Below are 141,764 nucleotides of genomic sequence, written 5' to 3' on the forward strand. Positions count from 1 at the left end.
AAGCTCTTCAAGCTCCTCATACTCTACCGCACTTGATTCACTTCCTTCGTCATTTCCTATCCCTCCTGAATCTGCCATCTCTCGTCCAGTCACAGTCCGAGTCCGATCAGCGGGTCCAAACACACGCCTCATTGGTCCAGCCGGACGACAGCTCCCACTTCCTGCCAAAACCACCTCCTCACGCTACCCACCACAAATCGCATCCCCGTCAGACGGGCAACAGTGCAGCGTCGTGATCTTCTTCTTTTTGTGATATCGGGTTAAAGACAGATGAGAGGTGCAGACACCGCCGCCTACTGCCCGGGGGTCTGAGTCACGTCCTACCTAGTCGGAATTATTTGAAATGAACGTGTAATTATTACTATTTATTTTACTATATATTATTGAGGTAGCATTATTGTGATTACTTTGATATATGTGAAAATGGCCAGATCACCCTATACTTAATTCAACCTATTATCCAATACAACTCCACATCCACCTCTAAAAGTCTTTTCATCTCTATATCATGTTTCCTACAGTGCATGTGCATGTATGCATGTTCTATTGTTGGCTGTCTGGAACCACTAAGTAAGGAGATGCATTTAGTCTGTGTTGTATTACCCTGCCCCAATACCTCTGTCTGGTACCAACTAAGTAAGGTGATGTATTGTATTACCCTGCCTCTATACCTCCTCTCTCCTCCATCTCCCCAGCGTGAGCGGAAGTACATGTTCCTGCATCCCACTGGCATTTATGTCCTCTGTTTCCCCTGCCCCCCTAGCCACTGCGTCGGCCCTCATATTACTGTTAACCTGCATGTGTTGGAACGTAACACAAACACACCACTGTTCCTACAGTCCTTCCTGCCTTATAAACTTCTCCTCTTCCAACTTCTCAGTGTTGGCATTTCCCCAGTGTATGATTGTATTGCCTCAATAGTTGAATACCCATCAACTATCAAGCTCTTCTACATTTATTGTACCTGCTTCACCCTTAAAAAAAAAACAGCAACATTGTTTGTCTTTCTTCCCCCAAATGGGATCCTTCCACTACCATCATGAGGTTCTATTATCCTGCACTTTGTTAAATGTCTTTTCCAGTGATCCCATCAAACAATATACCTGATTATTTCAATTCGAAAACTTTTATTCTGACCATATATTTAGCCATACATATTTAACCTTCCTCTTAGAGAAGGCCCATACCATCAGTCTTATAAACCATACAATTTGGCCACATGCATCGTAATCGGCACGTTACATTCAGATCTGCCACCAGATCCACTGCTTCTTGTAAATTTCCATGAACTTTGTATATTCAACATCACCCCCTCTCTTCCAGATGCAAATCCTTTGCAGCGTGTTCTTCTACTTGTTCGTCTTCTTTCACATAGGTAGTGCATCACCGCCCCCTAAAGTGTTGGGAGAGTTTCCAATGTTTATGTTTTTGTGTGCCGTAAAGTGACAGCCATTGCGCATGTGCAGTACGGAGCGGACAGGCGGTACGGAACAGGTTGTGAGCGTGAGTGACGGCTGTTTTGCGAAACCGAGAGGTAAATTGGCAAAAAGCAAACACACGGTGACTATACTACTGCCAATCTTGGCAAGATCGTAAACAATTTGAAGCAAATTAAGATAAGTGTTCAACAAAGTAAAAGAAGGCAGTCTTGCAAAAACATGGTGAATAATAACAGCAAGTATTTTGATGTAATTTCTGGATCGTCATGGCTCATCATGTAGTGTTTCGTGTATTAGTCAGAGAATGTACTTAACATGGACTATCAGAAACTTTCCAGAGTCGGGCATAAACGATCGTCTGACTGCCAATCAGTGAGCTATTTAGGAATGTGAAGAAAACATCAATACAATCTTTATCCCATTATGCTTCTTAAACCCTTTACATCGAATCGTGTGTCAAATCTACAGTTCCCCACGTTTTAAATACCCGACACCTTGCTCTACGAAGCATAATTCCTAAATCAGGTGTTGTTTGGGGCACAGGTCAGAGATGGGATGAAAAGCATAATCAATCTGTCTGTGTGACCGTGAGTCATTTTAACCATGCAGTGTTTCTCCTCTCAACTTCGACTATGTTGGCTAAATTACAACAAGGCCAGGCATTCACCCTAATCACTTAGCATTTGCGTCCCATTCTATGCTTTGTCTATAAAATGTATTATAATTAAACGGATACATAATATTTATTCTAATCACAGGTTAACCTGACCATTGAACGTTTATTTCCTTACTAGGCTGTGTGTGGCATTGCTTACTCATCTCAGAAAGAGTGGGCTCATCTGGTCATGTGAGCTGAGTCAGAGTGCTGAGTGCAGCTTTAAGAACATGACTACAAGCAGGCCGGCGCTTTTGCTGGTAACACTGGTGCTGTCTTCGTTGACGGTGCACAGTTCATCAGGCAAGTGACTTGCAAGTTAGAGCAGACACTCTTTGGTACTACCAATAATTAATTTAGTCAGCATTCATCCAACAAGTATAATTAAGGGGTCAAATGAATACAGTATGTCCCGCTTTGCTAGAGATAAGCCTCATTAAAATGGCTTTTGTAGTAATTAGTTGGAATGAAAATAATGGCATGTTTTTTCGTCTTCATGACATTTGTGTGGCCACCCCTGCATTACATTTAAATGATCAAATAAATAAATGGGTGTCCAGGCAGTTGGATTAATATTGGGAGATAATTGTTGCCATTTCCTACCCCTGTCTTCAAGGCTCCACTGTTTCACTGATTGCTCCTGATGTTGTTGACATAGAGCAGAAGTCTTCAGCAACTGTCACAATCTCATCCAGGTAACTACAGCACATAACTACCAAAATGAAATAGATTTCAGACAGACCTCTGGTGGTCGGTAGCTATCTGCCGTCCCCTGGAAGTCAAAAACCATTTTTTTGTAGATAGTCAAAATTCACAAACAGGAATTTAGGTTAGACTAATTTAGACTAATAGACTAATTAGACTAATTCAAATGTTGCTCTCGACTTAATGATCCCTAAGGGGATCAGTGAAGTGTTGTTCTTCTCTTAATATACAATTTCTTTCTTCCCAGCTCCCTGGTCAACCAGTCTGCAGATATCCAGTTTAATGTGACCTACAGCTCCAAGCATAACTACTCAACAATCATTACATGGCCTCAGCAGGTAACAGCTATTGATGCGTTCCTGCAACAGCATAACCAATTGAATAACCTAAAAATGCTACTGGCCGAATGGAAGTGATGTGCAGGTTATTTCCAACAGAGAAACATCAGATGTATGTACTTGGTGAATGATCTCATTCAGTGTTTGAGATGTTGAAGAGATTATGTTGCTGTCTGATCATTGGTTCTCTTTATAGGTTTTGTTACAACCAGGGAAAACCTCTGTCATTTTTGAGGTGAAAGCCCACACTATTGGTCAGGTGACCGTTTATCTTCTGAGTAACAACTCAGAAATCAGAAGGTAGGTATGGTGATAAGGAAGACACAATGGGTCACAGTTTTGCAGGATCAGTTAGTGTGGTGAAGTGACAATCATTTAACACAATCACAATCATCCAAGATGTGTCCTAACCTTCTTACAAAAATAATCTCTTTTCAATGAAGACCATATTTTAGTGAAATGGAAGTGTTAAGAATTTAATAGAAAGAATGCAGGGCAAATTTTATATATTGTTCTAATGCAAAGTAAGAAACAATCAGAAAAGTAAGCAATAACAAGCATACCTTTCTTCTATCATTTAGTCCATAACTCTGATCCTATTTTCTCTTGCTTATCTAGCTTTGAAACAAGGATTCGCTTTGCAGTCATCTCCAGCAACACTCTGTCTATTGTGAATCAAGCGATAGGATGGTTGTACTTTGTTGCCTGGTCAATCTCTTTCTACCCACAAGTCTGGGAAAACTGGAGAAGGAAAAGGTAACTTTACCGTCTTAACTGGTTTTCATTTTGCTTCAGAAATGCTGCAAAGGATGTTAATTCAAAAACAAAATAGTTATGTTAATATTTCTTGTGGGTTTTATTTTATTATTCAGTATGGAATAATAATAATAATTACATTTTTTGTAATATGATTGTTTAGGACTAAAGACTGTTGTCATTAATTGGAGTACTGAACTGAACCTAGCACATGAGACTTTGCACTACTTACTTTATTTGTGTGTGTGCTTTTACTGTACTGACTGATCTGTATGCTTCTCTTTTCAGTGTCATAGGTCTGAATTTTGACTTTCTGTCTCTTAACTTAACGGGCTTCATCTGCTACAGCATCTTTAATATCGGGTTGTTTTGGGTGCCTTACATCAAGGTAAGTCTTACTATGAATGCAATCGATATTTTAGGGTGCTCTTATTCCTGACCTATTTGGTCATATTGATGACGTTTTGATTAGTCAAACATGCGTTCAGGGATTTTAATGAATAAATTCAGACAATAATTTGTAAACTGTCAAAGCCTGTCAGCCAATATTTCAAATCAAATTTGATTGAACCATAGATTTGAAAGTGCCCTCAAAGTGGTTATCTTTGTCTTACATGAAGTTTCATCATAAATAGTAAAAGTATATAAAGTCCCTGTCTCTTCCTTTGTGTGTTTTTTCACATTTTAATGTTTTATAGGAAGAGTTCATTAAAGCAAACCCCAATGGAGTTAACCCTATAGATGCGAATGACGTGTTTTTTAGTCTTCATGCTGTCTTACTTTGCCTGATCTACGTTTGTCAAGCTGCAGTCTATGAGGTATGTATGTTTTCAAATATTACAAACTTAAGCGTAAACTGTCAGATGAGGGAAACGTTCAAAGCCTTAACAAATTTTGAGAGGAAAAGATTTCTGAAGGCATCATGAATTATTTCAAATGTATATATTGGATGGCATTCTTCGTGGATTTACCAGATTTTCCTTGTTGATATGGAAGTTGCACAGTAATACTGCATAGGTTAGAATAAACTACAGGTAAATAAAAAAACACAATGTATGTTTCAAGACTACGTTCTTTTGGCAAGTGTACACACATGCACAGGAATAGAATCATGGGCTGTTTTGGTTAGCTTCGTGATGATGAGCTCAAGATGCATCACTTACCGTAGCGGTTTCAGCTGAGACCTCAAATGGTTTGACAGCCCTACTACACTAATGGGAAAGAGTATTTGGGAAGGAATTAATATTATTTAAGGGAAAAAATAGTGTATCTAACCTCACTCTGCTCTCTTTCAAGAGGGGCAGTCAAACTGTGTCCCGCATCTCATGGGTCCTATTGCTCATCAGCTGGACATTTGCCCTCGTCAGCCTGTTTGTTGCAGTAGCAAAATTCATCACCTGGCTGGATTACCTTTACTATTTCTCTTACATTAAACTTGGAATCACTCTAATAAAATACATACCACAGGTAGGTAACGAATGTACACTCATCAAATTATTAATGTTTCATTTGTTTCTCAATTTCATTGTTTATGCTTTCTGCTTTGTTTCTTGTTTTTGTAGGCTTATATGAATTACAGACGGAAGAGTACTGAAGGATGGAGCATTGGGAATGTGGTGCTAGACTTCATGGGGGGAACGCTCAGCATTCTACAGATGCTCCTGCAATCTTATAATAACGGTAACTATATTATTGTAATGTGTTTGATGCAAGGTTCCTAGTCACTTTAAAAAAAATCTGCAAAACGGCTTCCTTAAAACCTTTCATTGATTTGATAAACCACATTTGCGATTTAGTATAATTTTGCTGCATCCCATTTATTTCCAATTGCTTTATTTTTTTTAGATCAGTGGGGGTTGATATTTGGTGACCCTACGAAGTTCGGACTGGGACTGTTGTCCATTTTGTTTGATGTACTGTTCATGGTTCAGCACTATGGCCTCTATCGACATTCCAGGGCGTATGAACCTGTAGCAGACCAGGAGAGTATATCGTACATGCCTGCACACGTTCCTTGTTGACTTGAACCCAGTGACATACATTTGGCCAAAGCCCTGAACCAAAAGACTACGGGTTCACAACTCTTCTGAAAGTTATGATTATTTTTGATTTCACATCTCCAGATTTTTTAAATAGGTAGCACAAAAAGCTTTTCCTCTGCCATTTATCTTCTATGTATGAGATCATCTTCTGATGAGTCTGTCAAACAATAGCTGAAATTACTTAAATTGAATGTTCTAAACAGTGTATATTTTTCTGATGCCAATAAAGTTTTATAGCAAGTTTCAATGGCGCATCTATTTTTTCCTACCACTGCTACAGGAAGATGAAATCCGATGATTCAAGTGATGTATGGGTTGGTAAGGTAAACCCCATTTATAAAATCGGATGGTTTGCATTAAGTAATTAATTCTGATGATTTGCAAGACCCAAGATTGCTCATTTAATTCTGTAAATCAATCTCCATCCCGATAAAATAGAAAATGAGACAACATATTTGAAAAACATTTATGTATACAAAGTTATATCGAGGTGAATGAAAAGACATTTGGCATGCACCCCCCCCCACACACACACTTCAATGGTGATTAGGATTTGGGTGCTATGGTTGTGTTTTTTGTCAAGGTAGTGAGACCCAAGGACTAGTTTTAGCTAGGGATGCCTGGTGACTAATCCTGTGCAAATCTATACAGGATTAACAAAGTGCATATTTAAAGTGTGAAGCACAGAGCATGACCAGACCTTCATGTCAGACACCAGGGACCTGTGATCATTTGTCTACAGTGTAAATGGGGTAGTGGTCTTATTGTCCAATTATCAGAATACTGGAATAATATAAATTCCTAATAAGGCTTCCTATTTCAATGAGTTTATTGGCTGGCTTTAAGCGGTACACAACCCAAGGCAGAATTTGCATTCTTAGTTTTCTTTGAATGCAGGATGACAATTATCTGGGTCACACTGGAAAAACACTATTCCGAACATCCAAATTACCCTCAACACCCTGAGACACATACAAATGTTTACCAATATTTCTAAACAAATGGATTACATCATAAAAATGCCTAAATATGTTTATGACAAGCAATGCATTGAAATACACACAATATAGTTAATTCCCAGGGTGATACAATACTATCTGAAAAGCAGTGTATACATTGCATCATTAGATCCCATTACTGAACACAAAGTTATGCCAACAGATAGTCTAACGGCAGTATACATTTATAATCAAAGCATCCAAACGACCTAGCCCACCACACTTCTCCTGCTACTGGCGGTGTTGGCGGGGCTAAAGGTGCGTTCACACCAAAAGCGAACTGGCGCGAATTCGTACAAAGTCAATTCAAAGACACAAATAGATGCACATTTTTAACAACCAAACAGGCGGCCCGAACTACACGGTTCACACAAACGATGCAAATTTGCATGTTGGCTCAGGTTGAAATATTTAAACTTTGGTGCGAATTTCTCTCGATGCTGATCACTTGTGCTAGAAAAGTTTGCGGTTAGTTACGCAAATACACTATTTGCTTCGTTTTTTGTGTGAACGCACCTTTAGAGGCAATTCAAATCTTTACATTCACGATTTAACAACCTTTTAAAAGGTCCAGCACTCTGCCAATTTGGCTCAGGCATATTACTGTTGCCTAGCATGGTCCTACCAGACTCTCTTACTTAATTTAATTTGTACAGAGAGTCTGGACCTACTCAATTGACAAACGTTAACTCACTTGAAGGCGGGTGCCTGTTGAAGATAAAAACTATTGGATCTGCCCAGTGCCACTCTGGGTCTGCCATAACCAATCGCTAACGTTTGGCCGGGAATCACGTTGCGTGCAGACTGTAAACAAACCAAACACTGTGCGTGAAGATGTCAGTCAACGAGAGCTGACTTTAACGTCATTGATCTCAGCCACTCCCTCCGTTCGCTGATTGGACGCAGAAAATTTAGACAGAAAACCCACTAACATACTGCAGACCCAGACCTAGTACTGAAGGGAAATTCAAATTGAGCGGAAGTACTTAGGCGGGCGGAGCCATGCTAACTGTTGCCAATTTCGACATCATTTCTAGTGGAAATAATTTTTTGCCCAACAAGGTACAGCAATGACAGATGACAAGAAAGAAAATGAGCAACTATACTGAAAAACAAGTTGATAAGACTAGGATTTCACAGAATGAGGTGTTGGACGCAATCAATAATAGCCTAATGACTATCCAACACATTTGATCAACCAGCCTTCTAGCTTTATTTTATTTTTTGTCAATACACAATTTAACCATCATTCAGATTACAGAGGAGTGTAGAATGGTTAAATGTATGCTTAAAATTCACTTTGAATTAAAGTGACAGCTCAGTGAAGTAATGTTTAAACATGTTAAACTTTTAACAGCCACCTGTGGTCCACACATTGAGAGATTCAATGGCATTACGGTGATCCAGCCATTGTATTAATACTCTCTGGTGATGTGGCATTATTTTCCAAGTATCTATTTTAATACTCCAATTATAGACATGTCTGGGTCCAACATTCTAAGTTGAGAAATTATATTTTGAAAGTATCACATTAATATTCCCACATTGAGTACAACCCTTCTTGACATGATGCTAGTCATGTCAAGAAGTTTTCATTACCACTGCAATTTTCAAGGAATAACGTAAAAAGTAATTTAAGAAATACAACCATAATAGCTTCATATTAATCATCTCTCTTTCCCCCCCTGCCCACGCTTGGCGGAAAACCCATCATGGAAGGTTTTTGCATGAAATGATCAGCTGCATTTAAGGACATTCAAATGTATGAAATAGTTCTCCAAGTGAAATTAGTCACAAAAAACAATGGCAGGCTGAATACATCCCAAGTACTGACATCCCATTCATTGGGAGCCAATCTGCCGTCGCATTGAAGCTAGGGTAAAATTTGTGTTAACATTTATCCTGTGAAATTACATCATTACCATTTTCTGATCGCTTACTGAAACATTGTTGATCTAAATAAAAAAAATTGGTGGGAAATCCTACCTATTGGTTACCAGTATACAGAAATGATTCAGAGGCAATCATTTATATCGGGAGTTCAAATATAAGATGTGTCGGCAGGAGAGCTTCCTTAAACCACCAAGCCTCAAAACAAACAATATCCGAAGCAACTACCTTGGATTCTGTAAAGGTAACAACATAAGGTCAAAAGTCACAGGCAGATGTCAACTTCAGTGTTGGCATATAGTTCTCTCCATCTTTATGACTGAACATCATAAAGATAACTAGTTGTGTACATTATCAAAAGCAGGTCCATGGCTGGGCACAACAGTAGAAACGTTTAAAAAAAAAAGTCCATGTCTTGCTTAGCCATAAAAAAGCAAAAACAAAAACTAGATGACAAGACAAATAGAAAAATATGCGAGTGGCTCTATGGTGAAAACCAGGAGTAAAAATTGGAAAGAGGGAGAAGCTCACATAATGGCACACTCTCTAGAAGATGCCTTCTTGCCCTAGTTGGATGAAAGAGGAGACATTAGCAATCGTTCAACATTTAAAATCAGTATCTATGAATATTTCAAGTTAACCATTGAAACCCATTAATCCGAGTTGCAAATTCAGAGATTTGAGATTAGCTGTACCTTATAAATAAATAAATAAAATCAATCCTTGTGACATCTAGTCTATTTAAAGATTTTGTTTATTATCCACAGACAGATGCTCTGAATAGTTGACTGAAGGTTTCTGCTTACCGTTCCCACAACCATCTCATCCTCTTCTTCTTCCTCTTCTTCTTCCTCCTCCTCCTCCTCTCCATTCTCTACCTCGGTCTTAGCAACACTCCTCTTAGCCACCTCCTATTCAGAGAACAAAGTTGTGTGAGATACTCTCCAAAGAGATGGAACTAATTGTTTAAGTTAAATTATGTCCCATTCTTTACAGAAATATAGGATTCTGTTTGTCACCAGCTTTTTCATGTCAGCTGCCGTGGCCAATAGGCTTTGTTAGCCTCAGGGATTAAAATTAACGAAGTCCCGTCATCCCGGGGATGTGATTAATTGTCATCGGGAGGATCAATATTGTCTCTCGGGATGAAGAGAATTTTGTGGGCACTGACTTAATTTCTGTTTAACACTTTGTGTTGAAAACAGGTTCGCAGTCGGTGGAAAAGACTTTCGTGGAATGTAAATGGAAAAAGGACAGCTTCGTTCAATTGGCTGGCGCTCGTGTTTGTGTTGTTCAGTGAAACACAGAGACTGCTCTCAACAATGGTTTGGTGATGGCCTTTGTACACTGCCAAGCCGGTTCGGTCGCAGGTTGTAACGCCCAGCGATTTCACCGTCTTATCTTAAGTTTCCTGTGTAAAACCGAGGGGGTAAAAATCCCCCGTTCGTCACGGCGCAGGCTTTCTTGGTTCACTGGAGAAGTCGGGGCTGCGCACAGGGTCTAGACTAGAGATCCGCAGATGACTGTAATGTTACCCGTACCCGCTGCCTTATATCAATATCCACCGACCCAAAGCAATGTTTTTTTCAACAATTGATTCCCGCTTTGCACCCGCCCGATCATTGGGTGACCAGACGTCCCGATTTTGAGCTGCGTGTTCCGTGTCCCGACAAAAGTCTGTCGGCATGCTAAAATGTCCAACCACCCTGTTGTCAGCGATTACATAGCCAACGTGGTCTTATTATAGCCCGATCGTTAACAAAAAGCCACATAGAAAGAATAAAGAATCCAGCATATTTCAACAATGTGTGTGAGGGCATACGCAGTAGGGATGATTGCATCGTGGAATGCTTATGGAAAACCAGCGGACGAGCGCTGAGAGGAGATGTTCGCGCATTTCAGACGCAGGGAGATTATAGAAAAATGTCAAATCCGTCCGTTTTCCGTTTTACTAGTCAATATGTTAACCTCACCCCCAACCCGTGGATTGTCCACGGTGTCCGCGGGTATGACCGCCAACCGCGCATCTCCAGTCTAGACCTCTTTAGAATAATTTGCATACTCCCGAATGTTTTTATTTTTTTATGAATGAAGACACCCGCATGCAAGAGTGAGTTCACGTCTGAGTGAAGGCTACAAACGCGATTAACTATTTACAAGTGCAAAAACGCCAACATATTCTTTATTTTGCTGACCACCACTAAAGTGTCCTAATGACAGTTCCTCTGCGTCTTTCTCGTAGATCGCACCATCTTCCAACGTCTTTGTTTAATGCCAGGGATGCAAACAGGTGAAGCGTCAAAAAAGTGAGTACTTAATTCGGTAATTAAATTCGGTTGAAATGCAGTCCCGGTAATTTGTGTTCGTCTTCTGAATTAAAGGCCTCTCCAGATCCTCCAGATGATGGAATAGGACCGGGGACAGGCGTGTAAAATTGGTGAAAGCTGACATATCCCCGACTTCCAGCTCTCTACACAGATTGGCGTAGGCACCCTGTTTCTGCCGCTGAAGTACCCAACTGCGGCTCCATATTCTTGGCTTTATAACTCGCCGTCTTCTCCTTTTCATGATTAAAGCCACAGCAAAAACTGCGACCATTTCGCTCTCACTAACATAATTAGGCCTGTTTATAATTAAGTTATCGATCTCCAAGTAGTAGTTGAGCCGATGGTGAACAAAGACAGATCAAACTGAAATTCAACTAACGGAAAATGCAATGTATCCAACAACGGGTAATCAAAACTAACTGTAAGCTCCAGCTATTTACTCCAATGCAGCTGTAGTGGAGAATGACAAAACACTAACTCTAGCCTAATAAAAATAAAACTAATTGCAAACCTAACTAATCGCAAACCTAACTAACCTAACCTACGCAAATTATGATGTTGCGGCTCTCAGCTATGCCAGAGCGTTCACAGTTGCTATGGAAACCACCTAGCGTCGCAGCGCTTTGCAGCCAGTGTGAACGGCCCAGTTTTAGAACGTCGCAGCCCGTCTCGTCGCAAGGAGTTGCAAGCCGTTGCAAGGTGAATCTTTAGTCTGAACTGGGCTTAATGCACAACAGTTTCGACCGCCTGTTTCATTCATCATGTAACACACAAGACCGGAAACCATAGCAACGCCGGTAAACAAACCCAGAGAAGCCCAATCCCTGTGAGCTCCCCGCGCTACGGCCATCCGGAGGCGCACAGAGCTTTTGGCCGTGATATTATATTTAAGCAATAGATCACGCCAGGCTGTGGTATGTGCTCATTATACCACTGTTAAGGGGCGTTGTCCGGCCCCGACGCTCAGCGTCGGGGCCATTATACCACTTCACAGTGGTATAATGATAATATGGCGAAACGAAAGTCATAGACACACTACATTTAAAAAGAAACCAAGAAAGTCAAAGTAGCCGTTTTATTAAAGAATACAAAAAAGTAGTCCCTCCTGGCTGCCGCTATGCAACACACTTTAGCGTCCCTCCGAGAGAAGGCTCCGATAGAGCGGTTCGCCGGCAATTTATCCTATGGAGCAGTTCACTCGCCGTGTGCCTAAGCTTTCGTTAGTCTCTCCATCGCCTTGCTCACTCCCGGAGTAACAACATTTACACCCTCTCCATCATCCAACATATGTTTTACTTTGTAACTGTTTCTACTTCCAGGCGCGGAGTGATATGCAAACTTTCACAAAATTATCGGGCGTCATAGCAGTTATATATACGCTCATTATACAACAGTTGGGAACCAATCAGATCGCTGGATTTAGGTCCCCCGTTGTATAAATAAAAGCATGAAAACGGGTCAGGGGTGAAAAAGGTGAGAAGGATATTATCCCTCTAGGGGGGGTATCCTCCCCGGTAGAATTTTTTTAATATTCTGTTCGAGCCTGCATAAGAGTTCAATGTTGTCATTAGCTGTTACGTCCTTCTGATCAATCGCAGTTCAAGGCCGACCTGGGCTGTACCACTTCGGGAGGGGGCGCTCAGTTACTCCCCTCTAGACAAAATCGAATTGGTTGCGACGTTGACCCGGCGCCCCCCGAAACGTTAACGGGCCACAGGGAATTCTCCCAACTCTCCCGATTACCACTCTGCGTGTGCGTGCGTGCGTGACTGTGTGTGTGTGCAGGCGTTATTCAACTGCCTGGTAAACATGTAGGCCTACGGTAATATTCATACTGGTTTAAATAATGCATTTGATAGTAGGCTATTTCCCATCGTTGCTGAGCAAGAGTTTTGTTCGAAAGTTCAGTGATAGAAAACAAATAATAGCCCGGGCTATTGACGTTTTACAGTACCACTGTCATGCAACTATACCCGATGTCAAGTGGACCGGGTTGAATTCACTGCGGGTCTCTCTTATATCCATCTTACCAAAGATATTTTGGTACTGTCCTTCTCAACACTCTCTGATCTCACTAAAAGGCTAGCAGCACAAAACAGCAATATCGACGAGATGCGCTATGCATAGAGAAGAAAGAATACCGACGTTGAATTTGCAACATTTTGCAACAAATTATTCTAAATCTGCCCATACATGGACACGGCAGAATTTTGCGGTTTTCACTCGCTACAATGTTGCATCTGTGGCTGCTGGTAATTCAATCACAAAGAAGTAAACTCTACGGGGCTACTTTCAGCATTATGATGTTTTTTTTTACGGCACAGCGATCCGGGGCTATTCCCAAAAGATCCGGGGCTATAGCCTCGAATGCCCAGGTCTAACGAGGCGCCTGCTCGCGCATTCAAAGTTCTCCGTCGGGATGTCGGATACGCATTGCAATTCTCCGCCCGATCGATCTTATATGTTGACAACAAAATATTTCTAAATAGTTTTATAAATAAACTTCCAAAGCTTTAAAAATCCTATTTGGTATTTTATTGGTCCTTTGCAAAGTAAACAACGTACAAAGTAAATAAGGTCCAAAGTCAAACCGAGTAGCGTTTCCGGAAAGGATTTTGTTAGAGGACCAATCACAGCCCTTACCGTCTCTGTTGCGTCAACTGATAGTTAAAAAATATTGGATGCGCACGTAAACTACGGAGAGGTTCTCCGACAGGCTCTCCATGTCTATTGCTGCGTTTTAATATCCATCCGTCTCGGAGGTCCGAGGACGTTGCCAAGCGACACGCCCCTTTTCCTCGGACGGCGAACTCGCCATCTCGGTTGAAAGCAAAATTCCGAGACAGAATTCAAGATGGCTGCGCCCATTGTGACTTGAAGTATGAACTGTTTTATTGTGCTTGGACCACTTTGGTGGTTAAAATTAGGGCTGCAACTAACGATTATTTTAATAATCGATTAATCTGTCGATTATTTTTTCGATTAATCGATGAATCGGATAGAAAAAATAAAAAATAAAATTGGAATTGCCGCATCTTTATTCAAAAACTGAACATTACTTCAAATTCACAGTGCAGACTGAAATGTAAAAACACCAGGTTATTGCTCCAACGTCCCGGAACTATTAATAGTAATATTAAATAATAAAAAGATTAAAAAAACATAACTGGGATAACACAAAAAAGAAACATACAATGTATGATTTGATATACTTTTATATGTATATAAGGGATGTCCATGGTTAACCGGTCAAACCTATTGATACCATTTTCGAGACTCCTTGAAATAGAACTTGTAATATTGCTTTAATTGCTGATAAGATGATGATAGTTCAAGATAGGACATTAAACAGGTCATAATTAATTCTATCTTTACTATCCATTTTATATTACTGGGAAAACAAGTCTTCACCAAAAAAATTTTTTTACTGCTGCATTTGAACGCATCAATCGTATTTCTGAGCCGACCTGAACACATCACATTTGACACTGTTTGTGACCATTGGTTAGTTGTTTTTTTTAAGCTAACAATTAGGCTAGTGACAAACAGTCAGAAAGGGCTTTAGTTTTTGAGATACCCCTACCGGAGGTAGAACTAAACCCAACAATGTTTTTCCTCATCTCTAAGGTCTCCCATACATGAAAGTGATTCTTGGCTAAAATATTTTTACTGCTAAGATTGTGAAATTGACAGATATTGTTATATACCTCCAAACAAAAAAAGGCCTAAAATATAGCCTGTCCGTATGGGAGTTAAGACAGATAAACTAATGCAGAATGATAACACAAGCTCTGAGAGCTTTGAGACTTGGCAAGTTTGTAGCCAGGGAGTCACTTCACCTACTGGAAAAACCTGGATGTGAATATCTTGATGCATGAAGTAGATGGAGACCTATAAACACATACCTAAAATAAGCGGACAGTGAAAAAAATGATTTCTATGCAGAATGTTATCATTTACTTTGTAGTTGCTTTGCCAGGCATTATCATAGGAACACATAAGATGGCTTGTTGGAAAGGTGGGATTGTGCTGAATCCAGCAATACCAAACATCTATATATGGTATGAACAATGAAAATGGTATGTCACTCAATGTATGAGGTGTCCAAAATGAAAGAAAATGAAACCAGTCCAATGCCCAATATCAGTGGTCAGAGGAATGTTGATAAATTCAATAATACTGCAAATTAACTTACATGAGGTAAGTGCTGCTGTATATTATAATACATTTAATGATTATATTTTTAATATGGCACATTGTATTATATAGTTCATACAGAAAGAAAGATCCAATTGAATCAGGTTATAATTGAAAAGAACACCTATATCAAAATATTTACATCCACTTGAATTTCTTTGTAGTCAAGTAATTACTGAATAATGGGAAATAATGTTGGCAGCTTTGGTCTCTCCAGACCAGAAGTGGGCAGTAGAACCCACTACCCCCTTGATGTGACCTTTGATTTGACCTTTGATGTGACCAATGATGAAGCTAGCTACATCATTGTCTTCATGGATATTTTCCTAAACTGACAGGTAAATCATTGCATTACAATCATTACATTTCATGTCAAAAGGCTGACCTAGAATCATACAAGTAAATTAGTGCTTAGCCCTCTGTAAAACATATTGAGGAAAAGCATGGAGCAGGTAGAGCATGACAGTAAATCATATGTCAGCAGTGATCGTCTATCACGTTGTCAATGCAGCAAGTATGTACCAAACACCCTGTATGATTTTGTGAACTGGTGTGTTGATTCACGTGCCCACAGAGGTTACCAAACATGTGATGATGACCCAGCTTCGAAGGACAATCTGTGTGTGATAGCAATCTGTCATGATCTCATTGGGCAGAGCCGTGACATCCATACGCCAATCACACTGGGACTCGCCATTTTGATTCATCATGAGTTTGGTAGTAAGACACTCATCGATGAGCTCAGTGCAATGGGGCACTGTGTTTCCTATACAGAGGTTAGGCATTTCCTCACATCTGTGGCAGCAGACCAGATATCAAGGACAGAAAGAGGTGTCTACATCCCAACAGGCCTCACTGGAGTCGCTGAACATGGAATTGTTGATGCAGCCATCGACAACTTTGACCAAAATGAAGATACCCTGGATGGGAAGCATACAACTCATGCTATGGCTTCTGTTGTGTTCCGAAGAGGCCAAGTCTCCACAGCAGATACATGCCTAGCACAGGTTCCAGAGAGGTCCCTCACCACCTTAAACACATTCGACCTGAATGGAGATACACTTCACAGGTACTTATTTTTGACATTGACATTTTTTTTAAATCAATTTTTATGTTTTAATGTTATGGTATCCACTTATTCACATGCACTGCTAAAAATATAATGGGTGGATGAAATGTTTAATAGTGAAGTGAATGTATGCTGTGAAGTTTTAAAGTGATATAATATTCAATGCATATGATCACAAGATTATCCTCTCATTTCAATTGACAGATACATCAAATCAACAAAGCGACCAGAACCACCTGAACTTCCTGAGTTACTAAACACAAACACAACAGTCTCTAAAGCAGCTGAAGACAGAGATCTGGTATGGAAGCTGTCCCGAAATGTAATTGAGAATCAGCAGCATGTCCCTTCATGGTCTGCATTCAATGCTTTCACGTCAGACACTGCTTGTTCAGTAGCCAGTGTACTCTACATGCCCTTCATAAGAGAATCACCCTCAGAATTGTCCACCATCTATACATCTTTGATAAGACTTGTACAGCTTGCTGCAGACCTGGGACAGGACCATATTCTTGTGACTGCAGACCTTGCTATTTATAGTAAAGCACAACAGATAATGTGGAGCAAACCACTTCCTTTACAAGGAAAGATCACAATGAGACTGGGAGGTATGCATATCACGATGGCTTACCTGGCAAGCATCGGAAAGCTGTATGGCGATGGTGGACTCTTTGACATACTTACTGAGTCAGATGTGTATGCAGAGGGAACAGCTCGACAGATGCTTCAAGGGAAACAGCTGGCAAGAGGAGTAAGGAGCATAAAGCTAGCCTCTGAGGCTCTGTTCAGGCTCTTCTGGAAAGCTGTGTGCAATGACTGAAGAACAAGAGCAACTCCTACGAGATGTACAGCATGCATTTCATGGTAATGACAAGGCCACTGCTCAACAGTTCATCGGTGAGGTGGAGACTGAACTCCATGAGATTCAGAAGAAAATCCAGAAGTTCACAAATGAGGGAGTTAAGCAATCAGCAACATTTGGATACTGGATAATGTTCCTAAATGGTGCTGATCTGTTGCTACGGATCCTTCGCTCAGAACGCGAAGCTGACTTTCAACTTCACCTGAATTGCATGTGTGAAGTTATGCCTTGGTTCAGAGCTGCTGGAAGGACCAATTATTCCAAGTACATGCCTGTCTATGTTGCAGAAATGAAAGCTCTTGAACATGAACAACCAGAAGCATACACATTCATGCAGCAAGGTGGGTTTGTTGTTCGCGGTCTGAGCATCGAAGCTTCAACTGTGTGGCATCTGATCAGGCACTGGAGCAAACCATTAATCGTGAAGGCAAGAGTCAGGGTGGAGTTGTTGGTTTTACATTGCGAAAGGGAGCTCTCACAAGATGGCTGATGACAAGACATGTGACCACAGCATATGTGGATGCCATGAAAGAGCTTTGTGACACTGATGCAAAGGGCCAAAAAGTACACCAGGAGCATGGAGCATCCAGAACGGAAAGAGACGAGAGAGACATACAGAAGATAATGGAAGCTGTGGAGCAGAGACAGAATCCTTTTGATCTTGAAAGCATTCCTGAGGAATTGATCAATATTGCAAGTGGTCAGGTTGCATCTGAGAAGGTTGCAAAAGGGCTCTCAAGCTTCCTCCAAGATGGTGCAAAGCAGAATGCCGTCTTTATTGAAGAACGTCTGGCAAAATCAAAAAGAACAAAGAGCTTCTGGGAGCCTGAGAAAAGAAACCAGTGTGCAACCTTCAAGGATATGAAAACATCAGTTGGAGTCCAGTCTAGACAGGTTCACATGGACTCAGATGTGCTCTTTCGAAGGTTACTGGCTGTTTCCAAGCAGCGAGAGGTGTCCATGGAAACTGTGATGTCTCATGAACTCGCAGCTGTCCCGCCCTCTTTGTTTTATGATGATGGAAGCATGAGGAAGACAACTAAAGCTGACCTTGCCAAGAAACTGGAGGCTGTTGTTGAAGAGTCACAGCAGCTGCCAAATGTTGACGTACCATCAGCATACATCATCGATGGCATGGCTCTTATACAGACTCTCCATGATTCAGCCTTTCAAACATTCAACGACCTGGCCGAGTGTGTCTGGAAAAAGATCACAATGTTAATGGGAAAGGAAGGCATCAGCTGTGTTGTTGTAGTGTTTGACAGATATGACCATCAACACTCAGTCAAAGATCTAGAGAGGCACCATTCAAACCACACAAACACATATCATCACAGGACAAGCAAGTGTTCCAAACTATAGGAAATACCTTAAGATAAGTGGAAACAAGGCTGCTCTATGTAGCTTTGTGAGTAACTACATCACAAGTACTGGGCCGATGAGACTCTCTTCAGAGAACACAGTTATCTTGGCTGGTGGATTTGATAATGGTGAGGAAGTAAAGAGGGTTAGGAAGTCAGGCATCGACAATTTGACAGAGCTTTACAGTGACCAGGAGGAGGCAGATACGAGACTGGTGTTACATGCAATACACCTTGCAAGGTCACATTCTCGTCTAATAGTCAAATGTGATGACACAGATGTGCTGGTTTTGCTGATCTACTATACAAGCAAAGGAATGTTTGGATCCTCTGCAGTTTTCATGCACTCTGGACATGGCCTGAAGGAAAGATTCATCCCAGTCTGTTCAATCACTCAGAAGCTTGGACCGGTTCTTTGTGATCGTTTGCCTGCATGCCATGCCCTCACAGGTTGCGATACAACAAGCAGCTTATACAGAATTGGGAAGACCACTGCCTTCACAAGACTGAAGTCCCATCTGAGTGAGCTGAAGGAAATGACTAAGTTTGGACTTTCTGGAAGCCTGCAAGAAGCTTTGCCTGTGGCAAGAAAATATGCCCTGCTCCTGTATGGCCAAAAGAAAAGGGTGGATGGACATCTTTGCACCAATCTGGATGAGCTGAGGTACACACTTGCATCTACCACAGATGCATCTGCAGCAAATCTACCTCCAACAGAAGATGCCTTCCAGCAACATGTGTTGAGAGCCTTGTATCAAACAGCAGTGTGGCGTCACAGCCACCTGGCCAGGCCTCATCTCTGGAACCCAGTTGGTAGAGGATGGAAGCTCAGAGAAGATGGGTCCATTGAACCTGTGATGTTCCAGAAGGAACCAGCACCTAAAGAAGTCAGAGACATCACCCATATGTACTGTAAAGATGGAAAATGCAATGATACCACCAAATGCCAGTGTCTTGCAGTGGGATTGACTTGCACTGAGTTTTGCTCTTGCTCTTTTCCAGACTGTCCAAATGTGACTCATTTTGTCACTGATGATGATGTGGATGAGTGACAATGAAATGTTATAGTTTAAGTAATAGTTTTATTAAAAGGCTCATCAATGCCAAACTGCAATCCTGACTCCTGGTCTCCTGTGTGTGCTATTGCCAGGCCCTAAGCCATAACTAGACTCGCCTCAGATAGGACACTACAGCACATTGCAATGCAATGAGTTCTTTCATTTGGGACAGCTAAAACATCTAATTATGAATGGTTGCATGGTTTATTTTATATTATATATATATAATATATTTATATTATATTTTTATATTTGGTTGGCTGGATTTAGCGCAATGACATCCTTCCAACAAGCCATTTTATGAGTTTCGAGGACAGTACAAGTAGTCACTGTAAACGTGTCATCTTTCAATTTCAGTCTTTGTTTCCATATGAACTGTATAGATATATACAGTATATATACAATGTGCTATATTATTTGTGTCATTATTAAATGTGTAGTATAGAGCAGCACTAACCTCTTACTTAATTTGCAATTTGCAGCTTTGGACTTTTATATCAGTTTCATTTTCTTTCATTTTGGACACCTCATACATTGAGTGACATACCATCTTTATTGTTCATACCATATATACATATTTGGTATTGCTGGATTCAGCACAATCCCACCTTTCCAACAAGCCATCGTATGTGTTCCTGTGATAATGCCTGGCAAAGCAACTACAAAGTAAATGATAACATTCTGCATAGAAATCATTTTTTTCACTGTCCGCTTATTTTAGGTATGTGTTTATAGGTCTCCATCTACTTCATACATCAAGATATTCACATCCAGCTTTTTCCAGTAGGTGCATTGACTCCCTGGCTACAAACTTGCCAAGTCTCAAAGCTCTCAGAGCTTGTGTTATCATTCTGCATTAGTTTATATGTCTTAACTCCCATACGGACAGGCTATATTTTAGGCCTTTTTTTGTTTGGAGGTATATAACAATATCTGTCAATTTCACAATCTTAGCAGTAAAAATATTTTAGCCAAGAATCACTTTCATGTATGGGAGACCTTAGAGATGAGGAAAAACATTGTTGGGTTTAGTTCTACCTCCGGTAGGGGTATCTCAGAATTTGGGGGGCATTGTCACTAGCCTATGTCTCTATATCCTGCCGATTTTAACATGGATTTAAAAACTGCATCACTATTTTTAACTGACGGGACTTTCTACACCGTCCGGTTGTGTGATTACTACCGCTGCTTTGAATGACTGTTGATGCACGCGGTGCCGACTCCGAGCCCGTCTGCACAACGTCTGCAGCAGCAGTAGCTGACAGAATTTTCGGTTGGACTACTAGACTCACTGAGTTGAAGGAGTTTTTTTTAACCTAAAGACAGTGAAGGTACAACACTTTTATGTAGGCCTACAGTCCAGTTTTAAGATATGACAAATACAAGCTGTGGTCGCTCACACTGAAGCTCGCTGTGGGCGTGCATGAACCGTGAACCAACCTGTCGGCGGCTGGCTGTAAACAGTGCTGCGCCTATGAGTAACTTATTAATCGCGCGACACAACGACATTTAGTAATCGATTTTTATCGATTCGTTGTTGCAGCCCTAGTTAAAATGGTAATTTCAATCACTCGTATTACTGCAATACCTTACTGCGTCCGTATCTCTGCCTATGTACACAAATATATTGTATTCGTGTACAGCACTTTGGTCAACTACTGTTGTTTTAAATGTGCTATATAAATAAACTTGACTTGACTTGACTATGGCCTACTTATTTTGGAGCGCCTGGTCCTCTGCCAATGCTACCGCGACAACAGCTTTCCGGGTGGCGTCCATGTTTTCCTCCAACGACCGAGCGAAATAATAAAACGCTTGAAGTGTGGGCGTGGCGTCAGATCCGAGATCCGAGTCGGTTCGCAGAGAATACTCGAACGCAGCATAAGTACAGCACTTTACGGAGGACTATAAACTGGCCGGCCTCTGAACCTACCACCCCCCCACCACCCCATAAATATTTTTTCATCGAATCTACACGATTCACGGAGGTCACCTATTTTGGTTTCAAAACGGCGAATTTCGCCGAAAGGTGAGTGATTTTCATGCCTATTATATATAGAGCTCCGGGAGTCGCAAACGGCAACAATCACTTTCTCCTCCATGCTGCAGTTCACCCCGGACTGCACTGCACTGAGTTTGACGGTTGAACGCTGATTGGCTGTTACGTTACACATGTCACTCAGTGGCCACGCTGTTGAACGCTGATTGGCCGTCATCACACGAAATTCGCGTCAAAGTTTAAATATTTCAAGTCGAGCGAATTTATCGCCACAAATCCTCATGAACGCGCTCGCCTGTGCACGGCGAAAGTGTGGTGTGACAAATCAAAACTTATCGCCGGTTTTCCCTCGCAAGAAAACTGCCCGATACGCCTCACTTTGTATGGGATCCTGTCGCCCTGTCGCGTTTGGTGCGAACGCACACATCGCAAGCTTTCACGTTCCCTAGGCCTAGATTACCTACGCCACACTTAATTGGTAACAGTGCTATCTCTATGCAGGTCTATGCGCTAGCTAACATCAGCTCAAGTTAACTGATATCATGGATGAAAATGACCAGTCGTCCGATGTTCAATACCAGGACATAAATCCAAAAAAGGCGGAGAGAAACGGGGAGATTTCCTGTGTGGCCATCAGTTTGATTGATATCGGCCTTCCTTAATTTTCTATCTTAAAAAAAACAGGGACAGAGTTTTCTTTTTATTTTCCCGGGGACAGGCAACCAAAAGCTGCGACTGTCCCCTGAAACCGGGAGAGTCTGGTCACTCCATCATGGATACTTCCAAGACTAATAATATTCATGTTAAACTTTCAGCAAAAGACTGCAACCTTATCTTAAGCTCTCATTCTTTACTTTCAGAAACCGGTCGAAAATTTTGAAATTCCCCAACCATTCAGGAGTTACGGTACATAGAAGCTCACGTTACAAATACTTCAGGTGCTGGTGAATCTTGTCTCTGTGATTGGACGGTAGTTCTGCGGAAGTGGTGTGGGCTACCGTAATGATTAATATACGGGCGCAAGCTCTATTTCTCCGCTTGATCGATTTTGAACGATCTAGATATCAGAAACGGTTAGTTACGGGAATGAGGAGTGCGCATGCGCACGAAAGTTCCGGCGCAAATTAGACCCCCCCCCCCCCCCAAACAAAAAATCCTCGGATCTGCATGAACCACACAAGTGACCCATTTGGCCTTTCAAAAAAGTGAGTCTCACTTAAAAAGTGAGCTGTTTGCGACTGTATCACCTTCGCTTACATAATCAGCAGCTCGCGGATTTCACTTTCTCTCCAGTTAGACGGCTCCCCCAGAACCGCGGAGCCGTCGCATTTACATCAGAATGAAACCAAATAAACCGCCAATGTGTGTAGGGTCCGGGAGGGTAAATTGGGCTGCTAGCTCAAGCAGGCAATTTACCTCTGGCAGTTTAAACACGCTGACCGTGCTGCGAAAAAGGCATGAGCAGCTCCTGCTGCAAGCGTGGTTTCTCCTGCATGAAACGGGTGAAGTCGGACTGGAGGTCTTGCCTAGCCAATGACACGCTGAACAGCCTCATGCAAATCTCAATGAATGACCCTCCTCTTGACGAATAACTCACTAAATGCAGTCACTATATGGTGGAGTACTGGCAGAAGGTCCCGTTCTGTGACTGAGTGTTGGTTGTCATCTTGAATCTAAACAAATCTAGTCTGGGGATAACTATATTATTTTATCTACATAATGTTTTGTGTTTTTATTATATTATCAGTAAGTAAAAACTCAAAATGTAAATATGATTCTTGGGAAAATTCGGGATGATTCGGGGCGGTTCAAAAATGTCTTTTTTTTTTAACCGCCAAAATGGTGGTGAAAAAAGTTAGTTTTAACCTAGCGGCCATATTGGTTCTACATTCTAGCTGGGCTTGGAAACTGAATGCAAAAGTAATTAACTAATCGACAATGTCAACATAGTGATGCATACTGGCTCGTAGTTGATATAGAAACAGAGTCCAAGACAAGCATATACAAATTTCAGAGATTCATAAAATATTTAATTACCGTATTTTTCCGCACTATAATATAGGCTCACCGGAGTATAAACCGCAGCAGCTAAATTGAATGATGTGTACATATATAAGCCGCACTGGACTATAAGCCGCAGGTGTTTTAATGTTTAATTACCATTAGGGCCGGCCCGAATGCCATTTTTCAGGCTTTGAATACTTGTTGGTTTTTCCAAGCGAATATTCGAATACTCGTTCCAGAAAAAAACACCATCAAAAACAACATTAATAATCCCTATATACTCCCTGGAACCGATTTTGACAGTATCTGCATGTTTTGTTGAATATTTAATAGCTTTTGAAGGTTAATTAGTAGGCCTAAGTAGGTTGAAGTTCCTTAGTTTTTCCCTGTGAAAGCGAACAGCTGTTGTTCCGTTCCAAATCAGCTGTCCTCTGCCATCTCATCCCTTACGGGAGCTTTTCAATTCATCCTGGAACGTGCATCTTTTCAGGGAATTTGTACAATAAATCCATAACAAATACCGAATATTGATTGTCTTATGTGTCCATATTATATCCATTATATTGTCCGGGTATTCCCAAGACGCTCACGCTCTGCAGCAAGCCAGTCACAGTTGATTGGCGCGGCGCTGTACAGCGAACGTAAACAAATAACTAAGCTAAGGTTAGCATTTCGTCAAGTATTACTTTTCCTCCCGAGATCCCGCTAATGTTGTGTTATAAAGTAAAGGGAAACAAGATATCTATTCCTCCTCCACCTCTCTCGCTTCTCTGCTTGGTGTCGCTGACGCTTATAGTTTGCCTCCCTCGCTCTGGTAATGTCACGTACATGAAAAAAAACAACGAAGCTCCGAATACTGATTTAAGCTTTGAATACTAATTTTCTGAGTGGCCGTTAGCTGTAAAAATCCATAGATTAGCCGCACCGTTATATAAACCGCAGAATCGAAAAAATGGGGGAAAAGGCGCGGCTTATAGTCCGAAAATTACGTTACATAACAAAATAGTTCTAATTCTTTTGTCAATACCACCAGATCACCTAGAAATAGAATGTAGAAACATAAGGATCATGGCATCACCCATTGGTTTAGAAAAACATTTTTTGAGGCCAATTAACACTGGTCGGTCTGATGGTATTCCAAAGAAGAAAAAAGGATACTGCTTATTCCCTAAACATTTGTCTTCCGCTATTCCCTACAGCAAACATTACCTCTCCATCGGCATTGACCAAAGTGGTGAGGATGTCACTTCCTGTTCCCCAGGAAGCCTGGCTCTTCCACAGCAGGTCGGATGGGGGACTGTGAGCAACACCTGCATCTGCGGACCAGACCTATTAAAACGGAAGATATACATGAGCATTCATTGGTCGTCGTATAATTTGATTAACATTTCAAAGTAAAAATTGGCTGTATTGGCTATTGTATGAAACTCTGTTTCCCGCAGGATTTTTTTCAGCAGCGGTGGTGTGATCCCCGATCCCTCTAGGGGGGTCCGGGGGCATTCACCCCCGACCAAATTTTTTTTGTACCCTTTACATTGGAATGCATGAATCTGGTGCACTTTGAGAGGAGAGTATGGATTTAAATCCTATTCAAACAGTCCTGTGTATTACTGTAGATGGGATTATTGGTGTTGTAACTTTGCCTTTTGTGTCTTCATTTACAGATTTTTATATTTTTGTATAGTAATATTTAAACAAAAAATGCCACAACGCAAATATAATTTGCACAATTTATTTACAGATTTTTGCCTAATGCTTAAACACTAAACATGGTTGCTATGCCCAAAGCATGACTGTTTTTTACATAAGACACTTTGTTCAAAAATGAAATCTCCTGCAACAATGGGCAAAACACATCTTTTTAAATTATAAACCTAACTAAAATTTGAAAAGAACACAGACTCACACACATGAAAAATAAAAAATAAAGCTAATTGAATACCAATCAGTGTGAGCCTTAGCACTACAAATAGACCTCAGGTGAGCTCAGCTCCTTTGTGAGACAGTGAGAGTCAGGGGAAGAGGACAAGAGAGCGACAGGAGGATGAGGACAAAGAAGACAACCGACGGAGAACTGTGAAGTTTTTGCTCATCCACAAAGGCTACATCCAGCCCGGGAGCATTTAATTCTCCTGGGCTTTTTAAAGAAGGGCTCCAGGGCTCTTCTGTAGGGGAATTTGGTGGTGGGGGGGCCATTGATGCTGACTCTCAAACAAGTCGCCAGATGCTAATGACCACATGCTTACAGGCGATTAGCATAAATCCCTAACTAAAATACGCGATGAAAACTGATTTTATATGGCAATAAAGAACATCGGATCTAACAGTATGGATTCATTTTTCAAAGTTCCCGAAAATACCTAGGCTATAAATTCCTGACTGGATATAAGCTCCTGTAAAGGCTATGAGTGATCCCAAAAAAGAGCGACAACACGCACACACACACATAGGCCTACACACACACACAATACTAGAGGAAAAACGGCACGGAGGTTGCGGTTTATAGATACAATAAAATGATTGGGCTCAGAGGGTTTTTAACACTGGTGGTCATGTAGCGACACATTTTAGTCTCTCTCTCTCTCTCTCTCTCTCTCTCTCTCTCTCTCTCTCTCTCTCTCTCTCTCTCTCTCTCTCTCTCTCTCTCTCTCTCTCTCTCTCTCTCTCTCTCTCTCTCTCTCTCTCTCTCTCTCTCTCTCTCTCTCTCTCTCTCTCTCTCTCTCTCTCTCTCTCTCTCTCTCTCTCTCATCAATGCAACTTTGCAACCGTGTAGGGTAGCCTACTGCCAACAACTGCCACACTCGCTGTGTATTTTTCTTCTTTGATGTTGGTTACGTGACGATGTGCCGCGTGCTGCGCAATTGACGTTACGCGCTGTACATTTTCTAAAAGGAGCTACGTAAAAAAAATAATAATAATTAGGAGAAGGATTTTTATTGCAGCGGCGGAGAAAATTCAGCAGCGGCGGCGCGCCGCTGCTGTGTGAACGTGGGGGAAACACTGAAACTGTTCACCTAAATCGGACAGTTCAACATTTGCTTGCAGAATTAAATAACTTTGGTGCGGAAACACGCGCTAAACAGTTATAAAACACAACAATAATACTCTACTGGCCCCCGCCACAAACTTCTCTAGCTCATCTTTGACAGGTGGTCAATGTCCCTAGTTGCAATCTTTGCATTAGTAGCATTAGTTAGGGTAAACTTTATTTGATTTATGAATCTCATGATTTGCTTCTTACCGTCACGGACTGGCCAGCCTTGAGGATAAACTTTGGAGAGAACTTGTAAGTGACCTCCTCTCCTCCGTCCACCTGCCTTTTCAAGCGCCAGCTGCCGAGAGGCTGATCCTATGTGAATAAAGTAGCATGCGAGTATGTTCACCGTCAAGAGGAAGGCAAGGTGAATCATTGTGCTTTCTAGACTCTACGTTCATTACAGTATTCTTAAAGGATATATAAAGAGTCTATGACATTACCTTGATGCACTAACTTACACATGTATTGCAAAACATGTTTGTGAAAATATAACCCATTACAATATGTTCCATTGCAACATTAGAGCGTGCTCAGTGTACCTGTTCAGTGTCGTTGGCCAGTGTGACAGCGTTCCCGTCCATGTCAGTGGGCAAGATGGTCACTGCTCCACTAGCCGTGGCTTCCTCGGACACAAGGAGTTGGCCACTCGCCGCCTCCAGGTAGGCCCCTTCCTCCACCTCAAGCCTCTTCCTTTTGGTGCTGCGGGTCGAGGAGCCTGTCACCCTGGAAACGGTCACGCGGGACGAGGGACTGGGGGACAGCTTCAGCCTATGGTAATAATTGTATTTATTACGCCCAAGCAGTGTTAATTTTGTCAGCTATTTTAGATTTAGTCTTAGTCTTAGTCTTTTGACGAAAATGCTTAGTATATTTAGTCACATTTTAGTCATTGTTTTCCTTTGTAGTTTTAGTCGACGAAAAGTCCTTACATTTTAGTCAACTTTTAGTCATTACTTTTAGTCAAAATGTTTTCTCTTTTTAAACTAGTTCAATTAGGCTAACCCTATATAGGCTATATGGCTATATGCTAAGTTGTTCCACTCAAATAGAGTACTAAAGTGAAAACGTTACGTTGTCCTGGCAACCGGATTTTCAGTTCTAAACAACCGAACGAGAGATGGCGTTCTCCATTGCTTCCATGTGTTGTTTCTTTCAAAATTAAAATAAATCAATTTCAAGAGGTGAAAATCACTACCAATCGAAAAATGTCGAGGCGTTCATGTATTCCCCTGGGGTATTAAAAGGAAAAGTTTGCAAACGTTAGTTTAGTTTAGTTTTTTTTTTAATATGAAGACAATCTATTCTCAATATTACTTACATCATTGGTAAAGCAAACTCACAAATCAATTCGCAAAAAGATTGTTCCTTTTCTATAAAAGGTTTGTGTGGCATAGGATTTCCCCTTTTTAATTTGGTTTGTGTAGAACCGAAAATCTGTTGCTCTCGAAACGTGACGTCACACTTTAGTACTCTTGTCTGTTCAGCCTTCAAAACGATAGCTGGTAAATTGTGAAAAATGCATTCAACTGTAATCAGAAAACGCGGTTATATGCTATAAACCCTATAGTATCTTGGGTATAAAGGCTGGGACGAATGTCAAAGTCCACCTTATGTTGAAGTATAGACCGTGGCGATTCCCATTGAAACGAATGGCGCGGTGATTTTCTTCAAAACGAGAGCCAGTAAATTGTGAAAAATGAATTAAACTGTAATCAGACAACGGTTATATGCTATAGACCCTAGTATCTGTGGAATAAAAGCTGGGAAGAATTTCGAATCATGTACAATGCATAACGTTAGCTCATAGCTGAGTGGACCATACCTCCCGTTGCCAAGTCGTAGCTAAGGTCCGTCCTATTTACTGGAGGAGTGAACAGTTGCATAAGAACCTTACGGGAGTGTACTGATTGGAAAATATCATGCATTTTGAATGTCCAAATAGCACACCAATAACGTTTTCGTCCTGTCTCGTCTCGTCAACGAAAACAAAATGACATTTCGTCATCGTTTTTATTATCACAGATCTATTTTTAGCTCGTCAACGTCTCGTCTTAGTCACGGAAAAAAGGTCGTTGACGAACATTTTTCGTCATATTTTTCGTTAACGAAATTAACACTGCGCCCAAGTCATTAAAAAAAAAAAAGTATACCTTTCAATTTGACTACAGCAAAAAAGGCAAAAAGGTGGGGGATTGTCACCGTCGCTCGACGAGTTTGCACCCCTTTGAAAGACATCAGTGTTCTCTGTATACCGGTACCTGAAAAGTACCGTGGTTCCCACATTTTGTACTTTGGTAGATCAACATCAACAAGCATCAAGTTTTGGATCCCCACAAGGGGTTAAATGCATGTAAAGAAGTGGGGGGGGGGCAGTCTTTTATAGATGGACCATTTATGCTTGTTTTCATGCTCACTGTTACCCTGCAGTCTGATCTACCGTATTTTCCGGACTATACGTCGCTCCCGAGTATTAGTAGCATCAGTCAAAAAATGCTCCATGACGAGGAAAAAAACATATATACGTCGCATCGGTGTATAAGTCGCATTTATTTTTAAACATTTAAACAAGAACGTTTAGTCTGGAGAGACTGAATAAAATTGCAATAGCAATATAGGTGTGTCGGTCCCACTCGTAGTTCTGAGAGTATACCGAATTCAGTGACACCGGGATTCCACCGGACGCGTATGCGCCGCGGTCCTAAACCTGAGCGCGGAGGGCTCCAGTTTTCGCTGGCCAAGTCATGCGCTGTGATATGTGTGACAGCTATGTTGCACAACATTGCAGCTAAGGCTGGGGTAGCTTTGGTTGAACCGGAGAACATTGAGGACGATGACGACGAGAATATAATTTATTCGGTGGTGCAGTAGGCTTGCAGCGTTCAGTTGTAGGCCTAATGAATGACGGTGCCATCTTGCGGCCGAAGATTATGTACGCACAATTTTGGCATACAAGTCGCTTCGAAATATAAGTCGCAGGGCAAGCCAAACTACAAAAAAACCGCGACTTATAGTCCGGAAAATACGGTATACAGAGAGAGTGAATGAAGTTTCAATTAATTTATACTTTCGTCTAATATATTTATTTTTACTGGACGATGTAGTTAATGGCAGCCGTTTGTTGCTTAAGCGATGCTAAGCAGCGCTGTTGCTTTTGCTAAGTGGCAACGGGTTGTAGGAATCCCTGTATACTATTCTCAGTTGCAGTTCTGCTGTAGCTTCCTGCATCCATTCAATAATAATTGTGTCCATGTGCAGGCCATACCGATGCTCCTCGCCCTCCAGCAGCTTCCTGTAGGCGTTGATTTCCATATCAAGAGCCAACTTGACATCCAGGAGTTCCTGGTACTCATTCAGTTGGGCATTCATCCGGTCTCTCAGCTCGCTCATTTCCATTTCTTTCCCCTCAACGGAACGACGGTGCTTGTCTTTCTCTGCAGATAACAGCTCTTCAAGCTCTCTAGCGCGCTCTTCTGCGGCGGAGGCCTTAAAGCAGACAGTCAAAATGTTGTCAAACTTTATGTACCAAACCGAAGGCCACAGCACATTTCCATCATCACCACGAATAGCTAATGCATACTTGAAGGACTGATTTACAATGCAGTGACATGGGGTGTACCTGTTTCTGCAACGAGCTCAGCTGGTATCCAAGGCTTTCTATCCTGGTACGAGCCTCATGCACTTCCTCCCTGGCTGTGCCCATTGCCTTGTCGTTCATCTCTGACGAAACCAAGGCATTACCCAGCTAGATGGCAAACAAATAGGTTATGAACGGTTAGTTGGCCACAATAATGAAAGAGGAAATGTCTTTAGGATTTTGTTGGCATTCTTTTATGGTAGGAGGAATACAGCAGGAGAGCCATAATGGTGGCATGAGTCTCCTACCTTGGCCTGGAAGGTGTGCTCCAGCTCCTCCTTGTACAGTGAAACCTGCTCGTCGTGCTGCTTCCTAAGGTCCTGGTGGCAAAACAAAATACTAACTGAATAATATTGTCACTTCCATCATGAAAAATGGTAACTACAAATTAAAGACCATAACTTTAGCTCCTAAAGCAAAACAAGCATTCATGCATGTTTCGACCTTACCCTAGAATAAATAATGAAACTAAAAGAATGTGATTAACAGGTCCTAATCAGAACCTGTAATGTAACATTGAACATCTAAAGAAAGTGTAGCTAAACTGTTGTGTGCAACACATGAAGTATAAGTAAGACCTTTTCTATACACCAATTATGTATACAACACTTAGTAAAGGTAGCACAAATGTCCAACTATGTTTGGAGTGATTATTAATTAAAGCTATTGTAATAAGAAATACATTATATCCAGAGCATTGAAACATGCAAAACAAACACATTAGCACATACCTGTAAAGCCTGTGCCAGTTTAAACTCATAGTCCTGTCTAACTCCAGAATCCACTTCCACAATTCTCTGCTCTTGCCTACGCCGAGACCCGCGCACCTCCTTAGGAATGAAGAATGTTAAATGTAATAAATACATACATGTATATACTGTCTACTAGGGCTGTAACGATACGCGTATCAAACCGAAAATCGCGATACTCAAAGCCACGATCCTGTCTCACGGTGTGAGAAGGCAGAAGCGCGATATGCCCTTTCTAACTCTTCGGTCAAATTGTCCGATTGAAATTTGCTAATAATTTGTCTAAATAATAGTCTGCTAACAGCGCCCCCTCCTATCGATGCCGTAAATATGTGACGAGATGCCCTCTCTGTGATCACAGCTCTCCGTGGCTACGGAGGATTGCATTTCTCCACAGCCGTCGAAGTCCTCATTATGCGATATGAACGACATTTATCCAGAGTTGGCCAAGCGCGAAAAAAATTGCCTGTGTGATCCTGTCTCTATTGTTTTGTGTGATTTGACTGGCAGTTTGTCTGCTTATAGGTCGGAATGAAGCGGCCACCGATTATTGACAGGATGGGTACTTTATTCTACCGGACTCGTTCGCTTCTTCACTAGACACACGCGCTACCGCTCGCTCTCCTCGCTCGTCCACTCACTCGCTGACGTCACTCACACACGCATACGCACACTGCCATTCTCCCGCACACACATATGCTACTCGTAACACTATGCCTCGTTATTGCGACGTTCATGTTTTTCCTCATCTATTGAAAGTTAGGCTATTAAACATGTTGCATTCTATACGGCCTGATTATGTCATTATTTAAGCTACATAGCCTAATAAGAAGCGCTAATAAGGATATTTGAATAAACCAACCAAACAGTTAAAGGGGCCCTATTATGCCTACCAGCAAAAAGCATCCTCCAACTGCAATCTTTGGTTATTTCTTTATTAATTTAGCTATACTTTAATAGTATTATTTCGGTTCAAATCTGTTCAGTGTTCCAAATTATTTGTTATTAAATGTTACATTAAGATAATTGGTATTTAAGTGTTGTTTAAATAAAATGCTTTTTAAATTTAAAAGAATCGTGGGATGTATCGAACCGTGGGTCAAAAATCGTGATACAAACCGAATCGTGAATTTGTGTATCGTTACAGCCCTACTGTCTACCATTTAGCTTTTGGATTGCTGCTTGATTGCTCATTCCTGAGAATGATTATGTTGCTTATGAGCTATAAAAATCAGACAATAAAAAATTTAGTGTAAATTAATATTTGAGCTTTGTATACATCATTGTATAAAATGCACATACAAACTTTAATATAGGTCATTGAAGTTATAGCATGACCAGCCAGACTACGCTTATGAATCACATTGCTACGGCCAGCACCTTTAAAATGTCTGTTGTGGGTCAGAACGTTTTGTTCGGGCCTATGTGTTATAATTCACATTTCTCTGTGTACCCGGGTTGCCAGATATGAAACTAATTGGTGCAAACACAGCGTGATGCAGATTTGGAAGCAAGCAAACTAGGTGGATGAACTGATATTGTTATAGGTTCTCCCTGACCTGAAGAGCCTTGGATCCTTTAGAACAAGCTCCAGGACCAAAGACGGGCTGAAACACTGGCAAAGCCCGGACGGATTTCAAGACGGACGCCATAAGTTTATCATTTGCAATACAGAAATTGCAATCGTACGCATTAGGACTTGTCATAGCCCGTCATTGGCAAAATATAATAATTGCGCTCATCTTAGAATAAAAAAGCTGCACTCGTGTTGGTTCAGTGTCCTCCACCTGGCAACCTGCATGAGCTTCGCGTCTGTGGAGGAGGGGGCGGGCCGAGACCACTCTCCAAAAGTGGGAATTTGGACGGCAGTACCGTTCCTAAGCCAGTAAGTACACTGAACACGACAGCGGTGCGTATCGTTTTGACCAGCTCCACCCGTCAGTAGCGCATCGAGAACCTCAGGAGCAACACCTTCTGATCAGTGCAATTATATGATTTTGCCATCGTCACAAAACAGATTACATTTTAAAAACGTTACTGTAAAGTTTAACGTAAGCGGTATGGTCACCAAAAGGTTTACCTCCTCAAACATGTTCTTTCGGAACTCCAGCTCCTCAGACAAGGACTGGCAGCGGTTTTCCAGATCCACGCGCATCAGGGTTTCAGCTTCCAACTGCCGCTTGGAAACAGTGTGTCCATCTTCAGCCTGTAAACAAATATTTATATAGCAGCTTAACAAATAATTTACGTTACATAATGCACAGCACAAACATGTCATCTTTGATTTTGCCCTGTTCAAATGACAAAGTTGTGTCTTGATATTATTCATACCTTAGCCAGCATGGATTTAACATCTCCAAGTTCTGCACTGAGAGCAGCATTTTGGCTTAAGGCAGTAGCCAGAGCCGCCTCACTCTGGTTCAGCTGTCCTTCAAGAGCTGAGGCCCGGGAGACAGCTGCAGCCAGGTCTCCATCTTTCTTCTTCAGGCTGGTATAGGCAAGTAGTGGGGGATTGTAGCCGATTTAGAATGCAAAACAAATACACATTTATCAAGGATATTAATGAGAAGCAACTTGTTTGGCTTCATTACATTGAAGGAGTATTTCATGGCGAAACAGTAGAGGCTGCAGCTGGAATCAGCATGCCATTTCCCCTCTTCTCACAAACCAGCCAATTGAATGAAGCCTCAAAAGTGTCATCGTAACAGCACTTGTGTGAGAATGCCGTGGGTCACTTCCTCCATCTTTTGTCTAGTTTCTAAGTGTACCTCTCTAGCATCACCTTCACTGGTTCTGGATCCCATCAATGTGTGAGACAATTTTTTTTAAACCCATCCAAACCCTTGCATTTATACCTAAATGTTAACCATACGGGAGAGAAGGTTTGCATGTGGCTAATCAATCTTGAATAAGTATTTTTATAATAGGTATAGGACGGTATATAATACAGGTTATACTGACTTTCCATATGTGTACTTCGGATGGATTTATCGGATACTTTTAGTTGACACAAGAAGGTCTACTCGTTGCAATTTGGACTGAATCTATGGAAGATGGTTGCTTTTTTTCCTTTCCTTTCTACTTATTGTTCTATGGGCCATAAATATTTAAACTTAGCAAGACTTGTCTTAGTAGGCTAATGTAAGATACACAGCATTGTAGGCTAGACAATGTCCAACATGATAATGACTTCTATCCCCAACTCCGTTTTCATTTCACTTCATAGATGTGAAGTAGGATAAATGTTGGTTGTGTTCAATTTAAATTGGATTTTAATATAATGGTTACATTTCGCTTAGTAAACCGCTGCGTTCTGTTGCACCACTAGCAAACAAATGATTCAATTGAATCTTCTTTCTCAACAGCCGATGCTCAATATTGACACCATGGTTAATTGTTGGTTCACTTATAAAAACTAAATACATCATGTGGGTAAAATTCAAATGAACAAAAAACAAGGGGTGATAGTGAAACCAAACCCTGGGTTACACATGTTGCATTACCTGCGAGTGGTTTCCTCCAAGTCAGCTTGAGCCTTTCCCAGGTCGATCTGCAACCTGGCCCTCTCTCTAGCAGTCTCATCAAGAACACGGCGAGCATCTGCCAGCTCTGCCTCGTACAACACCTTTAAACCGCTCACCTGGATAGATAACAAATGTTTACATTCAATAAATTATTTTCATCTTTTCAATAAATTGGGTTGTATTTATGTTGCAAACACAGACAGGCAACACTTCTTAGTTGTTGAACAAATGTAACTTTCTGTCTTCTCTATGCCAATGGAAATATGCCATATTACATGTACGACACACTCATTCAGAGTTCACCTGGACTCTGCATAAGCCTTACTCGCCTAAAAATACCCGTCTTACACACTAATTGGATGTTGTACGTCCTGGCATTTATAAAGATTACAAATTGTAAGATCTTGGCATTTGTTTCGATGAACATCCTTACTGTACCGACAGGCATAGGCGTCGATTACGCCGGGGACGCGTCCCCACCAGATTTCGTCATGAATCATTTTGTACCCACCACTTTAAAAAAAAATAATAATGAAAAAAAGATCGAGTTTAATTATTATGAATTATTACAAGGGTCTTCTCAATGCCGTGGAACGCTCCGTTCACTTGCATGGGCTCCTCACAACTTCGCGGGGAATGCTAGATATAAATTGACCGCTGTCAAGGAAAACAAAGGACTTTTTGCCTATAATGACGTCTTTGGTATCACTCCTCAAGAGGTCCGGTAACTTTTCAACCCCAGCGTCTTCGGTTGCTAAGCGACGTCAACGTCTTTGGCGGACTATTTTTCTGCTGATCAACTCTACGAATGATGGTAACAAATAAATTGTAACAAGCCACGCCATGTGAAGTCATTTTTTCGTTTTGGCAAGTAGCCGTGTAATAAGCGGGATAACGAGGCTATAGAACGTCGCCGGTCGAATTTAAGCCCCTTCAGTGGGAACCAATTACCCTCGCTGCGCGTCGGTGTCCTGGTCGCCCTGTCGGGGCTTATTTTCCCGATAATGACCGGCATTCTATACATTATCTCTTACTTATTACACGGCTCTTCTCAATGCTGTAGACTACATTCGTATTCGGTTGCTAAGCGACGTCAACGAGTTTGGCTAATTATTTCTCTGCTGATCAACGCTACGAATGATAACAAATACATTGGAAAAAGACACACTGTGTGAAGTTATTTTTTTGATTTGGCAAGTAGCCATCACTAATAATACCAATACTCTTTGGCTGGGATGATGAGGCATCAGACAATCAAGTCATTTTAGCCTGAATACATAGGTAAGAAGCACCAGAGCAGGATGCTAGTACTATGGACAGTATCAGAACGATAACCTGTTGAACTAAATGGATGTGGTAGGCTACACCCCGGGATGCATCTGCAGACCACTGCCACATAAATAAAAGGTAAGAAGCGATATTTATTGCTTATGATTTGCTGGTGCTGTGGCGAGGTCTTTTGTGTTTTTTGCACTCAAGTATTTGGCTGTTTTAACTTGCAATTGATAGTCGGTGGAGTCCGTCTCTTGTTGACACAAAGTGACTTTTGGTCATTCTTAAATTCTGGAATAATTGAGGGGGGGGAGTTCATGAGTTTTGGTCAGAATGCCTGATGTAGGCTAGTTTTGATGGAATGCGTGTTGTGAATTGAGAACAGCCAGCTCCTGATGTGATACAGCGTTCAGCTGTGCAACAAAAAAAAATTTCTTTTTCAATCTTGACGACTTTTGTAGTGCTGTGTGTAGCCACGCCTTTGGCCCTTCTGAACTTAAACACGCAGTTAAATTCCTTTCCTAGCTCCTCTTGTTTATGTTGTTAGCTTAGCCATGTCATGTCACGTTTTCAACATTGGATACATGGAGCAGAACATAGTGGGTCATGTCCGATGCTTTTTGAAAACGTTTTCTTCATAAAACGTGCCAGACAGATTTTGTATACACTTTATTCCTTGGTAATTAGCTACATGGTTATGCCGTCTTTCAGAACCTTTCATTACCGGCACTAAAGAGAGAAAAAGGAGTGCATCCTCATTGTACCCAGCACTTCTAAAAATGTACTTCCGAATGCGTCTCTGACCCCAGCACATTCCAAACTGACGCCAATGCCGACAGAGATATAGTTTGGTTTCTCTTTCTTCTGACAAATGTACGTATGTCACTTTGGATAAAAGTGTCTGCTAAATTATTTTAATGTAATGTAAAAGCCATTTCATATGATCGTCCATTTCGTCTTACAATAACATGGTGTCTATTCAGTCACATTAAAAAAGAAAAGTATTCTGCTCATTGGCTGGAGCTCGCTGTCTGATTCAATGGAAGTATGAATCTTGTTATTGAGTGGAAGAGCATGAGTTCCTGTTCAAATCATAATTGCAATAATCCCTATTTTCTATTACAGAAGCATAACATCAACTAACATCAACTTCATGAACCATAACAGGGCGGGGCTTTTACGATTTGAAGAAGGCGACAGAGTGACGTCAGCGTCAGCCTATTGGCGCGCGATCTCCCGCTCGATCCTCCAAGAGGAGGATATGTAAACCAAACACCGGACCCCCAATCAAAATGCTCAGGCTCAAGGTGGTACACAGTCATATTATGTTCAGTTTTCAAATATACATGGCGTCAGACGGATCATTAAAACGTCACTTGCCTCAGCATTAATTAGTAACTTAGTTAAAAAAAGTAATAGCCCCTATTAAAAAGCCCTGGGGTTTCACGTTTAACGTTACGACAATCGGCTATAGTTTTTAAGTGAGTATTGAGCATAATTAATTTGGGATGCGTCTGATCGGATCGAAATGAACGATGGCTCCAACCCACAAGGGCAAAAGCCACCAGCTGGACGCAAATAACAGATGGTTTGCATCCATGTCCGGCTCACCTCTCGAGTAGTCACCTCCTCCTTCTCCGACACCTTCACCATCAGACGGTCATTCTCCAGCTCCAGAGAACGGACCCGGTCTATATAGACCGCCAGGCGGTCGTTTAGATGTTGCAATTCTTGCTTCTCCTGCAAGCGAGATATCCGAGTTGGGGAGAGAGGAGTCGAGGCCGCAGGACGGCCTGATTCTCGGCTCGGTGTAGCGGTCGCCATGACGAGTATTAGTCCAATCCAAGTTTCGCTCCTCCACTCGTTTGAACAAGTATATGAACCTCTCTCAAACGGGAGCCCTGTGTTTGCTTTTGGAAAAGCGCGGAGACTGAATACACTCTATGGAAACTATTTCTAAATGAGAAACTGCAGTCTATTTATGTTATAATGTTCCCGAGGCGCAGTTTAATAAAGAGCTCCGGTCTCGGCTACGAAAAGTCAAGATGGCCGGTTGTGCTCACGAGGACCGCGCCGAAAGGCGAGGCTTCCTCGAACGAGAATCCAGTTCAGAAGATGGCTCCATTGCTTGTGGCTTCCCTCCACCGTTAAAAATGGGAACTGCATATCGTTTCCCAAATAAATTCTATGCATACTAATAGCTCATACAATGAGTCTTTAATAGAAATATCAAAACCGTGTCTCTGTCTCCTTATATGTTTTAGGTCATTTGATGCTGCATAAATCTCCTAAATTCTTTCCCTACCAATACCAGTATTTTTTTCTCCTACAATGAACATGTAGGGTAACTGAATATACAACATAATACAACGTTAGAACATTTATCTAGAAAATATGCTTGCCTTAAAAAAACAAGATACAAATTAGATAGTCAATTGACCATTTATTTATTTAATGTAACCCAGAATAAAACATTTAATAACATTTTATTTTCAATGTTTTATTAATTTGTGTTTTTATTGCTTAAGCAAAAAGACAATCATTTAGAAGTAGTCAATGCTTGAGCTTTAATATAACCAAACCCCACTCTCTTAGGGGGGTTTAGTTCAGTACCCAAGTACTGAACTAACCGAATGTGTGCATATGTTCATAGGAATGCACTAAAAAATTACTTTCAGGTTCAGGAAAAATAATGAATGGCAAATCACAATCTTCTCTTTCTTATTCTGATTAATTGCGGATCATAGTTTTTCACTATATACGGCCACCTACTGGACCACTATACTGGAGTGTGTTACAAGGACGTTGGCAAATGATACTTTAAATCAGAGGTCTTCAACAGGGGATCCGCAGAGCTACTGCGGGGGTCGCGAAAGTTTTGGTTGATTAGACATTTTATTTATATTCCCCCTGCAATTTTTTCCACAAATTGAAATGTCTTTAAATACACATTAACATGAATCCAACACACCCTAGATCTGGAATAGATCTATTCCTATCATGCTATCCGAATGGCATTTACATACGAACGCGTACGTTCGTATGTAAATGTAGATGTAAATGGACTGCATTTATATAGCGCTTTTCTAACCATTGGCCACTCAAAGCGCTTGACAATATTGCCTCACATTCACCATTCACGCACACATTCACACACCGACGGCGGAGTCAACAATGCAAGGCGACAGCCAGCTCGTCAGGAGCTAACAGTCAGGGTTAGGTGCCTTGCTCAAGGACACCTCGACACTCAGCTAAGAGGAGCCGTTACCAGCCAACCCGCTCTACCTCCTGAGCTACTGCCGCTGTCACACTAAATTTGTACCGGCTGCCAAATTTGTACCGGGCGCGTCATCCATACATAAGCCACTCCAAATCTGCCTGGCAACGGATGATCGCTTCGTCCGTTGCCTGGCAACGGACGATCGCGTCGAATGACTGAAAGGTTCACGAACATTCGCGAACCTTCTATCTAGCGATCCGTTATCTGTATTGTGCTATTTCGTCCTTGACCTGCTTTAAACACTCGGTTTACTTGCTAAATTTGATTAAACAATTAAATACAATACAAATATAAAGTAAAAACAAGTGTTATCTAGATCCGTTTTCTGTATTATGTTATTTCGTCTTTGGCAACATGAGCGCAAATGTTTTCTGAAACCCGCTTTAAACACTCAGTTTACTAGCTAAATTTGATCAAACAATTAAATACAATACAAATATAAAGTAAAAACAAGTGTTATCTAGCGATCCGTTAACTGTATTATGTTATTTCGTCTTTGGCAACATGAGCGCGAATGTTTTTTGAAACCTGCCCGGCAACGGACGATGCGATCATCTGCTGACAGGCAGGTTTGGAATGTATGGATGACGCGCCCGGTACAAATTTGGCAGCCGGTACAAATTTAGTGTGACACCGCCCCACTAATGTCTCTCACGCACACCGGACACATCAGGACTGGCTGGGACAGTTTTTATGTATTTGATTTTAATGACAGCCCAGCAGGAGAGAGCTTTTCTCTGCCTGCTCCTTCAATTAAGAAGGACAGCACAGCGACGTCAGTTTCTCGTCCGGTCTTTATACCCCCTCCTCCGCCGCAAACAATAAGTATTTGAATGAGAGTGCCATCCAAGACTGTTGGGAGGGAGAGTGTGCTGTTATGTAAGGGATAATGTACAGAACGCCAGTCATTATCGGGAAAATAAGCGATCAGCAGAGAAATAGTCCACCATAGACATTGACATCGCTTAGCAACCGGCCACGCTGGGTCAACAGACTATTGAGGAGTGATAAGAAAGACAATAACAAACATCACTTATTTTCGTTTCCACATTTATATTTAAAAAATGTCTATTTGAATAGCTTTTATGTATGATTACATGCAATAGACAGACATTGTTGATCTTGGCAGGTATCAGTTTTTTATGTTATGTTATGTTTATGAATGGCAGTGGCATGGCTACCCTACTCACACATGTTTAAAATAAAAACATGAATATATGAACCTGTGTATTATGAATATCTTAGTATTGAATGCAAAATAACAAGGTACATTTATACATGCAGGACCAGTTTAATATAAAACACAATTTTGTACAATATATAAAAGGGGGTTCCCGCTCCATCTCTCCATCAGTTTGGGGCTCCTTGGCCTGGAAAACGTTGAAGACCCCTGCTTTAAATCAAAATAATTAATTCAGAGAAAATACATAGCCTACAAACATACGGTGGCGCAGTGGCGCTGTACGGTGGCGCTGATCATTCACGAAAAAAAAAAAGTTTCACACCTGTATGCTGTAGCTGTCTCGTAATTACGAGAAAAGATCTCGTAATTACGACATCAGGATCTCGTAATTATGAGAAAAGATCTCGTATGTACGACATCAGAATCTCGAAATTACGAGAAAAAATGAACGACTCCACTGCCACTACTTTGCTCAGTAGAGCCAATGCGCGTACATGGAGAGGTTAAATTGGTAAGCTTGATACTTACAATGTAGAGGCTAAATACTAATGGACATTGCAGTGACAGTATAGATAAAGTTTGTAGATATCGGTTGGGACGTGCACAGGGGGGTTGCTCAGGTTGCTAGGGCAACTGCCATATGCCCTCCTCGACTCACGTTGCCCTTCCGAGGAAAAAAAAAAATAATAATAATTTTTTAATCATTTAATGGATGCAGAATTTCATGTAGGCCTAGATAAAAAAAATCGCCACTCGAAACATTGGCGGCGAGTTGCCGCGCGGCGTGTGAAAGCTGCTTTACGTAGCTGCAGCGCTGCACGCGACCGGAACACCGGCACCTGTGAGACGACTGCCTTGATGTTGTCGGAAAAGGTGAATTTGAGATGTATAACAAACAAGCAATCATTATCACGTTTTATGAAATTAATTACAATCTTCATAAATCCAGGCTCAGTTTGCCACGTAACGTTTAGCCTAAATAATCAGACAGCTAGCTAGCTTGCAGACAAGCAGCCCGTTATCACATAGTCTACACATTTTTTGATAGGCAAACTAAGCTACATGTCTGCTGATAATTAGTTTCTAACATTTCGTTTTAACAAGAAGAATAAATTATGGAAGTAATGCATCACATGAATTCTTTCATTCAAAATGGTTCATGCCTAAATCTTATCACTATTTTGGGTTTGGGTATTGTTTGTTATTGTTAAGTGAAGCCGAAATGCCCAGTGAAAAGAGGAGGATTCGGGAGAGAGAGAGAGACAACTAAAGGAGGCAGCAAAGAGGAGCACATCACTACAGGGTTGGCTACGAAAAAGCCAAACAGCAGATGGGACAGAGACTTTGCATAGTGATAAAAAATTATACTGTGTAGGCTAATTGATAAATTAATCAGACTCATATTTTAGCCTACTAATGGCAATTTTTCATAATTACATTACATTTAAGATGAGGAGCAGCCACAAGCCTCCAGACACTCGGAAAATGTGGACCAGGAGGAGGCACATAGGGCAGGTAGGCCTGAGTGCTGATCACCATACATGAGAGGACCATGCTAGAAAGTACAGGGTTAAAGAGCTGCATGCTAAATAATTGTAATCTAAAAAAAAAACAGGCTATTATAGAGATCCTTTCAAAGATCTTGCCTGAGCAGAACATAAATACCACTGCTTCTAGTGGGCATTACAATAATAATAATAATGGTAATAACAATAATAATGGTAATGGTAATAACAATAATATGTCATTGGACAGATGATGCATCAGTACATCAGCTGCGTTCAGAGAGCCAGAGCCAATCCCAGATGAGATCAGGACAGACTGGGAAAGGAGAGATGAGCAAGAGGATGAGATGAGGGAGAGGAGAACATCAGCAAGGGAGGATATTGAGATGAAGAGTGGGGCAGAATCCACAGATTTCGATTTTTTGCTGAGGTTGGCTAATCCCACAGATCCAGCTCATGTACAGAGCAGCAATCTAAAATACGATCAGACCTTCATCACATTTTCCAATTCAGTCAGACCTTGCCGTCCTATGGTAAATTTCCCTCAAAATCCAGATGGGTGCTCTTTTCAAGCCCAATGGTATAATGATGACCCCTGGCTGGAATATTCTCCACTGAATGATGCCATCATGTTATGTTCTTCTTCTTCAAGTCATGTTTTTCTGCATTATCGTTAGTAGTAGTTATTTCAGTGTTTTACTTATTTGTATTAATATATTAATAAAGACCCCGTTATTCTCAGTCCTTCATAATTATAATAATAATAATAATACATTTAATTTAGAGGCGCCTTTCAAGACACCCAAGGTCACCTGTGAGGTATAGCATGTGAGTTGTTTTTTTTTGGGGGGGGGGGTGCCCTTTTTTCAGGTCAGAGCAACTGCCCCTCAAAATTCCTGTGCACGTCTTACGACCAAAAGTGCCAAAAGTTTTTCCTTTTCTTTTTTTAAGTAGTGTTGCTTTAGCTACCAGGCGAAGTAGCATCAGCTGTTAGCTCCATGGTTAGCTCTAATGATGACGCTGAAGTTAGCATCCGATTCGCAGCATCCGATTCGTCAGCTCAGGAAAAGGTTACTGTGCGTTCACACCAAACGCGACGGGGCGACAGGATCCCATACAAAGTGAACGTATAGACACGTATCGGGCGAATTTTTCGCGAGAGAAAACCGGAGACAAGTTTTGATTTATCGTGCCACACTTTCGCCGTGCACAGGCGAGCGCGTTCACGAGGATTTGTGGTGCGACAAATTCGCTCGAGTTAACAGCCAATCAGCTTTCAACCGTCAGCTCTATAGCTGACTTCAGCTCTATATATAATATAATAGTATATAGTATAATATTTGTATATATAATATCACGGCCAAAATCTCGGTGCGCCTCCAGATGGCCGTAGCACGGGGAGCTCTCAGGGTTTGTTTACCGGCGTTGCTATGTTTCCGGTCTTGTGTGTTCCAACGGTTTATTAGGTAGGCCTATCTAATAAATCTCCGTCTATTCAATACTTCATTCACTGCCTCTTCCGTGGTCATTACAATATTATGAATATACTGCGTCGGGTCCTCCGACGTCTCTCCCTCTTCCACAAAAGGTAAAGACATGCATGGAGTGATGTAAATGATGAGACGAGACGGAGATGGGTCGAGTCAGCTTTACTCTCCACTTCAAAACAAACCAGTGTTACTCGAACATGAGTTCAAACGAAACTGTCGAGAAACGGAACTGTCGTAAAACACAACAGTATTAAACCGGAACTACCGGAAACCGGAACTGTTTAACTTAAAGGTACAGTCCCTTGGTGAATAGCTGTGTTCGAAATCGTTCCCTATACACTCGTTCCCTATTCCCTATATATTGTACATGATATAGTGCACTATATAGGGAATAGGGAACGAGAATTCGGACACTACGCTGAACATTTCGCAAACGTCATTTGCGTAAATGCGCCTGGTATTTGTGTGACGTGATGCGCCGACATCATCTAAACAAACCGGGCTGGAGGTTGTATTGATGTTGAATGTTACATTTCCTTGTTCAAGTTTTTTTAAATTAATTTTAAATGTTAAATATTCTATGTTAAATCCCAAATAAATTGTTGACATTTCTAAACACAAGCCGGAGACTCCATCATTAAATGTATTCGTTTTCGCGGTTATTCAGCTTCTTCTTCTCCCCTGGAAAAAATACAACCGCATTGCATTGTGGTATACGGGAGTAACATGTAGGGAACATCGTATGTACCCTATTTTAAGTCCACTATATAGTGGACCACTGAGAATTCGAACATCCTAAAAATGGCGTGCACCCTAGTGCACTACATCCATGATAGGGAACGATTTCGAACACAGCTAATGTCTTACACAGCAGTTGTGGGTCACCACAACAGCCCAGATTATGATGTGTGGCGCGACAAACTTCGGCGAACACACAGTTACTGTGTGTTCACACCAAACGCGAAATTTTTCGCCCGTTCGTGTGTACGTGTGTGCACACTATCTTGTGTTTTTGTGGCTCGGCATCGGCAGCAGCACTTGCCTCAACTACGAGCGTGCAAAAAGCGCGGCTCCTTTAAACGGAAAAGCAAAATCGCAAGAGCGATATACAGCTGTAAATATTTTGGACAGCGTTGAGTTTTGAGCTATTCGGCGATTTAGCATCTCAGCTTTAGGTGTGAACGTACAGTAACCAAAAGCTGTGAAAGATGCAATAGCATAAAACGCAACGCTGTCCAAAATATTTACAGCTCATGTCGCTCTTGCATTTTCTCACAGTGTGTGTGTGTGTGTGTGTGTGTGTGTGTGTGTGTGTGTGTGTGTGTGTGTGTGTGTGTGTGTGTGTGTGTGTGTGTGTGTGTGGTATTGTTTATTATGGAAAAGATCCGCTCAACGGGAGCATTTGTGCCAGGCAGACACACGGCAAACTGACAAATTAGAAATAGATTTTTTTGCGGTATCCCCCTGCTTCTGAAATGCGTGCACATCTCCACCCACCGCTCGTCCGCTGGTTTCCATCAGCATTCCACTGTGCGACCATCCCTGTTGTGTAATGCGGATTGCGTATGCCCTCATACATTGTTGAAATCATATGCTGGATGCTTTATTCTTTCTATCATGTGTTTTTTTGTTAATGATCGGGCTATGATAAGACCACATTGGCTATCGCTGACAAAAGGGGATAGTGGTTTGTGGAAATCGGGACGATTGAGCTCGGGACACGCAACTCAAAATCTCACGCATGAAGGAACAAATGTGTGGTAGGAACTAGGAACTAAAGTTCTCGCGTATGTTTACTGGGACCATCTACATTCCGATTGGCTGGCAGTCATTTACAGCCGAAACGCAACTAGTTAATTTGCATAGAGTGTCTCTCATTTACAGCTTTACAGCTTTAAAGCTACCGCTCAAGCGTTTTATCGCCTCTATCGCTTTATCGCTCAGGTCTAATAGATAGTGAAGGGGCGTTTATCGCTCAAAACGGTTTACAGCTTTTAGTGTGAATGCACAGTAATGCCCTTTTTGCAATACAGTTTTTTCTATTTCCTCTTCTGTTTTAGTTTGAAAATTCGTACCATGGCACCAATTCTCAATTAACAGTGTGTTGTTACTTCTAATGCCTGACAACTGCATTTTTATTATAACCACAAAAGCCCTCTCTTCCCCTAGACAATTTAGCTTAGTAAATACAAAGTTAAAATAAATGATTTTAGTAAATGTGTAATACATAATGTATATTACGTTGGATAAATATTTGTTGTTGGTAAAAAATTGTGAAATCACAATGTTGAAAAAAAAGTATGTTACAGTATAATCTGGTATGAACAGTGAGACAAACTGGCATTTGAAGATAGTTTTGCTAATGTTTATTGTTTCTTCACAGATTGACATATCAGTCATCAGAGAATTGGATGCTCAAGGATGTCCCTTCTTGAAAAACTGAGAAAGAAAATTAGGACAAAAACAGCCAGCCATGATGAGGAGTCTGAAGAGGACCCTGGGCCTTCAAGAAGCGCAAAAATAATGCTATAGCCTATATGTAGGCCTAATAGCTATGATGCATCATTTTTGTAAAGAAAATTACAAGAAATGCAGTTCAAAGTGCTCTTCAATGATAAATGACACACAGGTCAACTAGCTTAGCTAAACAGAAAGGCATTTTAAAGCATTAGAGAGATTTGTTAATGAAAGAAAAGATCCATAAAAGAATAAATCAGTGAATAACAAAAATTAGGCTACCTCAATTAGTTCCCGACATGTGAACTGGATTAGATTTTTGTCGAAGTCCCCTGAGATGTGGTCCTGCTCCTTCAAATCTTGAAAGATATTCATCCAGTATTGTGCATGGTGTTTTCTTAAAAATCCCCACCATTGTTCAATCCTTTGGTTATGATTACTTGAGCCGGTAATGTAGCATCTCTCAGAAAACTGGTCGTCATGGTAACCTCTTAAAAATATCTGCATCTGCTCCACTGATCGGTTTTCTGTACCCAGGTCTGACCTGATTCGGGTGGGAGTGCAGCTCCTTTTTTCCACTTCATCAAGGAAGTTGCCAGCAATAACACGGGGATTGCTATTTGTGGTGTAAGCATGTAGCCATAGGACCATACGGGAAAATCCATTGACAGCACCATTAATACGGCTAGATAATGTGCGGAACTTTTTTTTTGGTGAATGCTCAGCGCCACCACCAGTAGCCTATGCATAACAAAGTACCTGCTTCTTTGTCCCTCCGTTCCTTGCTCCTGTAAAATATTGTGAATGTCATTTTCTTTATCCAGTTCTTTTAATTTCTGCCTGTGCTGGTCAAATTTCTTACATTTAAATAAAACATGATTAACATCTTCTACAACTTTGCACTCAGAGCATACACCATTACTTTTACCTATTATTGCTAGAGTGGGATTGAGTCCAGTATGACCTAATCTCAACCTTGTTATTACAACTTCTTATTACAACTTCGTCTGTTTAGCCCCTTTTGAGGTGATTATTTTCCCTCCAACCCTGCTCTGGTTCCTATGGTAGTATCTGGCTGAGCTCTCTGACTCCCATTCATCTTGCCACCATAACATAACCTCTGATTTAATTAATGATATAGTATCACCAATGTAATGTGAATATCTGTTTGGCCTTCTAATTCCAGTGCTTTTTAGCTAATTTATCAGCAATTTCATTGCCATAGATTCCATAGTGGCTTGGAATCCAACAGAACGGAATATCTAATCCAAATCTTAAATCATAAACCAATCAGCATCAGCAGTGTGATTTAAAGGGACCTTTGTTCATGGAACTATCATTGGGTTAAACATGTGCCCGAAAAAATTACATTACTATTTAGAAATTAAATAATATTTCATATTTATTAAATAATATTTAATATTTATTAAATAATATTGATAACATTGAAGCATTTTTGTTTTATGGCATTAGTAATGGATAATACAAAAATATATTAAAGCATTGCAAACTGGAGCAACACCACACCGCTAGAGGGCGCTGGACAAGAATCCTTCTTTACCAACCGGCAACCTCACAACTCTCCTTCCTGTTTGACAGCCATTGAAGAAGGTCGGTGAGCATTCTTTTGCCGTGTTTGTATTTTTAAAATCGTTTAAAAATCTCTGCAATCTCGCCAATTTATGGCTTCATAATGCACTTATTAGTGAACTATAGCGGATTGAAACATACATAGTGAATATTGATAGAATATAACAAAGGCAACCGTCTTACTTAACTGAAGTAATCTTTGCCACAAAGCTATAGAATAGCGAACAGTAGCTTTCTGACGAGCTGGACCCCCTCTCAATAATTTCCGTTTAATGTCCTTTTTAGACATTCAAATCAACGGTGCCAATGCATCAGTCTTGGCTCGGAATCCATTGAATTCCTAATCGTGAACGTTAATGTAAAGTTACAACATCCACGATTTGCTATTAAGCTAGCTTACTCTAAACTATAGCTCTGCTACAACTCTGGTCTCTAAAGCCGCCGGACCTTCTTGTTAATGGGCTGCAAGGATGATTGACTGTTATATCTATGGGGTATAGATGGATGTCAACTATCTGTGATGGGCCAGATAAAGCTGTTCTGCGGCTATTTCCTAGAAATAGACCGATATCGCTAAAGAATCGGGATTAATAAACCTAGGTCAATGTACACAATGTGTAGATAAAAAGGTTTTGAATTGTGTTCAATTAAAGCATAAAATGAGGTACTCTTTAAACACACGTTGGTTTTTATTTCCCCTCCGATCTTTCAGACATGGCTATCCGCTACCCAATGGCTGTGGGCCTCAGCAAAGGCCACCCAGTCACCAAGAATGTTTATGCTCCTAGGCACAGTCGCAGACGAGGCGTAAGTGTTTTTCCTGTCACCTGAAGTGTTTGGTATCTTTTTAATTAAACACTGTAGTGACTAAACTATTATGTTTTGCTGTGTTAAGGGAACTGGAACAAGTGGTTCTGCTAGGAGTACTTTTAAAATGTATCGGTCAATATTCAAGTCCATGTACTCATGAATGCCTTTTACCACTGTCATTCCTAAATAACACTGAACAATATTATCTTGCAGCGCTTGACCAAGCACAGCAAGTTTGTTCGCGATATGATCCGTGAGGTGTGTGGTTTTGCACCTTATGAGAGACGTGCCATGGAGCTGCTCAAGGTGTCCAAGGATAAGAGGGCTCTGAAGTTCATCAAGAAGAGGGTACGTGGAGTGCAGACAATAAAATGTTTTATAACTGAGACGTCATCTTGGTAAAGCTTTAAGTGAGGGTTTCCTGCAGCCAGTTTGACGTGTATATTGCCACAAATGTGAACTATAGCAGTAGCGCATTGGTCTTTATGATCATTGTGTAAAATACTTCAGTGATTTAGTCTTTTTCCCCTAAAACTCAAACACTGAATGCATGGTTTACAGAAGATTAAGGTCCTATTTACATTTTCTAAAGTGCAGAATCAGTACAACCAAGTAATTGACAAATGTTGGTGATGCCAGAAGGCCCGTACCATGGTTTAATCATCCAAATAACCCATCGTAATCTGGGTGAATACAATCAATATGCTGCTGCTTTGGTGCTCCCAGCGTACCATATTTTATATGCACGTATACATGATTAATACTAGCTCCATATGTGCTCCATATGATTGACTCTTGGGTCCCTCTCCGTCACTCACTTTCTTAAGCAAAGGCGGATCACTGTCATAAAGCACATTTTGATTAATATCTTTGGTTGTTTTATCCATTGTATGCACGTGCAGCCATGTTTAAAGTGCAAAGCACTTCTGTGGATGTTTTGTTTCACTCTGGAATAAATGAACAGGGTTACACACTCTTGCTATTAAAGAAGCAATTTCGGATGCAGCACATGGCTTAAAACGCCTTCATGTTGAGATGAAAAGTAAAGACCATGACATTGTTTGGTCAATTTTTTTTGTTTTTTCATGAATAAATGCAAATACTGGACTCACTCTGAATTTTATGTTTACAGATTGGTACTCATATCCGGGCCAAGAGAAAGAGAGAGGAGCTGAGCAACGTTCTGGCTGCAATGAGAAAGGCAGCTACCAAGAAAGAATAAACTGTCAATAAATCTTTTTAAGATGATATGCTGTTAGTTATTTTTGAAATCTCCACTTGGTAGGAAGAAAACGTAGTGCTGAGCAATTCTAAAAGCCTTTCTCCTTACTGATGCTGAAGGAACATTTGACTTGCATTGGGAAAACGGCCTCCAATTGTTGAATATGCAAAGTTGTATCCAATACAAAAAAAATTCAGAAACTTCTTGGTTTAGAGGATGTTGAGGTGAACTTGCAAAATTGTCTTGAAGCAAGATAATTAATTAAATCTCCATTTGTAAACAAAGCAATCCTTTTAAAGGGTCTATTTTTAGGGATCAATACTTGCTTAATACGTTGAAGGTTCCATGGCATGCTGCCAGGTGTGGTGTGATTAGCAGTAACAACACGGTGTCCGTTTGGTAGTAAAAAATAAAATAAATTAAGGACCTTGAAAGGTAGTAAAAAGTAACGAACGCAATTTGACTTGGTAGTACATTTTTACAGGGCCTGAACTGAGTAGCCGTTAGAGTTGGAGTCGCTGGTTGCTATAGCGACGCAACATTTTCCGCCTTTTCCCCTCAGTTCTGTACGGCTGAGTTTCTTGCTCGGAATGGGTAAATGCAAGTTTTCACAAACATGGGTTGACGACCCGACATTTTAAAGTGGCTGAAACCCGTGATGGGAAATGACGAGAGGCTTTTTGCTCGTTGTGCAAAAAAATGATGTGACATGGAACGGCATTAAAGCGATTAAATCACACAACGCTTCGAGCATTCACCAGCAGCGGCTTCGTGCGAGGGGGAGCAGCTCTCTATTAGAGGTCTGCGCGGAGCATTCACCAGCAGCGGCTTCGTGCGAGGGGGAGCAGCTCTCTAATAGAGGTCTGCGCGTGACACAATATTCACCCCGCTCCCGCCTTGTACAGTGCCGCTCCTGCAAATAACTAATTTTTAGTCCCGCTCCCGCCCGCATCTATATAGAGTGGCGAAGTCACGCCCCTTCCGGTAGGGCTCATGGGACCTATGAGATCGAAAAATATGAATGGGTGTCAATGGAGAGAAAATAATTATTTTCTGGTCCCAGTCTTTATATGCCCTGGATTACACATATGTTGTTTGTGGATTTAAATGATAATTTTTCATGCAAAGAAAACTAAAAATGTTCGTGAAGCAGTTTGATAATTTTAGGTTCTATGTGAGGCCGCTTTCTGAACTACAGCTCTTCGCTGCTCTCGACGCATATGATATTCGTCACCACACCCGCCCTTGGAACTCGGCACAGAGATGGCGATCTCTCTGCCCCACTTCACCGCTTTTTCCAAGGGGAGGATAAAAGCATCGAAAGAGGTGAAAACCATTATAAATCGGGGCACGTGCAGAGTTTCAGTTATGCCGATGGGAAGATTGTCGGTCTTCTCCACGCCAGTCGCAGGGAGCGTGACGTCACATACGAGCCGTGTAGTCTTTCTCGTTGTGTTTTCTCTACAGCCTTTATCTGAACAATTGCACAATAAACGGTCGAACTCTTTGCATGAAAAATTATCCTTTAAATCCACAAACAACATGTGTAATCCAGGGCATATAAAGACCGGGACCAGAAAATAATTATTTTCTCTCCATTGACACCCATTCATATTTTTCGATCTCATAGGTCCCATGAGCCCTACCGGAAGAGGCGTGACTTCGCCACTCTATTATATCCCGCAAATGCAGGCAAGGATGGATGTTCACTTTCTGTCTCAGGAAAGCCCTGTCCCTTGGCTTGGAAAAAACGAGCGCGCACATAATTCATTAGGCTACCAGTATTGGTAACATATTTATTGGTAAGCCTGCATGTTTTCAACCATACAAAACATTAAATAGGCCTCAGTAACCGTAAGACGAAACAGTCGCATATTAAAAAAAATAAAAACTCTGCAGGTCGGTACCAGCACGTCTAAATGAAAAATGAAAGGTAAAAGAAACAGCTGCTGCTTCGACCATGAAGGAAAAGTTGTTGGAAAAGTAGGTTTTGCTTAATGATGAGGGCTTCATGATAATTTGTATATTTTACTCTACCCTCATTTAATTGCCGGTGTGCAGTGTATCATCCCGCCCGCCCACAGCCGCAAATGCACCTCTATCATCCCGCCCGCACCCGCAATGAGCTTTCATTTTTTGTCCCGCGCTGCACTATTTGGCGTCGCGTCCCGCGGGAGTGCAGTCCTCTCTTCTCTATGTCGTTGTTTTGCGGTGCTAGTAGCAGCAGCACTAGGACTACAGGGATTGCGGCAATGTCACATTTATACCTTATAGTAAGTGGTGCTTTGCATACCCCCCGCCCTGCTGCTTGATGTCGTGTTGGTAGTAAAAAATATTGTGGAGGTAGTAAATTAATCTGATTCCTGCATATACCCTGTACAAGCCGTTTTGGAAATTGCCCCTTATGACATCACAGGTAGGTGTGTCCACCTAGATGTGTGCTGGATAGATAAGTCTACCAGCCTACCCAGTGGATAGTAGCATCCGTCACACATCTAGGTGGACACGCCCACCTGTCATAAGGGGCAGATATCCTAAACTTGCTTATAGCGGCTAATCAGACCACACCTGGTAGCATGCCATGGGACCTTTTAATATTTAGGTACTTGTAGCCATATATGGGTGATTCTAAACTGGGTGGCAGAGCGTATGCCAGAATCTGATCTTTAAAAAAAACCGCTATTGTTTGCTCTGTTAATCAGTACATGAAGGCAATATTAGTGAATGGAGTTGATGGGCCTGACCTTATGACACTTGTTGGTCCTCAGGTTTGACCAGCTAAGAACTACTGACAAGGCACCTCCAGGTTCAAAACAAACCAAATAATTTGCAGTTTGCATTCAAAACTATTGGCTATTTAACTTTCTAAGAAATGTATTCAATAGATTAGCTTGAATCTGACAATTTACATGAACCATACAAACTCTAGTGAGTGCGGAAAAACCTGCTGTTTCATCTATAGTTTTTTTTTACCAAGAGACAAGGCATTGTCGCTTGGTATTCTCTCTTTTGCTATGGAATGTCCACGTTTTGCCAGATAAGACTAACCCTACACCTACCTTTCCCAGCATTCTCTGATTTGTTTGAGTTTGGGAACTTCAAGCTGTAAGCTGCTTTTGTTAGCAAAAGGGATAGTAAAAAGTCCTGAAATCAAATTCTGCCTTTTCCTATCCTCAAAGCTAAGGCCAGGGAGTTTGACCTTGTCTTCCCAAGGAGCTGCAGATATGCTATAGAATTAATTGAACAAATTCAGATTACATTTCACTTTAATTTATAAAAAAAACATCTTATATTAAACTATAAATGAATAATGTGTTGACGCATTATTTGAATTAATTGTTGACCAATTAGCATCCATTCATCTGGCTTAAGTCGCTTAGTCCATGTCAAAGGGTGTGTCTCATAAGGACAGGTAATAAGTGTCCAGGATACGGCCTGCACCCTTGTGTTGATAACGGAGTCCTTCAAATATTAAACAATTGGGAGACATTGCAGTGTGTGGTCCTTTCTTGGATGACAGGGTAACGCTATGCCTCTGGAAACACAATGGGGTAGATCTTGGAATAGTGGTCGACAAAGTGGACTTCCAGGCCTTGTGTAATATATTGAGGAAGGTCTGAGAAGTCCTTCTGGTTCTCTGCTGGTAGGATCATACATGTCACGCCTGCACGACGAGCCTAGAAGACATGAGATTTTTTTATTCATTAATAGGTAGTAAAATATTGTTACTTAAGGTTACTATATTTGCTATCTGTAGTTAAAACTTAAAGAGGACATATTATACCACAAGGTGTGAGTGTGATTAGCCCTTAAAAGCCTTAAGGTGATGATCGTTATTATGATGAGTCATCATTTTACTTCGGCCTATTGAATGATAGGATAGAGAGGTAATCAAATAAAACAACTTTGAATATAACCGACAAATGAAAAAAATAAGTTAAATCAGTTAAAAAAATAACTGAAAAATTGATGAAATTCATTTTCTTTCTACACTTAGACAATTCTTTCAATGCCGATGTTTTAGGTGAACTGGAAAGGCATCAACAAAATGTGTGCAGATGAATCCCCTTCTTTTCATTTCCCACATCTCTTCTCTTCCTAAATGTATAAGTGTAAGCTAAGGTTGGGGTGGTGTCTCGGTTCCTATCAGTGTCAGCCTGTGGACCCTCTTCAGACTAAATTCATTAATAAGAGGAAATAATTATAATGAATTTGCCCAAAGAAACATGATGACGATACTTACAGCAATAGTCTTCTCCTTAATTCCCCCTACTGGCAGAATCTTCCCTGTCAGGGACAATTCTCCAGTCATCGCTACGTTCTGACGCACTGATTGGTTGGTTGCTAGGGACAACAATGCTGTGACAATAGTGCAACCAGCACTTGGTCCATCTTTAGGGGTGGCACCCTGGAACCACAATAAAACATGGAATCAGTGATTACTTCATTGGCATCTGCCGGAAATCTAAGAACTATGTGACAATATAAATGATAACCTCAAGACACTACAAGAGAAACGAAAAACTTGAAAAACCAAGACATGACCTTTCTTTTTTTCTCCATTTTGGTAGATTGACATCATCACAAATGTTTCAGGATTCAATGGATATATATACTTTACGTATACCTCAGGAACATGCATGTGCAGATGAGAGTTGACCAGGAAGCTGTTCTGGGGATCCTGGGTCATGAGGAAGGATCTGGCAAAGGTTGATGCAATCTTAGCACTTTCCTTCATCACGTCGCCGAGCTGCCCTGCAGAGGTACAAGCAGCAATGCTTAGCGGAAAAATATGCCAGGCATTCAAATAAAAAACATCATGAACACAATACAAAATAGGAGGACTTCAATTTAGACATTTCTTGCTAGAACAAAGTGTAATAAAATCTGACACTGACCTGTGAGCTCCAGAGAGCCCTCCCCTTCTTTCAGCACCGGCTCACGAGGACGTCGCAACGACGTCTCAATAAATAACGTTGAACCACCTGGACAGAGCCGGTTACATGCAACACTTTAGAGATGTATCTAAACCTAGTTACTCCTGAGTGAATGCATCAGCCTGACGGTGCGTATGCAGGGCTTACCCATGGCGGTCCAGGCCAGTCCCATGACCACGCCAGGGGGCGTGACGTCATACATCCGGTCGACGGTGAACAGAGGTTTGCCGACATAGTCGTGCAGGTTGTCAGGCGTGATGGTGACGGCGTGGTCTTTACCACTCACGATCTGGAAGGCTACCTTGCGGAACACCTTGGAACAGAAGGAGGGATACATGCATTACCAAAATGGAAAGGTATGTATTTTATTAGCCAATATCTTCGAAACAAATCAAATCACTCATTTACACGAGTAGGGTGATTCTGTCATCGCAAACATTTGAATTAATAAATTAAGTGAACTGTGAACTGGCTCCAGCCCGGGGCCCCCGTCTGGAGCCAGGCCCAGACGGAGGGCTCGATGGCGAGCGCCTGGTGGCCGGGTTTGCCACGGAGCCCGGTCGGGCACAGCCCGAACAAACTACGTGGCACCCCCCCTCTCTTCATCCCATGGGCCCACCACCTGTGGGAAGACCCGTTGGGGTCGGGTGCGCAGCCACATGGGTGGCAGCGAAGGTCAGGGGTCTCGACGGACCAGACCCGGGCGGCAGAAGCTGGCTCTGGGGACGTGGAACGTCACCTCGCTGTGGGGAAAGGAACCGGAGCTTGTGAGGGAGGTGGAGCGCTATCAGTTAGATCTGGTGGGGCTTACCTCCACGCACAGTCTCAGCTCTGGTACCGTACTCCTGGATAAGGGTTGGACTCTATTCTTCTCCGGAGTTGCCAAGGGCGTGAGGCGCCGGGCGGGTGTGGGGATACTCATAAATCCCCGGCTGAGCGCCGCGGTGTTGGAGTTTACCCCGGTAGACGAGAGGGTCGCCTCCCTGCGCCTAAGGGTTGTAGGGGGGAAAACTCTGACTGTTGTTTGTGCGTATGCACCAAACAGCAGCTCAGAGTACTCGGCCTTCTTGGAGACCCTGAATGGAGTCCTGTATGGGGCTCCAGTAGGGGACTCCGTAGTTCTGCTGGGAGACTTCAACGCCCACGTGGGCAACGATGGAGACACCTGGAGAGGCGTGGTGGGGAGGAACGGCCTCCCTGATCTAAACCCGAGCGGTCGTTTGTTATTGGACTTCTGTGCTAGTCATGGATTATCCATAACAAACACCATGTTCGAACATAAGGGTGCTCATAAGTGTACCTGGTACCAGAGTACCCTAGGCCGAAGATCGATGATCGATTTCGTGATCGTGTCATCTGATCTGAGGCCGCATGTTTTGGACACTCGGGTAAAGAGAGGGGCTGAACTGTCAACCGACCACCATCTGGTTGTGAGTTGGATCAGGGAATGGGGGAAATTTCCGGATAGACCTGGTAAGCCCAAACGAGTAGTGCGGGTGAACTGGGAACGTCTGGAGGAGGCCCCCGTCCTAGGTATCTTCAACTCACACCTCCGGCGGAGCTTTTCTGGCATTCCTGTGGAGGTTGGGGGCATTGAGCCGGAGTGGGCGGTGTTCAAAGCCTCCATTGCTGAAGCTGCGGTGGCTAGCTGTGGCCTCAGGGTCTTAGGCTCCTCAAGGGGCGGTAACCCTCGGACACCGTGGTGGACTACGGTGGTCAGGGAAGCCGTCCGACTGAAGAAGGAGGCCTTCCGGGATATGATATCCTGGAGGACTCCTGACTCGGTTGCAGGGTACCGACAGGCTCGAAGGGCTGCAGCGGCTGCCGTGTCGGAGGCTAAGCAGCGGGTGTGGGAGAAGTTCGGAGAGGCCATGGAGAAGGACTTTCGGTCGGCACCAAAGTGTTTCTGGAAGACTATCCGGCACCTCAGGAGGGGGAAACGGGGAACCATCCAAGCTGTGTACAGTAAGGATGGGACTCTGTTGACCTCAACTGAGGAGGTCGTCGGACGTTGGAAGGAACACTTTGAGGAACTCCTGAATCCGAATAACACGCCCTCTATGTTGGAGGCAGAGCTCAAGGTTGATGGTGTTTCGTCGTCAATTTCCCTGGTGGAGGTCACTGAGGTAGTCAAACATCTCCGCAGTGGCAAAGCCCCAGGGATTGATGAGATCCAGCCAGAAATGCTAAAGGCTCTGGGTGTTGAGGGGCTGTCATGGTTGACACGCCTATTCAACATCGCGTGGGAGTCGGGTACAGTGCCAAAGGAGTGGCAAACCGGGGTGGTGGTTCCCCTGTTCAAAAAGGGGGACCAGAGAGTGTGTGCCAATTACCGGGGTATCACACTTCTCAGCCTCCCTGGTAAAGTCTACTCCAAGGTGCTGGAAAGGAGGGTTCGGCCGATCGTCGAACCTCAGATTGAAGAGGAACAATGCGGTTTTCGCCCCGGACGTGGAACTACGGACCAGCTCTTCACTCTCGCAAGGATCCTGGAGGGGGCCTGGGAGTATGCCCATCCGGTCTACATGTGTTTTGTGGATCTGTAGAAGGCGTATGACCGGGTCCCCCGGGAGAAACTGTGGGAGGTGCTGCGGGAGTATGGGGTAAGGGGGTCTATCCTCAGGGCCATCCAATCTTTGTACTCCCAAAGCGAGAGCTGTGTTCGTGTTCTCGGCAGCCAGTCAGTTTCGTTCTCAGTGGGTGCTGGTCTCCGCCAGGGCTGCGCCTTGTCACCAATCCTGTTTGTGATATACATGGACAGGATATCGAGGCGTAGTCGTGGTGGGGAGGGGTTGCAGTTCGGTGGTCTGAGGATCTCGTCACTGCTTTTTGCAGATGATGTGGTCCTCATTGGATCATCGGCCTGTGACCTTCAGCACTCACTGGATCGGCTGGCGGCCGAGTGTGAATCGGCTGGGATGAGGATCAGCACCGCTAAATCTGAGGCCATGACTCTTAGCAGGAAACCGGTGGATTGCTTACTCCGGGTAGGAAATGAGTCCTTAGCCCAAGTGAAGGAGTTCAAGTACCTCGGGGTCTTGTTCACGAGTGAGGGTACTATGGAGCGTGAGATTGGCCGGAGAATCGGAGCAGCGGGGGCGGTATTGCGTTCGCTTTACCGCACCGTTGTAACGAAAAGAGAGCTGAGCCGCAAGGCAAAGCTCTCGATCTACCAGTCGATCTTCGTTCCTATCCTCACCTATGGTCATGAGGGCTGGGTGATGACCGAAAGGACGAGATCGCGGGTACAAGCGGCCGAGATGAGTTTTCTCAGAAGGGTGGCTGGCGTCTCCCTTAGGGATAGGGTGAGAAGCTCAGCCATCCGTGAGGAACTCGGATTAGAGCCGCTGCTCCTTTACTTAGAAAGGAGTCAGCTGAGGTGGTTCGGGCATCTGGTAAGGATGCCCACTGGGCGCCTTCCTTGGGAGGTGTTTCAGGCACGTCCAGTGGGGAGGAGACCTCGGGGAAGACCCAGGACTAGGTGGAGAGATTATATCTCAACACTGGCCTGGGAACGCCTCGGGATCCCCCCGTCAGAGCTGGTCAATGTGGCCCGGGAAAGGGAAGTCTGGGGCCCCCTGCTTGAGCTGCTCCCCCCGCGACCCGACCCCGGATAAGCAGATGACGATGAGGATGATGAGGAGGATGAGTGAACTGTTACAATCCATTCATTTTATATTATCAATATCCATTAAAGGGATACTTCACCCATTCAGAACCGGCCTTCAACTATTATAAAATTGCTATTGCAATATAACAATTTATTTTTTTCCCCCTCAGTCCAACCAGTCTTCCCGTGGCCAAGCTTTCCTGATCTAATTTTCTCCTGAGATGACGTCAAATCGGGAGAACTTTGCTTGCCTGCTAGAAGGGCCGAGGACTACAAACATGTAATGTAAACACAATGTCCGCCATGTTTCTTCCCCGCGAGAATAAATTTGCAATGTGAAACAGCCGAAGTGGATTTTGAAAATCTATTGTTGGATTTGGACATTCAGGGCTATTAGTACGAGCCAGAATACAGCCAGGAAGAATTGACACAAATAGAGGAGGAGGCTGCTGCTGTGGCTGCAGCTGAACAAGCCTTGCCTGTTGACGAGGAGCGTGCCGGTTTGCTCTGTTCGCCTATAGACACTAACACAGAGTCCCTGGGCTGCAGCGAGTTTCAGCGATGCCAGTTTCTTCTAGAATAAATGGCTGAATCTGGCGAGGACGGGGCCATGTGTGTAACCTCTCACCCAGGCTTTACGCCTCATCTGAACAGTTGGGTATTGGATACATATTTCCAAGTGAACTGGAAACGCCAGCCAAAGCCCGCCGGGAGAAACAGACAGACAAAGTAAGTGTTTGTTGTTTTACTAACACATTGGCTACAATAGTTTTGAGTCCCTGGGAAGGGATTGTGACAATGTAGTTATCCGAAAGTAGCCGATCTTATTGGCAGAGCATAGGCTACGATACGTTAGCTTGAAGACCGTGTAATGCTGTATAGGCTACTCAAGGCATAATTTTTATTTTGCTTTGCTAATGTTCTCTTTCTTTCTTAGACAGTATCGGCTTCCTGTGTTGTCCAGGCCATCAGAGCTAATTACCCAGCACAAGATGGGCAGTACCGTGGCTACCAGGAGACAGTAGATGCTCAAGATGAGCTGTGACTATTTTGACTCCAGCAAACGCACCCTACACGTTTTATTTTTGCAAATAGTTCACATTCTTTCATGAATAAAACTTCAAATTCATGTTGGTTGTTGTGATTTGTTTACTAACCCAAGTGCCTTTATACTAAAGTAGGCCTACTGTATCAGTAGGCCTACTTTAGTAAACATAAGTAAGTAAATAACTATTTAGTAAACATAAGTAAACACTTATTTCAACTGGGGAGAAAAGGTTGAGTACAAATACTTGATATGCTGAGCTACTGTAATTAGCTAATGTTTTTATGCTGTACAGTAATATACAAATAATGCATTTAAAAGAACGAGGGCAGAAGTCTGAACTAGTCAACGTATCACAGGGATATGTTTACACAAAGTTTGCTCGCGCTAGGACCATGGGTCCTTCCCCCTCCCAACGGAAACAGGCGGGCGGTGCAGCGGGGGCAATGCACTGTGGTAGTTGGGAGGATTTCTTACTTTTGAGCTAGAGAGACACTTTCTGCCTTTTTTCTCAGGCTAGGATGAACCGATTTCATTTTTTTTTGCACATTTATAATATATAGAATTATTTACTTCATATAACCTTCATATCTCCACCGGTGAAGTATCCCTTTAAGATGCTATGATGAGAGGCATCATAAATAGAATACAGATCAAATCAATTGATCACTCAATCAGTAAATGTATTCTTGAATGTCTGGATCTCCTAAATTGGACATATATAATCTCCAAGTGGAGGGCTACCTTCTCCACTTGCTTCTGCAGGTTCCTCACACCAGACTCTCTGCAGTACTGTTTGATCAGAAGACTCAGTGCCTCTGGCGATATGGCGCCGCTCTCCTGAGTCAAGCCGGTAAGAGCACGCAGCTGGGGGACCAGGTAACGCTGTACACAATGGGAGTGAGGGGTTAGAAGAGGAGGAGAAAAAGGGGATTCAAAAGGATGATACTGTAACGATTAGCTTCATCAGTACAAAATATATGTTTTAACCCTCATTAGAGACAATATACCTCTTTATATTTAACCACACACACACACACACACACACACACAATGTTGCTACCTCAGCAATAGCCAATTTCTCTTCGGCCACATATCCGGACACGTTGATCATCTCCATCCTGTCTCTGAGAGGCTCTGGAATGGTGTCGAGGATGTTTGCTGTGCAGATGAACAGCACCTGATGGGAGCACACAGAGGAACCAGAGGAGGTGGCACATTATAGGGCTACTCCACACCTAGCCTTTACAGTGGTAAGAATAAGTTTATGCACCCCTGCTAAAGTTGACTAAAAATAGGAATAATAAATCACCTTTTGGAAATCGATCTTAATGCCTTGATTAAACAAATGAAGAAAAATCCGACCTTTTAGGCCACCAATTTTCTTTGTGAATGAATAATGTATTGTAAATAAATAAATGTTCTTCAATCAAATACAGGGTGCATAAGTATAGGAACCCCTATGTTAAATTCCCATAGAGGCAGGCAGATTTTTATTTTTAAAGGCCATTTATTTCATGGATCCAGGATAATATGCCTCCTGATAAAGTCACCCAGGCCTTTGGAATTAAAATAGCCCCACATCATCACATAGCCTTCACCATACCATACCTGCATTGAGAAATCATTAGGCTAACTGAAAATAACTATGCCAATCTCTAGGTACGGTGAAGGCTATGTGATGATGTGGGGCTATTTTAATTCCAAAGGCCTGGGTGACTTTATCAGGATGCATATTATCCTGGATCCATGAAATAAATGGCCTTTAAAAAAAAAAATCTGCCTGCCTCTATGGGAATTTGACATAGGGGTTCCTATACTTATGCACCCTGTATTTGATTGAAGAACATTTATTTATTTACAATACATTATTCATTCACAAAGAAAATTGGTGGCCTAAAAGGTTGGATTTTTCTTCATTTGTTTAATCAAGGCATTAAGATCGATTTCCAAAAGGTGATTTATTATTCCTATTTTTAGTCAACTTTAGCATGGGTGCATAAACTTATTCTTACCACTGTATAGAGTGGCGAAGTCACGCCCCTTCCGGTAGGGCTCATGGGACCTATGAGATCGAAAAATATGAATGGATGTCAATGGAGAGAAAATAATAATTTTCTGGTCCCGGTCTTTATATGCCCTGGATTACACATATGTTGTTTGTGGATTTAAAGGATAATTTTTCATGCAAAGAGTTCGACCGTTTATTGTGCAATTGTTCAGATAAAGGCTGTAGAGAAAACACAACGAGAAAGACTACACGGCTCGTATGTGACGTCACGCTCCCTGCGACTGGCGTGGAGAAGACCGACAATCTTCCCATCGGCATAACTGAAACTCTGCACGTGCCCCGACTTATAATGGTTTTCACCTCTTTCGATGCTTTTATCCTCCCCTTGGAAAAAGCGGTGAAGTGGGGCAGAGAGATCGCCATCTCTGTGCCGAGTTCCAAGGGCGGGTGTGGTGACGTATATCATATGCGTCGAGAGCAGCGAAGAGCTGTAGTTCACAAAGCGGCCTCACATAAAACCTAAAATTATCAAACTTCTTCACGAACATTTTTAGTTTTCTTTGCATGAAAAATTATCATTTAAATCCACAAACAACATATGTGTAATCCAGGGCATATAAAGACTGGGACCAGAAAATAATTATTTTCTCTCCATTGACACCCATTCATATTTTTCGATCTCATAGGTCTCATGAGCCCTACCGGAAGAGGCGTGACTTCGCCACTCTATATCCTTTCTCCTAGCATTAGCAGTCTATTTGGCTGTTGGTTCTGTATGACCTAAACCAGGTGTCAGCAACCTGCGACTAGGAGCCAAATGAGGCTGTTCCACCCCTCTGCATTTGATTCAATGGGAGAGAGGAGGAAAGTCCTCCTCTGAGTGGGTGTGACTAGCTGGGATCTGGATCGCCCCAACGTCTTTTCACGAATAGGCTGGAGCCCTGGCAGCGCTATGAACCAATAAGCAGGAGCCCTGGCTGTGGAGCAGCCTGGAGGGAGGGGTTATCTCCTCAAGTCTAGGCTACGAGAACCTTAATAGGTCCATGACGAGAACCAACGAATCCGCTCAGTCGTATGCCTCTTTTCTACCGAGCGGTGCGCTACTGTTCGTTGCGGTACAGTGCGACTGTTAGCTTATATTGGCGTTTCGGCCGAGAAGTAGGGTTCGGTGCGGCTTGGTTCGCTTATATAGGCATTTCCACCGCCAAAAGTTGGGCAAGGTCCTGAAATTAAACACTCTGAGCCTACATATTTTTCGACACTCCTCCGTTGGGTTACCAAACCGTCGAAAAGGCTGGCGAAAACGTGGAGCTACACACGCCGTTATTCTGAAATCAATTAAAAAAATATCCTGTTTGGTATGACTGATCGGTCACTGATCTTTGCAACACAAACAGCAAGGAGGATTGACTTGATCTATAAATGAAGTCCCTCAATCTTAATTGGCTTAACACCATGACCAACATTCTGAAAAAACCATTAACATCTACATTTGCCTCAAACAATGTGATGCTTACAGCCCATGTAAATATTCCCTGCTATTTTGTAGTTCAGCAAAACACCCTGAAACAACTTGAGTCTCAAGTACTTATGCCACCATACTAACAGTGCAAGCAGGCCAATGGCAACCAAGCGCGCCGCCCTTCCTCCCTCACTTTAAAAACTACCAGCCGCCACTGATAACTATAGATAAAAATGTAGTTGCTGTGTTATCTTCATTTTAGGGGGCGAATAGGCGAATGTTGTGGTTTTTATTTGAGATTTTATTTGCTGCGGCTCTTTTGATGGTGAAGATTGCCAACCCCTGACCTAAGCCTATTCTGAAATAAAATACTGTAAAAAGAATTTGCTCAGCTGCAGTCAAATATATTGTGCACTGATTCTCTCTGTCTAGATATCCCATTCTAGTCTTAAAGGGAACCTATTATACCACCAGGTGTGAGTGTTATTAGCCCTGTGATTAGCCTTATAAGGGCTAATCACACGGTGGTATAATATGTCCCCTTTAAGTTTTAACTACAGATAGCAACTACACATAAACGTGGTAGTGTGTTATTCACCTTAATGAGTGGGTGTTAAATGGACTTCTTCAATTGACATTCACATACACACATACTCTTAGTCATCACCTTTGACAGGTCCACAGGAACATCCAGATAATGGTCAAGGAAGTTTGCATTCTGCTCAGGGTCCAGAAGCTCTAGCAAGGCTGAGGATGGGTCCCCTTGGTAGCCCCTCCCCATCTTATCTACCTAGTTGAACAAATTACATAAAATCAACATCAGCATCACCAACAAGATACACACCAATGACCAATCCTTTTCAATGTACAGTTCACATCCTACACAATATTGTCTGTAAAAGCCTGACCTCGTCTATAAGCACCAGTGGGTTTTCAGTCTTGGTTTTCTTCAGGCACTGGATGATCTTTCCTGGCATCGCTCCAACATACGTCCGTCTGAAACAGCAATGAGCATGCACACAGGGGCATTTCAAAGTTAAGACTAATGGATGATACATCTATACATAATATCTTTACGATGTTGACACAAAGATTTGGAATTGGTCTCACTGATTTCAAGGCACCATGAAATCATAAACAAACTCATTCCGAAGCAAAACAGGTAATAATCACAAAAAAAAACTGTTGCAACAAATCTTAAAACCAGACTTTGATGAATGGCAAATACATTAGTATCATTGTCTATAAATTGAAAATTTACTTTTTATAAAAAGGGTCAGCATTGAAAAGCAATTAATTAGGATACTCATGCAACACCTACATTCATAATAAGAGTTGTGAGCATCACCTCTGTTTGTCCCACGATGACGCCTCTATGAAGAGGGTCAATACAGGAGTGAATACGGCATGTTGTGTTACCTGTGGCCCTTAATCTCAGCAACGTCAGTCATGCCGCCAACACTGAACCGGAAGTACTCTCTGTTGAGGGCTCGAGCAATGGAGCGAGCGATGGAGGTCTTCCCTACTCCTGGAGGGCCATAGAAGCATAATATCTTTCCCTGGGTAGTTCCCCGGAGCTGGCTGACTGCTATGAACTCCTACCCACCGCAGGTACAAGAGGTCAAGAGATAGAGAGGAGGTTAGAAGATCGCAATATGAAAGTCATTGAATCATATACATATATGCTTAATTAATTTATTTTGGGGTTAACATCAGTAATATGTTTCCATGCAGAGAGACACCCTGTTTATTTATATGGTTAGGCGTAAATGCATGCATTTTCTAACCAAAATGCGTTTTTTGACATCATCCATCCCGTAGTGGTCCTCTTCCAGAACTTCATTAGCCCGATCGAGTGCTAGATTCTCCTCGCTGTTGGTTCCCCAGGGCATGTTGGTCAGCCAGTCCAGATAGTTACGGGTCACACTGGAACACAAACCTTCTTTTATCACTGTCCTATTTTATTAGACACCGTTATAACCCTTTTGTTAAGTTGATAACATGGAGTTAGGCACAGAACAGAGCCCATTTGTTAACCAAACCTCAGTGACGATAAGTGTGATTGGCAATAACACATACCCTGCTAAATGATATACTTTACTTGAACTCTGAAGAGTGGTTGTCCAAAAGTCCGAGTTTATTGAGTTCTTCGTCAATGACAACCATGATGTGTGGAGGGACTACTCTGTCTTTAAGTCTCTCCCTGAACTTCTCCTCGATGGCATCTTTATCCTCCTTCTCTAAACCAAGCTCCTGAAAGGCAGAATTCATTCATCAAACATATTACAAATTAATCCTGAGTACAACTTTTGTGAGATGAAATTAAATGAATTGTAGACCAGTGCATGCCTAGAGCAAACCTGAGGGAAAGAGCGGATGGGCGCAATTACCGGTTCTCACAAGATCATTATTGTTTTCTACAAACATGGTGCCTATGTTTGTAAAAACTATTACTCAAATGGTCTATCAATCAAATAAAATCCCAGCCCTTCTGGGTTCCTAGAACTGTATTCTGCCACACAGGACGACCTCTAATTTTTTCTGATGTGTGTACTAGACTGTTTTAAATATATGTATACATGGAAAGTTCAAATCATGGTGATGCCATTTGATCGCCCAGTCCTTGGGTTTTCCTTTACTATGTTTGCCTCAGTTTGAGGTTTTAACCATTTCAACACTTCAAAGTTATCCAATGACACCTAGGAGTAGGAGCATGCTACTTTCAACCGCATGTTGACAATAAAGCTTTTTGAATCTTGAATCTGGAATTTCTAGAATGTAGAGCCACGGTCACATTTTACATGGTCTGATTGCTTGTTAATGCGCTACCACATGTTGAGCACAAGTATCTTATTCTGACCTTTCACCAACCTTCTTAATAATCTTGAGCTGCTCCTGTAACAGATATTTCCTGTGGGTTTGTTTGATCTTCTCTTCTACCTGAAAACATGAAGAAAGTCTGTTGAGCACATTATAACAATGATAATTGTTCTAAAATAATGAATCGATCATAACAATAAAATATGAAGAAAAAAGATCATAACCAAAAATATAAATGAATATAACAATGTATCAATAACTGATTTCTGTGTGTGTGATAGGCAAGCTGACCTCTCTCCCCAGTCGCTGCTGCAGTTTACTGAGCTCGTATTCCTTCTTCAGCAGAGACAGAGCCTTGTACAACCGCTTAGGGATCTGGACATAAGGACATACAACCATCAACATTATTGTAGACTTTAGACTTTAGATTAATATCTGATGGCAGACTAGCTCATATCTGGGTAAACGGGGGGGGGGGGGGGGGGGATCATTTATCAGGGACTTTTTCGTAATTTATGACTCTACTGTTGACTCTAACAGCAGAGTCAAAACAGCCTAAAGTTTCACGAACCACTATTAAACAAGAACTAGCGGAGTTTCTGGGGGATAGGACGTTCTTCGCAGTTTTTCTTCATCCTGTGTATCAACTGAACAGCACACAGTGATGGCGTCACATGCTCCGTTACAGTGATTGGCTGAGGGACTCGTCAGTCAAGGCAAATACTCTCGCCCGCTGAGATCAATGTGAGGTCAAGACAGATCCGTGTAATGAAACAGAATGTGATACGTAGCCTGGATCAATCTCCAGGCTCAATTCATTGTATTTAGCTTTATATTTGTTTCGACCATCACGTTGCTGCAGGCTGGGACTGATTGGCTATTAAGAGCCAAAACAAACTCGGCCAGCATTATTTAACCTCCATTGTAATTGCCCTCAGAAATTGTAAATGAGTTTCCACACTAATAAACATTTGTGAAGTGGCCTAGCGGTGTCAGGCTGCCATTGTCAAGCATCAGAGGGGAATTCTGAATATCATGGATAGAGGCATTTAAAAAACAGTGGAATGAATTGGAGGGATGATGAAACTGTCGTATGTGTTTTACATTAGTCTCCTCCAGAATATCCTGCAGTTCGCTCGACTCCGCCCCGGTCAGCGCGGCACCCATGTCACTGAGGTAGATAGGGTTATCAACCACTCTCTGGCCTGCTTGCATCATCTGGAGGACTGACTCCCTAACAGGGAATCAAGTGAAGTAGCATAAGTATTAAGGACCCTTGAGACCAGCATGCATGCTATACCTACACAAACATGAAATTTTATCAGGTACATTCAATTGATTGTAGCCAAGTTACTCTGTCTCCTAGACAAAGACCAACGTAGCATGTTTTGCATCACCTTTGTCTCTGAATGCTTTCTGGATATTGATGAAGTTAAACCCTTTGACCCGTCTGACCTTATATCCTGACCTAGAATAGCTACTTTCAGGGCAGAACTACTTAATTACAAAAAAATTGGTAACCATACTAAAATCATTTGTAATACTTTCACACTTAATGTGTGATTAATTAATGTGTTATTAATAGTGTGATTTTCTAAAAAATTTAAATGCCTATACTTGCCAAAACAACTGTCATACAACAAACAAGTCATTGCTTGGCTGTTTGACTGAATGAAGAAGCTCACCTATACAGAGGGTTTAGAGCAATAATGTCACGGATGGTCTTCACAATTTCGGCTGTCAATGCCTGGAAGAGATAGACACAAACTCGTCTTTACAAGAATGACCCAACCTAGAATATTATGCTACTCAACAGTGTGTATGCCTTTCAACATACCTTGACCTCCTCTGTGACAGTGAACTGGTCGTGATTAATGTTCTCCACCTCCACCATGAGAATGTCCAACGAGGGCACAGCCTCTACAACGGGGGTCATGTCTGTATCAGAGATCTAAGAGAATCAACAACCCCCATTCCGCAGATTGACCAAGAAAAAAAATGTTTTAGTTATTTTCAGGAGGTTGGTGGGTTAGCCATTAATACATTTATACACAGTATAGGTATTGCTCCCCTGGACAATCATGAAAGTCCCTTTTCTTCTTTCTACATTATCATAAAATTGTTTCTACTCAAAACAGAATTGTTCAAGATCCCATATCTTACTTTTTGGGGTTAATAATTGTATTTGGGGGTACTACTAGAATGGGGTTAAATGCCAATTTCAGCGTCTTCCTAGAAACGGTCTGATTTGTCTCGCGAGTAGCCCAGTCTGGTGTGATTGGTTAGCACATCAACTCTGTAGCGATTGGTCGAACGATTTACCCGTGCGTCGGCAAACTAACATCAAGTTGTAAACGTTGCAGGTAGCCGGCAGGCGCGACTTCTGCACTTCAGCACCGCCCACTGCACTGACATCACACTATTACAGAAGTATCTGTTTTACGCAATTAAATGGACTCTCTCTCAGTGGTCAATTCAGCAGAGTGATGCCCTTGCATTCAATCTTTATCTCTCTTAACCACACATATATACATAAGCTGATCCATCTCTCTCCTGGTGTAAATACCTTAAAGGTTGGGTATGGGATTTGCGAAACGCCCCAGATTTTGAAAATACACAACTGAAATGGTCCTACCCCCTCTCCTTCAACGCTGACTCTGACTCCACCCATTCCAAGTACCTGGACGCGCAATCATGCACGAGCGCGAACACAGATGCGCGAGAGCGAGCCAGGCTAGCGTAGGTTTTCGTACGACCGTTTGATTGACGTACTTACTGTCCAATGCAACTCGGTGGCTCTGGAAATCATTGGCTGGAGTTTTTCGAGCCCTGCCCGTTCCACAGATGATTGACTTGTTTAATTTTCATGTCAGTACTTCTAACTCAGCGGCTGTAAGTGGGTTATGAAGCTTCTGAGGAAGCTTCAGCTTGTTCAGAATGCTGCTGCTAGAGTTCTAACAAAGACCAAAAAATTTGATCATATTACACCAATTCTGAAATCGTTACATTGGCTTCCTGTAGGTCAGAGAATTGATTTTAAAATCATGTTGCTTACCTATAAATCCCTACATGGTTTAGGCCCAAAATATTTAACTGATATGCTTCCGCTACATCAGCCTTTTAGACCACTAAGAAGCTCTGAGACCAATCTGTTAATTATCCCCAGAGTAAACACAAAACATGGGAAAGCAGGATTTAGTTACTACGCAACAAATAGCTGGAATAAACTCCCAGAGAATTTAAGCAATAGTATCTGTCTGCGTCCTGCAAGACGGAGGCGTAACTTGCAGTAGGAGGCGTAACTTGTACTAGGAGGCGTAACTTGTTCTTTTCTAAATCTATTTTCTATTTTCGCGGTAAACAAAAAGCGTTGTAAATCACGGTTCACACGAGATCTTCATTGAAGTCGGGTCTTCCGATATTCATGACGGTAAGTAAATTTAAGGCCTAATATTTGAGGTCCGAGTTGCGGTCATTTATGTACCTGCGCACCACTGCTACATACAGATCACTTCCGCGATTTAGAAAAGTACTAGACACGCCTCCGACTACAAGTTACGCCTCCGACTACATGTTACGCCTCCTAGTGCAAGTTACGCCTCCTCCGACTACAAGTTACGCCTCCTACTACAAGTTACGCCTCCGTCTTGCAGGACGCAGACAGACCCAACTCGATTTAAGACTTGCCCCAACTCTGAGCACCTTTAAAACAAGACTGAAGACTTTTATGTTTGCTATAGCTTTCTGCTAAATCTTTTCTATTCTATTTCTATTCTATTCTTCTATTTTTTGCATATGTTTTTCTTTTACTTACCTATTATTTAATTTAATTGTATGACAATGTTTATATGTGAAGCACTTTGAGTCTGCCTTGTGTATGAAAAGTGCTATATAAATAAAGTTGCCTTGCCTTGCCTTATGATAAGGATTTCAAGTAATTTTGCAAAAATGGCCAAAAAAGCGAATTCCATACCCAACCTTTAAACAAATAAAGGTATTAAATCTTTTCCCCCACCTTAGCCTCCAGATGTTCTGCAGCGGCTCCAGCGGGGTCCTTGCGACTCCGTTTTGGTTTGCGTTTCAGCATGGTTTTGGGCGCTGATTCACTGTCTGCATCCGACTCGGATGATGGAAATGATGCGACAGGCTCGTCGGGCTCCACGTCTAGCTCTTTTGTGATACGGATCCTGCCAGAGAAGAGTGAGAGAAAATAACAAGTCACCATAGTGATAATAACAACGGTTGGAATATCCAAACAATATCTAACTCTAACTTTAGCAAACAATAAACATGTGCAAGCATGGTCATAACCATGAAATACTCCAAAGTCGGATCTTATGATCTTCTATGGCTATATTCCCGCTGTGCGTGTATGGTACAGTAAAAGTAGCAGTCATTCATATGGATCAGCCTGTCATATGGTGACAGGCTGCATATATTCACCAGAGGTGGGCGAATTGTCTATTCATATTCTGCAGTGAACCTAAGACACACATCAAACCAACACACATTTCTACAATCAAGAACAAGGTTTTCAACAGCAATAAATAAGCTATGGATCTCAGACAGATCTTGCTCCAAAACTTCTAGAACACAGTGGGGTAATCCAAAGGACCCCAAAGACTCAACTCCATTGAACCCACACAGGCTAGTGGCATACATCTTTGACCTGCAAGCTACTCAACATGATGAAACATCCTGGCTGCTTTACAAAGCTGTCGGAGGCTAAGTGGCCCTAGTTGTAGGTGGTCGAATGACAACCCATACCTTTTTGGCATTTATTTACCAACAAAGGAAGCCTCATGGAATTATCCAACTTTTACTTAGCTGGTAATTTATCTACAATATATTGGTACCAGAAAATCAGATAACATATTTTCCATATACAGGGGGATGGAAATATTGGCAAATTCTACCTATTTTAGGCATTCCTTTTGTGCGGACAGTAGTGATATCATAACATAATGGTTTCATTCGATAACATTTAGTATATAAATGCTACCACAAGTAGCAATAATGAACCATTTAAAACACACGTGATGGGAAAGTCCTACCTGCGATGTCCCATAACAATCATTCTCAATTTGTCGCCCAGATCCTGCATCTCATGTATCTGAACAAATGTCCCAGTTGAGTATATAGCATCCAGAGAAGTCACCACATCTGATTGATTACTGGAAAGAAACAGACACACACATACATTTGATGGGATAGTGGTAAGGTGAAAAATGCCACCAACATTTTAAATAAAAAAGTGCAAGGTGGTTTTAGGCACGGATTTCCTACTTTGCTTATCAAGTCAGCAACTTTTGTACTTCACAACACTAGTTTCAGCACTTGGTGATGCAATCTTGCCTCAAGCCTTTTAGAACAGAAGCTTTAACCACTTGCGGTTGCATGCAAGGAATGTCCAATGCTCTATGGTTATGGTTACATAAATGATGACTATATCATTTATTTAATGATAAAAAATACTGGTAAACATTTAACAATATTTAAGCCCCTACTTATCGTCTCTCTTTAGAAAGACTCCAACATATGGCTGAGCAAGTCGAACTTTCCTCTTCAACAGCTCCATCAACGCAGTGTTCTTCACCTAGCAGAAGGAGAGTAATATTATTAACCCAGCAGAAAGAAAAATGTATGGATATTTACAAAGATAAACAACAGGACTCCGTGATTTCCTTCAGATTTTTTCCAGCAGCTTTGCTGAGGTGTGAGGTTTACTCCGGTGTAGATGCTTCATGCACGGTGCTGATATGCGCAGAGGTTTCAGTGTGATCAGGGAAACCAGGAGAGCACTGGTGAATGCATTCCAACTGAAGTAGTAGCAGATTTGACTGATTCTCATGCTACTGAAGTGTTATAACAGAACCAAATAGCATTATAAATAAATATCAAATTTTACATATAGGGTTAGTTAGGCTGTCCCTCAAGCTGTATCATTGCACAACTACGGAAGGCCATTCCTACCTCGATGATTTTGATGAATCGAGGAAACACAGGATTCCTGCTGACAGCGATCAGGGGAACATGAGGAAACACATCCGGCACCATCATCGGTGTGAGAGCTGTCATTTGTGGCTCATTGTAGGGCATGCTCCCATCTCCCCCGGATTCCTCTCCACCAGACCCAGAGCTCTCTCCGCCATTGTCTCCGGAGAAAGCTGACCCACTGCCCCGGCTCCCATAAGCCCTGTTGGGGATGATGTGTGGATATCCACGGGGAAAGACGCCCTCCCCCCCGCTAAAAGCACCACAAACACGAACCCGACGGCCCGGTCCTGTCATTGACATGTTGAACCGAATGTTACCGACGCAATCGTTGAGTAACGTCCTCTTCGCGGTTCCCGACATAGCACAACTACTTCTGTCAACCCGTCGGTACGTTGATGTTGAATGTCTCAGTTTGGAGACAGTGTTAAAAGTTCGGTACATGTTCGGCCAGTTGAGGAGAAGGGAGTTCTTGTGCAACTGTCTGTAAGAGCCCAACATTCTCATGCAGGCGGCCATGTTGCGATAGAGGATGATGCACCTGGAGGCGCGACACACGATTCTGACGCAAGGGCAGACTCGCCGCGCGGTTTGATGACGGCATGATGTCTGGCCCAATGGCTGCGACCATAGACATCATTATAGGTAGACGCCCCCTTCGGCCTTGGACGGACGGCATAAATCGTCGGCGCCATCTTGGTACGGGAGTTATTTCGTCTTCGGAGTGAAGATGCCTACTTCATGCGCCGCTTGGGGGTGCACCACCGTCAGGACGATTCAAACAAGATCGCAAGGAATTACCTTTCACTAGTAAGACTAAACAATTGTTTCTATTTGTAATTGTAAAATTCAGTCATGTCACGTAGATCATGTGTTATGTTGAGAGCTAAGAGCTGTTGAGACAGCTAAGTTGCCACCAGAATCAGACTATAGCTAGTCTAACGTGAAATGGACATGGTGAGCAAAGCCTTATTCTATCGTTCGTCAACAGGAGATAATATTGTCAAGAAATATAGGATATATACAGTATATATATATATATATAATCTACCACTACTTGCTTGTGAGTAATTACAATGTATGTATAATGTAATTATATAGCATTTATGGTCGCAACGGAAAGCTGCGTTTCGGCTGAGCGACTGGCCTTAATTTCTCTCTGTGATGTATTTAAAAAAGAGACTGGAATAAAACAAAAAAAGGCTCAAAACATGCCACTGTATATGTAATGGTTCTACAATATATGAAGGTGTCACGTAATGAATGAAACTACGGAAAAAATGTCACGATACCCTACATGTACCTGTGAGATGCACCTGCAGTCAGTCGCCGGCCGAAATTGACGTTTTAAACGTTATTTCTATTTAAATGTTTTTTTTTTTTTAAAGATACATCTGTATTATGAATCTGACTGACTGGCTAGCTAACCTTTCTCGCAATTTTAAGGTTTCCCAAAGAGAAGCAGTTGAGGAGACAGTGGTAAGTGGCTGCACCCAGGCTCGGACTGGTAATCTGTGATACCGGGCATTTGCCAGAAGGGCCGGTCCACATTTCGGCGTGCGAGGGCCGGCCCTCCTTCAATCATACCGGCTCCAATACTGATTATACGACCGCCTTACTTACCTGACAATACGGATAAGGCCTAAAAAAAAAAATTTTTTGGTTCCGGTTTCCGACCGACCCTGTCAATTTATGTGCGACCCAAATTATTTTATGAGCTTTATAAAAGAAAAAAAAAAAAAAGATTTTTTTGATGCAAACTATAATTACGTTTTGGTACAGCACCTCTTCATTCTGTACAAGGATGAGCGAATTTTCTCGTTTTTAAATGAAAACAACCTACCTATCATTCGCTGCCGCTGGAAAAAATAAAATAAAAAAATAAAAAAAATTCCCTACCTACCCTACTCAACTGACAACCAACAGGAACCAAACTTTTTTTTTTTTTAGGCCTAACTCAAAGAGCCCAAGAAAGAACCTAACGTCAAATTATTGCAATGGTGCATCCAGTATATATAGCGCTTCCTTGTCATGCACATCTATGTGACGGTTGGTATATGGTATAATTTTCTATTTCTTCAAACTGTAAAATCCTGTTTCTTCAAACTGTACAATCATTGCAACAAACTAAATTAAAATAAAACTAAAATGCTTTCTTTAAACTAAACTACGATTTTCTTCTTATATTTGGCGAATTTATGTTCGAATATTTTGCAAAAATATGTTGCGGTGCACGATGGGATTATACATCTAACAGCGAACGTTAACGTTCCATGGATGCTGCGGATGTTGCTTCGCTTATATTTTAATTTCAGTGGATGGGCTAAAAATCATGGAAAGAGTTGGCAAAAAGAAGAAAGGGGGAGCGGAGAAGATTCGGGACAAAAGGCAGAAATCTCTACAAGCTAAGGCGTCTGGATGTTTTAAAATAGATCGCTTGTTTGGACCGTTGCTGGACAGTCCGGGTATGTTAAACCGTGTGGATTAAGTAAGGAATAATCACCGAGAGGCCGGGCATATCAAACTGTTTATTGCCCTGCCTTGAGGTGATTATTCCGTTTATTCTACTTCGCGCCGGCCAACATAATAAAACAATTTATATACTTTAATAATTAGCCTTTTTCTTATTCGTATTGCATGCTTATTAAATGTATGCTCTGTTTAATTCCATCTCCCTCGAAAAGTAGTTCCCTTTAGAACTACGGTGAATAACGTTAGCTCAACTGTAGGTAACGCGTTTCTATAGCAACCACACAAGGCTGGATCTGATCTCACTAGTTTAACAACGTAGTTGTTACATTCGTATCAAGTAAGCTTTAATGACGATCGATCAAACATGCACTCCTTGGTTTATTTTTACAACGGACCTCATGTTTGAAATGTATGTGATAGAAAACGATACAAGCGGCGTATTGATCTACTGTGCTCAGTCAGCAGCAAGTAGAACCGACAAGTCAGCGGGCAATATGCCGGATTAATGCACCCCTCCCAGCCAATCAGAATCGAGCATTCTTAAATGAAGTAGAATAATGTGGAATAATTGCAACTTGCAAGAAGCCCCGCGATCAAGACAGCGTCAAGGTAGGCCGTTTGGTTTTTAATTGTGCCCACCGCGACATGTTGACTTCGGCTCACAGGTCTTTCTTAAGTAGGTTCGCTGAAGTTGGTTCGGCTCATTTGCGCTAAAGGGGGGGGGGGGGGGGTCGGTCGGTCAGTCCATAAGGGGCCGGTGTAGATGGAAAAATGCCAGGGCCGAAAATCGTTCCCAGTCCGACCCTGGCTGCACCCCATTGCAAAACTGAGCACGCTGCAATTACAGACTGGCAACAGTCGAAAAAAGCTCAGCAAGACAATACTTTTTAAAGGGTTCTAGGCTAGATTCAATTATTATATTATATAATATATTGTGTGAAATTATATATTGTGTCAATTGCACTGCATAGATGTGAAAATGTTATGAGAATGATTGTATATTATGTCAAATTGTACAAATGTACAAATATATATATATATATATTATATAATATGAATATATACCTATACTTAAAATATATTATATTGTTTCACATATTATATATATCATATATATGTTATTCCATTGCACATTATACTGAGTCATTATATTATATTATATATATGCTATGTTATTTATATTACAGTTCAACTATTGAGATGTGTATGTATATATTGAGATGTGTATATTTTTACTGCTATAGAAATATATAGCTTTTTTTGGTAATGTTGATTTGTGAAATAAATGTGTATTGCCAATTGCACTGTTCAAGGTTTCTTAATGCACATAGGCCTACTTGAAAAGGAACTATTAAACTATGAAAAACACACTGACTGCCAGTTTCTCACTATTTGATGTATGCTCTTTCTCTTAATGATGGTCAATACGTAGTAACTAAAGAAGCACTATTTCGATAGTTTATAGATCTTCTCAGTATTTTCAAAGTGCACGGGCTGTGCAAGAAAAGTGAGCGTTTATCATAGACCCATGCACATGTATGACTGGCGATTTAACTAGCGAGATTCAAAGTAACGTAGAGGCAAATCTTTTTCACACACTTCACGTAGAGCATAAACCCTTGAATACTCCATGAAATTGGTTGCGAAATGTAAAAGGTTATCGTGATTTTTATCCAGATAAACCGCAGCTCCTGTCAAACAAGCTCTTGCGCTTGTTTGACACGTCTGACAGACCTCTGGCTTCAGAGAGCTCCCGTACCAATATGGCGGTGACGCGTTTCGCCGAGGCAACGGGCTGAAGCAGTGGAGGCGGCGTCTACCTATATGATGTCTATGGCTGCGACCATGGACATACCATGGACCATAATCCCCACCCACAAACAGCGTCGGCCTCAATCACGTCCGCGGGGCCTCAATCACGTATAGATACAAGCGGGCGCCGGCGGACGTTCTGCTCCCAATAAACAGCTTTTCTTCAGCTATTTAAAGGACAATGAGGCCGACCACTTAAAAGGCGGCGGAGGAGAGACCACAGCGTCTCCATCCTCTGCTGTGAGAGCCGTGCTCTCATTACAGCTGAATCCAGCTCTACCCCCAAATACATCACACTCTGTGAGGGGAGGGGGGAGCATTTCTTCCAATATATGGCGAAGCCTAAATTCGACAGGTGAATTACCAGCTTTTTTGTTAGAATAGCTGCTTCCTCCTTGGAGCGAGCCATCATAAGCAGATCGTCCAAACAGTATTCTCATTCCTGTTGCGTGCAGCGGCCGGAGAGCCGTCTCCACGCACTTGGAAAACGTTCATTGGGCTAGAGAGTAGCAGAACGGGAGACAGTTGCACTGGTAGAGTGACCCTTGGAATGAGAAACACAGGAATTTCCTGTGTTTGGGGATCACTGTGACGTGGAAGCATGCGTCCTTCAAATCTATTGAGGTGAACCAGTCGCCTGGTTTTACACACTGTAACACTCGTCTGATTGTTAACATGTGAAACGGCCTCTCCGCGATGCATTTGTTGAATAGGGCTAGGGTCGAGAATCGGTCTCAGCCCTCCTGTTTTCTTGGGTACCCGACAAATAACGGGAATAGAATCCCTGCATCTCCTCTCCCTTCGGGACTGTGGAAATCACTTTTTTCGCTAGAAGCTGCTGGAGCTCCGCCAAAAGTGACAGCTGTTGATCCTTGGATGACGGCGTTGTTTCCACAATCCTGTTGAATCGTGGCGGAACAGGGGTGAACTGCAGGGTGTGACCCTTGCTGATCAGCCTGTCCATCCATTTGGCCAGGGTGCACGCGTTCAGCCATTCTGAGTAATGCTCTGAAAGCAGCTGTGCAGCCTCTTGTTTTGATTCGGCTATCATGGAAACAAGCCACACTTGAGCCCCTGCCGCCGCTGCGAGGGGAGGAGTCCTCCCCGCAGCCCATGGGGAGCTCTGCCCGAAAGGGCTGGGTGTGTGTGTCATTAGCAGAGGCATGCCCTGCCTGCTCAGCTTGTGACAAGAGTGTAGCTTCCTCTCTCCTAAGCGTTGGGACGCAAGGAGGAATAGCACTGTGACTGGGCAGCAGAATGCTGACACTGTGAACGAGCTGCGTGTCATTCGTAGACAGAGAGCTCGCTTTAGCAGCCGTCTCGCCACATGTCATGCCAGGCATGATGTGGTGAGGGGAATGTAATATAGGGCTGGCTCGATCAATAATACAAGGTTTATTGACGGCCTGCCTATATGTGGTGGGAGATGCGTGTGAAACAGTTATGGCCGGGCCGTTAACTGGGATGTGGGGAGAAAACAACCGTCTTTAGTAAAGAGGTGTTTCTCGCTGTCACACGCTTCTCCCTCGCCCCTCCCTCGCCCCATAATAGCCGGCCGTTGTGGGGCGGGACATCGCCCCATGAGCCCGCTGCCCGAGGCTTAGCCTTAGCCCGCTCACCGCAGCCTGCGATGGAGGCGGGTGGGGCTAATAAGCCGGGCGAGGTTGCCTTTTTGAAGGTAATGAAGGGCTGGCTCGATCAATAATACAAGGTTTATTGACTGCCTGCCTATATGTAGTGGGAGATGCGTGTGTGGCCGAGCCTACAGCCACTGTCTACTCTGTTGGGGGGCCTATGATGGGAACCCGGGGCGGAGCGCTGCTGCCGGGGTGGAGGCGGAGGGCGGGAGACGTGTCTCCGGAATTTCTCTGCCTCCTCGGAAGCAGCCTGCATTTCGTCCACCATAGATGACAGTCGGGGCCCAAACAGCCCGTCCGGGCTGATGGGGCACTCCAGCAACTGTCGCCTCATCGGCTCAGAGATGCCCGGGGTCTGCTGCAGCCATAGGTTCCTCTGAATGAGGTGCTGCCATGCTGCCGTCCGGGCCGCTGTTACCGCACCGGTGGAGCAGAGGCAGAAGATGACACCGGCAGTTTTCGCCACGTCGACTGCCCGTTCGGCCAGACGATGAGGGTCAGCCGCCATGGTGGAGATGTCATGTGCCAGCAGGGCGATGTTATTCATAACAGCCTCTTGCTGCATCATACACTGATACGCCCTGTCCGTAAGCTTGGCCGTCAGCTGGTCTTTGGGAGTGGGGGCGGCGGCCGCCGAGCCCCGGCTTCACTCCAAAGACAGCGCACAGAGCGGTACCGCCCTGTAACCCCGGTCTGTCAGACCCTCCGTCTTCGTGACCTGGATGAAAGTTTTCACCGGGGCTCCGAGCTGCCCGGGCTCCGCCGCAGCCCCACTGAAGTACGGTCTGATGGCGGAAAACATCGGCCAGATCGGGTCGAGACGGGCGGGGCATGTCGCTGCCTCGAGCCCCCAGATTCCATGGAGCTGGTCCGGGCGTTGGGGGGCCTGAGGCATGGGCACCACAAGGCCAAGGTTTGCGGCTGCCCTGGCGATAATGCCCGGAAGCTCTGCCACCAAAGCTCCAACCACTGGAAGTGAGGTGGTGGCAGAGACGGGCAATGCTGCTGCCCCGGGCTCCGACCCCTCCATTTGGAGAGGGGAAGCCGGGGGAGACGCCCCCTCCTCGCCGCGGTTGGAGTCATCCGACTCCGAGTTCGCAAGGAGGGAGAGGGCATCGTCGAGCAGGACGGTAAAGTCGTCTGCACTTTCAGCGATGACGGCGGCAGTGTCGGCTCTGCGGTGTCGGTATTCCACCGACAGCGCCTTACAATGCTGACACAGGCAGAGCTGTGAGAGCGCCAAGAGGGCATTTTCATGCCCCAGGCAGCCCTCGCACATTCTTGGTCGTCATGAGGCAAGTCCATGGTATCCATCCAGTTATGCTAGGATCGTCCTGAAGAAAATGGGAGCAGAAAGTCCGCCGGCGCCCGCTTGTATCTGCGAACATGATTGAGGCCCCGCGGACGTGATTGAGGCCCACGCTGTTGGTAAGTAAGTAAGTAAGTAAGTAAAATGTATTTATAAGGCACATTTAAAAACAGTTTTCACTTGCCAAAGTGCCGTACATGGTCCAAAGAGGCATATAAAAGAACACATACCACATACATAGACATAGATGAAAACATATAAAATAAACGACATATCACAAAAGGGGAGGAAAGGCATTTCTGTCTGCAGGCGGCAGCTCGTTCCAAAGGCGGGGGGCAGCCACAGCAAAAGCCCTGTCACCCCTCTGTTTCAACCTAGTGCGTGGAACGTGCAGGAGACCCAAGCTACCTGATCTAAGGGACCTGGGTGCTGAGTGGTGGTGGATGAGCTCTGTGATGTAGGGCGGGGCCAGGCCATTTAGGGCTTTAAAAACCATAAATACGGTTTTAAAATGAATTCTGTGCTGGATGGGCAACCAGTGGAGGAATGCTAGGATGGGGGTTATATGATCCCGCTTTCTGGATCCTGTCAGCAGCCTTGCGGAGTTCTGGACCAACTGAAGGCGAGAGAGGAGTGATTGAGGGAGTCCTAGATAAAGGGAGTTGCAGTAATCCAGCCGTGATGTGATGAAGGCGTGTATTAACATTTCCAGATTGTGAAATGATGAATGGGGTTTCATCTTGGCAATGACTGAGCTGGTAAAAACTGCTCTTGACTACCGCAGCAATTTGCTTATCAAAGCAGAAATGTGAATCAAAGATGACACCCAGGTTTCTGGAGTGGGGTTTGACGTAGGGGGAGAGAATACCTAAGTCGGCCGCGCGAGGGGCTTTAGATTTGGAAGGGCCAAAAATAATGACTTCCGTTTTGTCATTATTAATTTGGAGGAAGTTACTACCAATCCAAACTTTTACCTCCGCAAGGCAGTCAAGGGGGGTCTGGAGCGAGTCCGCAGATCTGAGAGGAAGATATAATTGCGTCATCAGCATAAAAGTGAAATGCAATGTTATGCTTCCTGATTATATTACCTAGAGGGAGCATGTATAGGCAGAAGAGGACAGGGCCTAAAATGGACCCCTGGGGGACCCCACAGGACACAGGGGCAGAGGGTGAGGAGAACTGTCCGATAGACACTGTGAAAGATCTATTGGTGAGATAAGAGGAAAACCATTGAAGAGCTGTGCTACTTATACCAACCCACTGCTCTAGGCGCGACAAGAGGGTGTTGTGGTCCAACCCAGTTGCCAAGAAAAAACGTTTCCATGAACACTGGATACGTAGCATTTCAACGTAAAAAATAGCGTGTTATACCTACAGTATCCACGCGTGCCGCTGTGGAGGCGGGTTTCGGGGTTTGGGTTTCACGACTTTTGCGGCAAATTGTGGACACGATTGTTTAGGGGGGGGGGGGGTAGACTGTTGTTGACCGGGGAGGGGGGGGGGGGGAGACACGTTTGTTGAGGGGGGGGACGACGACACGATTGTAGGGGGGGGGGGGGGGAACACGTTAGTTGAAGGGGGGGGGGGGGGGGGGTGACGACACGTTTGTTGAGGGGGGGGGGAGACACGTTTGTAGGGGGGGGGGGGCACGCTCGACAACGAGAGTTGGTTTTTATTGAACGCTCGACAACGAGAGTTGGTTTTTATTGAACGAGACTTCAACACGGAACAGCTGCACGAAACGATGGTCACGTCACTCTCGGTGACGGTGTCGACAACAATGAACACACGAACAATGTTAATAGAACAACACACAACCACATAACATCCCGAACCCATTAACCCCACTTAATCCTAACAACAAAACAAGTTAACAAAAGCCCCTTTTGTCAACTGACAACCTCAATTCCCAGAATCCCCCGCGGCTCCGGAACACGGCGTAGCCTATATTAATCTTTATTATCTGAATGGGAAATGCAATATTTTAGGACAGATACACCATTAAACGCGTTTCTAATGACATTTCTAGCGAGAAATGTACATTTTCCTTACATAATCTTCAGTCAGTGAATGAGTATGATCTTTATTAATCTTTATTATTTGAATGGGAAATGCAATATTTTAGGACCGATTCACCGTTAAACGTGTTTCTAATAACATTTCGAGAAATATACTTTTTACTTGCATAATCTTCAGTCAGTGATTGTGTCTGATCTTTAGTTTTATAGTTATTAGGATTTGATCGGCTCGCTCGCATGTTTCAACGACGTCAGGTTGTTAGGGACGCTGCTTTCGCTAAACTAGCAGCTCACGTGCTTCCTGCGTTTGTGTTATTAAACTGTTACTTTATGTAACTTTTAATGATATCATCTTGTTAGAAACACGTATATCTTAGAGCCAACCCAGTCGCCAAAAGCATACGTTGACAGTGTACGTTTCGTGAACACTGGATTACGTCGCATTTCAACATAAAATAGCGTGTTATACACACACACACACACGCGCGCGCGCACACGCACGCACGCACACGCACACGCAGACACACACACACACGCACACGGTGCATTTCGCTGCTAAAACAACAACAAAAAAATATTCCCTCAAATATTATTACTTTCAAAACGTTGGCCAAAATGGCCAATAATATCATTTTTTATTTGGGATGCTTCTAGGACATTTTGGGTGGATTTTGAACGGTATGTGGGCAGCACGTTTTTTGCAGGACCTGGCAACCCTGCGCTGTTGCCCGAGATACTATGGCAGAATAAAGAATAAATTCATGCATTATCATTAAACTTGAACATTTGTTTTTACAGTAGATTGGTGGAGGGATGACGTATGTTGGCCAACCCGGAAGTTAGCGTCGCCCTGGGTTCCCTTGACAAAAAGCCAACGGGTTTTTCCATTGGATTTTGGATTATTGCAGAAAAATTTGCATCTTTGAAGCACCTCCTCAAAAACTGAAAATAAATAAATAAATAAAAAGAACAGTTTTCCAAAGAACGAAATGTAAACCAATGCATTCTGAATGGGAGTGTTTCTCCGATTTTTCCATGCTACACAGAACGAAATGTAAACCCATGCAAATAAAGACTTCATGGTCATAATAATTTAAATATCATTAATCTCCTGAGTGTGTTGGGTGGTATTCTATTTTTTTCAACGGGGCTGGTGCCGTCTCCTTTTGACCTTTTGACCCCAGACTTCTGGGGGAATAGCTGAATCAATTCATTAGTCAATCAGAAGCATGTAAATATCTTCCCGGTGGCGTAGGAGGACGAACAAGGTGTCCTTCAATATCTACGCTTCCAGGCGATTGCAACGGTGCCACACATGAGCATATTCGAACATGTTTAATGGTAGTAATTAGCTGTCGAAATTGGAGGCCTTAATCAATAATGAGCAGCTATTGATTTGCTTCCCGATAAAAATTTGTGACAAATGACATGTTATTTAGCATCTACACGTTGAGCTGAGTCCAATGACACCAAGCATGACACTCTAGCTAATGGTAACATGTATTTTACATGGTACACCTAGGTCTAGGACATGATCTCGCAAATCTATAGCTGGTCATTATTGATAAAGGCCTCCAAAATCGACAGCTAATTACTACCCCGAAACATATTCAAATATGATCATGTGTGGCACTGTTGCAATCGTCTCGAAACGTAGATGTCAAAGGACACCTTGTTTGCCCTGTTGCACGACCGGGAAGATATTTTCATACTTCTAATGGATTGATTCTAGGGCTGTAACGATACACAAATTCACGATTCGGTTTGTATCACGATTTTTTACCCACGGTTCGATACATCCCACGATTCTTTTAAATTTAAAAAGCATTTTATTTAAACAACACTTAAATACCAATTATCTTAATGTAACATTTAATAACAAATAATTTGGAACACTGAACAGATTTGAACCGAAAGAATACTATTAAAGTATAGCTAAATTAATAAAGAAAATAACCAAAGATTGCAGTTGGAGGATGCTTTTTGCTGGTAGGCATAATAGGGCCCCTTTAACTGTTTGGTTGGTTTATTCAAATATCCTTATTAGCGCTTCTTATTAGGCTATGTAGCTTAAATAATGACATAATCAGGCCGTATAGAATGCAACATGTTTAATAGCCTAACTTTCAATAGATGAGGAAAAACATGAACGTCGCAATAACGAGGCATAGTGTTACGAGTAGCATATGTGTGTGCGGGAGAATGGCAGTGTGCGTATGCGTGTGTGAGTGACGTCAGCGAGTGAGTGGACGAGCGAGGAGAGCGAGCGGTAGCGCGTGTGTCTAGTGAAGAAGCGAACGAGTCCGGTAGAATAAAGTACCCATCCTGTCAATAATCGGTGGCCGCTTCATTCCGACCTATAAGCAGACAAACTGCCAGTCACACAAAACAATAGAGACAGGATCACACAGGCAATTTTTTTCGCGCTTGGCCCACTCTGGATAAATGTCGTTCATATCGCATATGAGGACTTCGACGGCTGTGGAGAAATGCAATCCTCCGTAGCCACGGAGAGCTGTGATCACAGAGAGGGCATCTCGTCAGGGCCGTCGATAAGGGGTGAAAGGTGATGACGATTCAGGGGGCCCACAGCTCAGGGGGGGCCCACAAAAAAATAAATAATAATAATAATAAAAAAAAAAAAAAAATTAAATTATTACCTTATCACCAGCCCATAGTACTACCATAGTACCCACCCCCCCCCCCCCCCCCCCCCGTCAACAATTGTTCTCCCCGGTCAACAATTGCTCCTTCCACCCCCCCCCCCCCCCCCCGTCAACAATTCAGCGCAGGGGGGCCCATCAGTAAATCTTGTCTAGGGGCCCAGGAATTGTAGCAACGGCCCTGCATCTCGTCACATATTTACGGCATCGATAGGAGGGGGCGCTGTCAGCAGACTATTATTTAGACAAATTATTAGCAAATTTCAATCGGACAATTTGACCGAAGAGTTAGAAAGGGCATATCGCGCTTCTGCCTTCTCACACCGCGAGACAGGTTTGTGGCTTTGAGTATCGCGATTTTCGGTTTGATACGCGTATCGTTACAGCCCTAATTGATTCATATTTTATGGTTCTCGGAGTGAGACTTTAAGCGGCTGCAGCAGAAGTGTTGAGACAAAAGATGATATCAAGACATTAATAGAATATTCCCATTCACATAATGATTCTTCGTCATAACATCGGAACAAACATCCTTTACATTCACCGAGCGAAGATTATGGAAGTCCATGCCCCCCCTTCCTGCACTCGGGGTCCGACCGGGCCAAGTTTCGGTGCGGGGGTCCCAGTTAGGCCCTAGAATATGGTATTCAAATTTCAGGGCGGTAGGACCTTCCTATCTCAAAAACTGTTTTTCCACCACATTCTGAACCATTAGGTCTCGCAGGCAACACTTCTGAAGGGGCTTTGTCCAAATGACAGTCCATTTGGGAAAACTTTTTTTCTCTATGGGCTAGAACTACAAATCTTGGATATGTCGTTCTCGGGGCCCCGGGAAATGTGTGTAAACATTTTAGCATCCCTAGCTATCTCGAAAAGGCCGGAAAAGGGGCGTGACCTCCAACAGTACAGTCAATGTACATAAGACAGAGGTTAGTTTCTAGGCCCCATTTTTTGCGGGATGGAGGTGTACATTTGTGGCTTAATGTGTGTAGACACAGCTGGCCTGTGGCCACGTCTTTGAAGTCTGGGGTCAAAAGGTCAAAAGGAGCCGGCACCACGCCGCTTATCTTGTCTCGGAGCCTCGGACCATCAGCACTGGAGCCCCCCAAGGCTGTGTGCTCTCTCCTTTACTTTTCTCCCTCTACACCAACAACTGCACCTCCAGCCACCCCTCTGTCAAACTCATAAAATTTGCGGATGACACCACCCTCATTGGATTAATCTCAAATGGGGATGAGGCCGCCTACAGAAATGAAGTCGACAGCCTGGCTTTCTGGTGCAGCCAGAACCACCTGGAGCTGAACGCTTTAAAAACTGTAAAGATGGTAGCAGATTTCAGGAGGAGCCCAGCCCCAACCATCCCCCTCATCATGTGTGACTCCCCAGTTAACATGGTGGAGTCTTTCAGATTCCTGGGAACAGTCATGGCACAAGACCTAAGGTGGGCGGAGAACATCACCTCCAAAATCAAGAAGGCCCAGCAGAGGATGTTCTTCCTTCGACAGCTAAAGAGATTCAACATGCCGAAGAAAGTGATGGTGGAATTCTACACAGCCATCAATTATTATGACCATGAAGTCTTTATTTGCATATACATTTCGTTCTGTGTAGCATGGAAAAATCGGAGAATCACTCCCATTCAGAATGCATTGGTTTACATTTCGTTCTTTGGAAAACGGTTCTTTAGTAATAATATTTGAGGGAATATTTTTTTGTTGTTGTTTTAGCAGCGAAATGCACCGTGTGCGTGTGTGTGTGTGTGTGTGTGTGTCTGTGTGTGTCTGTGCGTGCGTGTGCGTGCGTGTGTGTGTGTGTGTATAACACGCTATTTTATGTTGAAATGCGACGTAATCCAGTGTTCACGAAACGTACACTGTCAACGTATGGCGACTGGGTTGGCTCTCAGGTATACGTGTTTCTAACAAGATGATATCATTAAAAGTTACATAAAGTAACAGTTTAATAACACAAACGCAGGAAGCACGTGAGCTGCTAGTTTAGCGAAAGCAGCCTAACAACCTGACGTCGTTGAAACATGCGAGCGAGCTGATCAAATCCTAATAACTATAAAACTAAAGATCAGACACAATCACTGACTGAAGATTATGCAAGTAAAAAGTATATTTCTCGCTAGAAATGTTATTAGAAACACGTTTAACGGTGAATCAGTCCTAAAATATTGCATTTACCATTCAGATAATAAAGATTAATAAAGATCATAGAACATTCACTGACTGAAGATTATGTAAGGAAAAGGTACATTTCTCGCTAGAAATGTCATTAGAAACGCGTTTAATGGTGTATCTGTCCTAAAATATTGCATTTCCCATTCAGATAATAAAGATTAATATAAGCTACGCCGTGTTCCGGAGCCGCGGGGGATTCTGGGAATTGGGGTTGTCAGTTGACAAATGGGGCTTTTGTTAACTTGTTTTGTTGTTAGGATTAAGTGTGGTTAATGGGTTCAGGATGTTATGTGGTTGTGTGTTGTTCTATTAACATTGTTCGTGTGTTCATTGTTGTCGACACCGTCACCGAGAGTGACGTGACCATCGTTTCGTGCAGCTGTTCCGTGTTGAAGTCTCGTTCAATAAAAACCAACTCTCGTTGTCGAGCGTTCAATAAAAACCAACTCTCGTAGTCGAGCGTGCCCCCCCCCCCTACAAACGTGTCTTCCCCCCCCCCCTCAACAAACGTGTCGTCGTCGTCGTCCCCCTTCAACTAACGTGTTCCCCCCCCCCCCCCTACAATCGTGTCGTCGTCCCCCGCCTCAACAAACGTGTCTCCCCCCCCCCCCCTCCCCGGTCAACAACAGTCTACCCCCCCCCTAAACAATCGTGTCCACAATTTGCCGCGAAAGCCGTGAAACCCAAACCCCGAAACCCGCCTCCACAGCGGCACGCGTGGATACTGTAGGTATAACACGCTATTTTTTACGTTGAAATGCTACGTATCCAGTGTTCATGGAAACGTACACCGTCAACGTTTTTTCTTGGCGACTGGGTTGTGTGGTCGACAGTGTCAGAGGCACTGAGGTCTAGTAAGATCAAAATGGCATTTTCTCCAGAGTCTAGAGTGAGGAGCAGGTCATTCGTTACTTTCAGCAAGGCTGTCTGAGTGCTGTGACGTGATCTAAAACCTGATTGGAAGGGTTCCAAAATCTCAGCATGGTTTAAAATGGGCAATAGTTGTGATAAAACCACCTTTTCCAGGATTTTTTAAATAAATGGTAATTTTGAGATGGGACGGTAGTTTCTTGGACATTTTGCATCCAGGTTATGTTTTTTAAGCAGTGGCTGGACAACCGCCTGCTTAAAACTTGCTGGAACAAAACCCCTGGTCAGGCAAGAGTTGAGGATGGCCTGAATACTTGTCATTGCCACTCATTTAAGAAACACAACATTGAACAGCACCTGAAATTCATCAGGCAATCAACATTCCGGCTCATAGTTTCCAAGAATCGGACTGCCAAGACACAGTATGGCATTAAGGGGAACTTCTTCATTAACCATTTTTCCTTCATTATTAACTCTGTCATATTTATATTTCTTCCGTTTGTGTTCTTGACTACAAATGTTTAATTTCCCCAGAACTTCAAAGATTTTTCAGGTATATGCTTTGAAGAAAGCTCTTAATTCACTTGAGAAATGTGTGCTTTGAGTTTTCTGGATGTTGTGTGCTTATCAATAGACATTCTGACCATGTGAATGAGGCTGCAGTTCAGTTTTATAAGTGGAACATCTTTCCTTAAATATGACAATTATATTTTATGCATCTTCCATTAGTGTGTTCTTGACTTTTAATTGTGCTCGGACCCCGTTAATCACCGCTTGCGGTTATATTTTGTTTTGGATTTCTGTCAGATGATTCATTTCAGAAATGGTACCACACACAGAGGACTCGATTCTCGAAGCTGCGGAAGTGCTAACCCAAGAAGAAACCCAAGAAGTGGTCCGGTGATGGGCTGTCGAGTGGTGACGAGGAAGACCCCACCCTTGAGGTGGCCAGTGAGAATGACCGTGACAGTGACAAGTTCATCCGCCAGGTCATTGGGTTCCTGCAGCCACACATCAGACGTCACAAGAAGGATAAACCAGTTAGTGTGGGTATATCATTGAAATTAAATTCTAACTGAACTTTGTTGAAAATGCTATTTTTAATATAACTTTCAAATGCAATTGTCTTCTATTTTTGTGTTTGTAGTTAAAGGACAAGTTGGCCCTGGCTGAGACGGTTGAGTTGGCTGGGAGTGACGACAGTACCATGGCAGGCAATCTTGCAGACGAACCCAAGGAGCCCACCCAGAAGTACACCCTACACCGAGACCTCCTTCCAGGACCAGAACAGCTGCTGAGGACAGACCCGAGTCACCTCCAATGGAGATGAGAGTTACCAGAGCATCCCTTGTCAACAGGGCCACTTCTTTCTGCAAGTACCTGGAAACCGAACTGGATTGTCTGCATGATGCCTGCCTGGAACCTGCGCATGAGGAGATCACCACAGTTCTTAAGCAGTAAGTATGTAAAATTGCATACATTTGAAATTCATTTATTTGATGTCACAAATTGTATTGCAGGCTACATTTGAGCTTGTATTAATCATATGCTGTTTGTTTTTGTCTTTCCAGTTAATGGTAGGTGTCCAGACATTTCAGGATGAGGGTCCCGTCAGTATTCCAGTCGCAGCATCCAAAGCAGCAGAGGCCAGTTGCTTTGATCTCAAGAGTCAGCCAACGTCAACAAGTGAGTGACCTCCCCAGCGGTACCTCGGCTTTGATGGCATCGCAGACTTCATTAATGATGAGGGAGATGGTGTTTGGAGCAACTCTGAAGTTGTAGGACAAGCTTCGGTAATTGTCACCGCAAGCCAAGTGGTGTAGAGTGATGGACAGCTTGAGACCAGGAGGGAGAGACTTTCTGTACAGTGTGTCCACCTTCTCTATTCTGCCTTCTAGCTTTCGCAGGACTTCATCTTAGGCCCCGTTTACACGAGGACGCTTGCGGGTGAAAACGACTAAATATTTTATCGGAAGTGCCTTTCGTTTAGACGGTGACGGCGTTTTTAGGGCACGAAAACCCATAAATCTGAAACCACCCTCCAGAGTGGAAAAGTTGAATACGCTCCGCCGTAGCGTTTCCGTCTACACTGCCAAGACGCAAAACACTGCTCAGATCTGCTCACGTCGCGTACGCGTTTACGTCACATACATGTGCCAGTACAAGGAAATAAACAAACATGTCAGATTATTTCCATGCGTCGGACCTTCAAGCTGCTCTGGCAGCTCTAACAAGCGTACAGGAGTCTTTCCACGAAATGTACAGGATATGTACAGATAGTGTTACTGAACAAAGAAGGATCTTTTTGGTTTTTGCGGCACAGATTAAGAGAAGGAAGATTCTACGCATGCGCTCAGACATGGCGGTGTTGTGTGATAGTGTATCACAGCACCACCTAGCCGCCTGGCATGCATACCCAATCGAATTCCACACACTTTTGCGTCACCGTATGCACGCAGATTTCCTCCCGAAAACGCTTGTCTAAACGCAGAATAAAAACTGAAGACGCGACGCCACTTTTGCGTCTTCTGGTCAGACCGTCATCGTGTAAACGTAGCCTTAGAGGCCTCTGGGAAGTCTTGTACACCTTCTCATCTTCTGTCTTCAGCTCATTTAGTAGAGTGCTATAGTGGCCATAGCATTCACTTATTTTGTCAGACAGCCATTTCCTGACCCACATAGACACAGGACTGACTGTGGAAGATGCTCTGAGGCTGGCCTTTTATATGTTCACTTTACAATGACACATGGGAAACACTTGAGCTACTCAAATTCCGCTGTCTTCGCCGACACCATGGTCCCCTCTCAATGTCATCGTACTCGATGACATTAAGCCATACGATGGCTTAAGGAAATGGCCCGATCTTTTTACGATCAGAGCCGATTTGAGCATTTCCTTTATTGTATATCCATCTGGTGTCAATTTCGGGACAGTGTGACATACGCAATACAATTTCCCCACGGAGACCACATATTACACTGCCCAAAAAATAAAGGGAACACTTAAAAGGCAACAATTCAACACATCCTAATGAAATATTACAGTTGAAAATCTTTATTCATTACATAGTGGAATGCGTTGAGAACAAAATAACATAAGAATGATCAATGGAAATCAAAATCATTAACCGATGGAGGTCTGGATTCAGAATCGTACTCAAAATAAAAGTGGAAGAATCAGATCACAGGCTGATCCACCTTCTGTGGAAATTCCTCAAACAATTCAAAGGAGGCTCAGTAATGTGGCCTCCACGTGCCTGTATGCAGTCCCTATAACGTCTGGGCATGCTCCTGATGAGATGACAGATGTTCTCCTGAGGGATCTCCTCCCAGACCTGGATCAGGGCATCACTCAACTCCTGGACAGTCTGTGGTGCGACATGGCGTCGCTGTATGGAACGAGTCATGATGTCCCAGAGGTGAGAGATTGGATTCAGGTCTGGGGAACAGGCAGGCCAGTCCATAGCATCAATGGCAGTCACGCTACCTCTGGCTAGCACATAAATGTCTGTGCGGCATTCCAAGAATATGCCTCCCCTGACCAACAGTGATCCTCCTGTTCCTCATTGCACAAAGGAGCAGATAGCGGTCCTGCTGCTGGGTTGTTGTCCTCCAACAGCCCCCTCCACTTCTCCTGGTGTACTGGACTGTCTCCAGGTATCTCCTCCATGCTCTTGACACTGTGCTGGGAGACACAGAAAACCTTCTTGCCACAGTGTGCATTGATGTGTCATCCTTGATGAGCTGCACTACCTGAGCAACTTCTGTGGGTTGCAGACACCGCCTCCTGCTATATCTAGCGGTTTGGGCACTGGAAAAATGCTAAAGTGACCAAAAATCTGCCAGAAAATATGAGGTCAGGGAAATGGTCTGCAGAACCGTTCCTTTATAGGGGTTGTCTTGCTAATTGCCTCTCATTTCCACCTGTTGTCTTTTCCATTTGCACAACAGCAGGTTAAAATGATTCAGAATCAGTGTTGCTTCTTAACTGGATAGGTTGATATCCCAGAAGTTTGATTGGTTTTTCCGTCAACTGTCTCAATTTCCAACAAGCTTTATTAACAATGAAGTAGATTTCGAATTTGTGTAAATATATTGATGGGTTAGAAAAAAAGTGTTATTGCCTTATACATATTGAATTTTACATAGTCAATTTTTAAAAATTGAAAATGTTTTCCTCATGACCTTAAGGACATCAAATGTACTGACATTATTGCTTTTTTTATGTCTAATGAACGAACATTGATTAAAGGTCCCATGGCATGCTAATTTATGGATGCTTATATATAGGTGTTAGTGGGCTCTTAAAGCTGGGCCAAAAAGCTGTGTGCCCATCCAGACGATATTATGAATCTCAAACGACTGCGTCGGGTCCTCCGACGTCTCTGGTCTTCCACTTCCACATCAATCTGAAGTAGACTGAACCACGACATGGAGGAGAAATGTCTTGTTGCACGCGATTGTTGACCACGATTGTCTCCCGCCGGAGCCCCGCTGCCCGCTGCCGAGGCACCACCGTCACTGCAGCAGGCAGCGGGCAGCGCTGGGGCAACACCGCCGCGCGGCGGTGGTGCCTCGGCAGCGGGCAGCGGGGCTCCGTCGGGAGACAATCGCCGGCAACAATCCCTTTCTCCTCCATGTCGTGGTTCATGTACTTCAGGGAGTCAAAGCCAAAGTTCCTTTCCCCCAATTCATTCTCAACCATGGCTGAGATAACCCCCACTATGAGCCTCGTTGTGGAAATACCAGCAGAACGGTTATCCAAATAACAAAGAAGTGTAAAACAGTCGTAGCTCATTGTCTCATTAGCGGGCAAAATTCTCTGGGCGGGCAAAGCAGAGAAGGGGAGGTAACCTGGCCCCTTATGACGACAAATAGGGCAAAATTTGAAATTGAAGCGTCAGAGCTTTCATTTTTCAAAGGCGGAGCAGGATACCTAGTGCTCGTTTTACACCTAACGCCATTTCTAGCTACTGGGGGAACCATGGGCAGGCTAGGGGAACTCATATTCATGTTAGAAAACCTCATAAAGTGAAATGTTCATGCCATGGGACCTTTAATCTTTTTATGATTGTGGAATCACATCCAAATTCAGACATCTTTCTACATTATTATCTGTTATCTACGCAACTATTTTTCCTCTGCTATTTTCCATGAAAGATATATTTTGATATTGACAAAACTAAGTTAAAATTTTTCCTAAGTTAACTTCGTAAACGCTCTATTTTTTGTCAAACCTGATAAAAATAAGAAAAAGTAACCTTGTTCAAATGTATACGCAATGTGTGAAAAAGAACATTCAGGCTGGGAACAATAAAAAAACTGATGCACAAAAAATTATTGGCCAGCATGTTGGATACTTGGATACATGTTGGAACTCACATATTTATTGTGTTTACATTGTCCATTATTCTCTGTTTATTTTTCATTTGCTTTCACGATGAAAAAGTGTGTTTCCAACACTAACAAATGCCTCCCGTTCTCTGATGACTTTAAGAGAAAGAGAAATAAAGAGACGGACATGATGATGCCACAAAGTGTATTTTTATGTAGGTCGATGACAAAAACAATTCCTGTGCGCACAGGTATGAAAGCCAAAGTCATTTCTAGGTGGCATTAAATCAAATTAGATTTCTGCAGCAGTAGTCGATGTCAGTGTTGGCATGGGATGGTAGCGCTGTGAAGGGTCAGTTGTGGCCGTTGTCGAACAATGCCTCGTCAATATCATGGCTGCTCATGATATACAGGCAGTTTTTGACGGCACAGATTGAGCGGGAGGCCCGGGGTACCTGAGAAAGAGAGTGAGAGAGAGAGAGAAAGGGATAATTTTGTCTGTATATTAGTGCTGTCAAGCGATTAAAATATTTAATCGCGATTAATTGCATTAATGCCATAGTTAACTCACGATTAATCGCAAGCAATCGCAAATGTTTTTTCTATGCTAAATATCCCTTGATTTCTTTGTCCCATTAATTGTTCTCATTTTAATGCTCTTATCAACATAGAGAAGTGCATCGGCCTGCCTTGTGCAAATGTTTTTTTATTGATAACAACATTGGCATATACTGATCAAAACAGGACGATACAAAAAAAAGCCTATAGTGGAATTAAACGATGAACATACAAACATACTGCCTTGAACATAGCAGTCAGGCTACTGCTTCTTAGTTTTGAGCCAAAGAAAAAAACAAAAAACATTTATAATAAAAGAATTGCGTTAATCGCGCGATAAAAAAATTAACGCCGTTAAAATTGGTTTGCGTTAACGTCGTTTATGACGCGTTTAACTGACAGCACTACTGTATATACATTTAGAGTGTGTGTGTGTGTGTGTGTGTGTGTGTGTGTGTGTGTGGCGGTAAAAGTTGGAGATGGCCATCATGATGGCAAGTGAAGACACACTTAATGTTTTTCAGTTGTCTTATAAACAGTCGGTAAACAGGAAAACAGTAGAGAATGTATAGGAAACACATGTTCCCACCAGGACGTTGAGCTTGACCAACACATCGCTGCCTTTGGGGTGGCCGGGAAGGCGGCCTGCGGCACCAAAACCACAGCCATGGAGCTCCTTGGCCCCGGACTCATCTTGTAGCAGGACCAGAGTGTGGTTGGGCCCGCACCACACATCCACAGGCCTCATGGACACTGACACCTAGAGGGGAGGAGGCCACCATGAGCTCAAACAGTGAAGTTGAGACTAATTTGAGAGAACTAGATGCAGGATTGAGTATACAAGACTAGACTTTATCTACCAAAATTGATATTACATTTGGATTATTTCAGTCAATGTCACCATCCCGATTGACCTGGCATTAATACTCTTTGAAAAAAAGACAAAATGAACAGTTACAATGCATTACAAAAATTAATTCTTATTATTTCAAACATAAAAACAGACCTGAGTGAGTTGTCTGCGGTCAACTCTGTCCCCAGTACCTAACTGGCCAAAGCTGTTATCTCCCTGCGTGAATATGCCCCCCCTTTCATCCACCAGGCAGATATGGCTGGGGCCCAGAGAACACTTCACCACCTGCCAAGGTTGTACGGAATAATTGACAATAATGGAATTCTGAATGTCAAATGTCAAAATACACAATTACACATTCCTAAAAGCTGGATATAGCATGGATAACTATTTTTTCACAAACACTTTTGAACCTGCATGATTTAGTATGGTGAAGTGGTTGACACTTTACCTTGGTAGGCAGTGGCAGATGCACAGGCGGTTGCAAGGCAGGGCAGACCTGCTGGTCGCCAAACATCTTCTTGTAGAGAGCGGGGGAATAGACCTCCAGACACACTGTCCCGTCCCCTTCAGAGAGAACAGAGGGAGACGACTGTGAACACACCCCCTACCAACGGGAACCGCCATCCTAACCATGAAATTAGATCGATTCAAGGACGTATGTGTGGAGATATCTGTAGGAGAGAGAGATTGGAGCGTGTGCGGTCCCTGACACTCAATGAAAAGACAGTTTGGTTCGGGCCAGGTGTTGTCAAACAGTAATCACATGATGATGATCCCAAAGATCCGGATATGTCTTTATTTAATTGAGAAGTAGTCGAAAAAGAACCTAGCAGCACTGGCAATAATACATTAGTCTTCCAGTGTGGAGCTGTTGCCTACCACTCAGGTAGAGGGCGCTGTTCTGGCTGCTTTGGACCTGACGGATGGACAGCGGACCCTGAGGGACACTCATGATCTTGCGTGTCATGTGCACAGAGAAGTTGTGCCACCTCAGCAGCATGTTGGCCTCGTTGAGTGAGAGCCCATACACCGCCCCAGTGCCTGAGAGACGGAGGGACAGAGCATGGCGAAGGTTTGGACCGTGTCCTTTTCCATTGGAAATTGAATGGAAAGGGATACAGAAAACATACTTATACATACATATACAGTTGACCTAAAACATGTTTTTATGGAATATACCTGTTCGGTGTGGATTGGTAGAGCATTACGTATGGGCCTCTGCAATACTGTTAGTCTTTACATACCAGGGTCAATACAATGTTGTATCTTCTTTGGACCATTAGAAGCTTATTACATAGGAAATATCTCTGCTGACCAGAAAGGAGCAGCAGCTGACGGTGGATCTTAGTCCCAGTGAGGCAGATCTGCGCGAAGGCCAGTGAAGGGTGAAAGGTCATCCGGAACACGGGTGCACCGGTGCCCAGGCCGTAGAAGGTCACTCTGCTGGTTCCCTGGGAGACATCCTGGGGGTTGGCCAAGACGTAAACGTGATCACGGTGGCGGGCGTCGTTGCGAGGATCAACGGCAAACTGTGTGGCCGAAGAATATAACCAAAATAGGGATTAGGGTGGAGGGGTCGGCCAATCTGTTCCTATTGTACTGTGGTCACCTAATACAGTAAGTAACTAAACATGTAAACAACTTATGCCTGGTCAACATTTTACAATATCCTAAATTTTGCATTTGCCCCATAATAAACACATTTTGTGTTGGTAACTGCAGTTTATTATATATAAAAACCAAACATCCAATTGGAAGCAAGTCCTAATAGTTACTGTATACTCCCTACATCCTTGACGTTGTGGCAGAGGACGTTGGGCTGGGACAGCAGCCCTTCAGCCCCATCATGCCTCAGCAGGTGGAGGGTGCCCTGGTAGTCCCAGAGCAGCACGCTGCCCCAAGCAGGCACCACCCGCCGGTACCCATGGGCCTCTGGGAGTTCCATGGCCCTGGAAGTGGGCGGCTGGGAGCGGCGGGACCTGGTGCCTGGGGAGCCGCGCTGGGCCGGGCCCAGTCGCTGAGTGTGCAGTGCCTGGGTGTCTGTCAGGAAACACTGGGAGGTTAGTAGCTGTAGATATACTAACTACTAGGATATAATACTAAAAAGATAGAGGAGTTTAGATAAACAAACTTCTGGGAGGATATATTACTTACTAGATAAAGAGTGTAGATCAACTCACTACTACGATATGCTAGTAACTAGATGAATTTAAATAGACTAACTAGGATATACTTCTAACTAGATAGAGAATAATGCAGATCGACTAGACGTACTAACTAGATAGAGAAAGAGTATATATAGACTAACTAATATGATCTATCTAGTAACTATCTTGTTACTAGATAGAGAAAAAGTGTAATTAGTGGTATATCTTACTAACTAGAAAGAGAAAGAGTGTAATTAGGGGTATATCTTACTAACTATATAGAAAGAGTGTAATAAGTGGTATATCTTACTAACTATAGAGAAAAAGAGTATAAATAGCGGAATATCTTACTAACTAGATAGAGAAAGAGTGTAGATAGATAACTACTTGGATTAACTAATATCCCGAAATAGAACGAGGTACAAGGGAGAAGTGACTAGAATTTATACTACTAGCTAGACAAAAATGGGCAGTTAACCAGAACAGAATCTCTCTACTGATTGTGTTAATTTACAAAAGGACAACATTGACGTTTTATGTATTGATAAAGGTTATTTTAGTTCCAGTGATCTATATTTAGGTTGTTTATACTGGTGATATTCCATCAAAGCATTCATTTTTTTGTGATTGTTATCCTGACCGCTGTGCTGCGCACATTGTATCCCGAACATACGTTTGAGAATGGCCAACCGCTGCCAGTCACTGGGCTCTGATGGGCCCGGCATGCGGCTGCAGAAGCTCTTCCAGACCCAGGGGACACTGTTCTGCTGGTGGTATCTGGCGCAGGTCGCTCCAAAGGACATGACATCACATGGCGAGAGATGTCCCAGAATGACCTCCATCTACGTCATGGATAAATATATACACGGGATTCATTTATTCTGAACTGGCCAACAGACAAAATTCTTGAATGTTTTCATTTTTATCCTATAAATAATGTAGGCATCTTACATTGGACTATAAGCAGCTCATTCATCCAACAAGTTCTCAAAAGGTTGAAAGCAGGGAAAGGGGAGTTTCTTACAATCTCAGGTGGTAAATCTTGAATACAGGCCCCGGGCCTCTCAGCTGTAACATCTTCTGTCCTCTCGTGCTGGGAACATCATGGGACATGGGCAAATGTTAGAAAGCAAAAACAATATATATTGACCACACATCAGCACAAACACAATACGATGTTAGGAATAGCAGTAACACATTAGATACATTTGTTAAATGGGACCTTACTTGGAAGGAGCTGGATGGTGTTTCAGGGGAGGGGCAGCGAGTCCTCCTCCCTCTCCTTCCCTCCACTCTCCTCAGTCTGGAGGAGGGCGGTGCTCCCTCCAGAGAGGGTAAGCGCACCCTCTTCTTTACCGGGGGTGCAGTTCCCAGCATTGTATAGTATTTTAACAAGCAAAGGTTTGTAAATGATTTCTGAGCACTCGCTGTGTGTTATAATGTGGGTTAAGAATTCTAGAATTTCTGGGGCGATTGGGTTATTGTGACTTCATAATGTATAAAGTGTGTGTGTGTGTGTTTGTTCAGCATTGGATTGGTTATGATAAAAAAAAGTACAATGTCCCCAATAAATACTTAATAAGAATTGCATTCTCAGGTCTCAATGAGGTGATACAAGTACCAAGTCAACAACGTATGACATACATTATCAATATTATGGAATATTTGTTTTTATTTATTTTACTATCTTTCAAATGTATGTTTTTTTTTTACAATGTCCTGAATTTGACATACTTTAATAACATGTGTGTTGCAAATTCGTGAAAAAAAAAAAAAGAGACTTAATATAACAATATTACAGGACAAAGTACACACCATGAGTATAAGGCAGCAAGAGATTGTTGGTACATTAATCAGTGATAGCATTAGAACATCAATTGCCCATAATCAAACGGAAAAATACTTTCATAGCAAACACACACACACCAACAGTGTGTGTGTGTGTGTGTGTTAAGTGGAGCGGTGCTCTCCATGGCACCAACAACGTTGCAGCGTGGTGATCCTGGGAATAAAATTGCGCCTCAGCTAAGCTGGTTTATGGACAGCCCCTCCAGGTCCGAGGGGATCACTACTGTTCCCTGGTCTGCACCTGAACAACAGCAATCTCTCCTGGACAAGGGCAGAATGGTCTACCGGTCCCCACCTCAAACCAAGGTCTGCCTCAGGTGCACGTCGCTCCCATCCTGCAGGTGGTGGAGTTGGTCTTTATCTGCCAGTCTGCGTCCATTTCACAACTTTTAAATTTCATTAATTTGAGACCAAAAATAACGTTTGCCCATTTCCTAGTTACGAGACTTTAGTATATGAAGTAGAGGATGGATAAATGTGGGATGCATATTTGTTTGAATTGAATAAACAGTGATTATTGTACCATGTTGCGTAATGATACATTAGGCATTCTCATGGTCCATAATATCATTTTTTTTCTTTCCCTGAGTGACAAAAGACATTGAAATTGTCTGGTGACTCATTCTAGAATCTAGACCAATCATCAGCAAAGGGATGTAACAAGCAACGCTGTACCCACAATTCAAATTAACTGAGATTCTGGATTACTAAAATCGACATACTCCAGTTTTAAGTTTAGGTATATTACAAATGGTCACGGCCGGCCCAGGACTTTGCTGGCCCAGAACAAAAAATTCTGTGTGGCCCCAAGCTACTCCCGGTGCAGATTTATTGCAAAAAAGGCAGCGTCACCATAGCTACACATTGGTTGTGAGAACTTAACACTGTTCAAAGTTTGAGGAATGGGCAACACAGAAAGTCACCCTTATCCTGTGGCCCGGCCTAGCAGTTGTGGCCCTAAACAACTGCTCAGTGTGTTTATGCCAGTGGCAGGCCCTGCAAATGGTATCAAGCATGGCTTCATTGATCCTGAGGACCAAGGCCAGAAGAACAGAATCAGATCAAGTTAAAGAGGGTCTTTAGTTTTGGTGTCTGTATAGTCGATAAAACTCAATCATTGCAAACTTGGTTGCAGCGATAAACTCTTTTCATCTGAATGTCCTGTAAACATTATTTAGAAACGTACTACATATTGCGTGCAGAGTAGCGTTTGAGGTTCTTACATGTTAATAAATGCATGTGCAGCAAGTTGAAAATCAAGTATTTTTAAACCATTTAATGAATACTTCTGATTTTTTTTTGCTAACGTTTTTTGCTAATTAATTTAGTTTAAATACAATCAAATAAAAAGATTCTGAAAAAAAGCCATCAGCTCTAGCACAAATTGTACACATTATAAGTATTTCACATTATTGACAATGTAAGTTAGATAAACCAAATCACCATTTAATTATTACTACCACATATTTTACCATCTGGGCTGATTGCATTGTTTTTTTCTGATTCACTGACGATTAAAAGGTGCATTTCATTCTTCATAGCATTTCTAATGTCACCTTCTCAGAATCAGTTCAGGGGCCCGTCTTAAAAAACATTTGATTTATTATTTATTATTATTATTATTTATTTATTAGCACTGGATTTCATTCAGGCCATTTATCTTTTAACCCCAATGCAATGTCACTCCAATGTGTGGTGGACCTTTACTGAATCTAGTACATGTTTGGTAACCTATGGAGTTTCAAACCCATCATGGCAGAAGTGTTGTCCATGTACTGGGAGTTTGCTTTACTACTGTGTAAATAAACTGGTGAGTATTAACCAATATATTTGCACCTATACCTAAACAGTAGTTCCAAACTCCATGTCATCCATTTCCTTATTATCTACATCATCGTCACTCAGAGAGAAATCTTTATGATGATTTGAGATAATTTTGTTGTAATCTATAGTTCCCTCTGCTTGCAAAGAAATGCACCTTGATACTAAACAAATTGGGAATTCCCTTCTTTCATCTCCTCCTGTGCCCTCTTCTTCTACTGTTTGAGCAACTGCTTCTCCTCCCGTTTCCTTGGTTGCTCCAATGCCTGCATCCAAACTGCTGTTCAGCCCAGCTACCCAGGCTACAGGTTCCATCCTTTCCGCTTCAGCCATCAGGGCAAGCATGCTGTCCATAGTTGGCCTGTTCTCACAAATGCTGTCCAGGAGGTGGCAACGGTGCTGTAGCTGGACTAGAAGAAGCTCTCTGTCTTTTAAAGATTGTTGGTAATGTTGGATGGTTTCTTCGCTTTTGCAGAGTTTCTTGTAGAGAAAAGTTATTTCCCTGAGACGTACAAGAGTGGATTAATTGTGCACAGGTCATCATTAAATAGGTATGCACCAACATTCTGATATTTCTTTAACAATCCGATAGGCCTACGTCTATTTGGAGCATAATAGTACTACAGCGCGACTTAAATTGTATGTCAATACGTTGTAATATTTACTTAAATGTTTATTCAGCAGATTTGTTCAACGTGATTATAGTCATTCCTTTCCAGCGTTTCCAATGTGTCCTCACCTTTCCTTGGTCTCTGTTACTTCTCGAGTTGCAGCACTCATCTGTTGATCTTTACGGATCAGACTCTCAGCCTGCTCTCTCACGGTGTTCTCCGCCGTCTGGAGCCGAGCCTCCAGCTCCACAACTCGTTGGTGAAGTGCAGCTAGGTGGGCATTTGCTTCTCTAATTTGCACCGAGGACGGCGAATACATGTCTGGTGGTGGAACTTTGTATCCAGCCTGCTCTAAATAAGTTTATGTCTATTAAACATTTAAATCGGCAGACACTACTGTCGAACGCTAATGCTCAAATCGGAACCCTCCGCGGTCCGCTCCTTGTTTTTCGCCTCACGTCTGATACGAGGCTTTATACGGAAGTCGCCAAAAGTTAACCAAGTAGGCGACACAACCAGTATGGTATCAGCCGTGCTTCAGCGACCCTGCTGTTGTTACATTTGTTCATATTTTACCATCAATTTGGATTCCCTGAACAAGTTTCGTGGCATACGCCTGACATTATGTTAATGTCATTCGAGAAAAAAAACATTTTACAACGGTGACCCTATTTTGTTAGCGAGTAAACATTTCACCTGACACAATTCAAGTACCTTTACCACCAGTTTTTGAAATTGTTTGGAATACTATGTCAGTCTTTTGCATAGACTGTACAAAATAAGGCTCTCTTTGGCTTTTTCTCCCCTGACTGACGCGAACAAGCAGCTTACCTGTGGAATAAACCGGAAACGCGCACTGATCTTTACAAAACCCCAAAAGATAGGTGTATAAAATCAATGCCAAAATATATGTACTCGTTATTGTTATTATTATTATTATTATTATTATTATTATTATTATCATCGTAATAATCACAATAATCTTTCTTATTATTAAAAAACTATATTTTAACATTTGAAATAATGTAATATTATGTAGTCAGAAGAAATACATGCATACAACAGCTGTTATTTTTTCTTTGCCTTTATATTTAAAATTATTGAAAGTTTGCCAGGAAAGGTTGTTGTAAAAGTGATCGTCATGGATGTATACGGTCATTTGTTAATAAAGTTTTGCAAATATCGCCTCTCGCGACATTTCTACAGTAGCCAGTGTGTCCTTCATAATTCTCCAAAATGGGATACTGGGATCTGCAAGAGGGCAAGGACTGCATTGAAAAAACATGGATAACTACCAAGCTGGGGACGGCTTTGGGTAAATATCAGCAGCATAATTTGACCACAACACTCGGGCTTGCCTTAGCAGGAATGAAATACTTCAAACTAGCACTGTGGGGAAACAGGCTAGCTAATGACGCTAGCATATCAGCTATGTATGTAGCAATTGATGCTTGCTGCACCATTTCATTTCGACATAATCTTGAAGTCATGATGATTGTCGTAACCATCAAAATGGCGAATGATGTGTCAGGGACCAGTAGCTTTTGAATATTTATCTTGACATAGTCTCCCTTCACTCTTATTAGTAGTGATTTACAGTGGACCATGGATATTGATATGTGGGCTATGGATAAACATCTCGACTTCAATGCACTAACACCATAGTGGACAACAATAAGTGTTAATATATAAACACATATCCTGCTAAATAGGACTTAAATTCCCATTGACGTAAAAACATTGGATGTATACAAGAATAACAAAGTTTAGCTTTGACCCAGTTTTGTCTTGTATGTTTCAGGACTAGTGGGTTCCGCTTATCACATTGTGGCCTTCCAGCCAGATTCTGCAGTGGCTGCCCTCCAGAGAGCCACCAATGGAACTGTGACCATGGGTAAATAATTTCTCCATATATACAGCTCAGCATCCAATGTCAAGACATAAAATTGTGGTACAAATAGTACTACTTAGCAAAGAGCAGAAGACATTACCATAGAAAGCCCAATGGTTAAAGAGTGGCGAATCCAGCTACTCCTACCTTTCAGCTCTGAATGTGTCACCAAAACAAAGAGTTTCTTAACAAGTTTTCTAGGGTTGGTGTTACTCTGGCCTTAACACAGTAAATTAGGGCCACTCTTTTTGATGCTGTATATAATTGGGAAGTTGGGGTGGTTTGAAAAAAATATAAATATATAGATAAATACAATTTATTAGTTTATTCCATGAATTTACAAAAGTATGGCTTTTCCAGTAAACGTGTAGGAATAAGCATAGAAGCTGTACGACAATTCCTTAAAATGCTGTCATAATGTACTGGTTGACCACTGCTGAGTGGTTTGACCACTGCCTATTTGACCACTGCTGAGTGGTCAACCAGCAGTGGTCAACCATGAGTGTTGTTAGCACACAATGCGAAACAAAAAAATAATCTCGAACAATTTATCTGTATCTTTATCTGTCTATATCTTCTTTCAGTTTACCTATACACTTAAAATAAGTAGTTTTTGCCTATTTTTGAAGTTGTTGGCACTTAAATGGTTCTCACACTTTTTATGTTTATCTTCATCGTTGATTGCTCTTATACATACTAAATGAATGTGATATCATCTTTGTACGTATTTATCTCCCATTTCAACATGTCCCTATTTATTTCAGCTGCTCTGGGAGCAGTCTTTGGTATCACGACATGTCTGAGTGCTCAAGCCCGTGACGCCCCAGAGGACCCCTTTAATTACTTCATTGGAGGCTGCGCCTCCGGTGCGTTGCTTGGAGCCAAGAGTAAGTATATACATGAGAAAGCAAATATAATAATGCAAGAAACCCCTGCAATATAATTAGACAGTGTTCTGAGCAACTATTTTTAGAGGTTTATATGGAAGGAAAAGTAAGACGTAGTGGAAGGAGCATGTGTATTCAGTGTATTCTGACCTGTTAGTCTCTTTTCCAGCCCACAGTGTTGTGACCGGTACATCAGCCTGTCTTGGTCTGGGGGCACTGGCTTTTTTCACCAAGGTTGGAAAGGTAGAGGGCTGGAAGCTTTCTACAGAACCGAAACTCTGAAAAGGAATTGTCAGAAATGTAAATTGTATAATACTTATTAAATTTAAATGTCTTAGGAAATATCAAAACAAATGTCCTGTCTGCTTTTATTCAATGTTTTTAGGGTGTTCAATTTGTCATATTTACCGTATCAAAATGGCATTTATTTGCCATTTAAAATGATCTAATGCATTGCTGGTAATTCTCTTCACAATTTGTTTCAATTTCTTAAGTCTCACAATCGAATTCAGCATTAATACAAGTTTGCTTTTAACTTAAATAAAATTATTCTACAACTTATTGTTTAGGGACAAAATTAGTTTTTGTAGACCTAAAGTAGGAAACTCAAACTCTCAACCTATCACATTTGAGGTTTACATTTCTCCAATGCAATAAGGGAAACCATAAGCTATCAAATCAGTGCAGTAACTCCCTTAATTTCAATCAATCTGTCTTGAATGGCTATCTGTTTTTTTTATCTCATTTTACCACGCTCGGTAGTACCACCCTGTCGATGTATTTCTCATACTCTGATACCTAATTCTCAATATTATCTACTTCAAAAATTTAACTTTACTACTTAGGTTAAGAGAAAATGTGTAACTATTGAGTATTTTCCAATCTAACCCGATCAACTAGTCAACATGTTGCAGAGTTGCAACTTGTCTAGCGAAATAGTGCTACTTTAACTGCTACATTCAAATGTTAAAAGACCACTAGTGGGTGAAAAAGTTGATTTGATATGGTTTCATTAGTTTGTAAGGTGTATACAATTAAAGTGAATACATGGCCTCTGCAATTAAGAAAGGCTGGCAGTTAATGCATGGCCACTTACACAGTAGCTGCTTTTAGCAACTGACAGCTAAAGTACAATACCACTTACCTGGGTTGGCATCAAGGACAATTAATTCAGCCAGTTTGAATCCTTGCACGGCACTCTCCCTCCTTGACCTTAACGTCATAGGCTTACCCCACCAAAAGACAGGATCTAACCAACATTCAAGCATCTCCACCACAGAATGCTGAGTTCAAGCAAAAACACACACATTAATCAGTCAATCATTGCATAAGATATTGTGGTTTATTCTTTAGTCAAGTTACACCATTTCATGTAATTCATTTGTAGACACATTCCAGACATTACTTGCATGTCCTTTCCTTTGTAAAGATTGCAGGACATTGTTAAATAACAATATACTTCTTTATCTTCCAAATACAAAACCTTGCCTTTTTGTATGTTTGGCCAGGGGAACAATTCAAATCAGTCAGATGTGAAATCGAGTTCCTTTTATTAAGCTTTACCAATCCTTGCTCTAACTGTTTTCCTCCGTCTGCTCATCTCATTATCACTTTCCGTCCCTCCTTGATTGTAATCAGTAACAAGCCATAATAGTGTAGAATCAATCAACTTGAATTTCTCCTCAGCACAACAACTTAACCAAACTTATATCCTCTTGTCAGTGATGGTTATATAAATGTAGCTAGAGTCCAAAGACCACCTGTAGAACACAAAGGCTGCCCAACTAAGCAGAATCCAGCCTAGATGCAAAATGAGATACAAAGCAGTTGCAACTTGTTTGATCGCTAATATAAAAAAGGTAATTCCACAAGACAAGTATTTTTGGATCGCTGGCTGGCTCACACCTCAGATTAGTTTAGGTCCTCATGTTTTTCTTATGTGGTGGGAACATGTTGTTCATTCATCTTAGGCAATCATCAACACTACAATAACCATTTCTGTCATTTTTTTTCAAAAAGTAACGCAAACAAGGAAACCACCAGATAACAGTAAATCTTGTTCAACAGGCCAATATGCTGCAGAAACATAACAAAAACATTAAAGAAAACAAGCATCAAACAAAGTTAACATAGTCCTTGGTATTGATAATACAAATATTACGTAATGTAGTAAACACTGATCTGTGACAGGTTTCAAAGACTTTGAAGTTGGCTGATATTCTAACTAATAATAATTTCATGCAATGAAGAAACAGTGTATTCCATTCAATGTGTTTACTGTAATATATCACATCTTCAAATTTAGCTGGAATACTGCTTCATGTCCACTGAATAATGTATAATAGATGAGTATTCTTGTGATTTGATATAATTTTAGAGGCAATGTTGAGTGGATATCATTCCCTATCATCCAACGTCTTGTTAATATTACGACAGGGTGGGCAGATGTGTAATCCAACAAAACATTTCTATAATTGGTTTATCCCTTTGTAGTATTACAGTAAATGCATAATTGCCAACCTTCAAAAGCTGAAAAAGACGAGCCCTCACTGACTTGCCTTTGTAACGTTCCCTTGTGGAAAGGCATCCTGGGAGGCATGCTCCTCTGGCCAGTTGGGATATTCCAAGTTTTATCTTATTTGGTGGGCAGCGACAGCTGATAGATTGTGTGTGTGCATGCCAGTGTCTGTGGAGGAGGGATTGACATGTGATCCTCTCCCAGTGTCCAGCTTCGAAGAGTTTCTCAATTCATGTTAGGGATGTGAAAACAACTGAATTCGTCTTTGGATAAAAAAAATCTGTCATTGACAGAAAAAGTTAAGAAAACCCTCCTCAAAAAAACAATAAAAATAACAAAACTGCCATGATAAAAGCTTGATAAATAATACATATGCAATCTAATTTAGAGAAGAGATTATGGCCTCTCATTCTTGGGATCAGAGTAAAAAAAAACAGGCCAGACTGTGCCTGGAGCCGTCCTGTTCTATCAACGGGAAGGAGCAAAGAAACAGCTAACCCACTGGCTTATTAGTAGATTAGAAATAGGTGCTCTACAGGCAGCAATGGCATAACTAATCCATTTGTCTGATAATCCAATTTCACAACACGGTAATAATATACTGTAGAAAGGAGTATAAAAGAGTATAAAGTGTAGATTCCACAACACCATTTCTTGTTCACATGGCCTTATCAATACATAATTGTCTCTACAATCCTAGTAATATGTATAGGATTCATCATTTAAAATTGAAATACAAACATGTAATAAAAAATATATATATCAAGAAATGTGTTTTGTTGCACTTGGGCATCATGCAAAGCTTAAGAAACTCAATCCCCCGTGATTAGGGGATTGAGTTTGCAGATATAGGAATCCGCTTTATTACGTTTTACCTATGTGGGTGCCAGATGTGTGCAGGTTTTTTGCTCATCTGTAAAATAAATAACAGAATAGGATTCTACAAATTAGATATGTGAACTATGACTGATGCTAGAAATAGGATTGAAGATAGGTACTTCTAATGGTATCCAGTCGGTGTTGGCCCACGCTTCAAGAGAACAACACGATGTATACCATACACTCTCCTTCTGAACATCACCAAGCTTTTATGGTAAAGAGATAATGTGTTGATGCCAAAATTTGCTTGAGGAGGAATCGCTCAAAAACATTTCTATTTAGGGTCTAAATTCTTGTGGTGAACTGTGTGTGCATTCATATTGAAACATATTTAAAGCCAGGTGAGGAAAGGTTCAGTTTTGTTCAGAACAGACTCCACGTCGTTGAGGATGGGTATGATGTCGGAACCCTCCAGTGTTCCCAGGTCGACGTTTGTTCCTGGGAGTGAATCCAAGAAGTCTGCAAAGCGACCAGGCTGCCCGCCAGGTACACTCAGAGTCCCGTGGGCTAGGGCTTCACCTGGAGGACAGCGGAGGTTAATTAGGTACATACATGTGCACAGGAAACAAGTGTGTGTGTGTGTGTGTGTGTGTGTGTGTGTGTGTGTGTGTGTGTGTGTGTGTGTGTGTGTGTGTGTGTGTGTGTACCAGTGTCCATCTCCTCCATATTGTTGAGGAAGTCCTCAGGTGTGGTGGGGATACTGTAACAGCCTAATCCCAATCCACTGTCACTGCTCTGTTCCCTTGAGTGGTGAAAATGACCACTGACATGACAGAGAAAGATGCAAAAGTCAGACTCTGGAGTTACTAGATCCCAGCGGCCAGCTACCAGCAGCAAATACTGATCCAACAAGAAAGCAGCAAAACAAATTTAATGAGTAACTAAATAACCATTCAATTCATCTTAATGTCGTGCACCAACATGGTTTTAATTGAAAGGTGAGAAGAACAAGTACAAATTAATACGAGATGTCCTTGAAAGAACTGGAAAAACTGGTGCCTTCCTGGTTAAAAGTAGGCCTTGTGTGAACAGACCTTTTATAGCAAACATATACAACTACAGTATATAGTGTGGCATTCCCCCGGTGCCACGCCCCCTGTTCGGGAGAGTCGAGGCCGGGATATACCGCCGGTGGCCAACAGCCGGCGACAAATCCCAACCTCCCGAGAGCCGCAATCGGGGAAACGAGGAGCACCTGGGCAGGAGGCACCCAGGTGTTAAAAGGAGGCCACCAAACGACAGATCGAGGAGAGTCGAGTGGAAGAGAGGACGACGCAGAGGATCGAGACACCGTATAGTGAGCCGCACGGCGGACACGTGGACCACGACTCGAGCAACCCCCCGACTTTGATGTGCAGCGTGCGCTTGTGTGGCTATTGGAAACCGAGTGTAATAAACCGCCGTTTGAGGCTTTGGACCCTCACACCCTGCCTGGTCCTTACTCTGAGCCCCTCTACCGAACCGAGTTACCACATATGGTGGAGGATGCGGGCAACTCGGTCCACGTACGGCTCCCGGTAAGGACCCCTCCCCGCGTTTTGGCAGTGGCTCTTCGTTTTTGGATTTTTTTTTGGTTTTTCCGGTGCGGTTCCTCCGTTCGCGGAGGTGAATACCCGCGGACGTAGATGCAGAACCCCGGGACAGCCGCAGGGACAGCCGCAGGACCAGCCGGCCCGAGAGAGTCGGACCCCAGCCTGGCCCTGCTGACGGAGGCGGTGCTCCGCCTGACCCAGCAGGCCACCCGCGACCCGCCGACCACCGCCCCGACGAGTCGGCTCACAAAGCTAGGACCCGACGACGATGTCGAGGCCTTCCTAGAAACATTTGAGCAGGTGGCAACCCGGGAGAGGTGGCCAGAGGCCCAGTGGGCCTATATAGTGGCCCCGTTTTTAACCGGGCCCGCCCAGCAGGCGAGTCAGGACCTCAACCCCGGGGACGCGGGCCGGTATACCGCACTCAAGGCGGCCATCTTGGCCTACTATGGACATAGCCTTGCTGCGAAGGCCCTCAATTTCCTCGAGTGGACGTTCGACGTCCGAGGACCCGTGCGGACCCAGGTGGCCCACCAATGTCGGCTAGCCCGGAGGTGGCTGGTAGACGGAGCGGGACCCAGCCCCGTGGATCGGGTCGTGGTGGACAACACCGTGCGACAGCTGCCCCCCGACGCCCGGAGGGTGCTGGCCCACCACCACCCTGAGACCGTGGACGACCTCGTGCGCCAGCTGGAGAACTGGCGGCGGGCCCGAGACCCAGCCCCCGGGCCACCCGGAGAGAGACTCCAATACCGCCGTCGAGGACCCGGCCGTCCACCCCGCCCCGAGAACGAGGGGAACCCGAGACCCGGCGCTGCTACCACTGCGGACAACGGGGACACCTGGTCCGGGACTGTCCCGACCGACAGGACGTCCCCATGCCTTCCGCGTGCACCGCCCCGAGAGACCGCCCCACCTGTATGCTGGCGACCTGCTGGACACAGAGCGTCAAAGACTCCCCCACCGTCCCCATCAAGGTGATGCACCAGGACACCCATGCTCTGGTGGACACGGGGAGTGCCGTGACCCTGGTGAGGGCCGACCTAGCCGGGGGCAGACCGGGAACCCCGATGCAGGTCTCCTGCGTACACGGCGACACCCGGACGTACGAAACCTGCCACGTGGTAGTACGCACACCACAGGGGGTCTTCGTCGCCCGGGCCGGGATAGTACCGACCCTTCCGGTGCCGTTCCTGATCGGCCGGGACTGCCCCATCTTCACCCGCTTTTGGAGCCCCATGAGGGGGAACCGAGGGGGACGGGAGCTGCACCGTCCGGCCGGCCGAAGCGGACCCCCGGCCCAGCGAGGGGCAAGGCGCCCGCCGACGCGAGAGTCCGGGTCGGAGACCGGACCCGTCCCGACGACCGCCGCCGACCCCCGACCAGCCCTGGGAGCGACCCGCCGACCGACCCGCCGACCGACCGCCGCGCGGACCGAGACGGACGACGAGCCGGGTTCCGGAGGAGAGGGACCGTCGGCGCCGGGAAGCCCGCCCCGATCTACCGGGGACCAGGTGCGACCGGGACCGGGAGACGGAGCGGGGCCCAGCTCCGACACCGTTACCGCCTCCGAGAGGGGGAACACCCCCGAGGAGCCCGAGAGCTCCCCCCTAACTGAGCTATCGGACTTCGCCCAGGCGGGGGGTGAGAACTCGGCCCGACCGGGACAGTTCGCTACGGCCCAGCATCGGGACGATGCCCTGCGGCACGCGTGGGGACATGTGGTCGCCCACGACGGTCAGGTGAGGGACTCAGTGAGCCACCTGACCCACCCCCACTTCTGCACTCAGCGGGGGTTGCTGTACAGGGTCGACGTACGCGAGGGGGAGGTAGTACAACAACTGGTGGTACCGCGACCGTACGTGTCTAAGGTTTTGTTCATGGCCCACACACATTTGCTCGGCGCACATCTGGGCATGGACAAAACGCGAGAGCGGGTGGTGGCGCGGTTCTATTGGCCCGGGGTGCGTAGAGATGTAGCGCGTTACTGCCAGGAGTGTCCCGACTGCCAGCGCGTAGCCCCGCGGGCAGTGGAGCGGAGTCCGCTCATTCCGATGCCCATTATTGAGACTCCCTTCGAGAGAATAGCGCTGGACATCGTAGGACCCCTCCCCAGGACGAGCCGGGGACATCGTTATCTCCTCGTCATATTAGATTATGCGACCCGATACCCCGAGGCCCTCCCACTGCGTGCGGCGACTAGCAAGGCGGTAGCCCGAGAGCTAGTATTACTCTTTAGCCGGGTGGGGCTCCCAAAGGAGATCCTCACCGATCAAGGCTCGTGTTTCATGTCCCGCGTAGTCAAGGAGCTGCTGAAACTGTTACAGGTCTCCCAGCTCCGGACCTCGGTATATCACCCGCAGACGGACGGGCTAGTCGAGCGGTTTAACCAGACCATCAAACGGATGCTCAAAAAGAGTATCGAGGCGGACGGGAAGAACTGGGACCAGTTGCTTCCCCACGTCCTCTTCGCCATTCGTGAGGTGCCCCAGGCTTCCACGGGGTTCTCGCCCTTCGAACTCCTTTATGGGAGGAGACCCTGTGGAATACTGGACCTGGCGAAGGAGGCGTGGGAGAGTCATCCCTCTCCACACAGGACCACCATCGAGCATGTGGAGCTCGTCAGGGACCGAATGGCCAAGGTCTGGCCCATAGTCCGAGACCACCTCGCCCGTGCTCAGCAGGCCCAAGCGCGCGTGTATAACAGGGGGGCGCGCGTGCGGAACTTCCGACCGGGCGACCGGGTCTTAGTGCTGGTTCCAACCAGCGAGTGCAAGTTTCTCGCGAAATGGCAGGGCCCGTACGAGGTAGTAGAGGCCGTGGGGCCCGTTAACTACAAGGTGAGGCAACCCGGGAGACGCAAGCCCACCCAGGTTTATCATGTAAATCTGTTAAAACAGTGGCGGGGTGAGGACGACCCTCCCCTACGGGCCCCCATGGCCTTGATGGCTCGGCCCGCGATCCCTGACGTCCCGATGGGGACCGACCTCAGCCCCGCACAGAGACAGGAACTAGGGGAGCTGGTGCTGCAGAGCCGGGACGTGTTTTCGGACTGTTTTCGGACGTGCCGGGGCGGACCTCGGTGATCTCCCATGAGATCCGGACCGCTCCGGGGGTGACGGTTCGGATCCCGCCCTACCGGGTACCCGAGTCCCGGCGCAACGCCATCCGAGCCGAGGTGGAGCGGATGCTGAAACTGGGGGTAATTGAGGAATCCCGTAGCGCCTGGGCTAGCCCTATCGTGCTGGTGCCCAAGCCGGACGGGACCCACCGGTTCTGTAATGACTTCCGCCGGTTGAATGAAGTGTCTGACTTTGACTCCTACCCCATGCCTAGAGTAGACGAGCTGATCGAGCGGCTGGGACCGGCCCGGTACCTGTCCACGCTGGACCTAACCAAGGGGTACTGGCAGGTCCCCCTGGCCCCGTCGTCCCGGGAGAAGACGGCCTTCGCGACGCCGGGGGGCCTGTTTCAGTACACTGTCCTGCCCTTTGGTGTCCACGGGGCCCCCGCTACGTTCCAGCGGATGATGGACCAGGTCCTAAGGCCGCACAGCAGTTACGCCGCAGCATATATCGATGATATAATCATCCACAGCGCCAGTTGGGACGAACACGTCAAGCACGTGCGGGCCGTGCTCAACGGCCTACGAGCGGCCGGGCTTACCGCCAACCCTGCAAAGTGCAGGTTGGGGCGGGAGGAGACGGCCTATTTGGGGTACCGGGTGGGGAGGGGGAACGTGCGACCCCAGGAGGACAAGGTGGCGGCTATCCGGGAGTGGCCTCAACCCCAGACCAAGAAGCAGGTGAGATCGTTCCTGGGGCTGGTGGGGTATTATCAGCGTTTTATCCCGGGGTATGCCACCCTAGCCTGCCCCCTGAACGATCTCACCCGGAAGGCCCTCCCGGATAGGGTCCACTGGACTGAGGCAGCGACGAGGGCCTTCGAGGACCTACGGGGGGCCCTATGTAAGGAGCCGCTGCTGGTCACCCCTGATTTTAACCTCCCTTTCACCCTCCAGACAGACGCGTCCGAGGTGGGACTAGGTGGGGTCCTATCCCAGGTCCGGAACGGAGAGGAGCATCCGGTGACCTATCTCAGCCGGAAGCTCCTCCCCCACGAGCGGAACTACAGCACCGTAGAAAAGGAGGCGCTGGCCATTAAGTGGGCCGTCACTAAACTAACGTACTATCTCCTAGGACACCAGTTCGTCCTGGTGACGGACCACGCCCCACTGAAGTGGATGGCCACCGCCAAGGACACGAATGCCCGGATAACGAGGTGGTTCCTGTCCCTCCAGCCCTTCTCCTTTACCGTGGAGCATAGGCCGGGGCGGGAACACACCAACGCCGACGCTCTGTCCCGCCGAGATGCGTGCGTGCGGGGGCTGGGCCCCGCGCACGGAGGGGCATAGGCAAAGGGGGGGGGAGTGTGTGGCATTCCCCCGGTGCCACGCCCCCTGTTCGGGAGAGTCGAGGCCGGGATATACCGCCGGTGGCCAACAGCCGGCGACAAATCCCAACCTCCCGAGAGCCGCAATCGGGGAAACGAGGAGCACCTGGGCAGGAGGCACCCAGGTGTTAAAAGGAGGCCACCAAACGACAGATCGAGGAGAGTCGAGTGGAAGAGAGGACGACGCAGAGGATCGAGACACCGTATAGTGAGCCGCACGGCGGACACGTGGACCACGACTCGAGCAACCCCCCGACTTTGATGTGCAGCGTGCGCTTGTGTGGCTATTGGAAACCGAGTGTAATAAACCGCCGTTTGAGGCTTTGGACCCTCACACCCTGCCTGGTCCTTACTCTGAGCCCCTCTACCGAACCGAGTTACCACAATAGCAACAAATCTCAAACATCTGTTTTGGTTAACTGTAATTCATCACACTGTTTGCTTTGCAATGACTGCAGTGCTTATAGTCCAGTAGATTTAAGTTTAGGACTTAAAGGCACCCAGTGCAACTTTCGAGGCTTAAAAATAAACATTCAATTTCTAGTCTTTTTTACACGTAGTAAGTTTCAATAACTCCATACCATTACATACCGACATTTAAGCAGCAAAGATGAGATGTCGTTGTGTGGTGAGAACTGATACAAAATCGATAACAACAACAATGCCGCCATTTTCTTTATTTTTTGTAACCTACAATAAATAAAGCAGGCTTCCAGTCAATGGAAAAATGGCTTCTCCCCACCAGCGATTGTTGTTGTTTACGATTTTCTATCAGTTCTCACCACACAACGACGTCTCATCTTTGCTCCTTGAATGTCGATATGTAATGGTATGGAGTTATTGAAACTTACTACGTGTAAAAAAGACTAGAAATTGAATGTTTATTTTTCATTGAATGTTTACATAAAGTTGCACTGGGTGCCTTTAAGGTTTTTCTCACCTGTTGAGAAAAGGGTCGGAGCCACTTGTTGGGATGTTGTTGTTGTTCTGGATTGCGCCAGCAGAGGGGGTTGCTGTTGCCATACTTTCTGCTTCAGTAGGGAGCTGCTGGCAAAGTGCCACCTCCTAATGGAAAAAGAGAGGGGAGGGGAGTGTGATAGAAGAAATGTGGAAATAAGAAGATTTATATGATGACCAACATGCTTTTATATATATATATAGATAAAATATACATGCATATATTATTTATATATGCATGCATAAAATAGATCAAATTAAATGTAAAAGAAAAAGCAAGAAAGAAAGTGTACTGCTGTTAAATAGCTTGATGTGTGAGTAAAAGAAAAAAGGATATCACTACTTTTGCATGCGTCACCTGTCTAATGAGCTCTTCTTGTCGTCTCTGAATCCTCTCTCTTTCCAGCTGGATTCTTTGGAGCCTCATCTTCTGCTGCTGGTTCACACTGATAGGACTGATGGCACCTATACAGCAAGCAAACAACAAACATTATGAACAGCACAACTACATTGAAGAACAACATTTGCGTGTTTTCACTGTTGAATGGGTGCAGATACATGCAACCTCATTACATAATGGCACTTATTTGACCATTTACAGGCCATTTGATTAACTGCTCAGGTTTACATCTGGTGTCAAACTTAATACAGACAACAAGAAGTGTGATTGACCTTTGATGCCACCAACGCCACCCAAGCCGTTACCCAGGGGTCCCGGCAGGTTCATGAGGCCCCCCGAGCTGTGCTGCTGCTGGGCCAGGCCACCTGCTGGGTTCAGGGTCGAAACCGGTACCTGCTGGGTCTGCATCTGTTGTGGGTGCTGGAGGAGACGGTGCTGCTGCTGCTGCTGATGCTGCATCACTAGAAACACCGATGCACATTTGTAACCAGATGTACGTCACACACAAAATGAACATTGTGTACCCATGCACAGCCCGACAAAACTATAAGGCTATTTTTATCTTCATCAGAATCACTGTTATATGTGTATGAAGTGTATGGAGACACTTTATTTCTAACTGTGAATGGGGGATTGCTCCCATTCTTCATGTAGTAGTAAATAAATAAATACATTTTGGATTTTCTTTTTGTATCAAAATAACAAACAAAGAAAGACTCCCTCATAATTGCGACAGCCAAAACTCTGTGTTCAAAGAATCGGTCACCAGTGGTGGTCCCAGCACAGCTACACATTAGCTTTAGAGGGGACTGATGTGTCATCAGTGTTCACTGTTCCCTATGAAATGATCTACCGAAAAGTCACAGCTTTAGAAGTTAACCCCTTTTTAGAAGTGGCCTTCATGCCTTCATTATGGAAGGCCTCCGATTTTCCAGGTTGCCGCTGCACTCAAAGTTCAAACATTTAAACCTTTGACCCTTTTATTCTTCTCAAATGGAAGTTTAGTAGAAGGGAAATTCCATAGAATATTGAGATGGTTTGGCAAGAAAAGAAAAGTAGCTTTCACTTAAAGTAAAAATATTTACTTTGAGAGAATGTACATGACATGTTAGCAAACGTATGCTGCTGGAAGGCAGAGCGTGTGTGTGTATAACGTACCCAGGTTTGGTTGAGACAGGACCAGGCTTCGTTGTGGTGGAGCAAGGCTGTGTGTGTTGTTGCTCTGCGCATTGTGGTGCAGGGACATGGCTGCCATGTTGGGTGCCATGGATTTCCGGGGATCAATCCATGTTGTTATCTTCTCCATGTGGCTGGAATGACAGTGATAGGAGAGCAGAGTGTATATGGTTACTTTAAAAGGCCTTGGTTTTAAAATGTATTAAGAAAACAATTACAGTAACCACAGAGAATACTGACAAAAATTGAATTTTGTATTGATCATTATGATAACAGGCATAATACTAATCCTTAACACTAAGCGATACTTTGAATAAAAGTCAGTAGATGGGACACTCCCTTCAGAGCTACAACCTCAACAAAAATGATGGATAATATATGGCCAACATTTTTATATGTTTATGTTAGGACAGTTTAACCTGTATTATATACAGTCTGTTAGGTCAGTTGAGCCTGTATTATATACAGTCCGTTAGGTCAGTTGAGCCTGTATTATATGCAGTCTTTGTTAAATCAGTTTAATCTGTATTATATACAGTCTTTGTTAATTCAGTTTAACCTCTATTATATACGGTCTATGTTAACCTGTTTTATATTGTCTATGTGCGTTGCACCCACACCGAGCTCCACTGAAACAGCTTTTGACTGGCATTTTACAGGTGAAAAGCTAGCGGGATATACTTCTGAACATCCATCAAAAATGTCCCCTATGTATTAAATACATTGGGTACATCTCCTGATTGATTGGGTTTTTGCTTGGCTGTTGTTTAGTAGAGGGTACTTTGTAATATCACCGATTGTGTAGAGATCTTGCCCAGAGGATGGCTCTATAGAAATGAGAGCTGATGCCTGACCGTCTCCTTGCAGGTTTACACTGCTAAACACACAGGACTCAAACGCGTCAAATCGTGGTTATTTAGGAGAGTGAATATCTGTGGAATATCTTTCTAACTTCAAAATACTTAAATTGCGACTGAGATGTGTGATTATATGTGTGATCACCATCGTTGGTGAACAAACCCATTTCAGTCTCAACAAGAATGCAACAGTGAAGATTTTATTTTGGAGTATTTCATTATAGGCTATAACCTGCTCCATAACTTGGCCAAAATACATATCAACGTAATAAAAAATGGGAGTGTCTGTTTTTTTGACTGTACTGAATCATACTTTCTGTGTTCCTAAATACCCTGGTATACCGTAAAACCATGACACCGCCCAAGCCTAGGTTTTACATGAATTAAAAGGCAATAGCTTGTTATCGGGGAAGATCCCAGATTACTCTAACATTGTAAACTGACAACACATACCCGGTTGTATGCACATGTAAATGTGGATGCATACACATTTACCAGTTTGGAAGAAATTACGCTATAGGCTACTTTGCCTCCATCACAGACATCAGCACGGCAATCAGAGATATTCAAACTTAACTGAATAAGAGTGTGAGGGGAATTCAAGACAACACAGGTTTTAAATACTCACACATGGTCAAGGGTTATTAATTGCATCAGCACGGTATCAATAGTCTACATGATTCCATTTAGTTGATCTGCATTGCAGGGGATATTTAAAAATGGCATCCATTCAATGGCTCAACGTCGAGCACATTGATCATTAAATTATGCTCTTCAAATCTTCAAATCTGACACTGTTGTGGTCAGTGAGCTTTTACTTTTCTCTTTCATATGACCGCAAACAATTATTAAATTATATTCAAACACTTAGTATGTATGTTACATAAAACCTAATAAAGGAATCTAATTGATGTCTGTTTTCCTCTGCTATAAATTATGCATGCTTATTTATTTATGCAAATTGCTTTGCAGTGTAATTTTGGTTGACATTTTTGCACATTCTTCTATTCTATTGCTTAACCTTGCAAAGCTAAACGTACAAACAAGTATGACAGAGATATTGTTTGCTGTGCCTGGATTCCATGAAGCAAGATGTAAAGTGTTTGTTTCAGTCACGTGTTTTTCTTTAACTTACTTAATCTTGAGCTGAGCTATTTATTCAGATTTTCAGTCATCGTTTCTGATTTTCTTTCTTTAAGATCAACATTGTGCTTATAACATCTCCAAGGCTTAAACCCGGTACACAAATTTCCATTAAGTGGTTGTTTGTGCATTGACTTTTTCATGCTAGTGAAAATTTTTTTTTCTAAATCACACAAATGTGACTTGACACATTCATTTGTTTCTGTATGTGCATTATGGATGTTAAACGTATAAAGTCCAGGTGAAGAACAACCTTAAAAATACTGAGAAACCCGATACCAAGGCTACAAATGTACTCCTACACTTTAGTTCTCCTTTGAACACTATCGAGCTACTTCCAGGGAAACTCCACTGACACACACATTCATACTGCTTCATGGCTCTTCCTTCCTTTCTTCGTACATCGCAGCAATAACTTATTCCAACCCTTTATGTTGAGGAATAACGCCTTGTATTGCCAGACTCAACTAGCCTCCACAAAGCTATTGGCTGCAACAACTGCTTGTGTGCCGGTCATGAGGCTATACTTAGACTTCCTGACAACAGCTGTTGTCTTTTCCTCCCCCCTGATAGACACACACATGGCATGTGCAAGAATTCAACACACCCACACCCAAAATTGTGTGGTACACTAGATGCCAATGAAATCTCCAGAAAAGGAGAATTAGAATCAGACGGGAGTTTTCACTGAATTTAAATGTCTTAATTTCTCAACTGCAATAAGCCCATGATATAATATCCCGTAATTAAGTTAACTCACTGAAAGTAATTTTTTAAGAGCACTATCAAGTCCACTTTAACACATTTGTTTATTATTGTGTGTACACAACGCTATGGCCAACACACAACTTGTGCAACTCGGTGGAGGAGATGTTTGGATCAGTGTGTCTGGATACCAAATCAATCACAGAGTCACTGTTTCATGGCCCCCTTACATGCACTAGCATGAAGTCAATGCAAAAACAACCACTGCATAGGAATTTGTGTACCGGGTTAGAGCCTTGGAGATGTTCTAAACCCAAAGTTCATCTTAAAGAAAGAAAAACAGAAGCAATAACTGAAAATCAGAATAAAAAGCTGAACTCAAGATTAAGTCAGTTAAAGAAAATCACGTGACTGAAACAAACACTTTACAGATTGCTTCATGGAATCCAGGCACAGCTAAATTATATCTCTGTCATACTGGTTTGTAAGTTCAGCTTTGCAGGGTTAAGCAATAGAATAGAATAATGTGAAAAAATGTCAACCAAAATTAGAATGCAAAGCAGTTTGCATAAATATATAAGAATCAATAATTTGTAATAGAGGATAAGTGATGTCTACTTTAAATTAGGGTATAGCGGTATAGGACTCAAGGAAGTCCTTTGGGAACGGTGCATTGGTTTGATTGGTATTAATATTCACAAGTATATCTATACACAAGGTTGGCTCCTCTGTATTTATTATCAGTTCATGTTGGGATTAATATCATTTAGCTCACACTTTTGTTAATAATATAGTGATCAAATAGTGTTAAAAGTTGTTAGCCACTTGTTAGCCATTGCAACTAAATTGACTAGTATAATATATTAAGACCTTTCCCATGCACACTAGATACCAAGAAAAAGGAAGAATGAAAATTCACTTGATTTGTGAGTTGTGAAATGAAATCTAAAGATAAAAAATAAATGCATATCTTGCAATTGCATTAGATACTGTAAGAACATAGGACATACGAAATGAATGAAATCACAGCTAAATCCAAGAGAACACATTGTGTTAACCCATGCGTTATTTGTGAACGCCTATCATCTTTATAAGAAATATAATTGCAATGTTAACAAATATTGCTCGAACCACATATTGATAATCCCTAAGAGAACGTAGCCCACATCGGATAGCATTGATACAGAGGTAGGTTTTCAAGACAGGCTGTCTCCAAGAAACACTGCTTCATAAACAGATGTGGACCATATTATTGGTTTCATTTTGTCTATATATATATATATATATATATATATATATATATATATATATATATATAGTATATACACACACATACACACACACACAAACTATGTCTGTTTGTGGATTTGCTATTAAAAATTAAGAGGATGGTTACCCACTTAAGGAATGTGTTGTCCCGCTGCATGTATTAGCACACATGCATGCACACATTCCACTCAGTATGAGGCGGACAAAGCTGTCAGTCAGACTATCAAGTGGCCAATAGCAGGCCAGATCAAACGGGACCTCAGAATGCACCATGCATCACACAGGACAGCCTGGTGTCCATGCAGGACACAGGCAGAGTGTGTGTGTGTGTGTGTGTGTGTGTGGGGGGGGGGGGTTGAGGACAGACGGACTCCAATGTTCAGACTGTGTTTTCTAACATTGTTTTGAACATTTAGCAGTCCACCCCATTCCTACCACCCTCCCCCAACCACACACACACACACACACACACACACACACACACACACACACACACACACACACACACACACACACACACACACACACACACACACACACACACACACACACACACACACACACACACACACACAACAATACACCCACATGATTGCTGCTCACATACAAATTCCACAGCAATGAATAGAGTGAGAGGGATAGAGAGGGAGCGACACATAGGCAGAGTATAGGAAGTTGAGGAGAAAATGTGGGTCGATTTTCCCACTAGTTTACAAATGCAAACAGGGAGAGGAATGATGTTGGGTCAATTTTGTCTGTTCAGCCGCACGTGACAGCTCTGTGCAGTTATTATTTCAAGAAGATAGAAACCACTGTACAACAAAGGTCTCTTGTTGGCAGTGATTTATAAGTTCCTTCCACAGAGACGCTCTGAGGCTTCAGCAGAAAACCTGGACTTCAATTTCCTGTCTTGTTGACCATGTGTGTTTGCGTTTAAGAACTTCGATATGAACCAAATTAACCATTCAAACAAATGTTGGTAGATGGTTGGTCACGTGCTGAGACAGAGAGAATCCCACCACCTTCCTAGCATTAAACGCTCGCACCTCAACAGCACACAACACGTGGGACCGGACAGAATCATTAAGCCCAATTTCCAAGTATTGAGAACAATTTGCTTTGCTCTTTTATTCATGTCTCTTTGTTTATCTGAAGCTCCCGTTTTCTATTTAAATAGTCATCATTCTTTTTCTCCAAACAGAATTTGTATATTTGGAGATAAGGAATATAGGTGAAGGGGATACATTCTCAAGAAAAGGCTAGCCAGGCGGCTGGCCTTCGTCTTGCTTCAATTTTATTTTATATTAATATTATTAACATTGTGTTCCATCCATTGTATTATTTGGCCTTCTGCATGCTTTACTCTACCAGCCTTTGTTTTCAGTGTTGAATTTATTAAACTTACTTTAAAAGAGATAGGAGCAGATGTTAACAGAGGGTAAACAAGTGGAAGAAAGAGCAGGAAGATAGACAAAGTATGTGGTAGCTTTTCTGTAGTGCCCCATAGACTAAACACAAATACACTGAAGATACACACACACGTTTACACTTTTTTCTCTATCTCCCCTTAAACAACCCTTAAACATTCCCTCCCTGAGCTGCACCCACCCTCACTATGTCAAGATTATTTTCTAGGCTAACATATATAAAATAAAAAATATATAATTATTTTAGCTTGTTAAATCGTACTTATGCTTCAATATATCAAGGCCTGTCCTTGTGGGCATTTAATTGTGAATTCAATGATGAAACCACCTCACATTTACAGGGTTCAATTAACAAAATGTTAATTGTTGTCACTAGGTGTCTGTGGGTCGGTCTACAGTGGTCTATTTTGACGGCTTTTAAATAGAGACATGAGACATTTCAGCGTGTTATGCCTGTTTTCAATCACACACACACACACACACACACACACACACACACACACACACACACACACACACACACACACACACACACACACACACACACACACACACACACACACACACACACACACACACACACACTTAAAGATGCCCATTCATGTCTGTTGAATCTTCCTGTGCCCTAAAACAGACCCAGTAAAACAATTAAAATACAAAATGGATCCAGTAACGATTACTACTTACTTTAAAAAATACTTTTGCCCATTGCTGGTATAGGCCATTTCCCAGCCGGGAGGCAGAGGCAGTTCCTCGGCCACATCGAAGGACTGGTGGCGCTGGTGGTGGTGGAGGTTCTGGGAGCTGGGGTTGGCCCCGGTCCCGAGCTGAAGGGAGGCCGGAGAAGAGTGGGAGCGGGTGTGGGAGACCTGGAGACGGGGAGGCTGGCAGGTGGAGTCGGTGCTGCTCTGTCTAGAGTGAGACCCCGAGTCTGGTTCTTTAAAAAATGACTCTGGGAGCATTTTCTTTCTCCACGACGAGGGTTTTGGATTCATGACAGAATTGAAAAGGGCCTGTAGTTCAGTGTCCGAGTCCTGGGCTACGTGCACGACCTGTTGCCCCGGCATGAGCTGGTGCTGGTTGGAGTTCATATCGCTTTAAAATAGTTGAAGAAAGGGACGAGGAAACGAGTATAATGTCGGAATGCCTGGACAATAAACTGTCCCCTCGATGACGACAAAAGAGTACTGATTGCGGCCTCCAGTCTTGTCAACAGTACCCTCCCCGAGTTCTCTACCGACACTCCAGTTTGGGAAAAAACTTTTTTTTTGTTCAACCGACCGAAATAACTTTGAACGATTAGAAAGACGATCCCGGTGCTAGAAAAGTTCCAATAGTATAATAATAGCGATAGTTTCCACGGTTCACAACAAGTTTTGCTTGTTTTTCTCCCCTTGTAGGTCGACGTCCCAACTCAACGTTGGTAACTGGGGAATTTGCTGGGACCGGACGCTCGGGTGGTGCTCATGAATATTCAACAGGGGAGGGCTTGGAGTTAGTTTATTCAAGTTAGACAAGGCTGCACCGGTGTACTGGTTGTATGACAGGGAATGGCGCTCCTTCACTTGTTGTATTTTGCCAAAAGAAAATGCTTGAGTTTATTACGAATGTAGGCTTCAGTTCAATCTATCTAAAAGGTTGTTAAAATTGTTTCGGGGGAGGTTGCCCTCAGTTTCCAGGGCAGAACCCCTAGACCCCCCTATTCACTTGGTCATTGTAGGCTACTATGTTGTACACCCTAGTTGCCTATTGATTGAATATTACAGGGTATGGTATAATACAAAAGTCTAGATGTGAACAAACTCATGGTCTTATGTTATCTGATAATGATTTGATAAAAGAGAGTTATCCAACTTCCCAATCACTGCACCACTGAAAAGCGTATCAACTATTTAAGATTATTGAAAAGTATAATGTGCCACTGATCTCTGCAGACATCAACTTTCACACTAACATCTTTCAAACAGAGCTGGTGGCAAGATGTTAGTTAACACACAAACAATTAACACGCGTGCAAACAATTCTAGATGTTGAGTTGGAAACAGAATAACAATTATAAAGGTCAGTTATCAATTATTTTGACAGAACGATGTAGAACTGACAGCATGAAGTCCATTCAATATATATGCTGTCAGTTCTATATGCTTAGCTTACCAGTGGGTAATAGGGATAAAATGGAGGAGAAACAATGGGCATGGCTAGGGAGTGGCATTGGGGAGAGCCTACACAGCAAGGGCACCATCAAAGTTTGAATGAATCAACTGAATGCCTTGAAGAAATACTGCTGAAAATCTGACAAATTGCCTCATCAGAGCTCTTCTCAGGAATTATTTTATTTGGGATATGAGCAAGACATTCTTGTGCAGAATGTTCTGGTAAGAGAACATAATTATTCATTCATATTGTAAAACAGCAGCCAAAATCCTTCACACTTTTACCATGGTTGACTTCTGATTTGATGGTGTGTGATGATAACATTTGCTTTACGACAGGAGGTAATGGATGGATGATAATCTCACAGTGGTTTTCCTACAGCCTTCGGAACTGCTTTGTGACCCTTTTCAACCTGATATGGCTGAACAACTTGCTTTCTTATCTCACCAAGAATTTATTTTGATTGCGGCAGTGATGACCATCACTGCTTGTTGAGACAACTCCACAATAATGATACGATTGCTAAGATCATGTTTGGATTCAAAATGATCAACCAGCCTGGGTGTGTCCGGATCAATTTAATCCTATGATCAATCACATTTGGATTAATGATAAAGTAACTAAGGGGACACACACACACACACACCACCCACACAAACACACACACTTTTGCTTTAAATAAATACGACTTAAAACTTTGACAAATTTGCAAAATATAGGAAATTAAGAAGGGGGCAAATATGTTTCACAGCACTATGCAAAAAAAATGTGTAACCTGATTCTGATATCAACACGACTTAAACAGGAATTAACAAACTTCTGCAATTCTAGACCTCCCTTGGCCAATCATCTGTTGCTTTCATGGCCATAAGACAACTTAAAGATATTCCAACAGAACTAATGAACTCATGTTCCATCTTTGTCTCTTCTAAGAAAACATTAGATACTCACACAGCAGACATTTGTAGAGAGGACAGAGATCAAATAAGTAACAAGCAGACTTCAATAAAAGGTATGTTATTTTTTTTTAATCTATATGCAACTTGGTTAGCTAGTATGCATAAAGCAAGTGTAATGTAACAATCATAACATCTTCCATTTAAGTCACAGCAGGTAGATTTATTCTTAGTTGTCTGGTTGCAAAATGGACAACTGGACATTCTCCTTCTGAATTGTCTGTTAGAATTATTTTTTACTTTAATGACGGCAAATCTTTAGGCTCTGAGCATCCATACACACTCACACTACCACTAACATGACAGTTCTTATATTTTCACAATAAAATGAAAGGGCCTGTTATTTGATGATGGGAGAACTACACCAAGCATTTGATTTTCTCCTTATCTCAAGGGGTCTTAATAATTTATTTATTAATATTATAGATTATGTGCATAACAATACAATTGGTTAATATGGGCAATAAACACAGTTCAATAATAAATTCTAAGTGGCACAATGCAGATTACATAACAGGAATCTTGATGAGCTGATTACAATATGTAAAAAACAAAGTGGCAATATATGTTTAATAACAATACACAAATTAATGCAGTATCAAAAGCAACAACGTTCTTGTTTCAAAATAGAGTTGTGTGCTATAAAGAACAGGGTGTTTCAGTCTAGCAATAGAAATGATCATAAGGTTGTAGAAAAAAACAAAAAAATCGAGGTATTCATTTAATGTTGCGCAGGATGCGGCGTGCATGGTTGTTTTTCATTGAAGCCAGTGCAGCTTCCAGCACTGCGATTAGGTGAAGGAGTGTTGAGGGGTTGGTCTGTAAACAGCACCTCCTGTTCTCACTGGTTCCAGCTGATACAAGTAGTAGATATCATGGTGAATTCTTTTTTTCTAACAATTTATGCAAAGAATTTCCTGACCTTGAGGTTTTTGTGCTTTTACCTTTTATTTTGCAAGCATACAGATTGAGGCTGAGTTGCATTCATATATGTTGTACCAACCTGTACATCCAGCCTCCATTCTAAGTTATGGTAAGAAGGCAGACTTGGCGCCAGCTGAGTGAGTGTGCTGCGGATCGTAGTCTGGTTCTCCACATAGAGCTGAAAACAGAGAATCGATTATGTTTTAGTGTTACATTGTTATATGGAATGAGAAAGACTGAAGAAAGCTAAGATATTGTTTTTATTTATTCACATTCAAGCCACTTCCCCTTCAGGCTTTGATATTCAAGCATGTTATTTAATCATCACAATCAAATATGAAACAAAAAGATGGATATTTTAGTATTTGTATGTAAGCCGCATGCATGCCACGAAATAAAACGTCAATGTGCTAACCATCTGTCTACCCATCTTGACATCTGAGTTGATATACTCTTACTATTTGCAGCATTATCATTATTCAGCAGAAGTGACTTACAATGAATTCAGATATATCATTATTGAGCATATGGGGGTTAGGTTTTTTGGCTCAAGAATGCCTACGACAGCTAGGCTGTAGACATTCGGGATCTAATCCGCAACCTTTCGGCTGGAAGTCGATACCCTAGCTAGCCACTACACTATCCTAACCCCACATTATCTTGTCTTAATGTTGACATGACAACCGATGTCCGTGTCTGAGGTGGTATCTAACAGACATTCGAAAAGTATTGAACAATTTGAATGAACAAATAAATATTACAATATAATAAACATTATAAATTGTGTCATCTAGCCTAACTATTTTAATTATGTGCACTTTTGCTTAGTTATAGACTTAATAGCTCTAATAAAATGTTTTTATTTATCATAGGTCATAGGATGTCTAATGGGAACATGGAAGAAATTGTGTACAATATTCGACATGCCATGACAGAAAGGAAACTCACCTGTAAAAGGATTTTGTTTAGCTCTGTACTGAAACCCAAAACCATCACAGAGTCCTTGAAATCAATATCTGTAATCTGTGAGTGCACACACACACACACACACACACACACACACACACACACACACACACACACACACACACACACACACACACACACACACACACACACACACACTTAGAATTACTTACATCCACAAAAGATTAAATAAGTACCAATGTTTGAGTTAGACGCACCATAAGTTTAGAACTTTCAGTCAACAGAAACATTAGGCCTTCTACTCCATGCTGCACGGTTGTGATAGGAAAACCAAGCTTTCCTTAAAAAGAAAACACTCATGGTTGTTAACAACTGTAATATAATGCAATATTAGGTTAAAAATAAAATACATACTACTGTGATACTATTCAATGTGATCCATATTTGCTTTATTAATGTTTTCCATACACACTAAAAAAATCTACAGCAGCAAGCAAGCTTGTTGGGGGATCAATATTTGGTGTTATGTGAAGAGGCAGCGGACATTTATAAAAGGAAAACAAGTGTTAAGAGTCTTAAGGTTGGAGGATGGTTAAGCTTGTCAAATAAAACAAAATAAAAGGAAACAGGCTTTCCAAATATCATCTTTAGTGTTCTGAATGAAGGTTAAGTTAAGTCATGCGTTTTGGTGGCAATCTTGGCATTAATCAAGTCACAGTTGAATATAGTTTAGTAATATAGTTTGCACAACTGCCTTTTGTGTCTTGTGGGGTCTGACAAATGAAATTTGTCCAGATTAGTGGTTAAAAATAAAAGCAACTTACTTGCTGCTCCGTCGTAGACTTTTGAGTTTATTCCTCTCTTCAAAAACTCCACTGCTATCCGCCCGAACTCAAACACCACTACGGAGACAAATCTGAAATGAATCGTGATGCAAAACCAATACGAAATATGCACGAAAACTGATTAAGGGCTGTATACCGCTGTATACAATGAACTATCTTGTCCCGTTAAGTATACTTTTTGGGAAAAAGCCCAAAATAATGACATTGCGATCGACCTGAGTATTTCCCTGAGGTGGGAGTTGGATAAAAGCTTACCTGCAGGATCCACCTGAGGCAGGAAAGCCAGATGTTCTTTATATTCCTCTGACAAAACTAGTAACATTTTCACTATTTATCGATTAAAAGGTCTCTCTATGTGACTCAAATAGTCTTTATCAAAAAGCCTACCAGACGGCAAAGGAAAATTACTTTTCCTAAAGATGAACAGTCACATGACAGCCACTGTGGCGTTTTTATGATCGGATAAAAACACACTGCAGCGTTTTCGTTCCGCAATCAACTTCTTCTACTATTCCAACAATCAACGGAAAATACTTCACATGTATTAGCGTGAATAAGTACAGAATTAATATTCAGAACTGTGCAACTTTTTTTGTATGTTGTGCATATTTTTATTATTAGTCAGTTATTGTCATTATTTTGTTATTGCAAGTAGATATGCGGGGTTGGGCATATAATATAACTTAATAATTAGGTATTTTATTTTAAATGAACCTGCATCTATATGTATGTTCTATATTGTGGTTAGGAACTTATGAATCACTGTATGTGGAAGTAAATCGACTAATAAAGGTGGTTGGAAAAAAACAACTGCGTCGCGTTTTCAGAAACGTCATACAGCATGCGACAGAGATCTGAGTTTTCCACGTTGTGAAAGCATATTTCTGTTGTCGTGTAAAAATGGGCAAAGAAGAAGAGTTTGCTACATTAGGCAAAGTAAATGTTCTCAAGATAAATCATGCGGATGACCCAGTGATCAACTTCGAAAAATGGAAGAAAAAGTACCACAAGACGAAAATGCGAGTAAAGAAGGAGAGAAATCAAAGAAAGAAACCGGAGTGGCAAGTGGAGAGGGAACAGATAGAGAAACTTGTCGGCAAGTATGACCAGATAAACGCAAAGGACGCTATTAAGTTTTCAGATTTCCCAATTTCAAAGAAAACTCTCAGAGGTTTACTTGCGGGGCAGTATCGGCAACCCACTGAAATACAGAGGCAGACCATAGGGTTTGCTTTACAAGGGAAAGATGTCCTTGGGGCCGCAAAGACCGGGTCTGGTAAGACTTTGGCCTTTTTAATACCTGTGTTGGAGTCTTTATACCGACATCAGTGGACTGCCATGGATGGGCTGGGTGCGCTAATCATCTCTCCAACCAGAGAGCTTGCCTACCAGACATTTGAGGTGCTACGCAAGATTGGTAAAAACCACGAGTTCTCCGCAGGACTCATAATTGGAGGCAAGGATCTTAAAACTGAATCTGAAAGAATCCATCGAACGAATATTGTCATCTGCACCCCTGGGCGGCTGCTGCAACACATGGACGAGACAGCAACCTTCCACGTCTCTGACCTACATGTTCTTGTTCTGGATGAAGCTGATCGTATCCTTGACATGGGCTTTGCAGACACTCTTAACGCAATAATCGAGAATCTCCCTAAGACACGTCAGACACTGCTGTTCTCAGCCACGCAAACCAAATCTGTCAAAGACCTGGCTCGTCTCAGCCTAAAAGACCCAGAGTATGTGTGGGTGCACGAGAAGGCCATGTTCAGCACTCCTGCCACCCTGGAGCAAAGCTTTGTGGTGTGTGAGCTCCACCAGAAGGTAAACATGTTGTTTTCCTTCATCCGGAGCCACCTGCAAAAGAAAGTCATCGTTTTCTTTGCATGCTGCAAGGAGGTGCAATATTTGTTCCGCGCGTTCTGTCGATTGCGTCCAGGCATGCCTATCCTGGCCCTTCATGGCAAGCAGCAGCAGATGAAGAGAATGGAGGTCTACAAAGACTTTGTTGGGAAGAAAAGTGCTGTACTATTTGCTACAGATATTGCTGCCAGGGGGCTAGATTTCCCTTCTGTCAACTGGGTGCTACAGTTTGACTGTCCAGAGGATGCCGACACCTATATCCATCGAGTTGGCCGTACCGCCAGGTATAAAGAGGGAGGCGAAGCCCTGTTGGTGCTCCTGCCGTCAGAAGAAGAGGGCATGATCACTCAGCTCCAGGACAAGAAGGTTCCAATCAACAAGATTCAAGTAAGTTCAGATAAAGTTGTATGTTCAAGGAAGGTACTAAGGACACATTCATCTCATGCATTGATTAGCAGGTCTGACTGGTAAGATACATGGCAGGTTAGGTTATATTCAGGGCAATAATTGTGTTCTCATTGGTTTATGCAGGTGAATCCAGAAAAACTTCAAAATGTCCAGCTGAAGTTGGAGGCCTTCCTCGCCCAGGAGATGGATCAAAAGGAGCGGGCACAGAGGTGTTTTGTCTCCTACCTACGCTCTGTATACCTCATGAAGAACAAGAATGTCTTTGATGTATTCCAGCTGAAAATGCACGAGTTCGCTCTTTCACTCGGCCTTGCCGTGGCTCCGAGGGTGCGATTTTTAAATAAGGCCCAAGTACAAAAAAAGCAACTGACGGGCCAGGCGGAACATGAGCAGCCTGAAGATGCCGAACTCACACAATTCAAGGCAAAACTGAGAGGAGAGGTTTCTGGTAAAGAAAGGAAGACATCAGAAACAGAGGAGGATGAGAAGGATTCCAGCCCTGCACTGTTTCTCGGTGCAGCCTGTAACGATGATGATGACGATGATCTCCGGGAGGTAGACTTGCTGACAGTCAAGAGGAGAGATGTCTTCAGTTTGTCTGAAGACCAATTGGATGATGATGAATACCTTGACCTTCCCAAGGGTAAAAAAGTGACAACATTGTCGGAGGCTAAGAAGATCCTAAAGAGAAAGTTCCAAGTCAACACCAAGATCACTTTCTCTGAGGAAGGGGACACGGTGCAGCAGTGGCCGCTTGTCCAGAAGTCTGCAGTGCAGGCTGCAAATGAAGAGCTGGAGGAGGAGTTCTCGGGTATCAATGTAGAAAAGGCTCGGGAGAGACTTCAGCGGGAGGACCAAGAGTTTGACAAGCAGGAATACAACCGCAAAATCAAAGAGAAAAAGAGGGAGAAAAGGCTAAAGGCTAAGGATGCCAGGAGAGAGGCCAGCAAACGCTCAACAGATAAGTCTGACGAGGAGGAGGAGGAAACGGTAGCATATCTGGAACACAGTGGTGAGGAGTTTGACCCCAGTACACTGCCAGATCCAGATAAACCTCAGACAACCTGGGAGCTTAGCACCAACACATCTCTGATCGCTCGCGATATGAGTGGGGAAAGCAGCAGTGACGACAGCGACGTGTCCCCAGCAAGCAAAAGGAAGAGAACGCTGCATCACCAGCCTCTCGATACAGGGCTCTCCTTGGCTGAAGATGAGGAGCTGGTTCTGCGCTTACTTGGTAGCAGTTAATCTGATATTTTATGTTTGGAATTTGCAGTTATGTGCTCCCTCTTTCTCAATATATTGTATGATTAATTGGCATATGTGGAACAAGAAGCCGGCAAATAGTGTTTCTTGACTAAATAGTCTGCAATAGAATACTGTTTATAATTGTATAACCTCATTGATTTCATGCTTTAAAGAAATAATATGTATGCATCTTTTACTAAGGTGTTGACTAATAAAATGATTCGATAAAATACTTGTATTTGTACTTTTAATGTTTCTACTATAGCAAATACAGTTGAAAAATATAACCATTCATATGTTAAAACTATTTATAATATTATGTTGTGCATTTCAACATGCCTTGCCACATGTAGTATTTTAAGCCTCACCGCAATGAGGACAGGGTTAGTGTGAAATTAGCGATGGATTTTTTTTTTAGATGTTGACTGCCATACCATATCTAACGTTTGACATTGACAATAAATAACGGACTGAAACCTAGAAAACTAAACTAATTGCATCAATGTCCAACCAAGATCTGGTCGTAAATTGCCTCTAAAAACCTAAATACAAAGCCATTTCATATGTATTGTATAAGTTTAGTTGACTATGTGGAACAGGTGGCACAGAGGCAAGGAGTAGATGGACAAGAAGATGAGTTTGGTCAGAAAATGAACGGAGCTAAACGTCATAATGATACTAATACATCAGTCATTTCGTAATCATAACATACAATATAGACTCATAAATGTTTGTTATTAGCCTATGAAAATATTTTTTTGTTGACTTAATTTACACATTTTTCGGAGTACGGTAATGTACAATTGATGAGGCATAAAAGCAGTTTTAAATGTATTGCTATGCTTCTTCTTTGCCGTCACTGTAGAGTGGAACCGGAAGTCACGGTGCGTACAGGAAGTATTGTCATCGTTGCAGCGTCCAACCTGTCCGTGCAGAAACTTCTTTGGGTGCATTTTTCTATCTTGACGTTACGATGTTTTACTCATAACATTTTTAATTTGATGTACTTTTGAATTTATGACTTAATGTAAACATATCCACAGTGTAGTCACGTAAACCGCCTGGTCGTCCTTTTAGTATAAATCGCTCCCTAATCAATATCAGATACTTCCAGGTCAAGTGCAGCTCAACGAAATAAACAAGCGTAAAAAAGACTGCGACGCAAAAAGATTAAAACAAACAAACAAAGTAAACGAAAACCAATCAGAACAGAAGGCCCTGGTTCATCTGCAAGTTATGCTACACACGGGATGGCGGAAAGACAGGACAATGAGGTATCTTCATTACAAACTAGTAATTGTCTAAATACGAGTAACGTTTGTGCTACTGACAGCTACTCAACCCCTGGCACCGTCTGAATGTGTTTTTTTTCATGAATTAAAATTGGTACAGACATTTGTCTATAAACGTTACGTTAGAACAGAGGAAGTTCTTGAACATGAAAAATAATTAAGCAATACCTTTCCTCAAATGAGTTACTAGTTAACACATTTAAACACTTTAATACTCTGTAATTTACCATCTCTTTACGAAACTACAAATAACTTGCCTTAGACTTGCAGCTGATGGACCTCAACAACACCATCAAATGCTTAATAGCCATAATAACAACCGACTTAATGGCCCCTGAGTATTTAAGGACATTTTTGTGCTAGAGTTGACATTTTCAGGTCTTTTACGTGTTCAAAAACATTCATATGTTAAGGCTATCAGTAAAGTATGCAATGTAAATTAAACATGTCTTTGAACTTTACTAAATTTGAAGATTGAAGAAGCAGACCAAATATACCTTCTGATGAAGGAGGAGTACCGAATATCCAGGAATGTCCGCCTTGCCTGGTTTCTTGGCAAACTAAACCAAGTCATCAGGCCGACCTCAAACTCTGAACTGGTGGGTTAGACCTGACTGATAGTGTTTTATGATTGTGTTTTGTTTCCAAATGTGTTCCCTCTAATATTAAAGTAATTACTGTTGATTCATTGATCCACAGTCAGCTCTGTGGAAATGTTTGTAATATTCAGTTTGTGATAATTCCCCAAAAAACTAAGCTTTCTTTTTCGATTGTGGAATGTTCTTTATTTGGACCTGATAAAAAAATTGTGGTTCTCAAAGAGCCATGAAATAAGGTTAATCCTCCCTAAATTGACAAACATTGTCTAAGCGGTTTTCACTATTAAGCCCTTGCAAAATAAACTGAAATCTGCAGCAGTCTTAGAGTCCCACAACATGTCAATATGATTGCGGATTCATTTAATCCATTTGCTGTATTGGATTTTGTTGCATTTACTTGTGGCTTTGAGGCTTTGTCTTTGTCTTGTTGCATGATCCAGTTTAATTCCGTCTTTAGCAGTGGAACGAATGTTCTCAATATTCTTAAACATTTACATAGCTTGACAGAGCAATGTCGATTCCCGCATGTTGCCTGGTGTTTTTTTTTCTCCTGATTTTAGTATCACAATACTTTAAACATCGCAATGCAATCTTGAACTACAATTTCATAACATTCAGCAGCAAGTTTTTCTATAATATAATAAACCTAGCTCATCAGGATGCATTGTTTACCTCTTTTTCTGTGTTGAGCTGTATTTCTGTATTCCATTTACCGAATTGTAGGGCTTGGTGTTGATTCAGTTTGTGAACTGACATATGAAACTATAACAATCAGAGCTCATTTTAAATCTACAGGAAAGTGCAAATTATCTTACCACACACTTGTTCGCATAAAGACCTACTTTTTATATATTTTTTATCAAATGCACAAACAATGCTCTTTCTTTCAATGTTGGATCTCCCCAACTACCGATTTCGAATATAAGTTCTCAACAGACAATGCGCAAAGTCTGGACTTTTGTTTAGTTTTTCATAAAGTGTCAATCTTTTACTAACACGAGAACATCTTCTACAGCTACACTCAGAGAACGAGCTTGACCTGTTAAGTGTCTTGCCCAAAGGATGGCAGCCAGACCAGCCTCCAACAGCACAACCCTGTATGTTGATACCTTCCACCCGGGCCATGTTCCTGGCCCGCCGATACCGCTTTGTCATTGAACTGGACCTCAGCCCTTCAACTGGGATTGTGGTAAAAACTGGCTTAGCCAATATGGATTTTAAGCTTAAAATAAAAACAACAAATAACGTTAACAAATGTAGTGAATTTGTTTGGAAATTATTTATTTGACTACTTTTTACTTTAGATTAATCTTTGATTTTTGCGGATTGAAAATAAACCTCTGCTTTGTACTCTACAGGATGACAGTGCCGGAAAGCTGATATTTGATGAAGTCTTCAATGCCCTTTCAAAATGTCTCGCTGGTCTTGCTCGACCCTTCCGAGTTCCTGGCACCAGTCAAGTTTTCCAACCAAAGGTTTTCATCACTATCCTGGCTTATTCCTCAATCATTGGACTTAGTTCCCACCAGGTGAGTCCTTTTTATTCTTCTTTGTTTATGATTATTATGAATAATTGTAGATTTTGAGGCACAGCAGAAGGTAAAATACCGTTTTGGCTTGTATCCCAGGATTTGAGACCAAGCACGAATATGCGTTCACTTTCTTCTTCTTCTTTTAAACAACTGTTCCACTGCATCCTTTGTCATACAGGTACTGGTTCAATGTTGCCAGCTTGATTGCACAGATCTGACGCAGTTCCTGCAAAAGGTGTACCACCAGCTCAGAGCAGTGGAGAACAACATTGCAGAGGTTCTGCAGCAGCAGCATGAGCAGGTCAGATATTTAAATGCATTCCTTATTACACAATATATTGAACTATATTTCCATAACCACAGAAAATCAAGCTATTGATATTTGGTAGTTTTTCTAGAGGGTTAAATGTTTCCTTGCTTTGGTAAATCAGTGAGTAGGCGTGTCATGTTATACATAAGAACAATTTCATATAATGATGAATTCTTTTTGCGTTTTAGTGCCATTTTACTACATTAGGAGTGGACAAACTTTTCACATCTTACCATTATAAAGTGTTATATATTTTGTAAAGTAAGAATTCCATGTTTTTTCCTCCCAATAGTCTGAACGGCCTCTTTTGAGTTCATCACTTGATGGTTGCAAGTTGGACAGCCAGTTCCACCAGAAGCAGGGTATTACCATGGTACCGGCTGACATCGGACTGGTCAGTATGGTTCGCCAGGGGATTCTGGCCCTTCAGTTGCTGCCCCCCAACTCAAGTGCAGGTATGTTGGTCCATACTATGTGCAAGCATTCGTTTTTGGTTGCTAGGCTGTCAAACATGTATCAGACTGAGCTATGTTTGATTATCTCGTGGTTACAGCATGCTTCTACAAATTGTAATGGGAGGAAATTGAAGATATAATTCACTCCCAACCATTCTATCCTTGAATCTAAAGGAACAATCGCACAAATGATTGTCATCATTTGTGCGATTGTCCCTCATCTTTTGTTCAACATACTTGATGACCTCCAATAATCATGGAGCCACCATCTACCTTTCAGGTATAATCATCATCACAGATGGAGTGACCAGCGTGCCTGATGTGGCAGTGTGCGAGACTCTTTTGAACCAGCTCCGCAGTGGAACCATTGCCTGTTCTTTTGTTCAGGTACAGAGAATATTGTCTGTGTGAGCTACAGAATGCCTATTAAAATGCTGAAAATCGTTAATATGTAATTGATGTATCATGTCGATGATATATTGGAGCCATTTTCCATTCCAATCTTTTTGCAACTATTTGAAAAGAGTCAAATAAAAATAAATATACCACACTTTTTTCAAATTGTTGTATTTGGTTGCATGGGAGGATATGGCTTTGCTGGATGCTATGAACTAACAATGTGCTCTACACCTTGCATCAACAGGTAGGCGGCACATACTCCTACGACTGCAGCTTTGGTTATGTCCCAAATGTGGAACTTATGAAGTTTATATCCTTGGCTAGCTTCGGCTCCTACCTAGCCAGCTGTCCGGAAGTAGACGTTGATAGCTTGGAGATGAACTCCTATCACAAGGCCCTCCTCAGCTACTCCTTCCTAAAGACAACGGAGTCCATGTTCTCAGAGTACTTCTGTGGTAAGGCCTGTGAGGAGACAGTTTTAACCACTAAATAACTCTTACGCCTTATTGTGACGCTGAGAGAGAGAGAGAGAGAGAGAGAGAGAGAGAGAGAGAGAGAGAGAGAGAGAGAGAGAGAGAGAGAGAGAGAGAGAGAGAGAGAGAGAGAGAGAGAGAGAGAGAGAGAGAGAGAGAGAGAGAGAGAGAGAGAGAGAGAGAGAGAGAGAGAGAGAGAGAGAGAGAGACTGCGACTGCGACTGCGACTGCTGTCCGATGTCCGATGTCCGATGTCCGGACCACAGAGTCGATCACCAGCTTCCTTAAAGACGCAAGACTCACTTGTTCAGAGTTCACTTAGACTCTGTATAGCCCACCTACCTATTGTATGTTGTACGTCCCGGCACTTAATGTACACACTTATTGTATGTTGTACATCCTGGCACTTAAAATTAGTACTTGGATGTGTAGCATCTTATCCTAGCTAATATTATTGTGTACAAAGCTAGTAGGACAGAGTTTCAGTTCATGAGGAACAAGGAGCGCCGCAGTCTGCAGAACTTCTAAACAATGGTGGCACCCAACGAGAGTGTAGCAATCCAAAACATTTGATATAAATAGACAGAATAACATGGTGTCAAGCTGAACACAATTAGCACGGAAGACTGCTATTCATTGCCAAAACGCAAGCTTGAATATTTGGATGGTCTCACTACTGTATGTGTTGCATACATCCCTAAATGTCCCTGAACCATGTATTTATTGGAATGCATCCCTTCCTTTCCGTAGTGAGCCAGCATAAGTTGTTCAATGAGCACCTGGTGTCCACCAGTGGGAACCCAGCCCTGGTGATGCGCAGAAAGAAGCACACGGAGAAGGAGGTGCACGCCCACCTCATTAGCGTGGTCTCTGTGAGACTCCGAGAGGGTTACACCATCAGGGAGATCAACCTAACCAAAGGTAAACATGCAATCAAATCATTCACATGACGTAACGGGCGCGCCCACCAATTGATGTGCATTACAGTCTATGCAGAATGTTAAGAGCTGCAACTGCTTTTGTGTGGGTGGGTGTACTAAACTTGCCGTCTCTCCAACTGCTTTAAAGTCCTTGGCTGAAGAAGAGGAACTGGCTACTTTGATGAATTTGTCTGAACCTATTTTCAGAACCCACCTAACACTAAACATTAATGTGAATAACACATTGCAATTTTATACCATTCAGGGTTTTAAACATGTTCTCCTAATGCAATTGTTCTCAACTGGTCCGACATGGACCGACATGTGTCATTACGTCAGGACCCAAAAATAAGCAATGTATTTAATAATATTGCAGTAATCAATATTATGATGTATGGTTGCCAGTATATAGAGGGATTATCAGTCTACATCACTCTACGTCACTCCCCGCTCTACTCGCATGTCGTTGGCAGAAAGAGACGAGAGCGACAAGAGTCGCAATCATGTCTTGTTGTGCGGTTGGTTGCACAAACCCTTTTAATAAGACTGATTATCCCATTTATTCTATATCTTGCTTGCCAACATAAATCAATTCAAATACTTTATAATTAAGTATTTTCTTATTTGTATTGCATGCTTATTAAATGTATACTCTGTTTGAGTTCATCTCCCTCAAAAAGTAGTCCCCTTTAATTACGATCGATCGAACCTGTTTTTGACCCATCGAAGGGCATTATCCCGCTTATACCATGGTCACTTGTCAAAGAAAATAAATTAAGATCATTCATTTATATTTTCATGCAATTTACAATCCAAATATAACGTTTTTCTCATAAATAGGATGGTCGTAGCTATGACTTGGCAACGGGAGGTAATCTAGTCCGCTGAGCTATGAGCCAGAGAGCTAACGTTATGGATTGTACATATTTATAATTCGAAATTCGTCCCAGCCTTTATACCACAGATACTATAGGGTCTATAGCATATAACCGCGTTGTCTGAGTACAGTTTAATTCATTTTTCACAATTTACCAGCTCTCATTTTGAAGTATAATCACTGCGCCATCGTTTCAATGGAGATCGCGACGGTCTACACTTTCAACATAAACTGTACATATTTATAATTCGATATTCGTCCAAGCCTTTATACCACAGATACTCTAGGGTCTATAGCATATAACCGCGTTGTCTGATTACAGTTTCATTCATTTTTCACAATTTACCAGCTGTCGTTTTGAAGAATAATCACTGCGCCATCGTTTCAATGGGAATCGCAACGGTTTATACTTTCAACATAAAGTGTACATATTTATAATTCGAAATTCGTCCCAGCCTTTATACCACAGATACTATAGGGTCTATAGCATATGACCGCATTTTCTGATTACAGTTTAATGTAACAGTAAGCTGACAAAATCGCTAATTAACACCGCAACTGCAAGTTAACCACACGAGATAACCATGGCAACCGGTCAAACAAATTTTCTTTTTGCCATCTTTCTGTGCGAGCATCCGCTGTGTTGATAAACAATTAATCCTCCTATTGTTAAAAAAACGAACAAACCAAGTTTGATTCTGTTTTTAGAAAATATGTTATTTTAGTGGGAGAATGAAGTGAGCAGTTCGAATCCTGTGCAAAGATAGTGGCTGCGTTATGCGCTGACTGATCATTCTTAGTGCAGACATTTCAATAAGTCGCGAGGATAAGTATATATGTATGTATGTATGTATGAGGGTGGGTTTTTGATTGAATTGGAATTAAAGGCTATCTCTCATCTGCATGGTCGTTGGACCCTGTAAAGATATCCAAAAAATTAAACCCTGCTCTTCACCGCAGAACCGAAGATTTTTGCCTTGTGGGACTTTGTCATGTCTCACACAGATTCAAATAATCCTTACCGACCGAAATGTCTCCTGGCTAGAACAGGGACCCTGTTCAAACGAGGAAACACAATGTGCAAACACCAACCAAAGCAGTTCACATGCATACAGCCATCCTGCTCTATGTTCCACTGTTCTGTTTTTCATTGCGGTTTAATTTCTTTCGCTGGAAGGTGGCAGTCAGCTGGAGGTGAAGCTGGTGTTGCTATGGAAACACAACATGAGCATCGAGTACCTGGCGGCCGCTGCCTGGCCGCTGGATCCTGACCTGCGCAACACTAGGGTTGAGGTGATAATGGAGGGGAGCTACGACATCCTGCATGACATCAGCTGCACGCAGAAGAAGCCCATCACTAGCCCCTACCGCACTTCCGTCATCCGGCGCTTCTGGAACACTCTGCAGAGGTGAACTGTCTGAACCAGAGCATAGTGCCATAGTTTTATGGTTTATTTTTGTTTTATTTGTTAGCCCCATGGTGTACCCACCTAGCACTGCTGGTTTGTTTGGTGGCTAAGCTGGAGGGCCTGCTGGATCCTTGGATGGGAGACCAGGTGGTGCTGGTTGGCCATTAGAGGGTGCTCATCCCTCACCACTCGGCCTACGTAATTCCCCACGGCCCCAGCACAATAGGGGCTCTGTCCTGTGGAAGAGCACCGTCTTTCGAATAAGATGTTAAACCCTGTGATCACTGAAGATCCAATGGCCCTCATCAAGAGAGTAGGGGTAGTTACCCTGGCATCTAGGCCTGATTACCAATCCTGGGCCCTCTTTTATCAATATTTAATCATTTATTAATTTGAACAAATATGGGATTTAGCAATTCGTTTTTTGGCTTGAGTTGATTGATTTACTTGAGTTTACATTTATTGTATCAAGTATAATTGATAATTGCCAGATTATCAAGGGAAATTGACTATTAAATATGATACATACTTAAAATCGCAATTTCATGCGTAGGCCAGGATTTAGAGCTTTTTTAATACACAGTAAAAACTCCTTGTATGTATGACCACTAGTTTCAATTCTTGTTCATGTTCTGCTTTTCAAGTATAAACCAGACAGATCAAATGCTGGTGCACCTGCAGGCCTTCAACTCTCTCCCTGAGAATTACATGATCCCAGAAAGCACCAAGAATGGAGTCCCACTCTTCTACATACCTCCGGGGTCAACAACACCGGTAGGCTATCTTGCTGAACTAATCGCATGCATGATTCACACACATTGACATAAAGAAATGCATTTTATTTCAACCCAATATCCATAATATCAGCATCAAATCTTTGACCTCTGGTTTAGAGAGAACCTATCTTTAATCTAAACCAGTTTAAGCTTCACACCCTAACCCTGACCCATTGTGAAAGTGCTCTATGAGTCTAAAAGATTACTTTGCAGACCTCTTGCCTGTACAAAATTAAAACAAAACCAACAAAAAAATCCATCTAAAATTGGTAATGGTTTCTGTTCTCTCCCAAGTTAGGCTGGATCCCATTTGCTAAATTGTGTTCATCCAGTTTGATAAAGCTTACATTTTTCCAGGTTCTGTCCTTGCAGCACAGTGGATCCAAAGATTCGTCCCGTTCACTTTTTTCCTCCTACTGGAAGCCCATCCTTTCCATGGATGCCAACTTCTGGCAGAGGTGGCTGCACATGCACCGCATCAGTATCATCCTGGAGCATGACATGTAAGCTCTTTCAGAACCTTCTAGAACAGTGATTTAAACCTGCACTTTAAAGCATTTCTACTGTATCCATTTACTCCATAAAAAATATGTGAACTAGATTGTTTCTCCAAAATAAAACAAACCCATCCATCCATCCAGTGAATTGTCCTCTATAATCTTTTTGTTTCGTATCTGGTAACTGTCTCCTCACGAGCTACAACTGTTGTTACAACTCAAGGCACTTGAGGCTGCTAATTAGAAAACATAGGCAACATAGCCAGGTATCAACACAATATAGATAGCCTTGATGTGTATTTAATCGGGCATTCAATTATTTTTTGGAATATGCACATGTAGGGATTTTTTGTCCGGTTATTGCATTGACAACGTCTCCCTTGCAGGCCTCTACCGAAGCACGTTCATACCCCTGGAAACAATGGGCGCTTCAGTACCATTCAGTGTCGCATCTCCCACTCCGCTCTTACATCCCTTCTCAAAGACTGGACCAGCTTTGTCTTGGTTGAGGGCTACTCCTACATTAAGGTCATTTACAGGTGAGTCAGTGGCAGTAGCCGTACACAAGAGAAACGTCTGTAAACCTCAAAGCAGAGGGCTAGCCTCTTGATTAGTGTGACTCAATTGTGTTTTGAACTAGTACTTGGGAGTCTGAATGGTTCATAGAGAAGTAATTGAATGAAAATAAGCAATTATTTACAAGAAAATTTACCTTGAGATTACTTTGAACTAAATATGTTTGTTTGTGTGGGTGTCTCTGGTCCTCCCTAACATATTCATTTTTGTGATATCTGTAAAACAAACCAAAAAAAGGTTTAAATGTTTATTTTCCAGTTCGCCTGAACACCCACCTTCCTCTTTCTACCTGGTGCGTCTGATCTCCAAGACCCCTTGCATGGTGCTGCGCCTGGGCTTCCCTATCGGCACTCTGGCCCACATCAGGAACAAGGTGACCCTTAATGATCCCATGGCATGCTACTTTATGAATGCTTTTATAAAGCTGTTAGCTTGCCCTAATGCAGTACTTGAAGGCGTTCAGGAAATTCAGCCTTGGTGCATAAGGGTTAGGTACAGCCACTACAAGCCAGTCCCACAATAAGCTTTCCACAAACGTGCCGTTTTATAGGGGTAGGTCAAGGTGGAGGGTGGGGGTGTGGCCCTGAGCAGCTTGCGGCCACGGTGCCATGCGCTAGTATTTACAGTGGATGCATCGCAATGGCGAGGCGCACACAGCTTTTGGCCGTGTTTTGTAAATATTCTAGAACACTCCGGGTGCTCCGGCGGGAATCCTGGAGCTCTATATCTAAATAATATCATATTATACATAGATATCTATATCCTATAATATATATTATCATGACCAAAAGCTGTGTGCGCCTCCAGACAATATTATGCATCTCTAACGACTGCGTCGGGTTCTCCCACGTCTCTGGTTCTTCCACTTCCACATCAATCTGAAGTAGACATGGAGGAGAAAGGGATTGTTGACCACGATAGGCTCCTGCCGGAGCCCCGCTACACGATGCCGAGGCACCACCGCCTTGCGGTGGTGGTGCCTTGTGATGGTGGTGCCTCGCGGCAGCGGGCAGCAGGGCTCCGGCGGGAGACTATCGCGGGCAACAATCCCTTTCTCCTCCATGTCGCAGTTCATGTACTTCAGGGAGTCAAAGCCAAAGTTCCTTTCTCCCAATTTCTTCTCAACCATGGCTGAGATAACCACCACTACGAGTCTCGTTGTGGAAATACCATAGACGTCAGAGAACCCGACGTGTTATGCGGCATAAAACCAACAGCAGAACGGTTATCCAAATAACAAAGTGTACAACAACAAGTGTACAACATTTACGCGTTACAGTGTGTATATTCACACACACACACACACACACGTGGCGCTCAAACGGTCATAGCTCATCGTCTCATTGGCGGGCCAAATTCTCTGGGCGGGCAAGGCAGAGAAAGGGGAGGTAACTTGGCCCCTTATGACGACATACGGGGCCAAATTCGAAATCGGAGCGTCTGAGCTTTCATTTTTTAAAGGCAGAGCAGGATACCTAGTGCTCGTTTTACACCTAACACCATTTCTAGCTACTGGGGGACCATAGGCAGGCTAGGGGAACTCTTATTAATGTTAGAAAACCTCATAAAGTGAATTTTCATGCCATCGGACCTTTAACCTGAGCATATGCGCAATGATCCCTCAAATGCACCTCTTTCACTATGCTAACAAGCTTTTGGTTAGATATTGTCGAACATTGTCAAACCTCTTCAATAAGATCACATTTTACCAGGGAATAACGATGACATTTGCTGTAGGTATTATTTCTGAATATCATGTGTTGAATGTTGCCTTTTGCTTCCTGGCGGTAGCCTTGACCGCCTGTTGGTGAAGCCCATGTGAAAGCAACATACATGTAGTTCATCTAATGGCCTGAAGGTGTCTCACTATAGAGACTAATGTGTAGTTCATCTAGTGAGCTGTAGGTGTCTCACTGTAGAGACTAATGTGTAGTTCATCTAGTTTCCTGTAGGTATCTCACTGTAGAGACTAATGTGTAGTTCATCTAGTGGCCTGTATGTATCTTACTGTATAGACTAATGTGTAGTCCTTCTAGTGGCCTGTAGGTGTCTCTCTGTCTGGACTAAAGGCTTAATTATGGTTCCATGTTAATGCAACGCAAGGTGGTTTACTGACCCATTACGTCCGTGCAGCCCCTTCTTCCGTCCACCTCAAGGGCATGATCTGCGCCTCCCAAAAATTGTAACTTTGCGTCGTGGCGCAAGGTTACAAGATCAATCACAGCAAGGGCTGTGATTGGTCTCTACGGACCAATCACAGCAAGGGAACCATAACTAAGCCTTAACGTGTATGGGGAAAGTGTGAGTTAATTCTGATAAAATAGATAAAATACATTCTTTCTTTCTTCGGTTAGAATCTCAATTTATCTCCATATTATTATTTTCGATGCGTCCTGTTTTACTATTTCATTTCATTAATGGATAGGTATTAATTCAATATAATTCTTTATCTTAATAATTTAACTATAACCGTATTTCTGCATGGTTTGGTTATATCATGCCGGCCTCTTTGTTTCCCATGACTAATCCACAGATTGTGGATGAGCTCCGGGACCAGATCCTTAAACTGCGCTTCCCTCATCGTGTTCAAAACATCAAGGAGGTTACTCCCAAGACTAAGAGGAAGCTACCTGGCCAGCCGTCGCCATCCAAGTCCCCCTCTCTCCCTGTCCCCAAGCTGGCCTTGTCAGACAGACCCTGCGTGGTGGTGCTCAACAAGCCCCTGGAGAGACTGCTGATAAGGTGCCTGCATGTGAT

General features: G+C 42.8%; 11 protein-coding genes and 2 long non-coding RNA genes across 15 annotated transcripts in view; 7 read left to right on the plus strand and 6 right to left on the minus strand.

Annotated features, from left to right (window-relative positions):
• Positions 1–1,407: 1,407 nt before the first annotated feature.
• Positions 1,408–6,182, plus strand: ctns (cystinosin, lysosomal cystine transporter). 2 transcript variants are annotated; one of them, XM_060066913.1, is made up of 11 exons: positions 1,408–1,534; positions 2,234–2,397; positions 2,711–2,789; positions 3,047–3,137; positions 3,334–3,437; positions 3,756–3,893; positions 4,182–4,281; positions 4,592–4,711; positions 5,190–5,360; positions 5,456–5,573; positions 5,739–6,182. In XM_060066913.1, the coding sequence occupies exons 2-11, from the start codon at positions 2,325–2,327 to the stop codon at positions 5,912–5,914; spliced, it is 1,170 nt and encodes a 389-aa protein (XP_059922896.1). In that variant the 5' UTR covers positions 1,408–1,534; positions 2,234–2,324; the 3' UTR covers positions 5,915–6,182. The 2 variants fall into 2 exon arrangements, with proteins under 2 accessions (XP_059922896.1, XP_059922897.1); XM_060066914.1 differs by having other exon boundaries at positions 1,522–1,661.
• Positions 6,183–8,118: 1,936 nt separating this feature from the next.
• On the minus strand, positions 8,119–38,032 carry lmnb2 (lamin B2). The gene is made up of 13 exons (XM_060066885.1): positions 37,528–38,032; positions 34,624–34,760; positions 33,452–33,608; positions 33,201–33,326; positions 31,103–31,201; positions 30,620–30,691; positions 30,354–30,479; positions 30,000–30,220; positions 27,277–27,505; positions 26,942–27,049; positions 24,910–25,029; positions 9,630–9,734; positions 8,119–9,389 (listed from the first exon to the last, which is right to left on the minus strand). The coding sequence occupies exons 1-13, from the start codon at positions 37,738–37,740 to the stop codon at positions 9,351–9,353; spliced, it is 1,752 nt and encodes a 583-aa protein (XP_059922868.1). The 5' UTR covers positions 37,741–38,032; the 3' UTR covers positions 8,119–9,350.
• A 9,282-nt stretch (positions 38,033–47,314) lies between these two features.
• Positions 47,315–49,479, plus strand: rpl36 (ribosomal protein L36). Its single transcript, XM_060066977.1, has 4 exons — positions 47,315–47,442; positions 48,134–48,228; positions 48,445–48,579; positions 49,364–49,479. Exons 2-4 carry the CDS (start codon positions 48,136–48,138, stop codon positions 49,451–49,453), a joined length of 318 nt encoding a protein of 105 aa, XP_059922960.1. The 5' UTR covers positions 47,315–47,442; positions 48,134–48,135; the 3' UTR covers positions 49,454–49,479.
• Positions 49,480–52,701: 3,222 nt separating this feature from the next.
• lonp1 (lon peptidase 1, mitochondrial) lies at positions 52,702–71,919 on the minus strand. Its single transcript, XM_060066844.1, has 21 exons — positions 71,312–71,919; positions 70,846–70,934; positions 70,393–70,512; positions 69,354–69,525; positions 67,176–67,289; positions 67,024–67,085; positions 66,443–66,572; positions 65,630–65,713; positions 65,390–65,458; positions 64,620–64,771; positions 64,306–64,444; positions 63,938–64,116; positions 63,427–63,514; positions 63,186–63,308; positions 60,109–60,225; positions 59,790–59,930; positions 54,538–54,703; positions 54,352–54,438; positions 54,081–54,208; positions 53,697–53,861; positions 52,702–53,130 (listed from the first exon to the last, which is right to left on the minus strand). Exons 1-21 carry the CDS (start codon positions 71,849–71,851, stop codon positions 52,981–52,983), a joined length of 3,015 nt encoding a protein of 1,004 aa, XP_059922827.1. The 5' UTR covers positions 71,852–71,919; the 3' UTR covers positions 52,702–52,980.
• On the plus strand, positions 58,289–59,129 carry LOC132469057 (uncharacterized). The gene is made up of 2 exons (XR_009528316.1): positions 58,289–58,729; positions 58,938–59,129. It is a non-coding gene; the product is annotated as an uncharacterized LOC132469057 (long non-coding RNA).
• A 19,913-nt stretch (positions 71,920–91,832) lies between the features above and the next one.
• LOC132469594 (F-box only protein 24-like) lies at positions 91,833–96,954 on the minus strand. The gene is made up of 10 exons (XM_060067583.1): positions 96,422–96,954; positions 96,219–96,287; positions 95,868–96,036; positions 94,837–95,087; positions 94,288–94,576; positions 93,927–94,088; positions 93,496–93,611; positions 93,198–93,329; positions 92,781–92,951; positions 91,833–92,088 (listed from the first exon to the last, which is right to left on the minus strand). Exons 1-10 carry the CDS (start codon positions 96,569–96,571, stop codon positions 91,987–91,989), a joined length of 1,611 nt encoding a protein of 536 aa, XP_059923566.1. The 5' UTR covers positions 96,572–96,954; the 3' UTR covers positions 91,833–91,986.
• A 1,349-nt stretch (positions 96,955–98,303) lies between these two features.
• Positions 98,304–100,332, minus strand: vmac (vimentin type intermediate filament associated coiled-coil protein). The gene is made up of 2 exons (XM_060066956.1): positions 99,603–100,332; positions 98,304–99,365 (listed from the first exon to the last, which is right to left on the minus strand). Exons 1-2 carry the CDS (start codon positions 99,791–99,793, stop codon positions 98,885–98,887), a joined length of 672 nt encoding a protein of 223 aa, XP_059922939.1. The 5' UTR covers positions 99,794–100,332; the 3' UTR covers positions 98,304–98,884.
• A 296-nt stretch (positions 100,333–100,628) lies between these two features.
• Positions 100,629–102,606, plus strand: ndufa11 (NADH:ubiquinone oxidoreductase subunit A11). Its single transcript, XM_060066976.1, has 4 exons — positions 100,629–100,789; positions 101,276–101,368; positions 102,130–102,252; positions 102,422–102,606. Exons 1-4 carry the CDS (start codon positions 100,711–100,713, stop codon positions 102,532–102,534), a joined length of 408 nt encoding a protein of 135 aa, XP_059922959.1. The 5' UTR covers positions 100,629–100,710; the 3' UTR covers positions 102,535–102,606.
• A 969-nt stretch (positions 102,607–103,575) lies between these two features.
• On the minus strand, positions 103,576–121,019 carry wwtr1 (WW domain containing transcription regulator 1). Of its 2 annotated transcripts, none has more exons than XM_060066911.1 (7): positions 120,255–121,019; positions 114,149–114,300; positions 113,263–113,451; positions 112,949–113,055; positions 112,574–112,698; positions 106,297–106,412; positions 103,576–106,168 (listed from the first exon to the last, which is right to left on the minus strand). In XM_060066911.1, exons 1-7 carry the CDS (start codon positions 120,656–120,658, stop codon positions 105,981–105,983), a joined length of 1,281 nt encoding a protein of 426 aa, XP_059922894.1. In that variant the 5' UTR covers positions 120,659–121,019; the 3' UTR covers positions 103,576–105,980. The 2 variants fall into 2 exon arrangements, with proteins under 2 accessions (XP_059922894.1, XP_059922893.1); XM_060066910.1 differs by having other exon boundaries at positions 112,934–113,055.
• Positions 114,297–114,906, plus strand: LOC132469079 (uncharacterized). Its single transcript, XR_009528340.1, has 2 exons — positions 114,297–114,608; positions 114,643–114,906. It is a non-coding gene; the product is annotated as an uncharacterized LOC132469079 (long non-coding RNA).
• A 1,800-nt stretch (positions 121,020–122,819) lies between the features above and the next one.
• Positions 122,820–125,831, minus strand: commd2 (COMM domain containing 2). Its single transcript, XM_060066978.1, is given in 6 exon segments — positions 122,820–123,555; positions 123,629–123,779; positions 124,550–124,624; positions 124,786–124,868; positions 125,353–125,430; positions 125,629–125,831. Coding segments are annotated over 6 exon segments (615 nt in total). The 5' UTR covers positions 125,696–125,831; the 3' UTR covers positions 122,820–123,394.
• Positions 125,832–126,189: 358 nt separating this feature from the next.
• ddx10 (DEAD (Asp-Glu-Ala-Asp) box polypeptide 10) lies at positions 126,190–129,124 on the plus strand. Its single transcript, XM_060066856.1, has 2 exons — positions 126,190–127,623; positions 127,768–129,124. Exons 1-2 carry the CDS (start codon positions 126,274–126,276, stop codon positions 128,890–128,892), a joined length of 2,475 nt encoding a protein of 824 aa, XP_059922839.1. The 5' UTR covers positions 126,190–126,273; the 3' UTR covers positions 128,893–129,124.
• Positions 129,125–129,788: 664 nt separating this feature from the next.
• Positions 129,789–141,764, plus strand: part of szt2 (SZT2 subunit of KICSTOR complex) — a 57,594-nt gene continuing 45,618 nt past the window's right edge. The window contains exons 1-15 of the mRNA XM_060067584.1: positions 129,789–130,166; positions 130,658–130,783; positions 131,799–131,972; positions 132,142–132,312; positions 132,494–132,616; positions 132,918–133,080; positions 133,361–133,467; positions 133,724–133,934; positions 134,703–134,873; positions 136,927–137,158; positions 137,803–137,932; positions 138,292–138,437; positions 138,818–138,970; positions 139,266–139,380; positions 141,541–141,749. Of these exons, the coding sequence (XP_059923567.1) occupies positions 130,143–130,166; positions 130,658–130,783; positions 131,799–131,972; positions 132,142–132,312; positions 132,494–132,616; positions 132,918–133,080; positions 133,361–133,467; positions 133,724–133,934; positions 134,703–134,873; positions 136,927–137,158; positions 137,803–137,932; positions 138,292–138,437; positions 138,818–138,970; positions 139,266–139,380; positions 141,541–141,749 (2,255 nt within the window). The 5' untranslated portion in view covers positions 129,789–130,142. The remainder of the gene's footprint in view (positions 130,167–130,657; positions 130,784–131,798; positions 131,973–132,141; positions 132,313–132,493; positions 132,617–132,917; positions 133,081–133,360; positions 133,468–133,723; positions 133,935–134,702; positions 134,874–136,926; positions 137,159–137,802; positions 137,933–138,291; positions 138,438–138,817; positions 138,971–139,265; positions 139,381–141,540; positions 141,750–141,764) is intronic.

This window comes from Gadus macrocephalus, chromosome 12 (assembly GCF_031168955.1).
Source record: "Gadus macrocephalus chromosome 12, ASM3116895v1".
Taxonomy (NCBI): Eukaryota; Metazoa; Chordata; class Actinopteri; order Gadiformes; family Gadidae; genus Gadus; species Gadus macrocephalus.

Excerpts from the sequence above, each read along its gene's own strand:
- vmac (XM_060066956.1), bottom strand. The coding sequence starts at position 99,793 with ATGTATTCGCCGTCCTCGGTGCAAATTAGAGAAGCAAATGCCCACCTA. Across the intron at positions 99,366-99,602 it reads GTAACAGAGACCAAGGAAAG|GGAAATAACTTTTCTCTACA; the intron begins GTGAGGACACAT and ends TGTACGTCTCAG.
- rpl36 (XM_060066977.1), top strand. The coding sequence starts at position 48,136 with ATGGCTATCCGCTACCCAATGGCTGTGGGCCTCAGCAAAGGCCACCCA. Across the intron at positions 48,229-48,444 it reads GGCACAGTCGCAGACGAGGC|CGCTTGACCAAGCACAGCAA; the intron begins GTAAGTGTTTTT and ends ATTATCTTGCAG. Across the intron at positions 48,580-49,363 it reads TGAAGTTCATCAAGAAGAGG|ATTGGTACTCATATCCGGGC; the intron begins GTACGTGGAGTG and ends TTATGTTTACAG.
- ctns (XM_060066913.1), top strand. The coding sequence starts at position 2,325 with ATGACTACAAGCAGGCCGGCGCTTTTGCTGGTAACACTGGTGCTGTCT. Across the intron at positions 3,438-3,755 it reads AACAACTCAGAAATCAGAAG|CTTTGAAACAAGGATTCGCT; the intron begins GTAGGTATGGTG and ends TTGCTTATCTAG. Across the intron at positions 4,282-4,591 it reads TTTGGGTGCCTTACATCAAG|GAAGAGTTCATTAAAGCAAA; the intron begins GTAAGTCTTACT and ends AATGTTTTATAG.
- ndufa11 (XM_060066976.1), top strand. The coding sequence starts at position 100,711 with ATGGGATACTGGGATCTGCAAGAGGGCAAGGACTGCATTGAAAAAACA. Across the intron at positions 100,790-101,275 it reads CAAGCTGGGGACGGCTTTGG|GACTAGTGGGTTCCGCTTAT; the intron begins GTAAATATCAGC and ends TGTATGTTTCAG. Across the intron at positions 102,253-102,421 it reads TGCGTTGCTTGGAGCCAAGA|CCCACAGTGTTGTGACCGGT; the intron begins GTAAGTATATAC and ends TCTCTTTTCCAG.
- ddx10 (XM_060066856.1), top strand. The coding sequence starts at position 126,274 with ATGGGCAAAGAAGAAGAGTTTGCTACATTAGGCAAAGTAAATGTTCTC. Across the intron at positions 127,624-127,767 it reads TTCCAATCAACAAGATTCAA|GTGAATCCAGAAAAACTTCA; the intron begins GTAAGTTCAGAT and ends TGGTTTATGCAG.
- lmnb2 (XM_060066885.1), bottom strand. The coding sequence starts at position 37,740 with ATGGCGACCGCTACACCGAGCCGAGAATCAGGCCGTCCTGCGGCCTCG. Across the intron at positions 27,050-27,276 it reads TGGCCAACGACACTGAACAG|GATCAGCCTCTCGGCAGCTG; the intron begins GTACACTGAGCA and ends TTATTCACATAG. Across the intron at positions 9,735-24,909 it reads TGGTCAATGCCGATGGAGAG|GAGGTGGCTAAGAGGAGTGT; the intron begins GTAATGTTTGCT and ends TTCTCTGAATAG.
- wwtr1 (XM_060066910.1), bottom strand. The coding sequence starts at position 120,658 with ATGAACTCCAACCAGCACCAGCTCATGCCGGGGCAACAGGTCGTGCAC. Across the intron at positions 114,301-120,254 it reads GGGCAAAAGTATTTTTTAAA|CCACATGGAGAAGATAACAA; the intron begins GTAAGTAGTAAT and ends CTGTCATTCCAG. Across the intron at positions 113,056-113,262 it reads TGGCGTTGGTGGCATCAAAG|GTGCCATCAGTCCTATCAGT; the intron begins GTCAATCACACT and ends CTTGCTGTATAG.
- LOC132469594 (XM_060067583.1), bottom strand. The coding sequence starts at position 96,571 with ATGCTGGGAACTGCACCCCCGGTAAAGAAGAGGGTGCGCTTACCCTCT. Across the intron at positions 94,577-94,836 it reads TCTGCCACAACGTCAAGGAT|TTTGCCGTTGATCCTCGCAA; the intron begins GTAGGGAGTATA and ends TCGGCCACACAG. Across the intron at positions 93,612-93,926 it reads CAGCGCCCTCTACCTGAGTG|GGGACGGGACAGTGTGTCTG; the intron begins GTAGGCAACAGC and ends TTCTCTCTGAAG.
- lonp1 (XM_060066844.1), bottom strand. The coding sequence starts at position 71,851 with ATGGCCGCCTGCATGAGAATGTTGGGCTCTTACAGACAGTTGCACAAG. Across the intron at positions 64,445-64,619 it reads AACCACTCTTCAGAGTTCAA|TGTGACCCGTAACTATCTGG; the intron begins GTAAAGTATATC and ends TTTGTGTTCCAG. Across the intron at positions 59,931-60,108 it reads AGAAATTGGCTATTGCTGAG|CGTTACCTGGTCCCCCAGCT; the intron begins GTAGCAACATTG and ends CATTGTGTACAG.